This window comes from Choloepus didactylus, chromosome 13 (assembly GCF_015220235.1).
Source record: "Choloepus didactylus isolate mChoDid1 chromosome 13, mChoDid1.pri, whole genome shotgun sequence".
In the NCBI taxonomy this organism is placed as follows: domain Eukaryota; kingdom Metazoa; phylum Chordata; class Mammalia; order Pilosa; family Megalonychidae; genus Choloepus; species Choloepus didactylus.
This window is the reverse complement of record NC_051319.1, coordinates 12,910,637-13,054,815: the sequence shown is the minus strand read 5'-3', so window position 1 is coordinate 13,054,815 and position 144,179 is coordinate 12,910,637. Positions and strand designations below refer to the sequence as shown.

The following is a 144,179-nucleotide window of genomic DNA, read 5'->3' as shown; positions in this document are numbered from 1 at the left end:
GTACAATACAGACATTGACTATATATTCATGAAATGACTTTTTTCCCTAATGGCAGTAAAGTATTTGAAACTAGGATATAATTAAGTATAGCATAATTTAAAGATAATATAAATTACACATTGAATCATGAATATAAGGGTTCTTTTTTTTTTTTTTTTTAATAAGTTTAAGACCTGAGTATGAATTCTTCAAAGCAATCTGGACTTATACATGGTAGGTCAACACTGAGTCACTTCAGATGTAAAATCATTCCTTATATTTATCTTTATTTTAATCCTAAGTAGTCCAAATTCTACTTCAAATATTATTTAATTGTTGCTCAATGCCATTTCCCCCCACCTTGTATCCATAATTATTCTTTTAGCACATACACAGGATTCTACAAAATTTTGTTCTGCAATACCATCTCTAGCTCTTATAATTTAGTCATGCTAGGGAAAAAAATACATGAGATACACACACGTCTATATATACGTACTTACACATCAGATATTGAGCAGTTAGGCTGAACTAAGTATTTCAGTTTGCAAACACTGACTCCTTTTTAAAAAATCATTTTATTCTAGCAAAATTCTCCCCAGCTTCCTGTAATTATTTCATTTGCATGATATATTGCTTCTTAACTTTTTAATTGAGCACTGAATAGAAACTGGTGTTTCCTTAACTTGTTTCTTGCATGTTCCTTTTCAGTAAGTTTTTTCTTCCTTTTTAACATCGGGAGCTGTTGTTCATATTTCTTTTTTCTTTGTACTCTTGGAAATGAGGGCATCGTAAAAAACTTGGATGTGAGTTTAAAATGCCAGCAATTTTAATCTAGTAGTGTCAAAACCCAGTTATATTTTGGTTTGCTACACTTTGGTACCATGTAGCAATCCCATGGAGTTGGAATTCAGAAACGAGTGTAATCTGTGTGATTTTAAAATGACTGTTACAGGAAAGTTTGTTTTGTTTATTTGAATTTGGTGGGAAGGATTTGCTGAGGAGGTTTGCCCTGGTATTTAATGCTTATTGTGGGAAATGTAACCGTGAAAGCATGGAGCATGTGAAGTGCTGCATAAATAAAATATAAGCTTTAATTTAAAAAAAAAAAGAAAGAAAAAGAAAAAGAATGTCACCCACAAAACTTGAAGCCAAGCCTATGCCATGTATTGGTATGAGTTCTGAACTTTCACTGTGAGGTAGAAATACCAAGCTGAGAAGAAATCTAACAACAGGTTGAGAACTGGTGACATCCCCAGGACTCCAGCAGAAGCAAACTTGCAGGTACATTGAAGGGACAATCCCACAACCCAAGACTTACAGTTCTTCCCCAGACAAAAAAAAAAAAAAAATTCCCACTGAAAAAAACTCACAATAAAAAATTACAGACCATAGGAGGAAACCACCATGAGGATCAGATCATGAAAACAGCAGGAGAATTAACGTCCTGAGAAACAGAAGAAATAGAACCATCTGTAGATGGCTATAAAATAAGCAGTTTAAAATGATTTATAAGATAAAAGAAGGAATTGAAAACAATGAAAAACAGGAATGCATATAAAAGGAAAAGGCAGACTTGGATAAGGGTGAAATAGTGCTTTTATAAGTTTATAAAAGCATGAAACTTATAGCCATAGAAACTCAAAACTAAATAGATAGACTTAATAGCTGAATAGAAAATAAGTAAAACACAACTAAGGAAATGACTCAATGTAGCACAGAGATCTTTCAAAAAGGAAAAAAAAATGAAAGTGAGATTAAGAATCCACAGAGGATGAAAAGGACATCCAATAGGAGTCATGGAAAGGGTAAACAGAAAATGGGAAATAGGTAATATTTAAAGTGATAATGATTGATAATTTTTCAGAATTGACAAAACTCAAAAGTTCTTAGATTGACAAGTATACTGTATTGGTATCCACTGCTGTGTAACAAACCACCCCAAAACTTGCTTAAAATGGTCAAAACAGCAACCATTTATTTAATTTGTAGTTCTATGGGTGAGCAACTTGGGTGGGCTCAGCTGAGAGACTCTTCTGGTCTCAACGGCTTACCCACGCATCTGTGGTTGGCTGGCAGATGAAGTCAGCTGGCAATGGCCTCACTCACATTAGCAGACTGAGAAATGCAGAGGAAGGAAACAAGACTCACCCCACTGGGGCTCAGAGAGTGTTCTGTTTCACTTGGCAGCCAGCACGCCACAGACAAGTTAGCCTCACCAGTGACTGAAGGCTTCTGTGTTCTGATTTAATGTTTTGCAGCTGGTGTTTCAAAACATGTTCTGCCCTTTTTCACAGATTGTGTCAGATGTTGACTTACTGGGAAAAACTTGGTTTCAAGAGGGAAGTTGAAATCATTTTAATGACTTGACATTTCTTTACCTCTGTTGCAAGCTTAGATTACTAATTATTAGTTTTACCTATGACCACTTCAGCCTCTGACCTCAGCTCAAAGTGTCTAAATAAAAATGAAATCCCTTTGGTAGGTGTTTGTGCTGGTTTGGATATATTATGGCCCCCCAAATGCCATGTTCTTTAATGCAATCTTGTGGGGGCAGATGTATTAGTGTTGATTAGGTTGGAACCTATTGATTGAGTGTTTCCATGGCGATGTGATTCAATCAACTGTGGGCAAGACCTTTGATTGGATAATTTCCATGGAGGTGTTATCCCACCCATTCAGGGTGGGTCTTAATTAAATCACTGGAGCCATATAAAAGAGCTGACAAACAGAAGGAACTCAGAGCTGCAGCCAACAAACACACTTTGAAGAAGGTACAGGAGCTGAGAGTGAAGCTGGAACACAGCCTGGGATCAGCAGACGCCAGCCACATGCCTTCCCAACTAACAAAGGTTTTCCGGGCGCCATTGGCCTTCCTTCAGTGAAGGTATACTTGTGTTGATGCCTTCATTAGGACATTTTCATGGCCTTCAGATTGTAACTTTATAACCAAGTAACCCCTTTTATAAAAGCCAATCCGTTTCTGGTATTTCGCATAACAGCAGCATTAGCAAACCAGAACAGTGTTAAAATATTGTGCTGCTATGTCTAGAGTACTCAGAATTTTTGGATTGTGATTAATGTGAAGAATCAATAAGAATTCTCTTTGCACAGTTTTATAGCTTGATGTATGGGCAAAGTAGGGCAGATGGGTCTGGATAAGGGGAAATATAAGTAGGTAGAAAAATTGAAATATGGGGCAATTAAAAGGAGAAAACAACAAGTTTTTCCTATTTTGAGCTTCCTAAACCATGAATCTCTATGCCTCTCAGCCTATAAGTGGAAGCTAGAGAGTCACTTGTTTTTCCTAAAAAAGCCTCATCACTAGAGCCTTTGATTAACAAACTGATAGGTCTGCATTCAGTAATATTTTAAACAATGCATGTGTGAACACTTTTATTTCAAAATGTGGCCTGCTAGTTTATTTTAAATTGTTAAAAAAGGCCATGAGTCTAAACATACCACAGAAACCTGTAACCAATGTCTTAAGCTATAATTTACATGAAAAAGAAAAAGAGAGACCACTAAGGCATTTACAAAAACAAAAAATCAAATTGTCTTACCGCTATTGTAGATTTTTTTCTAAAGAATAAAATATATCATGAAAAAAACTGATAGGAAATAAGACAACCTTGTTAAGTACTTGTTTTATTTTCTGGACTACTAAAACAAATACAATACAGTGGGTTGGCTTAAACAATGGGAATTTATTGGCTTATGGTTTTGAGGCTAGAAGTCCAAAATCTAGGCATCAACAAGGTTATGCTTTTTCCTGAAGACTGTGGTGTTCTAGGATTGGCTGCCTGCAATCCTTGGGTGCCTGGCTTTTCCATGACATGGCAATGCACATGGTGACATCTTCTCCTTTCTCTTTTGGGTTCCACTGACTTCCAGTTTCTGGCTGTTCCCAGTGGCTTCTCCATGTCCAATTTCCTTTTAGTATGAGAACTTCCGCCGTATTGGATTATGTCCCACCCTCATTCAGTTTGGCCTCACCTTAACTAATAACATCTTCAAAGGTTCTATTTACAAATGGGTTCACACCCACAGGATCAGGAGTTGGGACCTGAACGTGCCTCTTGCAGGGCACATGATTCAATCCCCAACAGTGCTTAAGGTGGCTGCAGAAGTGAATATCCTTATTTTTAGGAAATGTACATGGAAATATTATGGGTTCAAGGAGCATGCTGAATACAACTTACTCTCAAATGTTTAGAAATAAACATTTAACAGATAAATAGATAGATGGATAAACGGATGGACTGATAGCAAATGTGGCACACTTAAAATTGGTGGATCTGGCGATCTGGGGGTAGGTGTATGGTAGAGTTTTCTGTATGGGTTTTGTGTTATTTTTGCAACTGTCCTGTAAGTCTGAAAATATTTCAAAATAAAAAAATCTGAGAAAAAAAGAAAATCCTTGTCATTATCACAATGGACTTTAAAGTGAGGAAACCTGTTTACCTCTGTTCTGGAAACACTTTGTTCTGGAAAGAGTTTTCAGGCAGATAATCCTCACACAATTGTTCTATTCAAAATATATGAACTATTGGGCAAAAAACTGAGGGACAGGAGAAAAGTGTCACCTGTTCTAAGAAACTCCTAACTTAATCTATTTAATTTAGAAGCTGAGAGTGAAGGTTTAAGGAGGGTTGGGGAAGAGAAACAGTTGAAGGTGGCTTCAGGGTGAGAAAGAACTGAGAACATGAAACCCCCACACCCCACATGTCCAAGGGTGTTAACTTCTTTCAAATATTCAGATTCCTTGTCCTCAAATCCTTGGGTTTGTCAGACCAGATATACAGTTTTAAAATTTTGGAAGCTAAAGGGGATAGGGAAGTGAAAGAGTCTTTCTGGCTACCTGGATGACCTATTTATTTATTTATTTATTTGAAGTTGTGTAATTACAGAAACATCATGCCAAAAATACAGGACATCATGCCGAAAATACAGGACCCTGCCCCCCACATACCCATACAGTTTTCACAGTTTTCCCTATTAATAATACTTGGCATTAGTGTGGTAACTTTATCACAATTGATGAACAATATTATAATTATACTATCAACTATTGTCTGTAGTTTATATTAGAGTTCACTATTTGTGTTGTACAGTCCTATGGATTTTTAAAAATTATTCTAGTAACATACGTACAACCTAAAATTTCCCTCTTTTAACCTCAAATACATAATTCAGTGCTGTTAATTGCATTCACAATGTTGTGCTACTATCACCACTATCCATTATCAAAACTTTTCCATTGTCCCAAACAGAAATCCTGTACATTTAGAATCTTAACTCCCTATTACCTACCTCCACCCTGTTCCCTGGTAATTTATATTCTAGATTATGATTCTATGAATTCACTTATTCTAATTATTTCATTTCAGTGATATCACACAATATTTGTTCTTTCTTGTCTGGCTTATTTCACTCAACATGTTGTCTTCAAGGTTCTTCCATCTTGTTGCATGTGTCAGGACTTCATTCCTTTTTATGGCTGAATAATATTCTACTGCATGCATAAACCACATTTTATTTATCCATTCATCAGTTGATGGACACTGGAGTTGTTTCCGTCTTTCGGCAATTGCAAGTAATACCACTATGAACATCAGTGTGCAAATATCTGGTTGAATCCCTGCTTTCAATTCTTTTGGGTATATACCTAGAAGTAGATTGCGGGGTCATATGGTAATTCTATACTTAACTTTCTGAGGGACTACCAAACTGTCTTCCACAGTAGCCGCACAATTTTACATGTCCACCGGCAATGAATGAATGTTCCTATTTCTCCACATCCTCTCCAATACTTATAATTTTCCTTTTTTTTTTTTTTTCAGAGTAACCAGTCTAGTGAATGTGAAATGGTATCTCATTGTGGTTTTTATTTGCATTTCCCTAATAGCTAGTGATATTGAGCATCTTTTCGTGTGCTTTTTGGCCAATTGTAGATCTTCTTTGGAGAAATGTCTACTTGGGTCTTTTGCCCATTTTTAAATTGGGTTGTTTGTCTTTTTGTTATGGAGTTGAAGGATTGCTTTATATATTCTGGATAGTAAAACTTTATTGAATATGTGATTTCCAAATATTTTCTCCCATTGTGTAGGTTGTTAATTTACTTTCATGATGATGTCTTTTGAGGCACAAAAGTGTTTAATTTTGAGGAGGTCCCATTTATCTATTTTTGCTTTTGTTGCTTGTACTTTGGGGATAAAGTCTGAAAACCATTGCCTAACACAAGGTACTGAAGATGCATCCCTACATTTTCTTTTATGAGTTTTATATGTCTGGCTCTTATATTTAGGTCTTTGATCCATTTTGAAACGAGTTTTGTATAAGGTGTGAGACAGGGTTCCTCCTCCCTTTTTTTTTGTAAATGGAGATCCAATTTTCCCAGCACCGTTTGTTGAAGAAATATTCTTTTGCAATTGAGTGGCCTTTGCCCATTGCCAAAAATCAGTTAGCCATAAGAGCGAAGAGTTTCGGGGACAAAAAGTACGAAGTTCCCTTGTGGGTCACTGGGGGTGATGGTAAGTGGGACCACTCCTGATTTAGGTTGAGCTCAGCTAGGACTGATTGGCTCTGTTCCATGTGTTACTCATCCTCCTCCCAGAGGTTTTGCTGTTGCTGATGGCATAAGCATAAGGCAGCAAGCCCAACACCACAAGTGCTTTTCAAGTCTCTGCTTACAACATATCTGCTAATATCCCGTTATCCAAAGTAAGTACGGTAGTTGGGCCTAGAATTAAGGGCAGGGAAGTATACTACCCCACATAAGTGGGAGGGAGAGGGGAAAGAATGAATATTTTTTAACAATCTAATCTACCATGTATGTTGTGAATTTTAGATCACCTCCAGAGATAAAAAGTCATCACATACAAAGGACTGGGAATTAGAATGGCAGAACTTCTCAAGAGCATTACCAGAAGCTACAAGACAACTCTGAATGAAATGATTATAAACCTAGAAATCTATGTTCATCATAACTATCAATCAATTATAAGGTTAGAATAAAGACATTTTGAAACATGCAGAGTCTCAGTTTACCTCCTATATACTTCTTACCTTCTTTCTTAGGAAGCTATTGGAGTAAATCATATTCAGCAAAAAAAAGGAACTAAGCAAAGAAAGAGGAGGAATTGGAATACAGGAAACAGAAAATCAAACAGAAGAGAGGGATGGACATTTCCAGCATGATAGTCCATGGAAGTCTCATGTTGTTTCAAGACAGCAAGAAGACCAGTCTGGAAGACAGTCAAGGAAGGTTCCAGGTCTCCAGGACTCTCCAGGGTGTGAAAAATAAATAAAATGCTGTTGTAAAGAATGGGAAAACTAAAGTATAGTTACAAGGAAAAACTAATTAAATGAAAAAATGATGCAGTTAAACTCCAGGGAAAACAAAACTTACATATGAAAAGAAATATAATCATAGTCCACTATTTGGTTCAGCCATAGACAATATTTCATATTATGATAGTCATAAAAACTGTGTTATAACTGTATTGTGAGGATAGGGAGAAGGAAGCAAAATCCTTATCTATGACAATAGAAAGTCATTAGATAATAACCAATATCGATAAATCTGAAGAAAGCAATATATTACATATTATTTAGCAGTATGGAGGAAGTTTATTGACTCTGCAAAGTGGAATTAGGAAATATGAGGGGTGGGACATGGAATTAATATTTTGTTGCAAGTCTTTTCTATCAATAGTTGACTCTTTTGTAAAAATATGTGCATATATTACTCTGATAAATTTTTTAAAAGGTCCAGGGAAGGGCAATACAATAAGCCTGTACAATACTTTGGTGGGAGCAAATTTTATTGACTAAACCTTTATGTTTAGTTCAAGGCATTAAAAAAACACATTGTTTTAGAGATTACAAAACACATTTGCATATATTTTGTCTTGTGATTTACTTCTCACAACAACTCTGTGAAGTGGATAGAGAAGCAAATTCACCATGACACTAACAAATTCTAAGCTTCAGAATCCCTGAATCCCCTGGTGAATGGAACTCTTCCTAGCTCCAGGGAGAGGCCCTAGCAATATGTTCACATGGTCATATGTTTTTGTAAATTATACAAAAAACTGCCTTTTGTTAAGATCACTGTTTCTTTCCATTCCAACTTCCAGCACATCATACTTCCCCTTAAGTGGCCATGAGCATTATTTCTAAAAGATAAACATTTTGCGCCCAATTTCTGTTCACAATTTTATATTCTTTTTGCCAAAATTATATAAGCTTCAAACTCCACAAAACCTGAATTCACTCTGAGATATGTATTTTCTGCCCCATTTTACAAACTGATGAATGAGGTTAAGTAGCTTTGCCCAGTTTTGCACACCTGGACTTAACCTCGGGTATTTGGCTGTCCAATCCCATTTTCTTTCCACTATCCCACAGTGCATCCCTATATGGTGGGAGAAAGACTAAGAGGCATTAACTCCTTTCCTGGGAAAATCAAGTTTGAGATAGGATGGAAAGGGGGTAAACCTGAACCACCAGGATTCAATATGGTGTCATTTGGGGGAACAGGTAGTGGTTACGGATACCTAAGGAAAGTGTGCTAAAGACAAATCATGACACCTAATTTTATTTTTAGCTGGTTCTGCCTAGCAGTTGGGAAGCAATTGCAACAAAATGCCTCCTAGAGACACAATCCACTTGAAGTGAAAATTAGTTGGAAGAGGAGGTCCCTTTTTCCCAGATGCCCCTCATTCCAACCTGCTCTCTAGAAACAGACCATTGTATTACCCAGCCGGAGGCTGGTTGAAGTGTCAGAGGCAGGAAATCAAAGACTCATGAAGTTAGAAGAGACACTTAAGGTTATTTAGCCCAACTCCTCACTGAGAGGAGGCTTGAACTCGGCTTCGATCTGTGTGGAAGCTGTATGACTTTGAGCAAGTTATTTTCTGTACCTCAGTTTCTTCACCTGTAAACTAGGGATAGTAATAGAAATCCAAATTACCTTATCTACAATTCAGAATCCAAAACCAAAAGTTATTTCAAAACTTCTATGACGGGAAGAGCCGATCTGAATTCATTTGGCAGCAAAACCTAACCCAACTCATGTAAAGCTATTTATTCCATTAAGTGTAAGAATTCAAATGCCTCACCACTGAAATATTAATGAGTTTGATTATGGGGTATAGCTACATGGGGTGTTTTCTAATATAAGGTATACACACCATATGCCTTTCTAAAGTCCAGAAAAAAAATTCAGAATTGTGAAACACATCTAGTCCTAAAGCTTTTGGATGAAAGATGTGCTTCTGAAGTGCCTATCTCATAAGGCTGCTATGAGGATTAAATTAGTACTATAGGAAAGGTGCTTAGAATATACTGGGAACTCATTCTAGAAGAATGTTCCTGAGAGATGTTATCTGATATTTATCTGACTCCTAATGAGAGTAATTCACATCTTTATGAGTCAACTTCATTTAAATGTTGGACATTTCTAATCTAATCTTAGGATAAGCTGAAATTTGCCTTCCTCTAACAGCCCCTACACTGGCCATAGTTAATATTTCAATATAGCTTTTGCTGATAGCTACTGTGTCTCCCCTGGGTCTTCCTTTCTACATGGTTAATTATCATGTTCTTGCTCCTAGACCACTCACCACCTCTTACCTCTCCCCCTGTGCACTCCAGTTTGGCAAGATATCCTTTCAAACGCATTGCCCAAAATAAAACACAGAGGTCCATATGGGTTCTGATCAGCACAGAGTACAGTCCATGCATTTTCTGTGCTCCAGACTGTGCAAAACAACAGTATCCCTGGGAGGAGATTTGAAAAAACACAATATAAAGGCAATCAACGGAGTTTCATTAGAAAAACATACTTTAAAAAAATTCAATTTCAAAGCAATTTTTTTTCTAGTTCCCCTGAACTAAGATGGAAAATAGTGACCAGCCTAGACCGACTGAAATGCAAGAGACAAACAGTATAGAGGTAAGGCTGGTGATGTTATGCCAATTCATTTACTGTGAAATACTGTGGACAGTAATGCCAGAGCCAGTGTGAAGTTCATGGACTGTATTCCACAGTCCAAGAAAAAAGAATGATGTTCCAATAGGAGAACAGAGCTCAATAAAACTCTGACAAGCATCAGCACCAATTTACAGCAAATTACTTAGAAACAGGAGCAACACTTCTTCCTCAGGTGGGCATGGATAGACCCTTCCTCAACTCTGGCCCTGACCCCCACTGGTTAAAGGGAAGAAATGCATTTCCAGGGGGAGTAGTGTGATCACTCACTCAAACTGTGATGGGAATCGTGAGGAAGCCATTCTTCTCTTATACTGAGCATCTTGACTACCTGCAGGTATGCCTAGAATTCTAGATTCCTTTGGAGTCTTGGTAAAAGATCCCCAAGAACTGGCAGATGAGTACATGGGGATTCTTTCTACTTTGTGTATGGTTAAAATTTTCCATAATAAAATGTCTTTTTAAAATTGGAAGCAATTATAACTTTTTAATACTATTGGATATCCATGATGACAGTCTAATAATACATTTGTCCTTTTCCCTACACTGAAGGTAATTTTTTAAACTGTTAGCAAAATGGTTGGAAAAATTGGGGTATTTTCTTAAATATGGACACCTCAGACCATATAATAGATTATAGATATAAAACTGAACAGGAAACTAAACTATTTGCACAGAGTTTTGACACTGAAAACTATTTTTAAAGTTATGCTGGTGAGTGAAATAGCCATCAAGTTACTATCTGGTTGAAGGCAAGGGTGTTAGAAAGTTTGGGAGTATTTGATCTGGTTTCTCCTTTAGTCCACTGAGAAATGGGTTTGTGATCATGGTCCTCAGACTCAGGCCAAACCCAATACCAGAACCACACAGATAAAAGGGTAGTTAGAAGATTGATTAGGCTAATAGACATTGACCTAGTACTGGTTAAGTACATCTAGGCATTGACCTCCAGTTTACTTGGTCTCAAATAAATGCTCAATAAAGTGCTGATGATGTTTGGTACACTAACATTTGGCTAGAGGCAAAGCCTCCAGTATAACAGCACTCTTGAGCACCATTTTGTGTCCTATTGGCCCTGCCACACACTTCAGCCACTGCTGGAGGCAACCAGTTTTGGGTAGGCTTTGACCACTTTCACACAAATGGAATCTGATTGCACCTCAGTCCACATCAAGTACCTCTCAATTTTTGCCCCAGGACTTCTCTGACACCAAGGTCTGCAATGCCTACGGAAGGCTGCTTGGCTGTCACACAGTACAGAATCCGGAAGTATTTGGCAATTACTGCTTTTTGAGACTCTCTTTGGTTGGGATTTTGTAGTTGGATCACTTACCAGTCAGACAGAAATAAGGACTCCATCGCTGGTAGTAAGCGAAGATACAAATTGAGGCTCTCACCTGGGGTGGATCTGAATGAGGTGCAGGTGTAAGGAGAAGCTTGGGGTTACATGGCAGCTGTGGCACTTGAACAATATGGATGCAATAATAATTAGAAGGACTCAGATTCTACAAACTACAAACTCAAGGTACGTTGTGAACTTCCAAAGGTCTCCATGGAAATTTTTAAAGAACTTTATCTCCTGCAGGTGCAGAGAATACAGTATTTAAAATCAAGCCTGAGATTTAATCATAAAAAGAAACAATGTACAACCTCAACGGGTCTCCTATAACAAAGTTAGGTGCTTCATAGCAAATGTTTAAGATCTTGAGACCTGGTATATGGCAGGCAAGTTTGAGAATATTAAATCACTAGATTTATTTGAATCCTCCAATAGAGCAGAACTAGCTTTCTTTCTCTTGCTAGAGGAGAGCTACCTCACCTTGCCAGGAGAACCTGAAAAGACCTCACCTGAATGTGTCTTGGAAGATGATGCTTTTCCTCCTCCAGACCCTCTCTCACTTTCCCTTATTGACTCCAGTATGATAACTAGAGTCAGGCTTTGGTTTAAGCAAGGGGGGAAATAAATTGCTGCTCGAAGAGGATAGTTCATTTATTGAAGGAACTGAAGGATCTGGCTCATGTGTTCAAGCAGCAACCTGGGTAGGCTTGTGGGAGCAGATCTTGAGGATGTTGGACTAGGGTGGGCAAATTGAACATAAAACTAAATATAAGAGACTTTATTGATATGGGAGCACTCTTTGATTTACAGTTCAATGCCCCAGTAAGGAGTCTGGAGCAATACACTGCTAGGATGGCTTCTTGAGGCTTGGACAAAATAATAGTCTACAATAAAGTTTAGATGCTGGAACTAACACAGCACAGTACAGCACAGGAGTCAAAAAGCTCAAGGAATTGGAAATATTAGAATAGATTTATTTTGTGGGTTTGGTGAACCCACCACCTGACTCTTGGAGAAAGAGGGAAGGACAGTGAACATGCCCTTTGCTTATACAGTAAGGGTTGAACTCGTGAGGGGAGCACTGGTGTCTTTGAGGAACTCAGTGGTGGCTGCCTTCTGTCATCTAGGATTGAGAGTAATAAATGCTACCATGGAACTGGGCTCCCTAGTATCAATAGAGATGATAGCGTTCTTAAATGGCAGAAGCCAGGTGCCATGATTTGATCATCAGAGGCAAAATGGTTATAATTACTGGATGTCAGTGAGTAGCTGTGACCCTCAGGAACCTGTGATCATAGCTAATAGTGCATGATTGTAGTGAATGAGACAGGCAGCCAACTGTTACTAATAAACTTTCAGAAGACAGACATCAGCTGCCTGTTTTAATTGCCTCCCATTCACCTGGTTGATGAGGGAGGGATTTCTGCCCTGAGTTATAAGGATGACCAAACACATGATTCACCCGATGCTGGAGAGATGAGCTCAACAGCAGTTTATTAGTCACACAAACTAACAGCCCAGGGGAGAAGGATACCACACACCATGCAGGGCCACCTGGGTTTGCACTCAGGAACAGATTGAACAAGGTGTTGTGGGAAGCAGGCTTTGTAGTATCAAGAAGGTGAGGTGCCCACTGGTTCCTATAGTAGGATATGATTGGCTTGTTTGAATAATTCTCTGGGCCGGCGAGGAACTGAAACCCACTACTCAGGGATAAACAGGAACTGTGCCTGGTCTCTTTGATAAGGTGGGGTATGTATCTGCAGGATCATAGAGGGGAAGGGGAATTAAAATCAGGCCAATTTCAGTGGCAGCATATAATATTAAACTTTAAGTTTAGGCCTTATACCACACTGCCATAATGGAAAATCATGGTCCCCCATCCAGTTTCAAGATCCAAGTCAGTTCACAGACTCAGAGTCAACTGATTGAAGGGGAGACTAAGTTGTGTTGAAGAAGGACCCCCTGCAATGCCAACACCATTACAATAAAATAAACATTTCCTTAATTCTTGCCCAAGGGGAACTTCAGTCATTTACTGGAGAAAAGGAAATACTTTTTGAAATTGTTATGAGATATGACAAGACATGGATATTAGAAGACTTGAAAAGCCATCACGATCTTCCCCTTAGAGAAGGAACTTCTGGAAGCCAGTTGGTAAATGGAGTTCTAGCACACGAATAACTCACAGTTGTCTAATGTGTCCACAAACCTATATTGCGGTTATTTCCCCAGATCCCCAATATGTAATTGGGACAGATATGATCATCAATTGTTGGCAGAACCCTACAACGGCTTCTTGATTTGTGGAGTAAGACCCATTACGGTAGGATGGGCCTAGTGGAAGCCACTGAAATGACCACCCATACAGTGACCAAGATTGGAAGTCTGAAGCAATTCCACTTCCCAGAAGGAAACACAGATTAGCACCACCAAACAGTTATAAGGGGTGGTAATCCCCAACACATCTCTGTATAATTAATTATCACAAGCCCTGCAAAAACCAGATGGATCATGGTGGTTGAGTGGGTTATCAAAAACTTAACTAAGTGGTAGCCTCAATTACAGCTGCTATGCTGTGATAGTGTTATCGATACAGGATAAAGACTCTGGCACTAGGTGAGCAGCTTTTGATCTGACAAATATTTTCTTCTCTATTCCCATCAGTGGGGAGGATCGAAAGCAGTTTGCATTTACATGAGAAAGATAGCAGTATGGATTCACTTACTTGCTCCAGGACTATGTTAACTTTCCTGCTGTCTGTCACATTATAACCCAAGGGAACAATGATTGCCTTGGCATGCTGTAGAACATCACTCTCATTCAATATGTTAATGGCACAAATCGAATTGGACCTAGTAAGCAGGAAGTGGGAAGCATGCTAGAAGCTCTAGTAAGAAACATGCATGCAAGACGATGGGAGATAAACCCCAGGGAAATTCAGGTGCTGTCACATCATTGAAGATTTAGGAGTCTAAAGGCAAGGGATATGTTAGGATAGACTTTCTAAGATAAAGGACAAGCAGTTGCATCTTGCATCCCTTAACCATTAAATAGGCACAGTGCTTGGTGAACCTTACAGTGTATGCTGTGGTGGAGCTAATCCAGCCCCTTTAGGATTAAAACACTCATGTCTCCAGCTTCTAGAAGTGTTGGTAACTGACTGTTCTCAGCTGAGTTCTTCACCAGATTGCCCACAACTAAATAGAACTGCTTTGCCCAAGTAGCAGTACTTCATTGTGGTTTTAATTTGAGAACTTAAGACCTTCTTGGGCCTTTCCTGAGCAGGCACACAGTCATACACATGCACATGGCCTTCAAGATCCCCAGGAATGTCAAAGCTTTTCAAAAACCCCATGAACATCTCATTCCCCAGTTCTTCCTTTTAAGCTTTTTTGCTTAACCTATTGTTTTTCCCAACTGTTATCCACTGCCTCAGGTAGCCTCTGTTTTCAACCAAGGCACCGGGAAAAAGCCTGTTCACAAGTAGGAAAGATCTGAGTCACGTCAAATAAAGATACTCTTCTTCTTGACCAAAAGGGGGATGCAAAATGAGACGAAATAGTTTCAGTGGCTGAGAGATTCCAAATGGAGTTGAAAGGTCACTCTGGTGGACGTTCTTATGCACTATATAGATAACACCTCTTAGGCTTTAAAGTATTGGAATAGCTAGAAGTAAATACTTGAAACTACCAAACTCCAACCCAGCAGTCTGGACTCCTGAAGACAATTATATAATAATGTAGATTACAAGGGGTGACAGTGTGATTGTGAAGACCTTGTGGATCATACCCCCTTTATCTAGTGTATGGATGAGTGGAGGAATGGGGATAAAAACTAAAGGACAAATGGGGTGGGATGGGGGGATGATTTGGGTGTTCTTTTTTCACTTTTATTTTTTATTCTTGTTCTGGTTCTTTCTGATGTAAGGAAAATGTTCAGAGATAGATTGTGGTGATGAACGCATAACTATGTTATCATACTGTGGACAGTGGATTGTATATCATGGATGATTGTATGGTGTGTGAATGTATTTCAATAAAACTGAATTTAATAAAAAAAAAATAAAAATAAAAATAAAGATACTCTTGTGAATGGGATCTTCCCTTTTTGGTCCTCTGGTTAGAAAGCCAGTATTTTAGTTATCCCACTATGTCGCACATTTGCTCACCCTCTCTGAGAGTTAGGAGTCCCCTTTCTGCTCCTGCAGCCAGAATTTGCAGACTTCTCCTGGAGTTCTCTCTGTCCACACGCCAGTGCCCACTTTCAGGTCTATCTTCACTCCACGCTGGGCAAAAACAAAGGAAAAATGGAAAACTCTCCAGCAGTTCAGTAGTATTTCAAATTCTGGACTTCTTCCCTAATCTGCCTGCTAATATTTACTTTTCAGAGTTCTCAAATTGCTGTTCCAGTTTTTATATCTATATTTAGTGTTAAAGACAGGGTGGATTGTGTTCATTTCATCTTACTCTGACCTAGAACCCAATTATCTTTTAAAGAGATTGAAAATGAGGAAGAAATGGTATTTTCTATTTACCCACATATTTACTATTCTTGGCACTCCACTCTTTTTTGGTAAGTTTAAAGTTCCATCTGGAATCATTTTCCTTCTGTTTAAAGAACTTACTTTAACATCTATTGTAGTTCAGGTCTGTTGCCAGTGATTTTGCTCAGATTTTGTTGGTCTGAAAAATTCTTTATTTCATGTTTATTTTTTAAAAATATTTTCTCAAATTCTAGGTTCACAGGTTTTCTTTCCTTACACTAAAGATGTCACTCCATAGTTTTCTGTCTTGCATAGTTTCTGACAAGAAGTTTGCTGTGTCATTTGTTCCATTATACATAATGGTTATTTTTCCTCTGGTTTCTTTTTATTATTTTCTCTTTATTATTAATTTTAACAGTCTCTGGAAAGGCCTTTTAATAATTCAGTTAAAATGTCACCTCAGGGATACTATCCTGTTAGTTAGGACACTATCCTCCTGAATATTGTATATATGTGCTAAAGCAACAGCTGATATTTGTGCTATGTGGTTTGTAATATGCTTGTTATGATTTCTGTTATGATTATTGTTCTTGGATCTTGTTAGGGTTCTTGGATCTGTAGGTTCATAGTTTTCATCAAATTTAGAAATTTTTTGGCTATTACTTCTTCAAATATTTTTTTCTCTCTCCCTTCTCTTTCCTTTCTGGCTGATGTTTCAATTGCACATATGGTAGGCTGATATTCTTCCATAGCTGATGTTGTTCGTTTATTTCAGTCTTTTCTCTTTCTGTGTCTTCATGCTTACTCCTTTTTTCTGCAGTATCTAACCTGCTAATAATTTCACCCAGTGTATTTTTCCATTTTGGATATTGTATTTTTTATCCCTAGAAGCTTGATTTGAGTCCTTTTTAAATCTTCCATTTCTCATTTCATCACTTTCATGGTTTTCTTTCATTCTGGGGTATATGAGCTTATTTTTAATAGCTATATTAACATTCTTACCTGCTAATCCCATAGTCTCTGTCAAATCTGAGTCTGTGTCTAGTGACTAATTTTTTTTATTGGTTATTGTTCACATTATCCTGCTTCTTCATATGTCTACTAATCTTAGAGTGGATTCTGAATATTATAAAATTTACACTGTTGGTTGCTGGACTTTGTTCTATTTCTTTAAAGTGTACTAGACTTTTTCTGTTGCACTTTTACTTGCAGGTTAGTTTGATCCTTTTGAGGTGTTTTTAGACTCTTTTAGTGTGGTTGAGAGTAGCATTTATTTGAGGGCTAACTCAGTTCTACTTTACATTTTTGCCCTTCTGAGATGTCTACTGAATGTTATATGTATACTACAAGGTCTCTTTACTCTGATGGGAACCCAAATGATTCCCAGCCCTGTGTGAACTTTGGTTACTATTTGTCTTACATCATCCTCATAATGGTTCTTTCCTTGGATGTTGTTTTTGCCCAGCCTCATAGGGTTTCATCCTTGTCATGAGTAGCTTGGTATTCAGTCAAAGATTCAAGGGGATTCCTATTGTGCTCTTCTTTGTGCAGCTCTCTCTTCTCAGGTGCTCAGCCCTGCAAATTATAGCTACCTTGAACTCCAATCTCTATTGTTTAACTCTGTGAGATTGTCAGACTGTGTTTCCCCTCCCTAAATCACAGTCTTGCAATAATAGGTCTTGCTCTATGTGATTTCCTTGTGTCGTCTGTGGCCCAATGCCTGAAAATAATTATTTCCAACATTAAATTTAGTTTTCTAATTGCCTATATTGAAAGGGTAATTCCAGATAGCTTATACTATCACAGCTGGAGGCATAAGTTCTTGGAAAGGTCTTTAGTCTTGGAAAGGCTAAAGTGTCAGCTCAGGGACAACATCCTCTGGGTGATGACCAAATATTGTTTATATGCTCTGAAACAATAACTGATATATGATGCCAATATCTAGCCACATAGGTTCAGGAAACATGAAGTAGAAGTAGGATTGGTCTCCCTTATAATCACTCCTAGTGATCCATTTACAGAACTTTTGCTTCCCATTCCCATAACTGTAGACTGCTGAATTAAAGGTTATACTTTCAAGTAGGAGAATTTTTCCATTAGGAGATACGGTAGGTCTTCCACTAAACTTGAAGTTATGACTACTACCTGCTAACTCTGGGACACTCGTGCCAATAGACCAGCAAGGTGTTATTATACTGGCAAGAGTAATTGACTCTGGTTACTATGAGGAGCTAGGGTTGCATTTACATGACATGAGCAGGGAGGAGTATATCTGGGGCACAGGAGATTCACTGGGACACCTACCGAAGCTCCCATGAGTGGTGATGGTGAGTGGGCAACTGCAGCAATCACGGCTTTATACAGGAAAGGAACGAAAAGTTCAGACCCCTCAGAGATGTAGCAACCTAGATCAGCTAAAGTATGAGCTGAGGGTGAGGGAAATCTGGAGTGGATAGTGGAAAAGGGAGATGATAAATACAAATTATGAACTTGGGAACTGTTGAAGCATCAGGGAATGTAACTTGTGCTACTAACCTTCCTGTATTAAGTCTTTGTAGGATTTGGAGCTGGCCACTACCTTGAAGAAGACTCTGGACAGATTGGACTTAATTCAGAACACCAAACTATGTAAGTAGGGCAAGGGTTTAACATTATTGGAAAAGTGGTTTTAAATATAATATCGTGGTTTTAAAACATATCCTCAAATCATCTGATGCTCCTGCCTTCAAAAGGAGAAGCCTAATATCCCACCCCTTGAGTGTGGGCTGTACTTAGTGACTCACCTCAAAAGAACAGAATATGGAGCAAGTGATAGTGTATGTACGGGAGACTATGTCATAAAAGCATTGTGGTTTTTATTTATTCTTTCTCTCTCCCTCTTGGATCATTCAGTCTGGGGGAAGCCAGTTGCCGTATCATGAGAACACTCAAGTAGCCCTATCGAGAGCCCCATGTGGTCAGGAATTGAGGCCTCCAGCCAACAGCCATGTGGTGAGCCACCTTGGCAGTGGATCTTTCAGCCCCAATCAAGCCTTCAGATGACTGCAGCCCTAGCTGAGATATTGACTATAATGTCATGGAGGATCCTGAGCCAGAACCACCTAGCTAAGGTGCTTTCAGATTCCTGACCCACACAAACTGTGGATAATAACTAGTTGTTGTTTTAAGCAACTAAGTTTTGGGGTAATTTGTTATAGAACAATAGGTAACTAATACAGCAATAGGTCCTGAACAAAAGACATGTTCAAACCCTAATCCCTGGTCCTGTTGGTATGAACACATTTGTAAGTAGGATCTTTGAAGAAGTTATTATTTAAAGCGTGGCCAAATTGAATGAGGGTGGGCCATAATTCAATATGGCTGAAGTCCTTAAATGCAAAGGAAATTGGACATGGAAGCAGGAACCAGAGGAGGAGACAGAAAGAGATTGCCATATGACAGAGGATTGCCAGAGAGCCATCACCAGAATGCTACAGACTTTGGAGAAATCATGGCTTTGCCAACACCTTGATTTTGGACTTCTAATCTCCAAAACTGCAAGAAAATAAATTTCTGTGTTTAAGCCAACCAGTGTGTGGTATTTGTCATAGCAGTCCTTGCAAACGAATATAGTAACTAACTGTACTTCATATCCTCTTGTTTGACTCTTATGCCAGTCATTGTTGCAGGCAAACTAGCTTTGCATCTAGGCTTTGACCATCTTTACACAGCTGTAATCTTAAGCACCTCACCTCAGCTAACGTTGTGTATCTGTAGTTTATCCTACCTCTAGCTTCTCTAAGGGGTGAAACACCTGTAAGAAGCCACTTAGCACTCACACAATGGAACAGAAGCCAATGGATAAATGTTTTCCCTTTCATCACCCAGGTGGCAGGTGCTGAGGTGGATTTCATAAGCCTCCTCAAGTCTTGGTAGGCTTGAGTACTAATTGCTCAGTTGTGTTTAACTTGATAATGTATTTTCCTTTTTACCCAACTTTTTATTATGAGAATTTTCAACAAAGAGAGAAGTTGAAAAGAATTGTACAGTCAACACCTATATCATATAATTAACATTTTACTTTTCTTGCTTTATCACATATCTATCCACTTATCTATCCTTCTATCATTCACTAATCCACCTTATTTTTAATGCAGTTGAAAGTTATTTTCAGACATCAGTACAATTTACCCCTAAACACTGCAGCATGCATATCATTAACTAGAGTTCAATGTTTGTTTGACTTTTTCCTTTGGACTCACAATTTATATTCAATGAAATACACAAATCTTAAATGTACCATTCAATACATTTTGACAAAATGTACTCCCCTTTCAAGATACAGAACATTAGTACCATCTCAGAAAGCTCCCTCATGCCCCTTTTCCGTCAATGCCTACTACCAAACATCCCCAGAGATAATTGTTTTGATTTTTCTTCACCATAGATTAGTTTCTAGCCTGTTCTAGAACTTCATACAAATGGAATCATACATTATTCTTTGGCTTCTTTCACTCAGCATATTTTAATACTTATCTATATAGTTGTGATTATCAATATAGTTAGTTCCTTGTTTTGTTTTTTTTAAATTACTTTATCAAATAAAAAACTTATTGCTAAGCAGCATTCCAATGCATAAACATACCACAGTTTGCTTATCCATTCTTTGGTTGGTGGACTGTTTCTAGTTTTTTACCATTATGAATAATGCTGCTACAGACATTGTTATACAAGTCTGTGTACAGATATTTTCATTTCTCTTTGGTAAATACCTAAGAGTGGTATGCTGGGTCACAGAGAAGGGATATATTTAGTTTTATGAGAAACTGCCTGATCTTTCCAAAATGTGTTGTACCATTTTACACTCCAACAATTTATAAGAGCCCCAGTTAATTGTTCCACATCCTCACCAACATTTGTTGCTGCCAGTCTTTATTTTTTTATTAATTTAAAAATTATCAAGTAAAAAAAAAAATTCCAAACAAAATAAAATAGGAAAAACAAATATCCTGAAATAACTTCATTCTTTTTAATTTAGCCAATCTAGTAAGCATCCAGTAGGTATTTCATTGCAGTTTTAATTCTCAAAAACTAGTGAAATTGAATACTTTTTCATGTGCTTATCTGTCATTCATGTGTAGACAGTGCATCCTTGTATTGGCTTTCCACCTTTGTTTCACTCTCTAATTCCTCACTCCTGGTACCTATGATCATTTATGTTTATGTTCTGTTTGTGATAGTCTATTTGACCCTACTTTAGGGATACCCAGACTAAGATATCCAGCAAATGTGGGAAGGTTAAGAAGGTATAACCCCATCCCTAACCAACTCCTGTGAAAATGGCAAAGGGGATGCTTCTCAATTCCGGTGAAACCTCACCCCTCACAGGTCAATAGTGGTGCTTCCATGTGATGTTTTGGGGGGTTCCAGAAAACTGCAACTCTGACTGGGAGTATTCCATATTGACCACATGCAGATAAATTTTTGTATATTTTGTGGTTAAATCTTATGTCATTTAACTCCCTACTGTTCTTGGAATATGAATCACTTAGATGGTTGTTCACACCAAGTTCAAACACGAAAGGCACTCGTCTAAGAAATAGGCAGAAAAATGGCTTAGAAAACAAATTACACCTCCATTTACCACTTGGCCCTGGTCTGCCTCAGGGTGGCAGACACTATCTTTGTGTCCTCATTCAAAGTACCCTGAAGCACCTCATGACTCTCCAAAAGAAAAAGTCTGAAAGAAAAGAGCAGTCCGACCACCCCCCGCCCCCCCCAACACTTTCTCCTTCAGCCTGTCCTAAGTTCATATTCTGCCCCAGGATCTCTGTTTTCTTGCACAGCAACAAATTAAAGTTTAACTGAGGTTTCTAGACTTAGATACAGAATTGCCACTTAGAACCGTGCCTCGTAAATATGCATTCAATAACCGTTGGTTGAAAAAATAATGAATGTGAAAATGAATGGATGCATGTTTAAACAACAATGCAAGAGAATATGTGGCTAAAAAAAACAATGATAACAAAAAGCAAATTCCATCAGGAGGACCAAGAATGAAAGAGAAAAACAGACGCTCTCCCACCGCTGGTCAGCTGCCAATGTGAGCAACCCAGATGGCGGTAAGGGGACCCCACTCCCTCAAACTCGCAGCCTCACTACTCCAGATGGTGCCCCGGGAGACCCCGCCACCCCCACCCCTAGTGTCAGATGCTCCAAGAGGAAACCGAGGTGACACAGGTGATGGTGGCACGGGGCCGGGGCAGCTCGGAGACTGTCGTGCTCCTGCCACCCCAGCCTCCAGAGAAGGGAGGCGCACACAGGAATCTGTGAACTGTAGCCAACACTGCCCAGGCCCCTATCGATGGAGGTCGGGGTCACTTAGCAACCAAATGGGGCCGGAAGTCGTTTCGCCTCTCGCGGAGAGCCTGGAAGTAGTCTCTGTCTCCTCGGCAACCGGCAGCAGCCTGAAAAACGGTTTTCAGGGTGGAGAGCTGAGGGGACTTGTCGGGGAGAAAGCCTTAAAAACCTGCTGTGCGGGGTGGCAGGAGGAGGTTGCGGTGTTGGGAGTGTCAGGTGACTGCTAGGGCAAAGGCCACGGAAGTGACGACTGGAAAGTGCGCCATCTTCTCCCTGGAGCGGATGAGAGAGCTGAGGTGGAAAGGGCTGAGGTGGTAGAGAAAAAGGGGGACGAGGAAGTAGATTGAAGGAGAAGGAAGTAGTGAAGGACGCGAGATGGAGGTAGAGGAGAAGCCAGTAGATGCAGAAAGGGAAGTGGCAGAGGAACAGAAGGTAGAGGAGGAGGCGGCGGCGGCGGAGCCGGGGCCTAGGCGCCTGAATGCGGACCCCGGCATGGACCCCCTGGAAGCCATCCAGCGGGAACGACGCAGTGAACGCTCAGGCCGACAGGGCCTTCCTCCAACTGGAGCGCAGATTTGGGCGAATGCGTCGACATTACCTGGAGTGGAGGAACTACCTCATTCAGAATATTCCCGGCTTCTGGTTCACCGCCTTGCAGAACCACCCTCAGCTGTCCGCCATGATTAGGGGCCAAGATGCAGAGATGTTAAGATACATAACCAATTTGGAGGTGAAGGAGCTCAGACACCCTAGGACGGGCTGCAAGTTCAAGTTCTTCTTTCAGAGAAACCCCTACTTCAGCAACAGGCTGATTATAAAGGAATACGAAGTCAGATCCTTGGGCCGAGTGGTATCGCTTTCCACTCCGATCATATGGCGCCGGGGTCAGGAACCCCCGTCCTTCCTTCACAGGAACCAAGAAGTCATCTGCAGCTTCTTCACCTGGCTTTCAGACCACAGCCTTCCAGAGATTGACAGGATTGCTGAGATTATCAAAGAGGAGCTGTGGCCGAATCCACTGCAATACTACTTGATGCAAGAAGGGGCCCAAAGAGCCAGGCGTGTCCCGGTAAGGGAGCCACTGGAGATCCCAAGACCCTTTGGGTTCCAGTCTGGTTAAACCCTGCTCTTGGGAATACTCCTGCACATGGCTGGTTCTCACTTCCTGCTGGTCCTGTGCTTAGGCAACAGCAGGTGTATGCCTTTTACTTTTTTTGTATGCTGACCTTTCTGCACCCTCCCTCCCTCCCTCTGGACATTCAGTTCTCTCAACCTCAAGTTCAAAACCTTCATGGCCATGTTCCTCCACTTCCACGTGGCCTCGGTGTTGTTCTGCATTAACATAACGTGTTGCACACCATGGTTCCCACCGCTTCTAAGCCGAGCAAAGATACTGTGGACTGCACTGCCTTTATGGACACTGCTTGGACTGTTTGTTTCCAGGGCCTCTGGCCTGGCTGTCACCACCTGGACTTCTAGCTCTGACAAGGAACCCATTCTGAGCACTCAGCTCTGCATCCAGCAGTCCAGGCACTGGCCTGTGGACAACTGGTGGGTATTACTGATGTCAAGGAAGAACAGCAGTGGGCCACTTGGTGTATGTGGTTATGTGATTTCACTGCTCTTCATGCTCCTCTGGTTGCCTTCTGCTGCCCATTTGACTTGTGCCAGCAACTGCCTATGCCTACCCATGACTGCCTATGCCTACCCCTCTTGGCTGCTGCCTTCTGAATGAACATCTTCCAGACCTTATCAGCCTCACTGTTTGGTTTTTGGTAAACAAGGGCCTCCAGAACTGGCAGGTGTGCACCCTGCCTCCATTCCACCATAAAAGACCTCTTCATTCTTTGCTGCCACCACCAAGTATCCCAGGAACCCTGCTGACTGTCAGGCAAATGGTTGAGATAACAAGTGAGACCCTGTCCTCGTGGCAAGGGTAAGGATGGTATTCTATCCAAGTACCAGGCTCTCTCAGCCTCAACTAGTGAATTCACACAAAATCTAAGTTTTGTTTGCCTCCCTTTCACATCCTTAAGATGATTAAGTGCCGGGATGGCAGAATACCTCTCCTTCTCTCCTCATCTCCCTCTCCTTTCTCTTTAAGAAAAAAACATGTGATAGCATAGAAACATCTGCAATAGCAGCCTTATTAGTTTAATCTGGCTCTCTTTATCATTTCCAGAGACAGGAAGTTTGTCCTGTAAAATAGACTGCCAGAGCTCTTTTTGCCCCTATACACTCATCCCAAGCCCCCTGAGCAAGGCCTGGAAGGTGGAAGAGTGACAGATATAGATGGAATGAAAGGTGATTTCTAGTTCAGGCTGGATGGAACAACTAAAGAGATTGTATTGGGTGCCTTGAGCAGGGAAAACTAAGCAAAAAAACTCAACTGAAAAAAACAAAAACAAAAAACTCACTTAAAAAAAAAAGACCAGAGGCAGAAATTAGTCAGGTGAAAACAGCCTAGAAGTACGACTGGACTGGCTGAGAGCCAGCGGTGGTGGGAGGAGAAATACTTTTCTCAGGTTTAGGATGGAAGAATTGAAGGGGTTTGGAGTGTTAAATATGTTGCCTAAAGAAACAGTTCTTTAAAGAAACCGAAACAGTGCAACTTTGGTTGTTTCCTCTCATGTTTTCTTTCTTGTTTTCATGTGCTCTTATGTGGGTGGAAGATTGATATTGTGCTCTTTATTTCATTAGTATTTAGTAAAATCCTATTTCTGTATTTCTGCTTACTGGAAGAATTGAACTGTACAGGATTGCTTTTGTTTTAAATTGGGAACATTTGGAAGAGTATCAATCTTATTTTCCTGTACAATATAGAGACTTATGTGAATATTCATGACTGTTTTCAGCTTGTTCTCATCTCTATTAAAACTGTATCCTTAGAAATGTAATTTAAATAAATTGCTCTTGTCAGACTCTGAAAATTTTGGAAATTGTTGTCTTCCTGGAAAAATAACCTACAAATATTTGTGGCTCTGATTGTTTTATTGGATAGTTTGCCCTAGTAATGACTTAGGGTATTTGATGTGGCACTTTTCCTAAATAGCATAAATACTTTTGAGATTGTTCTGTAAAGTTGGAATCGTATCATTGGCATATTTGTCTTTCCTTATGTGCAAGAGGGTAAAATAAAAGCATGTTATTCTGCTAGATTTCTTATTTTTCACCCTGCCCATAAACATGTTGAATGAAATTGTTTGCATTAATGAGAACTTATGAAATCATTCAAGTTCTCAAATGGACACATTAGTTATTATCCCAAAGGTAAGAAAATAGGGCACGATACTGTGTCTTCCCTGGTAGGGAGGCTTGTTGTTTTGCTTTCAAAGGTTAACAATTGCAGCTGTTTACTTAGTGGACAGAACTTCTCCCCATTCGACTTGTGCGGCGACATCACCCTTCCTTCACTTTCTCAACTCTTGCATTTCTATATTCACAAATGATGTCATTCTCGGGTCATTCCAGCTCTTTCTTTTATTCATTTGTGCACTTAAGAAACAGTGTTCAGAGTGTACCTACCATAAGTGATGTACCCTCCTATTCCCACACTTTATCATCTATAAAAACTTAAACCTCTTTCTACCACCCTCTTCTATCTGTGTCAAATCCTAGGCCTGGCCCAGATAACTCCTCGCCTTATAGTCTTTTCTGTTCCCCATCTTCCCCAGGGAAGATTAAATGTTTATGTTCCATGTACTTTGTAGGAACTTCTAGAAAATAGCACATACTTATTCATTACAGTGAATTCCAGAATATTTATTAAGGCATTCTTTTGGCCCTCGGAAGATAAAAGGATAAGAAAGTCCATTCTTTTCATTGTTAAAGAATTGGGGAGACTGATATGCAAACAAATAATTGACACAAAGTGAAAACAGTAAAATAAAATACAAAGATATTTTCACGTTTGCCATTCTTTTTCCCTTTCTCACTAGTTCGGAAGTTTTGTGAAAGCAGAAAGGGATGTCTTTTACATTCTTCACTCCATCTAGCATAATGATTTGGACATGATTGTCAACTAATAAGTATTTATTGAATGGCAGAAAGAACAATACGAAGAAAAAGAACAAAATAACAAAATGCTTAGAAAGACCTTAGGTGAGATAATGGAAAGAAGAAAACATCCTTCAAATTATTTGCAAAACATGATGTTAAAAAGATTTGCAAAGCCAATAACAGCAAAATTTCTCATTCAAGTAATTAGAAAAGTTCCAAACACTATAACATTTAATCTTTCACTTGCCATTTAAATAGAACATTGCTTAACTTTGGATCAACTTTTCTGTACTTTGTTTTTGTACCTTTTAAGGGGAATATTACACCAGAGATGAAAGTGGGTTATCCTCTAAACCTGTACTGTCCAATACAAGGGCAGTAGCTATTGAAATGTGGCTGGTCTAAATTGAGATGTGTTGTAAGTATAAAATACACACTGGATTTCAAAGACTTACTATGGGAAAAAGAAGGTAAAAGATCTTTATTTTTTATATTAATTATATGTTGAAATGATAATGTTTTTGAGATATTGGTTTAAGTAAAATATGTGTTTAAAGTTAAAAAAGAAGAAGAAGAAATCAGTAGGCAGAAATGGGCATGAAAGATCCATGGAAGATGAACCATCTGAAATGAACCATGAAGGATGGGTAGGATTCAATGGGTGAGAGAGGGAAATAACCCACTAGAGAAGACCCATCTTGCATAGACCTGAATTCTTTCTGATGACTCTTCATAGCTGTAATTAACTTTCATTGTAACACGGAAAAGATCAGGGACACTGGAATCAGAAGATTTAAGTTTGAAACCCTTTTATCATTGAATGGTCCTGGGAAAATCACTTAAATCTAGGACTCCAATTTCTCATCTGCAAATAGCTATTAGAAAAATTCTACCTCATATGGCAATGGCAACACCCAAATTAGTATGTTAAAGAGCTTTGTTATAAAGTACCTTGAAATATACCATCATCACCTCTTTAGTATTTCAGTTTTGGCACATCTTCCCAACAAATTTCATAAGGCCTGTTTTTCTCCTTTCACTGCCAGTCTGTGCTCAGAAAGGCCTGTGTACTGAAATATATTCACATATTCTTGAAAATGCCTCACCCACCCTCTGAATAATATTGCTTAAGCAGAAATCCAAGTACTGTAGTTCACCCTTTGGGACCATGGTTTAGAACTCCACCCTGTGTGTAGACAGTGGGGGTTTCTCCAGAAGAGAATGGAAATTTCCCATCATCCGGATTTTCTTGCCTAATGAGAGGCAGCACCAGGCATTCAGTTGAGTAAGCTAATACCTAGGAGTTAGTTATCCTTACAACATTCCCTCAACCTCCATATCCAATCTGTTAGTAAACCCTGTCTATTTTGGCTCCTAAACACCCCCATTTGCACTGCTGTCACCCAAGTCTAAGCTCTCATCTTTGCCTGAACTAGTGCAATAACTTCCTAGATGCCATTATATCCCATCCTTGACATATGCCCATTTCTCTACAATCTATTCTTCATACTGCAGCCAAACGGATTTTCTCAAAATTAGGGGAAAAGCATTCAGTGTTGTACCATTAGTATGGTTTTAGCTGTAGATTTGATTGCTAATATTTTGTTGGAGAATTTGCATAAATGTTTGTGAAGAATATTGGGCTGTAGTTTATTTTCTTGTAATGCCTTTTCTGGTTTTTGTAGCAGGGTAATGCTGACCTTATACAATGAGTTGGGAATTGTTCCATCCTCTTCTATTTTTCTGGATCTTTTCCCAAGCAGCACTCTATTCCCCTTTGGGAAATTATTTCCCCCCCTTTATGTGTAGACTTAATGGGAAGATAATCCCAAGTGGCTGTGTTCCCCTATGAGAAGACAGATCATTGGGATGAAGGGTGGTAGATGTTGAGAAGGGACAGGCAGTGTTAACATATGATCTAAATTTGTCCAATTAGGAATTCTCATTCTGGAATTTGTATCCTGAGCAAATGTTGAAGGATGAGAGGAAATGGCCATTGATTGCAGCAGTGTTGGTGGCAGTGGCAATGGTGTCCTGACCAGGCTGTTCTGGCTACGAGCAAGTTTCTGAGGTTCCTGCTTCTTGGTACCTACAGTTTCCTTGGTAACTGTCTATACCCAAGCCTGGAGTCCCAACTCCCCTGAGTCTTCTCCCCAGTATCCTTATAGGAAAGAAAAGATTAGCAGTTGATCCACAATTTGTCCTACTTATCCTAGTAACACTCAGGAAAAAAAGATAAAAGGGGAATAGAAGAATAAAGAAATTACTGGGTTAAATTTCCTTTTTAAAGTGCTAATCAAACCCCCTTGATGGTATTTACTAGTTGAAAGAAAATGGGGAGTCCTTACCTATGAAATGCTTTTAGCAAGACAGGTTTGGTTAAGTTGCTTCTAGTAAAAAAACTTGCAGTTTATGAAGTACCTCCCTTTGTGTAAATGACATTCCATGTGAATTATTTTGAGATCTCATGTACTGAATTTGGGCCAGAGTGTGTCCTGATATGGAAGGTCACGGAGAGCTGCACTGGTGGTTCCAGACTTCTCCATACTTCACCTGTGTCTCAGTCACCTGTATCATTTGAATTATTAGTAAAGTTCAATACTAGATACAACCTGTGATTCTTGTGAGAATGATTTGACAACCCAGCCCTTCATGATGTCTCACTTTCCAATCATCCCCCTTTTGCTGAAGTGAGGTAAGAGTTGGTTACCTTTCCTACAGCCAGGCATCTGCCTGATACCTAACTACTGAAAGGAATTGCCTGAATGGCAGATAGAGCTGGAAGGACAGGGGAATATGGTATTTTCTGAAATAATTGGATTATGGCCTGGTGTCAGATGATCCATGGTATTTCAATGGAAAAAGGAATTCCTTTTCAACAAATGGTACTGGGACAACTGGATATCTGTGTCAACAAATATGAGTATTGACCCTTGCCTCATAGCATACTCAGTAATTAACTCAAAATGTGTAACAGACAACATGTAAAAATGAAAACCATATTGGGCTTTTACAAAATTAATACACTTGCTCATTAAAAATGAAAAGGCGAGGAGGCGGGGCAAGATGGTGGAGTGGTGAGGAGCAGAATTTCGTCTCTCCCCTAGAGCAGCTGGCAATTACCCAAGAACTGTATGAAACAGTGTTTTCGGGGTCTCCAGTAACCAGTCACACATTGGACACAAGTTTAGAATTGGAGGAAAAGCTGAGATCGCAGCGAACATTGTAAGTTACCCGGAACAGGGGTCTGGCGCCCCTCCCCACCCAGACCTCACAGACTGTCTTGCTGCCGGCTCCCTGAAAGGGGGGGGAAAAAACAAAACCAAAAAACAGCAATCTGCTGAGGGCAAGAAGGGAGGCTCAACCCAGCCTCAACTGCAGAATTAATTAACAAATTAATTAACTAACTTTGGGAGCTGGGGTGCTAAAGAAGGGCTGGGCTCCGAGAAGTGGGGGCACGTAAAAGTGGGCACCCATTCCCAGACTCCAAAAAAGCCATTTTTTTTTTCCCCCTACATTTTGTCCCTTCTGGCTTCTCACTGATTCCTTATCTTTTTGCATTTCAATAGCCCCCAGCAGGGGTGGAACTGAAGCGGTTGGAGAGTAATTATCAGACAATAGCCCAAAGCATATCTTTAAATGCTCTATTCTGACACTGACAAAACTTCCAGGCTGGGGAAAGACTTTTAAGAGACTCTTTTTTTTTTTTTTTTTCCTTTTTTCTTTTTCTTGATTTCTTTTCTATTTTTTTTTTTTTTAATCTAAAAGTAATATATGTGGTTATTTTCTATCGGAAAGCCCAGGTTGAGGGACTAGGCTGCGCTTGGGGGAGACAGAGTACCCACAGCGTCTGAGTTCCGTATTCACTACTGAAGGCCTCCACCCCCGTCTTTAATTGGCAACTCAGGCTGACCAAGGAATCTACCTGGAGAGGCCCCAAAGAGGAGAGAGGAGAAGGGAATAGTGCCCCTGAGAGACAACTGGAGTTCTGAAGATTGGGAGAGTGAAGGGAGGTCCAGCTCAACTGGCAGTCCTCCTTCTGGGAATTCAGACCCCAGGGGCTGGAATTCAGATTCCGGCTTCAGTCAGCCACGCCCCTGACAGGATCAGAGTCACCAGGAGAACTAAAGTCTCCATACTTCCTTACACTGGTGGGGGAGCTGCGGGCTGGCAGGCGCCACCTGCTGGACAGGAGAGGAAAAGCACCAATTCTAAAGGCCTCATAGAAGGGTCTCATTCTCAGGAAAACTCCATACCCTCCCAATGAGACCTGGGCCTCACTAGACTGGGAAAATCTGACTAGGGTCGACCATATCTGAGGAGACCCACTCACAAAAAGGTTACATAGAGGCAGAGCAAGAAACAGAAAAAACAAGAGGGGAACAATTCTGATCAACTAAATAGAACCTAAGTTAGAGGTCTAGAATAAGTTGAACTGAATAACAGAGGCCAGAGAACAAAGCCAACCAACAAGAAAACCACTAGGTAAAAGACAGAAAACAAGCTCCAAAATAAACTGATCAAGAAAATCGGATGCCTAGACAACTTAAGATAACAAGCCATACCAGGAAACACGAAAACATGGACCAGCCAAAGGAACAAACTAAAAGCTCAGCTGAGACACAGGAGTGGAGGCAACTAATGCTAAATAAATTTGATGAAATGAAGGAAGATATAGCAAAAGAGCTGAAGGATATAAAGAAGACACTGGCTGATCATAAAGAAGAATTCATAAACTTAAAAAAACAAATGGCAGAACTCATGGGAATGAAGGCCACAATGGAGGAGATGAAAAATACAATGGAGGGACACAACAGTAGATTTGAACAGGCAGAAGAAAGGATCAGTGAACTGGAAGACAGGTCATTAGAATTCATATACACAAAAGAACAGATGGTGAAAAAAATGGAAAAATATGAGCAGGGTCTTAGGGAGCTCAGTGACAACATGAAACACACAAATATACGTGTTATGGGTATCCCAGAAGGAGAAGAGAGGGGAAAAGGGGCAGAAAGAATATTAGAAGACAAATTCACTGAAAATTTCCCAACTCTTATAAAAGACAGAAAATTAGAGATTCAAGAAGTACAACGTACCCCAAATAGAATAGATCCCAATAGACCTACTCCAAGACACTTACTGGTCAGATTGTCCAATGTCAAAGACAAAGAGAGGATTCTGAAAGCAGCAAGAGGAAAGCAATCCATCACATACAAGGGAAGGTCAATAAGACTATGTACAGATTTCTCTGCAGAAACCATGGAGGCAAGAAGACAGTGGCATGATATATTTAAGATAGTGAAAGAGAAAAACTGCCAACCAAGAATCCTATATCCAGCAAAACTTTCCTTCAAAAATGAGGGAGAGATTAAAACATTTTCAGACAAACAGACACTGAGAGAGTTTGTGAATAAGAGACCGGTGCTACAAGAAATACTAAAGGGAGTGCTACAGGGTGATAGGAAAAGACAGGAGAGAGAGAGTTGGAGAAGAGTGCAGAAATGAAGATTATCAGGAAAGGTAAAAGGAGAGGAAAAAATAAGATATGACATATAAATTCCAAAAAACAAAATGGTAGTAGAAAGTACTGCCCTTACAGTAATAACACTAAATGTAAATGGATTAAACTCCCCAATAAAAAGACACAGACTGGCAGAATGGATTAAAAATGAAAAGGCGAGCCACAGGATAGGAGAAAGTATTTGTAATATATACATCTGACCAAAGACTTGTATCCAGCATATATGAAGATATACAATTTAAACATGAAGACAGAAACCAAAATAAACATAGGCAAAAGATTTGAAAAGACATTTCACAAAAGAAGATATATAAATGACCAATAAATATATGGAAAAACTTCAACAGCATTAGCCATTAAGAAAATGCAAATTAAAACCAAAATGAGCAACTGTAACTCTTCTACACTGCTAAGCAGGAATATAAAATAGTACATCCATTTTGGAAAAGAGTTTGGCAGTTTCTCAAAAAGTTAAACATAAGGTTAAACAAAGGTACCATATGACCCAGCCATTCCACTCCTAGGTATTTAACCAAGAGAAATGACAGCATATATCCAAACAAAGACTTTTACATGAACGATTATAGCAGCTTTATCTGGAAATAACTCAAATGTCCACCATCAGGTAAATGGACTAACCAATTTGGTACATCCATAAAATGGAATGCTACTCAGCAATAAAAAGAATGAATTGTTGATACAGTGTCCAACATGGATGAATCTCAAGTTCATTAAATCACACAAAAAGATTATATACTATATTATTCTATTTATATAAAATTCTAGAAAATGCAAACTAATTTTTAGAAAGCAGACCAGTGATTGCCTGAGGATGGGAAGTGAGGGGCAGAGGGGTGAATTTCAAAGGAACATGAGTAAATTTTGGGGGATTACAGATATGTTCATTATCTTTACTGTACTGATGATTTCATGGGTATATACATGTCAAAACTCATAAAATTGTACACTATGGATGTGTAGTTTATTGTCTGTCAACTATACATCAATAAAAGTGTTACAAATAAAACCAAAATGAGATACCACTTGATACCTACTTGAATGGCTAAAATTAAAGAGACTGATCATAAAAAGTGTCCGTAAGGATGTGGAGCCACTGGAACTCTCATACATGGCTGGTAGAATGCAAAATGTTACTACCACTTTGGAAAATATTTTAGTGGTATCTTATAAAGCTTATAAAACACACACTTATCATATGATCCAGCAATCCCACACCTAGGTATTTATCCAAGAGAAATGAATACATACATCCACACAAAGACCTGTGTATAAATGTTCATAGCAGCTTTTAAAAAAAAAATAACCCAAACCAAAAATAACCCGAATAGCCATCATCAGGGGAATGCATAAGCAAATTAGGTATATCTATATAGCAGAATAAAACTCAGCAATAAAAAGAACAGCATACTGATACATGCAACAAAATGGATGAATCTCAAAAGCATTATGCTAAGTGAAAGAAGCCTAGCACAAAAGAGTATACACTGTATGATTCCATTTATATGAAATTCTAGAAAATTCAACTTTTCCGTAGTGTCAGAAAGAAGATCAGTGATTGCCTGGAGGTGGGGAGAATCTGAGATTAATTGGCCTTATGGAAATGTTATGTACTTACACGGCTATATACATTTTTCAAGACTCGTCAAAATGTACATTAAAAATGGAAGCATTTTCTTGTATATAAATTATACTGAGTATGGGCCATTTAAAGAAAAAAACAAACCAAGTCCCCAAATACTCAATGAGCTACCCATTATCACCTCGGGTGTAAAATTGTAAAAGGGTCATCTATTATACTGAGGACTCTCTCGGCAAATGTGTACTTTGGCCCCAAGTCTTCCTGTGTCCCCTTACGATGGTGAAGACCATTAGGTGCACATGAATTCTACCTAAAGCCGAGACCAAGGCAGGCTTAAGAGGCCTGCTCTGTGCTCCCCACCTTGGATCCCACTTAGCTTTCTGACGGGAATGAAAGACACCTCCTCCCAAGTTGAGAGCTAAGCAGTCCTCAGCAGAAGACCAACAGGGTCCCAAGGGACCAAAGGGGTAAACCAGAAGAAGAAGAAGGATACAAGGAACAGAAGATACATTTGTCCTGCTTTATAACTCTCTCAGGAACAGTAGAACCATTGTTTATAGAGTTCACTCTGTGTTCAACACTATGTTGAGTTTTTGCATACCTTACCTTATTTGATTATCATAATAACTTAAAGTGTAACTACTTCTATTATGCCCTAAAAGGCACTAAGAGGCTAAAAAACTGCCCCAATGTCTCAGAGCTAGTATATATGGCAGAGCTGGGAAAGATGAATAGATAGAACCCAAGAAGCCTTATGTAAAAGCCTGTGTTCATAACCACCACTGACTTTGCTCCTGAACTAGCTCTGCTCTCTCCTGCTCATCCTTCTCCTCATCACCCTCCCCTACACACGCAGTTGAGGGCAGGCTCAGGGGACGGTGTGCAGAGCAATCAGGACCTCAGCAACCAGAACGCAGAGTTCTGTTCTCCTCTGCTCCAGTTACATCAAGAGTGCCCCAAGTTCAGAATCCTATTAAGTCATTTTCTTTATATTTCACCTACAAAAGTGCTTTTAAGAGACTCACAGCAATCCTGCTATTCGCATGTGTTATAAATATGTTATTTATGGGGAAAATAGGGACTCTGTGTCACATTCAAATTGAGAACTATTGGAAGAAAGGGGGAAAATATCCCATCCTATTGAGTCATGGGGAAAAATAACCACAATATATCATAGTAGTAAATAGAAAGGTAAAAACAGCCTCTGTTTGGAAGTGAAAATTAAATGTTATGGACTCCTTGAGTGCTTTTCAAATATTTTTCATTAAGCATTTTCACTTTTCATGATCACAACCTGGTATAAATCTCCCCATATTAAACCCAGGTCAAATTATTTTTGATGCCAACACAAAAAACCTTATGATCATGTGTTCAACTCCCTTTGAAAAGAAGAAACATAAAGCATCTGTTTTTTGAAAATGGACAATTGTGGATATAGGTCAGTAGTAATTTCCTTTGGCTTGACCAGAGCATGCAGTTCAACGAGAGTTCAAGTTCCTACTGGGAGAGGGCACCACTTTTTTCTTTGCTCAACTCTCCCCTTTCCAGCAGGCAGCAATCCTCTTCACTTGGAAAATTGCTGTTCCCAGCTCCCAGCACCAGGTAGCAAGGCCAGCCAGGCATGGCAGCCTGACCACATAGGTGGGAAAGCTCCCCAAGCTGGATCTCTATGAGACTTTTCCCAAGATTTGTTGAATCTGAACTAAAGAATGAGAGCACGACTGTGGACATGTACACCCAGAAGCTGCTGGCAGCTGTTTTTAGCCAAGTGGAGAAAGTCAGTATGAGAGAAAGAGCCCTGAGGCCTTTGATTCCCTGCGTTGAGTAGTTCCTGGGCCAAAACCTGGTGCCTTCCAGGGAGCTGGTTACATGTGGGATCACACATCACTTGTGGGCTGCTTTTATTTCTCTCAAACCCAAGCTGAAATCATAAAGCAAAGAGTTCTCAGCTGTCACTTATAAACTATTAACCTGCTTTCCATCTCTTACTCTTTTTCAGTGATTTTAAATTTGGGTCCAGGTGGATGTCAGGGGTGACACAGTGGGAAACCAAGGCCATAATGCATGAGAAAAGATGGTTTGTTACTCACAGGTCCCAGAGAGAGAGGGGCGTCATGAGGGGGCGACCAGAAGTGCGTTTGGCTCAGATGGCTCAACCAGCAAGTGGGGAGCACACAAGCAGAGTGAGAGGGACCCGGGGGCTTGTGCCTTTATTGAGGTCTAGACCCGGGGGCTTGTGCCTTTATTGAGGTCTAGGGGTGAAGGTTGGTAGGTTTCCCATGGAAGTCAAAGACTCGTTAGTTTAAAGCAAATGTGCACAAAAAGGGAAAGGAACTAGGGTTCCAAGGGTGGTAAGGATGGCTAGCTTATCATTTGGGACCAGCTAGGATTTGGGTGAAGTGTGTGAGTGGTGTGGGTGAGGGCTGCAGATGTGGGTTTGGGTTCTGGGGGAGTTTGTGCCCCAGGGTTAGAAAGCTGCTTATTAACTAAGCCAAAGTTCAGCGTGGAGGCAATGGCTTAGCCAAAGTAAGTGGCCCACACAAAGAACTTGATAGTTAATGCCACTCAGATACTCTGCTAGGTATTTTATGTAATTTTATCTCATTGACTCCCCACAACAACCCCCTGATCATGTCCTGCATCAGCTTGCTGTGCTTTGGTGAGGCACCTGCAGTAGCGACTATACCTCGGCTTGCTCATGTTTTTGGTCACCAGGTAGCCCTTGTTGAGGCCCATAGCCTTCAATGGCTGCCATGGCATAGATGCTCCCATTTTTGAAAGACAGTATTGCTGGATATAGGAGTCTTAGGTGACCTTTTTTTTTTTTTTTTTTTTCTTTCAGCATTTTAAATATATCATCCCACTCCTTTCTTGCCTCCTTGGTTTCCAATGAGAAATCGGCACTTGGTCTATTGAGGCTTCCTTACACATGACATGTTGCTTCTTTCTTGCAGCTTTCAGAATTCTCTATCTTTGGCATTTGACAGTCTGGTTATAATATGCCACAGTGTGGGTCCAATTGGGTTTATTCTGTTTGGAGTTTGTTGAGCATCTTGGATGTGCATATTCATGTCTTTCATTAACTTTGGAAAGTTTTCAGTCATTATTTTTTGAATATTTTCTCTGCCCCTTTCTCTTTTTCTTTCCCTTCTGGGACCCCCACAAATATGCATTTGGTATTTGGTATGCTTGTGGTGTCCCACAGGTTCCTCAGGCTCTGTACACTTTTATTCATTCTCTCCTCTTTCTGTTCCTCAGACTGGGTGATTTCAATTGTCATAGCTTCAAGGTCACAGATTCTTTTTTCTGCCAGCTTCAATCTGCTGTGGAACCCCGCTGGGGGAATTTCTAGTTTCTATTATTGTTGTCTTCAGCTCTGTTTCCTTGTCATAATTTCCTTCTCTCTATTAATACTCTCTTTGTGTTCATCTATAATTTTCCTGATTTTCTTTACTTCTTTGTCCATGCTTTCCTTTAGCTCTTTGAGCATATTTAGGATTTTGTTTTTTTCTTTTTAAAGTCTTTATCTGGTTTGTCACTGGTCTGGTTCTCCTTGTTGATGGTTTCTGATCCTTTAATCTTTCTCTTTGCTTAGTACTTTGCTTCCTGTTTCTTTGAATGTTTCGTAACCTTTTGGTGAAATCTGGACATTTTTATATTTTAATGTGTTATCACTGAAATTTAGATTCTGTGGTGTATCAGCTAGTGTATGACAGAGCCTTCCTTCAATGCCAGGAGCCAGCAAAAAATAAAATAAAATAAAATAAGGGAAAAAAGAAAACACCTTTCTCAGTCTTTACTGATTGACCTGTCCTAGTGTTCTCCTTCAGTGCTTATTCATACAATGGGTTGTACAAGAATAGATCCAGGTTAAAGAATAGGAGCCTTCCTTGATCCTTTCTGTGCATGTGTCTTGTCTTGGGCGTGCACATGTGACCCTTAGATTTACCCCGCTTACCTGGAAATGAATGTCCCTTCTTCCCTAGGAAACAAGTTCCTCATGGTCCCAGGCACTGCACCGTATGTCCCACAGCCAGCAATCCCTTGTCCCGGGCAGCACGACTTGACTGCTTTGCCACAGCATTCTATAGAAGAGCTTGGTGAGCTGCTTTCTACACAGGATGAATCAGGGACAGTGAGTCCCTTAAGCACCGCCAGACAGATTGGACCAGACACGTGTGCTCCCAGCATGAGCACAAGGACCACTGCTTTCTCTGGAACCGGGACCAGGGATCCACACTGGGAGCTTCTGCCAGCTCCATGCCAAGCAGGTGAGGGGTAGAGGAGGAGCCAGCCAGGGCACCATGAGATCCTGCAACTTTTAAGAAGATTTTTCTTGATTTGGTGCTTGCTCTTTAATTGCAGTCCTTTAACTGTTTTCTGGAACTCTGAGTAAGATGTTTCTGCCAGTTCTTGCTGGTTGCTTAAAGCTTCTGTTGGTGGGATGAAGCCCTGAAGTGTCTCCACCATCTTGATGAGGGCAGACTAAAGTATATGCTTTTACTTTTAATTTTCAATCTCTCAGGTATTTTACTGAGATCTACTATTTTCCCAGAACTGTGCTGGGCTTTACAGGGGAGATAGATAAAATGTGAGATCTGATTCCTGCCACTGAGTTCATTAGAATTGAGCTGTGAAGACAAGGCTAGTTTCTAAGAAACAATGTGTTAAACACATGATACTAACTTGGAGGATGGTGAAATTTAGAGAAGGGAGAGATCCTCATAAGCTGGATCTAAAAAACAAAATACTAAGAAGTCTTCATTAGGAGGTGAGTTGAAGAATGAGCAGATAGGAAGATTTTGGATTAACTAAATCATTCACTAATTCATACAGGCTGGATCATCTCAAGTAGACCCAGCCAAAGCCAACTGCAAATAGCATTCTGATACTGGCTCTCTGAGGACAGGGTGATAAACCCTAGGTCTATAAGTTGGACTTCTGCCTGTCCCAGCAAGCCACACATCTAATGTCTCCTTTTCTCCTATTGCAAAATAGACATCAAAAGAAAATCAAAGACTTTTCATTGTTGTTGTTCTTTATAATTTTCTTACAAATATAGTTAGGCCAGCTCTTTCATGCAAGTTTGCCTGTTCCTTTGGCAAAGGGTGTTTGTAAGAACTTCTGAGACTTGTGTGGGCTGTCTGATCAGCAGGGTCAGGCCACACCCACCCTGACCACGGTTGGGGAGAAGGACCTCCCAGGGTTGCAGTAAGATTAGCCTCCAAAGGTCCACACTAACCAGTCATACCAGTCCTGTAGATAAGCAGTATGGGGCCCCTGCCAGCTCTGTGAGCTCTCGTGACAAGACTCCCTGTATTGTGTGGCCTCTTACGTCTCCTTTCCTCTGCGTACTCAAGGATGAGTGGGAGGGCCCCACACTGTCACTCATAATGCTTTGTCTTTTTGATCCCTGCCTCTCTTTCTTCCCTTTAAAATGTGGCAGTAAAAGGAGTAAAACTATTTTGGAATTTGCCATGATGCTAACCACTCTAGATATCATGTTTCCAACATTTCTAGCTTCTGTTTAGTTGTTATCTTTTCTGGGTCTTTTTTTTTTTCTAGGTTTAAACCTCATTGAGAGGTCTGTATTCATGACCTCCTTTTTCTCCCACCGTTATTACCGCCAGCAACCACCCCTCACCCCTTCCTATTCCCTGCTTTCAGTGACTGTGACCTCACTGAGGACCCAGAGGAACACGATAGGACAGGGACCTATCAGAGCCACAGAAACTCAGGGACTCTGATGTCATGAGGCCAGCCAGCACCTCGGGGAAAGGTTATGTGATGGCTCCAGCCTAACTCCCTTGATGCCAGAATGAAGTTATCGCAGTTTCCCTGGTTTCCAAGAGCCTGCCTGTCTTCTTTATATTACTATAGGAAGAAGAAGAGGGGAGGGAAAGAAAAAGAGTAGGATTCTCACCTGTAATGGTGTAAGATGAGGAACAGGTGGAAGGCAAAATGTTGGTTTACGCAGTAGCTCTAGTTGATCCAATAAAAAAAATATCCAGAATCAGTTAGCCAGAGAGATCATTGGAATAGCTTATTAAAGTTTCAGCCGAGATGCCATTTGGGGGGTGATACCTTGCAGGGATGGGGTGGTATCCTCCAGGGTCAATTGCATGCATTAAATCAGTGATTTACGTGTCTGTGTCCCTAATACCTAGAATGCGTGAGTCCTTGAAACTGGTAAGTTTTCAAGCACCACAAAACCTGGAATCACCCCGTCCGTGTCTATCACTGTTGGTATTAAAAGTTGCTGGACCGCACCTCTCCTGTCCTATTCCCCAGCTCCTCAAACTGCCTTCCAAGTTTTCTCTAGGTCAGCTGAGCTGCAGGCAGCTGTGAGCTCCTGTTCTCTTCCCCACAAATGAGAGTAATTCTGAGGCTCTGATGAAGTCCATACTACAAAAATACTTTTCCACCTGGTCCCACCCTCCCCCCATCCCCAAATCCTGTCACTTTGCTTCTCAAGTTCCATAGCAATTACTGTCTAGTTTCTCCGGCAATTTTTTTTTCTCCCTCCGTCTTTCCCTCCTTTCCCTTTTTCTCCCTCCCCTGCTTCCTTCTCTTCCTTTCTTCTTTCAGACTCTGCCAAAAATGCATATAATTAAGAAGGAAAAACTAAGTAATCAAGTGAATCAGGACAAAAGAAAAATAAAGGTAGGCGGTAAGAGGGATCTGATTAGCATGGAGAAAGTTGACCATGTGGAACTGGTAGGTAGGGATCCCATATTTAACTCTGCCTTCCTAGCAGCTAAAGCAAGGAAACAATCTGTTAAATGATCCACAAGATTAAACGGTCCCATTTGTTCAGTAGATACAGAGCTTTTCATGTCACTGATAGCTAAGAAAATGGTTTCCTCCGGATCCTACAAAGAAGACACTGTGGGACACAGTGGACAATATCATGACACTATATCTGATAATGAATTTTATGCAATTCTTTCCTACAAGATGCCTCACTGAAGACAGATGGTATAACTCCAAGGATAGTTCTGTAAAAGCATGAACTAGGAGGTACCAAAACCATGCAACCCAAGTACCCAGCTCTATAATGCCTTGTCTTTGAGACAACCTCCATTTCTCATTCTGGATTTTTGATAGGATTGGACAGCAGAATTCAAGGTTGTAATATCTGGAGGGTAAATATGCTGTTACCAATTAAATGCACATCCTTACTCTTTGTGAACTGCCAGGGCAGGGACTAGAAAAGAGGTCCTCTTATGAAAACTAAAAGTTTCTTTTTTATTTATTGTTAAATGCATGCTGAAAGTTAGGAGATTTGCCAGTACCAAAACATCAAGAACCGAAAAGTTGCTTTTCTTGTGGAAACTTGGACAGTTGAGGTTTTTTTGGATCAAAAAATGTGGGGAAAAGAAGGGTTATTAGATATTTGAGACATTTTAATAATTTGATTAAAAATTCAATCTAAAACTACAAGATATGGGTTTCTGATTATAAGAAAGTTTAAGCATTAAATCAAACACAGAAAAGACAGACTCCCTTTCTCTGGACTTTAGAAATAAATCCAAAACTAGCTAGGATAATAAACATTTAATGCCTAGGAGTCCAAATGCAACCCTTTTTCCAGATATCAGTTAAATGCTGCCATGTTTAAAAAAGATGTCACTGTTCTCAATTTAAGGTGGCACTTTAGTGTTTCCTCACATTATTTTTCACTTTCTTCCTGAAATTGTACTTGTCATACTGTTTTAATGGAGTATAATCTTGAGGCCAGGAATGTTCTCCTGAATCTCTACACTCCTTCTAGGGTTTAGGAGAGTGCTTTGCCCATAACCAGCACTTACTAAAAGCTGTTATATGAACTAAAGAAAGCATCATGTATCTCATTACACAGTTTAAAACAAACAGATTTTTAAAGCACTCAAATAAAACCTCTTGTTAAAAGGGTTGCCAAGTATATTAAACTTTTAAAACTTGTTCATAGTAAAAACAGGAATTAGACATGGCTTTAACTTGATTCATTTATACTAGTTACTTTTCTTTTAATCAGATATCCACAGTTGTAAGTGCCCTTTTGGGAAAGATGAGAAGTAGTAACTGAATAGCTAACTTTCACATTGCAAATCATCCCTTTGAAGACACCCAACCTGTTCCTTCTCAAACCAGTCTTGAGAATGGTATGGAAAAACTCCTTTAATTAAATGGACTTTGAAAGTCTAATTTATAGATAGAACGAGATTTAAAAAAAATTACTTGAACCAAAGCTTGTAGGGTGGATTGTATTATTGTACCCAATTATTCCTTGTTCTCCTTTTAAGAAAATTAGACCTCTCTGCCCATGTGACTTGCAAGGCATCCTTGTGAAAGCAGTATACTTTTCTGCCCCCACGCCCCCCAACTGCAGAAGGCTTGATCATGTGATTTGCTCTGGCCAATGGAATGTGAGAATTGAGTTATGCCACCTCCAAACAGAAGTTTTAAGAGCAGCATGTGTAAGGGAGCTGATCGTTAAATTTCCAGGAATTTGGCAAGGCACTTGTTAAAACTGTTTGTAGCTTGAAATAGGTCATGGTGGGAGTACTTACACCATGGAAATCAGCAAACACTACAAATCATGCCCTTTCCCCCACTCCAAAGCTATTTTAACAGCACACCAGTGAGCACGTCCCAAATAGAAGCTGATTTTTCCTCCAGAATCCTAAAATAAAGAAAACGGGTGGAGCCGAGTCAAAACTGCCTGCAGCCCATATGTAATTTGAGAAATTAACCTTTGTGGTTGTAAACCATGATTTTTTAGGGGTTGTTTGTTACCTTAGCATAATCCAGCAAAAACTGACTGATAACACCATGCTGGTGTTAAATTTTGGTGAACACCAATAAGCACTACCTTTATCCCCCTTTTGGTTCGAGAGTATTTCTTCTAAAAACTTTGACATCACACAACCTGAAACTGAAAGGCTGCAAACTGCACTTGGAGACTAGACTGGGAATCCAGGTCTTGGAAGGTTAATATGAAAGATAGAAAATATAATTGCATTGATTTTTAATCACCAAACTATTGCGTAACTTTCAAACTCCAACAAATACAAGTCTCGCACTCTTGAACCTGGATGGTTTAGGAGTGATTCCCCCACCCCTTTCACGTAGAGGTCACGTGTTAAGGGCTTTTCTTTCACCCCCATACGCACGAATTGCGCGCTGTGTCTTTAAGGGGAGAAAGCGCGGAGGTTTCCTTCCAGGACAAAATGTCTGCGGGAATCCGAGCGGGGATCCGCGATCCCAGCTTCCCAGCCAGCCGCGGGCTCCCCCCGCGCTTCGCGGGTGATGGGGTGAGTGAGCGCCGCCAGCCGGGCGCGCGCCGTGGCCTCCCGGAGGCCGGGCGGGGAGCGGCGGGCGGCGGAGAGCAGCGCGGGGGCGCGGCTGGGCCGGGGCGGGAGGCTTACAAGGGCGCGGAGGCCGAGCTCTCCCGGGAGCGTCCGCAGATGCCCGCGAAGTGAGCCCGGGGCCTGGGCCTCGGCGACCGTGTCCAGGGCTCTTGGGACTGCCCGGGACCCCATGGACCCCAGGGATCCGGCCATGGTCGGAACCGCACACGCTTACGAACAGCAGGTCTTATCGGCTTCCTTGTGCACCGGGTGCGGGACGTGCCCTTCGCTATTGTCAGCTGGTCGTTACCGTAAAAACTACATCTGGATTCGGGTTCCTGCGTAAAGGCCCGATTGACTTATTTCGTGTCTCAACTTTGCTCTCCCCACCTCCTCTCCCCTCAAAAAAGGTACTCGCGGGCATCGAAAACCATCGCCACTTCCCTTTAATTAAAGTTGCCTCCTTGCAGTTTGACTTAACAATGCAAGTATTTGGGTGCCCTGCGGTGAACACTTTATCCTGTTGGGACTTTCTTAAGGTTTCTTTCTCACTTTTGGGTGAGAGAAATCGGATGCAAGCCAGATTATCAAATAAGAATCCCCCCTCCCCCTACGGTGCTGAAACAAAAGTTTTCTGATCCGTTTGGCGTATAAAGGGGCAGTTAGCTATGATTATTTATATTAACCGAGTAGTTAAATAACTGAAGCTTACCAAGCAGTTATTTTTCCCTCCTTGAAAGAAAAAAGTATCTGCTACCATTCGAACTTCTAATTAGCCAACACCACAAAAATACGGTGTTTAAGAGAAACCGTTATCAAAATAGCTTAATAAATTGACATAATTAGGGTAATTATTAATGTATTATTTATACACCTTTGGCCAAAAGTCGGTTTCTTGAAGCAACTGACAGTAAAAATAAAAGGTATACAACTATGTGTAAAAGGCCAAGAGCCAAAACCAGGTAATTTTCTCTTAAAACACAATCTTTGAGTTACAAAGAGATTCAAAGTAGGGCAGTTTTAAATCCCTTTAATTCACATTAAATTATGCATTTTACAAGATCAAATGGATCACCACCCTTCTTTTTAGGAACATATGTATTAAACTAATGCAGACTTGAAATAAAGGTCCACTTTATGGCAGAAGGCTTTTCCATTTCCATTTTTTAAAATGCATTATTAGCAGTGCTTTTCAACCTTTTTGCTAATGATAGAAATATCTGAAAGCTTAGCTTATGACATAATAGGTAACTTCTCTGATTCACCAGATAATTAGCTGTGGGTCCAGTAAATTTTTTTGCAGTCCACATATAACCTTTTTCTAAAATTTTCACACTTAACCCTTTATTCCCTGAGAGTGGTGAGCACCTATAGCCTGAGGATGTGTACCCAGGTATGGGGACCCAGGTATTCACATTTTCCAGTTTGGAGGCATTTTAACTTGCCTTTCAACTAAGCCTTCAGCCTGATGATAACAGACTAATTTGTCTAATTGTCTGGATCTGTTCATAAATAGATTAGTACATAACAGTAAACTAGTATTTTAACAGAGATGAACAAATAGCAGAAGAATGTGTGGTGGTTTCTGTGACACTTCAGTTGTAAGACTATTTATTTGTTGTAATTAATATGTTCTTTTTTGATTAAAGTCACTAGTGGATGAAGTAAATGAAAATGTTTTTAGTGTCTCTGCACAAGTCAGTGTGAATTGCACATTTGTATGAAATTGTCACCTAATGTCCAGGTTCATCCAACACATTCATTCTTGTTTATAATTCTGCCAGGTTAATCCAACTAAAGAATTGGCCTTGCTGATGGAAGAATAAACAGAGCTGTAGTTCATTTATTATTTCCTTTTGAGAACATTACCTGGTTCTTTGGCTTTTATCCCTGCCTAATGTTTTTTTTTTTAAGTGTATAAGCATAAGATAATAAAATGAACTTTTGTGGGTGGTTATAGTCATACCTTGTGTGTATATATGTATTTACACAAATTACTCATTCATGTTTTGATCTCTTCCTTCAATACTGTCCATTCAGGGGAGGTTTTAACCCAATAGGTTATTAGAAGAATTACAGAGGTAATTAATGTGAATTTATTATTATCGTCCACAGTCTTCCACTTCTTGTCACCCCTTCCAGATAATGAATTCACAAATAAAACTCAGCCTTAGCAGAATTCAGAGGCAAGGCACCAATAATGCCACTCTCAACTTCTGTGAACTATCTAAACACATTTTTTTTTGTTTTTTTTTTGCCTGAAATTCAACTCAGAAATTTCCACTGTTAAATATTAATTTCATGCTTTTATTTAGCTTCAAGAAATTTTATTTTAAAATACGAGCATGGAAGCCTAGTTATCCAACTAAAGGATTGGAACCTTACTAGATATCCAACTAAAGGATTGGAACCTTACTAGAGTCGAGCACTAATGACAGTGTGTTTTGGTGATGGATGACAGTGAGTGTTGCATTGTGGCTGGTGGGAAGGGAAGAGATGTGGAGCGGGAGTGTCCCTGGGGCTGGATCAGTGTTAGGGCCGCCAAGGCCACAGCGCCAAGGAACTGAGCCTTGCTGACCCCTCCCCCAGCATGGACCCTGCATGATGGAATTCACCCCTACTAGGGAACACTAATCTGACCTTTACCATGGAGTACTGGAATTATTATGGAAGCATATTTCTCTCCCCACCAGACCGTGAGCTTCCTGAGGGCTGGGACTGTGTGCTATTCCTCTCCCTGTCTGAATTGTCAGCAGCACTTGCCTGACCCTGAGCAGATGCACAGTGAGCATTTGAATGAAAGAGTGGATGAAGTGAATGGATGTAAGCAAAATAATCACATTCATTGGCACCTTTTCGGTGGCTTAAAAAATGTTTAAGGCAAAATTAAGGGAGCTGTTAATGGATGTGCATTTTTATTCTGCACTTGGTAGGTAGAATTGTGTATCACAGGGCTCCAGCTAACCAGACCTGTCCATTATCTTCTCTTACCTATGATAAGCAAACTATTTGCATGAGACTCAATTTAGGAAGTGAAAACAAATTTGGGGGAAGGAGATGGACCTATGATTCTTTTTACTTTGTTTGTTTTTTACATTCATAAATCCCAATGGGATTTTTTTCCAGCTTAGATTACCTAGTGTACTGAATAATAGACTGTCAAGGAGAAAAATATTACTGTCTTTTAGCTACTAAAATCTTAATCCAGGCCTGTTTAAGTAGTAGATACTGGTAGCTTCTTATTTGTTCATGCCTTGAATTTATATAGCACAGCCCTGGAGAGTCAAATGGTGAGATGATTTGCATTATCTGTTTTCAACCACCTGTTTAGAGGAAGCTAATCTTATTATTTCCTTTTATAGATGGGGAGCTTGAGATTGAGCTGGGGCTAAGAAGTGTAGCATCAGATTCATTTCCTTTAAATGCAGCATTCCTTGATGGCATACACTGGGCCTAAGAAATGAACGACATGAGCTCCTCTCCTGTCACTTCACGTCCTCTGTCTCGTGTAGATATAGAGTCTCCTTTTGCTTGGGCAAAACAAGGCAAACCACTGGACACTGAGCAGCCCCACATGCTCAGTTTCCCTAAGGGCAGAGTAGCAGCACACCATGCATATAGATCTTCAGGTGGCCCAGCAATGGGCTTCCCCAGCCTCCACAGTTAGGGCTGGCCTGGCCCCGCCTGGGCTCACATTCCTGAGAACCCAGGGGTTGTTTTTTAAAATCATATTTATATATAGATCCTGACCTATACATACTCTACTTAAATGCATATACATGATCAATGTATGCTTTCTTAGTACCTTTTTCTTTTTCCTCTTCTCCTTCTCTCTCCTTTCGTATCAGCTGCCACCCCTTCAATCAACAGTGTCTTCTTCCTTATTTTTCTTGAGATATGTGTATATATATATTCTATATAGATCTGTGTATTACTTAATAATAATGAGATCATATTGTACACACTTTCTGCATCTTGCTTTTCACCTTCAACAGTTCCTCTAGAAATCCCTCTAGGTCAGTTGGCAGAGCTCCAGTGCATAATATTCCCTAATGTGAATGTACATTATTTATTCAGCTGTTTCCCTGCTGGTAGTCATTCCTTTGATTCCAGTTTTTGGCCATCCTAAATAACGCTATAATAAACATCCTAATATATGTATGACTTTATGTATTGGTGCTTCTGGGTCTGTGGAATAGATTCCCAGGAGTGGAATCTCTGATAATATGTATTCTTAATTAATAGAAATTACCAGATTGTTTTCCTAATAGGCTGTAACCCTTCACATCTTTACTAATAACACACGAGCATACCTTTTTTCTGCATCCCTTCTAGCACTGGCTGTTGGAACTCTTCAGTATTATTAGTGTGAATAGATATAAAGTGATTCCTTATTGTTACTTTAATAGCATTCCCTGAATATAAGTGATGTTGCACATCTTTTCATACATTTCCTAGCTATTTGGCTTTGCTCTTAGGTCATCTGCCTACTCATAATCTTTCCCATTTTTTCCACTGAGTTGTTTGTCTTTTTCTTGTTAATTTGTAAGAGCTCTTTGCATTTAACAGTTGTGGCTGAGGAATCTAAAGAGCCTTCTCTTCCAAGCCAAGGAGGTTGAATAGGAGCCTTCTTGCCCAGTCTTCTGCACTGTAGGGGTGGTTGGAAAGAGACCTGGGGTGGTTTAGCAGAGCTAGGCAGGCTATTTATGACCCAAAGCCACTGACTGCTGGTCCCTCTTTAGATATTAAGTCTTAAAGAAGATCGTATTGACCCAGAATGAGGCTGTGTGTGGAGGACTGAGAAGGTGAGGCAGATCTGTACCATGCTGCCTTCCACTGGTTAAGACCTCCCAGAGTGAAGGGTGCCAAGGCAGAGGATGTCCCTCTGCCACCCTCGGAGGGGCAGCGCTGTGCTGGCCGACATTTGCGGTGCTGCTTCTCCCTGACTCAGGTAAAGGCTTTCTGCCAAGTCTAAAGGATTAAGACATCAAAATCAATCTTCTCACCCCTGTTTCCACCTTAACTCCTATAACAGATGGCATTCTCATGTGTGATGCCTCTGGTGATACCCAGATTCTAAAGAAATCCAGAGACATCTTGCAGGGAGGTAAAGCATGACAGTAATTGGTCACCTCTGGCACTGTGGGGGGCACATCAGTAACGATTACTCTCAGACTGGGGCTCAGGTAAGAGTCTGCAGGTTACATGCAATTTACAACCCCAAGCTCAAGAAAAGTCATAGTCTTGGTATATAGGAAAACTCTAAATTTCCTTTAGTTTATAAAATAAATCATAGAGATTGGTTATACTATTCTCTCCACTTTTATTTATGTCCAGTAATAAAAAAAGGAACTCTGGAAATGTAAGATTCAGGTGTAGTGGGAGATAGAATTCTAAAATAATAATAATAATAAAGATGTATAATCCACAGAGGCAGAAGGCAAATTGGTGGTTTCAAGGGGCAGGGTGTAGGGCAATGGGGAGCAACTGCTTAACAGTTATGGTTATAGGGTTTCTTTTCGAAGTGATGAAAATGTTTTGGAACTAGATAAAGGTGATAGTTGCACAACATTGTGAATGTGCTAAATGCCACTATTAATTTTTAAATGGTTAATTTTATGTTAGGTGAATTTCACCTCAAAAAATGGGGACAGGTGGAGCTGAGCATTAGTTAAAAAAAAACAAAAACAAAGCAGGTGGTGGGCCAGATGTAGTTTGCCTGTCCGTGGTTTAGACTGAGAGACTTCTGAGACACTTCCAACAAAATGCAATGTATGGACTTTATTTGGATCCTGATTCAATCAAACGAAGTCTAAACAAAAACAACAACAAAGCACATTTTCATGACAGTGGAGACATTTTGGATGGATACAAGGGAATTTTAAGAAATTGTGGTTAATTCTGTTACCTGTGACAAAGATATAGTGGTTATATTTTTGTTGGTGGTGATGTTTGTTTTTGTTTTCTAAGAAGAAAGAGTCCTTATATATTAGCTATTAATACTGAATAGAAGATTTGTTTAAAAATAATCCAGGGCTGGGGGGGAGGTAAAGATGAAACAAAACTGGCCATGTGATGATCATTATTGAAGCTTAGTAATGAGTATGTGGGGGGGTCTTCTTTTGTATATGTTTGAAATTTTTCATAATAAAATCCTTAAAGGGGTGGGGTTGGGGTTGGTGAGAAAGAACCCCTCTTCCCAAAAAAAAGCATGTAAAATAAAGTTTAAGTAAGTTGGGTAATGAGAACATTTCTGAGACTAAAATCTTCTTCTGTATAGTAATAACTATCCATAAAAATTATCCTTGAAGATGGTCTATTACCCCTTCTGCCCCTTGCTTCTGGGACTTTAGTGACTTAATATCTCTTAGGAAATGTAAAAGTTCTTTAATTTCTAATGGTCTTTTATACTAATTGGTTATTATGAGTAACCATATTCAACTTAATGCCTGTAATATCAGAAGATATATAATTTGCCATTTCTTTTGTTAAAAGAGACCTAGTGATTTGGGTAGATTCATAATCTTTTTTAAAAATGTGAGAGAGATATTAAAAGTCATGTCTGATCCTGAGTGAACTTGCTTGGTTGGGAAAAAGAATAATTAGGTTTAGAAAATTGTAAAGCAATTGAATTAAAAACTTAGACTAAACACTACTGTTATTATAGCAAATTATTTTTCCTGTTCTCGACTTTGTCTTCAGTCATTGCCAGTAGTTTTTTTTTTTTTTTTTTAATGGCAGTAGTTTTTAACAAGAGAGATTCTGAAACTTTATCATTTCCACTGCTGCTGGTTCAAAAATTGATGAGAGGGCATTGATTATTTCACTGTGCATCATTCTCTGACCTTGACCTTGATTTTCCCTCTGAAATAAGTTCTCAGAAGTATATTTTTAAACTTTCAAAGCAAATTTGTTTAGAGTCGAGAGAGGCGGGGCAAGATGGCAGACTGGTGAGCTGTATGTTTTAGTTACTCCTCCAGGAAAGTAGGTAAAAAGCCAGGAACTGCGTGGACTGGACACCACAGAGCAATCTGTCTTTGGGCATACTTCATACAACACTCATGAAAACGTGGAACTGCTGAGATCAGCGAAATCTGTAAGTTTTTGCGGCCAGGGGACCCGCGCCCCTCCCTGCCAGGCTCAGTCCCGGGGGAGGAGGGGCTGTCAGCTCTGGGAAGAAGGGAGAACTGCAGTGGCTGCTCTTATCGAAAACTCATTCTACTGATTCAAACTCCAACCATAGATAGACTGAGACCAGACACCAGAGACTCTGAGAGCAGCCAGCCCAGCAGAGAGGAGACAGGCATAGAAAAAAAACAACACGAAAAACTCCAAAATAAAAGCAGAGGATTTTTGGAGTTCTGGTGAACACAGAAAGGGGAAGGGCGGAGCTCAGGCCTTGAGGCGTATATGCAAATCCCGAAGCAAAGCTGATCTCTCTGCCCTGTGCACCTTTCCTTAATGGCCCTGGTTGCTTTGTCTATTAGCATTTCAATAACCCATTAGATCTCTGAGGAGGGCCGTTTTTTTTTTTTTTTTTTTTTTTTTTAAATCCTTTTTGCTTTTTCTAAAACAATTACTCTAAGAAGCTCAATACAGAAAGCTTCAAAGAATTGCAATTTGGGCACGTCAAGTCAAGAGCAGAACTAAGAGAGCTCTGAGACAAAAGGCAATAATCCAGTGGCTGAGAAAATTCACTAAACAACACAACTTCCCAAGAAAAGGGGGGTGTCCGCTCACAGCCACCATCCTGGTGGACAGGAAACACTCCTGCCCATCGCCAGCCCCATAGCCCAGAGCTGCCCCAGACAACCCAGTGTGACGGAAGTGCTTCAGATAACAGGCACACACCACAAAACTGGGCGTGGACATTAGCCTTCCCTGCAACCTCAGCTGAATGTCCCAGAGCTGGGAAGGTAGAGCAGTGTGAATTAACAAAGCCCCATTCAGCCATCATTTGAGCAGACTGGGAGCCTCCCTACACAGCCCAGCAGCCCAGAACTGCCCTGGGGGGACGACACTCACCTGTGACATAGCACAGTCATCCCTCAACAGAGGACCCGGGGTGCACGGCCTGGAAGAGGGGCCCACTTGCAAGTCTCAGGAGCCATACGCCAATACCAAGGACTTGTGGGTCAGTGGCAGAGACAAACTGTGGCAGGACTGAACTGAAGGATTAGACTATTGCAGCAGCTTTAAAACTCTAGGATCATCAGGGAGATTTGATTGTTAGGGCCACCCCCCCTCCCCCGACTGCCCAGAAACACGCCCCACATACAGGGCAGGCAACACCAACTACACACGCAAGCTTGGTACACCAATTGGGCCCCACAAGACTCACTCCCCCACTCACCAAAAAGGCTAAGCAGGGGAGATCTGGCTTGTGGAGAACAGGTGGCTCGTGGACGCCACCTGCTGGTTAGTTAGAGAAAGTGTACTCCACGAAGCTGTAGATCTGATAAATTAGAGATAAGGACTTCAATAGGTCTACAAACCCTAAAAGAACCCTATCAAGTTCAGCAAATGCCACGAAGCCAAAAACAACAGAAAATTATAAACCATATGAAAAAACCAGACGATATGGATAACCCAAGCCCAAGCACCCAAATCAAAAGACCAGAAGACACACAGCACCTAGAGCAGCTACTCAAAGAACTAAAGATGAACAATGAGACCATAGTACGGGATATGAAGGAAATCAAGAAGACCCTAGAAGAGCATAAAGAAGACATTGCAAGACTAAATAAAAAAATGGATGATCTTATGGAAATTAAAGAAACTGTTGACCAAATTAAAAAGATTCTGGACACTCATAGTACAAGACTAGAGGAAGTTGAACAACGAATCAGTGACCTGGAAGATGACAGAATGGAAAATGAAAGCATAAAAGAAAGAATGGGGAAAAAAATTGAAAAACTCGAAATGGACCTCAGGGATATGATAGATAATATGAAACGTCCGAATATAAGACTCATTGGTGTCCCAGAAGGGGAAGAAAAGGGTAAAGGTCTAGGAAGAGTATTCAAAGAAATTGTTGGGGAAAACTTCCCAAATCTTCTAAACAACATAAATACACAAATCATAAATGCTCAGCGAACTCCAAATAGAATAAATCCAAAAAAACCCACTCCGAGACATATACTGATCACACTGTCAAACATAGAAGACAAGGAGCAAGTTCTGAAAGCAGCAAGAGAAAAGCAATTCACCACATACAAAGGAAACAGCATAAGACTAAGTAGTGACTACTCAGCAGCCACCATGGAGGCAAGAAGGCAGTGGCACGATATATTTAAAATTCTGAGAGAGAGGAATTTCCAGCCAAGAATACTTTATCCAGCAAAGCTCTCCTTCAAATTTGAGGGAGAGCTTAAATTTTTCACAGACAAAGAAATGCTGAGAGAATTTGCTAACAAGAGACCTGCCCTACTGGAGATACTCAAGGGAGCCCTACAGACAGAGAAACAAAGACAGGACAGAGAGACTTGGAGAAAGGTTCAGTACTAAAGAGATTCGGTATGGGTACAATACAGGATATTAATAGAGAGAGGGAAAAATATGGCAAACATAATCCAAAGGATAAGATGGCCGATTCAAGAAATGCCTTCACGGTTTTAACGTTGAATGTAAATGGATTAAACTCCCCAATTAAAAGATATAGATTCGCAGAATGGATCAAAAAAAATGAACCATCAATATGTTGCATACAAGAGACTCATCTTAGACACAGGGACACAAAGAAACTGAAAGTGAAAGGATGGAAGAAAATATTTCATGCAAGCTACAGCCAAAAGAAAGCAGGTGTAGCAATATTAATCTCAGATAAAATAGACTTCAAATGCAGGGATGTTTTGAGAGACAAAGAAGGCCACTACATACTAATAAAAGGGGCAATTCAGCAAGAAGAAATAACAATCGTAAATGTCTATGCACCCAATCAAGGTGCCACAAAATACATGAGAGAAACACTGGCAAAACTAAAGGAAGCAATTGATGCTTCCAGAATAATTGTGGGAGACTTCAACACATCACTCTCTCCTATAGATAGATCAACCAGACAGAAGACCAACAAGGAAACTGAAAACCTAAACAATCTGATAAATGAATTAGATTTAACAGACATATACAGGACATTACATCCCAAATCACCAGGACACACATACTTTTCTAGTGCTCATGGAACTTTCTCCAGAATAGATCATATGCTGGCACATAAAACAAGCCTCAATAAATTTAAAAAGATTGAAATTATTCAAAGCACATTCTCTGACCACAATGGAATACAATTAGAAGTCAATAACCATCAGAGACTTAGAAAATTCACAAATACCTGGAGGTTAAACAACACACTCCTAAACAATCAGTGGGTTAAAGAAGAAATAGCAAGAGAAATTGCTAAATATATAGAGACGAATGAAAATGAGAACACAACATACCAAAACCTATGGGATGCAGCAAAAGCAGTGCTAAGGGGGAAATTTATAGCACTAAACGCATATATTAAAAAGGAAGAAAGAGCCAAAATCAAAGAACTAATGGATCAACTGAAGAAGCTAGGAAATGAACAGCAAACCAATCCTAAACCAAGTACAAGAAAAGAAATCACAAGGATTAAAGCAGAAATAAATGACATAGAGAACAAAAAAACAATAGAGAGGATAAATATCACCAAAAGTTGGTTCTTTGAGAAGATCAACAAGATTGACAAGCCCCTAGCTAGACTGACAAAATCAAAACGAGAGAAGACCCATATAAACAAAATAATGAATGAAAAAGGTGACATAACTGCAGATCCTGAAGAAATTAAAAAAATTATAAAAGGATATTATGAACAACTGTATGGCAACAAACTGGATAATGTACAAGAAATGGACAATTTCCTGGAAACATATGAACAACCTAGACTGACCAGAGAAGAAACAGAAGACCTCAACCAACCCATCACAAGCAAAGAGATCCAATCAGTCATCAAAAATCTTCCCACAAATAAATGCCCAGGGCCAGATGGCTTCACAGGGGAATTCTACCAAACTTTCCAGAAAGAACTGACACCAATCTTACTCAAACTCTTTCAAAACATTGAAAAAAATGGAACACTACCTAACTCATTTTATGAAGCTAACATCAATCTAATACCAAAACCAGGCAAAGATGCTACAAAAAAGGAAAACTACCGGCCAATCTCCCTAATGAATATAGATGCAAAAATCCTCAACAAAATACTTGCAAATCGAATCCAAAGACACATTAAAAAAATCATACACCATGACCAAGTGGGGTTCATTCCAGGCATGCAAGGATGGTTCAACATAAGAAAAACAATCAATGTATTACAACACATTAAAAACTCGAAAGGGAAAAATCAATTGATCAGCTCAATAGATGCTGAAAAAGCATTTGACAAAATCCAACATCCCTTTTTGATAAAAACACTTCAAAAGGTAGGAATTGAAGGAAACTTCCTCAACATGATAAAGAGCATATATGAAAAACCCACAGCCAGCATAGTACTCAATGGTGAGAGACTGAAAGCCTTCCCTCTAAGATCAGGAACAAGACAAGGATGCCCGCTGTCACCACTGTTATTCAACATTGTGCTGGAAGTGCTAGCCAGGGCAATCCGGCAAGACAAAGAAATAAAAGGCATCCAAATTGGAAAAGAAGAAGTAAAACTGTCATTGTTTGCAGATGATATGATCTTATATCTAGAAAACCCTGAGAAATCAACGATACACCTACTAGAGCTAATAAACAAATTTAGCAAAGTAGCGGGATACAAGATTAATGCACATAAGTCAGTAATGTTTCTATATGCTAGAAATGAACAAACTGAAGAGACACTCAAGAAAAAGATACCATTTTCAATAGCAACTAAAAAATCAAGTACCTAGGAATCAACTTAACCAAAGATGTAAAAGACCTATACAAAGAAAACTACATAACTCTACTAAAAGAAATAGAAGGGGACCTTAAAAGATGGAAAAATATTCCATGTTCATGGATAGGAAGGCTAAATGTCATTAAGATGTCAATTCTACCCAAACTCATCTACAGATTCAATGCAATCCCAATCAAAATTCCAACAACCTACTTTGCAGACTTGGAAAAGCTAGTTATCAAATTTATTTGGAAAGGGAAGATGCCTCGAATTGCTAAAGACACTCTAAAAAAGAAAAACGAAGTGGGAGGACTTACACTCCCTGACTTTGAAGCTTATTATAAAGCCACAGTTGCCAAAACAGCATGGTACTGGCACAAAGATAGACATATAGATCAATGGAATCGAATTGAGAATTCAGAGATAGACCCTCAGATCTATGGCCGACTGATCTTTGATAAGGCCCCCAAAGTCACCGAACTGAGCCATAATGGTCTTTTCAACAAATGGGGCTGGGAGAGTTGGATATCCATATCCAAAAGAATGAAAGAGGACCCCTACCTCACCCCCTACACAAAAATTAACTCAAAATGGACCAAAGATCTCAATATAAAAGAAAGTACCATTAAACTCCTAGAAGATAATGTAGGAAAACATCTTCAAGACCTTGTATTAGGAGGCCACTTCCTAGACTTTACACCCAAAGCACAAGCAACAAAAGAGAAAATAGATAAATGGGAACTCCTCAAGCTTAGAAGTTTCTGCACCTCAAAGGAATTTCTCAAAAAGGTAAAGAGGCAGCCAACTCAATGGGAAAAAATTTTTGGAAACCATGTATCTGACAAAAGACTGATATCTTGCATATACAAAGAAATCCTACAACTCAATGACAATAGTACAGACAGCCCAATTATAAAATGGGCAAAAGATATGAAAAGACAGTTCTCTGAAGAGGAAATACAAATGGCCAAGAAACACATGAAAAAATGTTCAGCTTCACTAGCTATTAGAGAGATGCAAATTAAGACCACAATGAGATACCATCTAACACCGGTTAGAATGGCTGCCATTAAACAAACAGGAAACTACAAATGCTGGAGGGGATGTGGAGAAATTGGAACTCTTATTCATTGTTGGTGGGACTGTATAATGGTTCAGCCACTCTGGAAGTCAGTCTGGCAGTTCCTTAGAAAACTAGAGATAGAGCTACCATTCGTTCCAGCGATTGCACTTCTCGGTATATACCCGGAAGATCGGAAAGCAGTGACACGAACAGATATCTGCTCGCCAATGTTCATAGCAGCATTATTCACAATTGCCAAGAGATGGAAACAACCCAAATGTCCTTCAACAGATGAGTGGATAAATAAAATGTGGTATATACACACGATGGAATACTACGCGGCAGTAAGAAGGAACGATCTGGTGAAACATATGACAACATGGATGAACCTTGAAGACATAATGCTGAGCGAAATAAGCCAGGCACAAAAAGAGAAATATTATATGCTACCACTAATGTGAACTTTGAAAAATGTAAAACAAATGGTTTATAATGTAGAATGTAGGGGAACTAGCAGTAGAGAGCAATTAAGGAAGGGGGAACAATAATCCAAGAAGAACAGATAAGCTATTTAACGTTCTGGGGATGCCCAGAAATGACTATGGTCTGTTAATTTCTGATGGATGTAGTAGGAACAAGTTCACTGAAATGTTGCTATATTATGTAACTTTCTTGGGGTAAAGTAGGAACATGTTGGAAGTTAAGCAGTTATCTTAGGTTAGTTGTCTTTTTCTTACTCCCTTGTTATGGTCTCTTTGAAATGTTCTTTTATTGTATGTTTGTTTTCTTTTTAACTTTTTTTTTCATACAGTTGATTTAAAAAAGAAGGGAAAGTTAAAAAAAAAAAAAAGAAAAGAAAAAAGACAAACAAGGAAAAAAAAAAAAAAAGATGTAGTGCCCCCTTGAGGAGCCGGTGGAGAATGCAGGGGTATTCGCCTACCCCACCTCCATGGTTGCTAACATGACCACAGACATAGGGGACTGGTGGTTTGATGGGTTGAGCCCTCTACCATAAGTTTTACCCTTGGGAAGACGGTTGCTGCAAAGGAGAGGCTAGGCCTCCCTGTATTTGTGCCTAAGAGTCTCCTCCTGAATGCCTCTTTGTTGCTCAGATGTGGCCCTCTCTCTCTGGCTAAGCCAACTTGAAAGGTGAAATCACTGCCCTCCCCCCTACGTGGGATCAGACACCCAGGGAAGTGAATCTCCCTGGCAACGTGGAATATGACTCCCGGGGAGGAATGTAGACCCGGCATCGTGGGATGGAGAACATCTTCTTGACCAAAAGGGGGATGTGAAAGGAAATGAAATAAGCTTCAGTGGCAGAGAGATTCCAAAAGGAGCCGAGAGGTCACTCTGGTGGGCACTCTTACGCACACTTTAGACAACCTTTTTTATGTTCTAAAGAATTGGGGTAGCTGGTGGTGGATACCTGAAACTATTAAACTACAACCCAGAACCCATGAATCTCGAAGACAGTTGTATAAAAATGTAGCTTATGAGGGGTGACAGTGGGATTGGGAAAGCCATAAGGACCAAACTCCACTTTGTCTAGTTTATGGATGGATGTGTAGAAAAGTAGGGGAAGGAAACAAACAGACAAAGGTACCCAGTGTTCTTTTTTACTTCAATTGCTCTTTTTCACTCTAATTATTATTCTTGTTATTTTTGTGTGTGTGCTAATGAAGGTGTCAGGGATTGATTTAGGTGATGAATGTACAACTATGTAATGGTACTGTAAACAATCGAAAGTACAATTTGTTTTGTATGACTGCATGGTATGTGAATATATCTCAATAAAATGATGATTAAAAAAAAATTTGTTTAGAGTCACATATTTGGTCTTTTGTGGATTTATTTTCTAAAGAATAAACTTCACCTTTTCTTATCCCCTCTTTGATAGATTATTGCAGTGGTGAATTGTTTTCCTGATAGAAAAGACTTTAGAATGATAGTCAATGCATTGCATTTGGGTCCCTTTAACACGGATCTTTTGTTGGAGAAGGCGATAAGCTATTACTTTTCTTTATATTTCTTTCTTAATTAAAAGTATTGACCAAATTTTTTATCTTGCAGATATATAGAGGGAGCCATTTAGTTGGGATGAGCTGTAAAGGAAACTAATTTTATTTTATGACTCCGGCACCTGTAATAGGCTCAGAAAAAAAAGAACACAAGAGGATCATGGCGCTAGTCAGTATATCTAATATTTATCTTTAAGGCTGCTTAATTGAATTTCTTTTACTGGGCTGCTTCTCACTGCCTGTCCTCTCAATTTACTCCTAACCCTGCTGATGGTTTTTCAGAGCTCAGGAGAGATAATGCAGTGTCTCTACACAGTAAGCTTGGTTGGTTGGAAGCCCTGAGTCAGTGCAGCCCTTGGAATATGGCCTGCCATCTAATTTAAAGGTAAAAATTTAGAAAGCCGCTTGCATGTTATTTTCCAAATTTGCATAAATTTTGAACACTTTTAATACTTTTAGTACTGCCAGCTTTCTCATAGGCACATTGTTTTATAATCATAAACGAGATAGTTTCGTCTTGAAGGAAGCACTGTCATTGTACCTTCTTTAAAGCTGTTCACCATTGGCCCTTCAGCCCCTAAACTTTAAGAGACAAATTTTTCACTCCCAACATTGTTTCTTGCGCGTTTCCAAAGTTTTCACCAAAACACCCGGAGAAAAAATACGAAAAGGAATCTTGCTCTTATTATAAGGAGAAAAAAATAGACATTTTTTTCTTTAAGAGAGCCAAGGAGACCGGTTAAAACTACTATACAGATACAGTACTTATTTAGCTAGTCCTTTCCATTCTAGGAGCTTAGCTTCCCATTTTTAGTGTAAGTACATGTTAGGTGGGGACCCATTTGATGTAGAAGAGAATTCCTAGTATAAGGAAAGAAGAGTTAAACATTTTTAATTTTTTTTTCTAAGAAATCAATACGTAATAACACTGAATATTGGAAACCGGATGATCTACCCAAACCATAGGATTTTTACCTATAATAAAAGGGAGGCATGGTTTCTTCGTAGGCTAACTATAGTCATTGAATTTGACCGTGTATAAATACATTTTTCCCTTTTCCCCCTCCGTATGAAGACGCTGCAGAAAGAATGAGGTGTGAAGAGCCGGTGGTGAGCATGGAGGAGACTCACGGGCTGGAGAACGCTGCAGCGCAGGGCGGCCTGTATCCGGACCTCGTGCCGGCGGCTCCCGGCCGCCTGGGGGCACCATCCTCCGAGGCCTGGGGATACTTTCACCTGGCCCCAGCGCGTCCCGGGCACCCCACGGGCCACTGGGCCACCTGCCGGTTGTGCGGGGAGCAGGTGAGCCGCGGCCCTGGCTTCCATGCGGGGACCCTATCGCTGTGGAAGCACTTGAAGAGCGCGCACCGGCGGGAGCTGGAGAAGAGCAGCGCCCGCCGCGAGCCGCCCTCTGCCTCCTGCCTGCCGCCGCCGCCGCCCGCTGTCCCCACTGCCCCCGCCGCGGCCGCCGAGGGCGACTGGGCGCTCCTGCTGGAGCAGATGGGTGCGCTGGCCTTCCGCGCCAGCCGGCGGGAGCGGGAGCTGGAGCGGCGCGAAGCTGCGGTGGAGCAGGGCGAGCGCGCCCTGGAGCGGAGGCGGAGGGCCGTGCATGAGGAGGAGCGCGCTGTGGCCCAGGCGCGGCGGGAGCTGCAGGCCGAGAGGGACGGGCTGCAGGCACGGCTGCGGGAAGTGAGCCGCCGGGAAAGCGCTTTGGGCTTGTCCGCAGTCCCGCTGCAGATGCCACTGAAAGAGGAACAGGCTGGGGAGAGGGACGGCTACATAATAACGAAGGTCCTCCTGTAGAGTTCTGGTAACTTCCACCACTGGCAACAGCGCTACCCAAACCGTGGTTGCACACCGACATCTTTGAAGCAGCATTTCAGGCTCTGCCGCAGCCCTACTTAATCAGCATCTCCAGATGTGGGGCTCGCCAGGGGGTGTTGATGCTTGCTTAAGTTTGAGAAGCACTCCGGGAAAACATAAGACGCCAAAATCACTTCTTCTCTGTGGTCACCTGTGGTTATTGAGGAGCATAATCCCCAGTGGCCTCCTTGGGTGTTGGCATTTACATGTAAAGAGTAGAGCTGCATGCAGGGGAAGACTTTGGGAATAATAACTCCAGCAGCCCTGAAGAACCTGATTATCCCAGCCCATGGCCACTCAAGGCCCAGAACCTTGTACTGGGTGACTTAGAAGACAGAAACTTCTTTACATGTTACACTATTATCACACATGTGCCTACACACCAGCCAGGTCAACCCAGGATGGAAGGTGCTTAGAAATGAGGATAAAGCTTGGGTCTGGGACCTTACTCCAAAAAAAAAAGTTTTTCTCATTTCCTGTTGCATAATCTTTGCCCATCATCGAGTTCTGAAAAGGGGACTGTTGGTTTCCATGACTGCCCTTTATTTTTCATCATCTCCAGTCCCTTGTTCCCTTCTTGCTCTCCCAGAGCAGTCCTGGAGAACCCCTCTTTTTACTTGCCTCCACACCTCCCAACCCCCAAGTTGCCCAACCAGTAGTAGGTTCACCCTATCTCACCTCAGCCATCCTGTTTCCCCAATCAGACCTTATGGCAGCTGTTTTAAATTTCTGCCCATTTGCTGCTTCACATCTGTCCCCTTACTAGCAACGTAAGACTTCACCCCCTTGTTGCTAGGAGGAGCAGTTCCTTCCCCATGTGTCTTCACAATCCTCACCTGGGCAAAAGGAGAAGGCATCCCTCCCATCCAAGGCCATCTCTTCCTCTCATGTTTTCATTTCATTCTTCTTCCACCTTTATTGAGTTTTTACTCCATTAGTTTTTCCTCCTTTCCTCTGTATCATTCCCTTTCTCCAGACTCTTGTTCAGCAATGCTCAGCGTACTGAAAAGACTCTCCCTGCCTGGATGCTTCCAACTGAACATCATCTAAGGGTCGAGTAGTCCTCCCTGCCTCCCCATTCTACTTACTCCTTTACTTTGTGATCAGGTTTCCACACTATAGTGGACTCTAAAGAAGCCACTACACTCTCCCAGTCACTGAATATGATGCTTTATTTTCATCCTTCCTTCTGCTGAATCTCTCCCATCTTGAAATTCCTCCACTGGTAGGAGGAATTTCCTTTTCCTCCAAAGACTTCCTTTTCCTGGTAGAGACTCATTCTCAGTCTTTATCTCAGGCTCCATTTCTCCAGTTTTTTTTTTTTTTTTGTATTGAAAAATAACCAGAATCTAAGAAAAGCTGAAAGGCTAGTAAATGAATATCCATATATACTCTTCACCTAGACTAAACATTTTGCCATTATTTACTTTTCCTTCCACCCCATAGGTACATGCATATATTTTTTTCATATACCCCTAAGTATTATTTCAGCATGTATCTGCTAAGAATGAAGACATTATTCTATATAATTCTAGTACAATTACACCTAAAAATATAAACAATAATTCTCTAATAGCCTATAATATAGAGTATTGACAAAAATTCTCCAGTTGTCCCAAGACTGTCTTTTGGTTGTTTTTGGTTTTGTTTTTAGTTTCTTTAAAAGTGGTCTAACCAAGCTTCATACTCTTGGTTATGAATTGTCTCTCTAGCACAGACCCCTTACTATGTTTTTTTTCCATGACACTGTTTTAAAGAGCCCAGGCCAGCTGTCTCATAGAATGTCCTGTATTCTGGGTTTGTCTGATTGTTTCTTCAGGCTTCTTTCTACACTCTTGACTCACCTACTTACAGAACTGCAATAATCACTTCTATGTCAGTGACTCTTAGATCTCTAGCTTTGTATGTTCTCCTCAGGTCCAGTCCTTCATATCCAATTCTCTGCTGCTTCTACCTGCATATCCTGCCACTACAAATGGAAGGGGCAAGTTTATTCAACTTCCCATCTCCACCCCTCCCCTAATAACTAATATTTATTGGGCACTTAAAATGTACCAAGCATGTCCTATACACTTGACATGGATGATCTCACTTTATTCTCCCAGCAGCTTCATGGGAAGGTACTAATACACCCAACTCACATTTAAGGATAGAGAGGGGCTAAGTAGCTTATACAGACTCACAGCAAGTAAGTAGTAGAGTGGATCCAAATCTAATCATTCTGCCTCCAGAAGCCATGCTGACTACTGTAGTATACTGCCTCCTGAGAGCTCTGCTTCCCTGTGACGTAGTCACTAAAGCTGACAATGTTTCCTTCCTAACTCCAATGCCAGTTAGTACCATCAGGACATTATTTTCTGAGCGTTCTCCATGTGCCAGCACTGTGTTCAAATGCTGAAGGTCAGTATTGTATGCCATGCTGCAACCCCATGACATAGGTGCTACTCTACCCATTTTGTAGATGAAAAGCTTGAAGGAGTTAAGCAATGTTTCACAGTCACACAGCTGCTAAGTGGCAGAGTGAGATTGGAACCCCACCCTGAATCTGTGATCCCTGCTCTACTGAGTATATTTTGACAAAACACTGCTGTCTTCCTTCTGATACCCCCTGCCAAGTTCTGGCCCCAATTATCATTCATCTGGGGTTGATACTCCCATTCTTGTCTTCCCCCACTGGCCCACCCAACACACATCTTGGCCAAAGGAATCACCCTAAGCCAATGCTGATTATGTCACTTTCCTGCTCAAAAACTCTAGGATCACCCATCACCCACTTACGATAGGGTGCAGTCTTCGGCTTTGAACATTTCAGCAGTCTGATGTTCAAGCCCTCTCACCCTAACATCAGTTTTAACTGTCCTCTCCCCAACTTACACTGTATGGCTCAGCTGAATTGGACCCTGTGTTCTTCCTGGTGTGCCTTACTCTAGGCACCTTTATGCCTCTGTTTTTCTTCCCTCCACTCAGAGAGTCCCCTTCAGTGTCTGAGCACCAAAACTCCCACCCATGTTTTAAAACCAAGCTCCATTCATCTGGATAAATGAAGCATTCCTTGATTACTCCTCATTCAGAGGTAATTCCTTAATTCTCTGAACTCTCATGGCATTTTGTAATTCAGAACCTTTAGAACAGGCCATCTAGCGTATGGTTCTTGTCTTACCTCTGCTGCCAGACCATGCAACCTTTGGGTGTAAGGATGGAGCTACAATACCTCGCCTATAATAGATGCTCAGTGCATATTTCAGGTGTTAAAAAGACTCCATGTGTTTAAGATTTTTACAAGCTGATTTTTTCCATAATTATTAATGCTATTCTTCATTTTGCTTTCATTCTTGGAGTAATATTCTTAACACACACACAAAAATAGACTAAAAAGGAAATAGCAGTAATAATTTTTTAAAGCTGTTTAGTCAATAAAGATTTTAAAGTGTCAGTTATAGGCTGTCTTGTTTCCATTCAGCCAACTACCTTAGCATGTCATTATCAAAAGTGTTATTTCTCTTTTGTAAAACTTATTTTGTTCATTTTATAGGTGACCTAAATGTATTGCCTCAATTTGGAAAAACAGCAGGAAACACAATCCCCCAAAGTCCTGTCCTGTCACTTTGATAAAACTGCTATTAACATTTTAATGTTTTCTTCTTTTTTCTTTTGCAACCTTTACATTATTCTAATCATAGTATAAGTTATTTCTCTTAAATATTTGAAGTTAACTTTTGCATGAGGGTTTTTAAATTGGGCTATAAAATCTGGATATGGACTTTATATAGAGGGGAAAAAACCCTACAAATGATACTCTTCTATTTTAACAGTTGTTACAAGCATCAAAATAAAGCAAAGATTTACAATTTTAACTACTCCCTCAGGAAAGATGGCTGCTGGGATCATGAATAACCTTTTCAGGGAGCAGAGAGCAATTAGCCTGAGAGTGATGATTGTGGGGGCTATATTAGGATTTTCTAGGGAAATAAAACCGAGAGGAGTAAATATTATGTAAATATTATATTTTTACAAAAATTGTCTCGTGTGACTGTGGGGGTGCACAGGTCCAAATTCCATAGGGCAGGCTGCAAGCTGGGAACTCTAATGAAGGTTTTAAATGGATTCCCCAGGAGAAGTTGGTTGGCTAAAGTAGATATGGAAAGTCTCTCTTCTGACTGCTGATTGGATGAACTTCTCTCAGTGTTGAAGGCAATCTCCTCAGTTGACTGTAGATATAATCAGCCATACATGTAATCAACTTACTGATGATTTAAGTCCATGCAATATTCTCACAGTAACAAATCAGGCCAGTGCTTACTTAACCAAACAACTGGACACCATCACCTGGCCAAGTTGATACATGAACCCAACCATCACAGGGCCAAGGAAAGAGATTTTACTTTCTGCTTTACACACTTCTACATTGTAATTTTTTATACCAAGCATGAATTACTTTTATAATAAAAATTATTTACATTTTGCAAATAAAAAATCCTCACTATATGCATTCAGCTTACTTAGTTAAAATAAATAAAGCGTCCAACACAAGGACAAATGTAATTCCCACTTTCAGAAAGGCCCTTGTCTGGCTAATCCCATCATTTGAAAGATGAAACTTGAGTTCCAGAGAGTGATCTGTCCAAGATCTCAGAAACAGTGGCTACAGCAGGTCACCTGACTACAGCCTCTTTTTATTTGGCCTTGAGGGCTTCTGCTTCTACACCTGCCAAAGCACAAGGTCTTATCAGGACCAACCTGATAAGGTGGCACCCTGTCATTACCTAGGCATCCTGATGTTACATGAGAGTGCAGAGGTGGGTTCATGGGATTGAACTCGCCCCTCTGGCTATGGTATAGTCTGCTCACAGAGTGGTCACTGCCAATTGGTGATGGTGACATACTGTTACGGACTGAATTGTGTCCCCCACAAAGACATGTTCAAGTCCTAAATCCAATCCTATGGATGTGAACCTATTTGTAACCTTTCAAATAGGTGAACCTTTTTGATCCTATTTGTGAACCTTTGAAGATCCTATTAAGGTGAGGCCAAACTGAATAAAAGCAGATGTTAATCCTTATAAATGGACACAGTTGTAGGAATGAGGAGAAGACAGGAGACAGATGGCCATGTGACAAAGGCAGAGACTGAGTTATGGATTGTTGGCAAGGCACCACGAAGAGTGCTATAGACTGGAAAAAGCATGGCCTGCTGACACCTTGACTTTGGACTTTCAACCTTCAAAACTGCAAGACAAAATATTCCTATTGTTTAAGCCAACCAGTCTGTGGGATTTGTTACAGCAGCCCTGGCAAACTAAGACACACAGCCAGCCTACATCACAGGTATTCCCTTAGTTATTTGAGTGTCTTGCCGAAAGCACCACCTTGATGCTGCCTTTGAGAGTGACACGTGCAATGGTAAGGTAAAGGGCTAGAACTGAGATATACACTGCACCCTGGAACTTAACTCCTGCCAGGAAGTAAAGTAATTTTACTTTTTTAGGTTGAAACTTGGCATGGAGAAGGGGGTGTGGAAAAATCAGGCTAATGCCAACCAAACTCGAAATGGCCAGGGCTCTTTAAGCATCGAAGTTTTCATCTTGCAGGCTGGAGAAGGCAGGAGTTTGGTTTGGTTTGGCTGACTTTCCACTTCAAATAGCTGTTCATGTCTTTAGTGTCTCAGAAGGGATTCATAAATAGTGGTTGTTCTGGTTTGCTAATGCTGTCATTATGAAAATACCAGAAATGGATTGGTTTTTATAAAGGGGATTTATTAAGTTACAAATTTATAGTCCTAAGGCCATAAAAGTGTCCATACTAAGGTATCAACAATAGGATACCTTCACCGAAGAATGGCTGATGGTGTCCAGAACACCTGTCAGCTGGGAAGGCACATGGCTGGCATCTGCTTTCCCTTGCTCCTGGGTTCTGGTTCCAAAATAGCTTTCTCCAAAATGTCTCTGGGCTTGTCTCTCTCAGCTTCTCCAGAGCAAACTCTGGAGTAGCATCTTCAGGTGTCTCCGAGTATCTCTAAGCATCAGCTCCTAAGCATCTCTCTGAAAGTCTCTTTCAGCTGCAGAACGAAGCTCCTGTCTGTGAGCTCTTATAGGACTCCACTAATTTAATTAAGACCCACACTGAATGGGCAGGGAGCACCTCTGTGGAAATAATCTAATCAGTGGCATTACCCACAGTTAGGTGAGTCACATCTCCATGGAAACATTCAATCAAAAGCTTCCACCCAACAAGACTGGGTTAAAAGATCATGGCTCTTTCTGGGGGGCATAACATATCCAAACTGGCACACTGGTGTTTTTTGTTTTGTTTTGTTTTAGGTTGTGGCTGCTGTGGACTCTTCAGGGAATTGTATTTCTAAAGTTCTGAACTTCCTACCTTTCAACAATTTGAATCTGCTTCTTTGTAAAATGGATGACGTGATTGTTAATAAGGTCCTCTTTGGCTCTAAAATGCTATGATACACTAAATACAGTACAAACATTGCCATTTTATTTAATGAACTGCTCTGTTTAACTGCAGGTTTAGAAGAAAATGTTGAAAGTCATACATAGGCTTATTATTAAAAACAATAGTATGTCAAACCTCTCTTTAAACAGTATTCAAGGTAATAAATCTATCAGGTTCACTCCCTAAAACTGAAAATGTTGAGTGGCATCAGCATGGGCTCCTATACTACACTCCTTTCTGTCCTGACAACACCTTTGTTAGCAGGCAGGGTAGGTACAATTTTCCATGTTTTACAAAGAGGCTGAACTTCAAAAATTAAGTGACCTGCTGGAGACCACACAGCTAGTAAGTAGCACATTGGTGCCTGGAGCACAATCCATGGATCCCATACACATCTGTGGCCAAACAGTTGCACTTCCTTCAGGCCTGTTTTCTAGCCCACTTCTTCAGCAGTGCCAGGACCCCTGTATCTTGGTCTGAGTGCTTTCCTGACACTTGTGGGTTGATGTTGGTTACTCACTGCCCGCTATCTGTGGGATTGGGGTAGGCCAGTCAGCTTTCCCAGGAGAAGTGAGGTTGGCCTTTGTATTAGGTTCCTATTGCTGCCCCAACAAATACAAACTTAGTGGCCTAGAACAATTACACACTTATTTTCTTACAGTTCTGGAGGCTAGAAGTCCAAGATGGATCTCAAGGTATTGGTAGGGCTATGTTCTTTTCTGCAGGCTCTAGGGAAGAATCTGTTTTCCACCTTTTCCAACTGCTAGGGGCTGCCCACTTTCTTTGGTTTGTGACCCCCTTCTATCTTCAAAACCAGTGACGGCCCATCTAGTCTTTTTCCCAATGTATCACTCTGACACACTTTGCCTCTCTTTTTCACATTTAATGGACCTTCCCCTTAAGGTCAGCTGATCAGTAACCTTAATTCCCCACTGACATGTAACAGCATATTCCCAAATTCCAGGGATTGAGTAGACATCTTTGGTGTGTGTGTGCGTGTGTGTGTGTGTGTGTGTGCGCGCGCATTATTCTGCCTATCACAGCTTTGGTGTGTGTGTGTGTGTGTGTGTGTGTGTGCATTATTCTGCCTATCACAGCATTATACTGCCTGGCCCAGAGTTAGAGGAAAGGATGTGCTTTGCCTCAGAAATCAGCACTAATTTATCCCTTTTTGTATCTTAGTCTCTTTGCCAAGTGCAGGGAGCACTCATGGACTTTACTCAAAGATAGATCCCTAGGTGGGAGCTCAAATCTAATCCCAAGGACCTGGAAAGGTGGATTTGAAGGATGCCTTCGGCGGGGGATGTGTGTGTGTGTGTGTGTGTGTGTGTGTAAAATCAGAGGCCTCCACAGTTCTGAGAACATTTGAAAACTTGTATGCTGACTAGGATCTGGTTAACTAAAAAGGCAGGTGGTATGAGAGGAGTGATCAAACCTTTGGCGTCAGATGTGAATTAAAAATCTAAGTTTCCAACCACTTGGGCAACCACATTAACTGCTCTGAAACCTGATTTCCTCACCTGAAAAATGGGGATTATACATGCCTTAAGGATTAATGTAAGGATTATTATTTAGGCAAATTCTGACAGTGTAGTTCGAACTAAACAAATACTGCTTTGCGCTATTTTTCTTACCTGAGTGGGGGCTCAAAATCAGTCCCAAGTTCCTCAGAAAGAGCAGCTTTCCTGGGCAGATTCCTGAGAGCAGCTGCATGAAAGCCACAAAGGTTTGCCAAATCATTGTCCTTCACAGAACTATTTTTCTATCAAAACATAATTTCATACCTGATTTACTATCTGAGCTGCTCTAGTCAAAAAATGCAATCTGACTTGGGAAAACAAAGTAATCAGATTCATCTTATAAGCAAATATATCAGAACCTGTTCATCTGGGCACATTTTTCTTTAGTCACCTTGGAAGACTGTACAGTTTTTCCAAAAATGCTTACATATGTAAAACATCTCCGGCACTCCTCTTTTGGAGTGGTTCTCGGAGATTCTGAAACATTCTTAAAAACATCCTTTACCTGGAAAATATTCATCTTTCCAGCATAAATTAGATTTTTGAAAAGCACTGCCAATTATTCAAAGCCCAATCTGGTGAATATGGTAGATAATTAACCAGATTAACATTTCTGGCTAGTAAAGTGAGATTATAAAGAAGCAGTGATAATTATTTTTGTGTGGCTTATAAAGTGGTCTTGATAGTGTTGTTATGTTAAGTAAAAGCATTATGGTCACATTAGAGATTAAAGCCTATTTTAGTGGGTTTATGATGCAAATGAATTCAGGTAGCACTGAGAGTCATAAATACTATTAAATGTTTCGTTTTATGAAAACCTTAAGATATTCTCTGAAATCTGTTTCATAATACTAAAATGAAGGCTTTAAGGAAAAAACATTAAATGCTAATGAAATCTTTATTATTTTAGGATATATTCTCCTGGGCCTTTCTGGTCAAGAAAAGTAATGATCAAATGAATGAGCTGGCAACCTTCCTGCCCTGTGAAGTCTACTGGTAATTGGAAGTTAAGTAACACTTTGTCACATGTGTAATATATTTAATAATATTCCCACTTCTGTCTCCCAAACTGTTTCCTGCTTTCAGTGTAATGAAATACCACGGCATTTCAACGTAGATGAACAAAGCTAACTTTGTGCTGGAAGAATTGCTGAAAAGTCATTTTTAGTAGGCAGAAGACATTGCTTGCCTCCGTTCACACTAACCTTCCCAAGTGCATCTGCTTTGCATCTTCCAGTTTTTAATTTACATATTCCCCATCAACACCAATTTCCAGTTTGAACTGATTCATGTGGCTTTCTTTTTGTATTTTAATAATGTATTCTTGACTTCTGTGAAAATGGCAGAATAAGAAAGGCAGAGCAAACTTCCCCCTCCCAACCCCCATGGAATAACTAGAGAAAAGGCAGAAAACTACCAGGATAGAGGTTCTAGTGTACAAGCAGCCAGAGAAGGACCTGTACAATATATAGTGGAGACCTGTTGAATATGTGGAGAAATTACGTCTGAAAGGATGGGGTGAGTTCATTCAGCTGGCACTACCACCGCCACTGGTAGTGGCAAACTGGCCGAAGAACATGGAAGGGAAGAGCTTGCCACTCCCATGCACCATTCTCAGCAATTAGCTGGGGAGATAACCCTTCCCAGCCCCAAAGCCAGGAGTTCCAGTGAGGGAACTCGGGAACTAGTGGACCTGTGCTGACGACACACAAAAACTTGGTGCATTTATTCTTCCTCCATAGAGGCCTGCAGTGTACACAGGAGAGAGGGGATTAAAGAGGGTGCCACATGGAAACACAAGGAGCCTCTCCCCAACCTCAGAGGCTCACTGGTACACAGCAGGCAGCGAGCTTGGCGGTCGACTAGGAGGCAAGGCACTTTTGAGCTGGCTGAGGGCTGGGAGGGGTGAGATTCACAGGTCACAGCCTGAGGGTGGTCCACCTGAAGGCCTGGGAATCACCAGACCAACTGTGCCCTTAAGTGGACTCTCTGCCAAAATGCACAGGGCCCACCTGGCACCCCCAGGGCTGGCAGTCCCCAGTGCATATGGAGAACTTCTGTCCACTTGGTTTGGACACTGCCCAGCCACTGTCAGGGAAAAGCAGGCTTGAGAGCAAGAGGTGGCGCAGGAGTGCCATATGCTGGGAAGACATGGAAACTGCTCTCCAGCAAGCAATAGTTCTATATAAATGTCCAAATAATCCTGCATCTCCCAAAATAACCTTATCAAAATAAGCAAATGACCTGAAGTCAACAGAAAATCAAAAAGCATACGAAGGTCCAAGAAGATATGGAAAAGCCAAAAGGCCAAATTAAAAAGCCAGAAGAAACACAGAACTTGGAGCAATTAATCAAAGTAGTATATACAAATGTCCAAAACAATTTAAAGGGTTGGATAAAGACATAAAGGACAACAAAAAGGCTGCAGAGGGGTATTGGCCTACCCCACCTCGATGGTTGCTAACATGACCACAGACATAGGGGACTGGTGGTTTGATGGGTTGAGCCCTCTACCACAGGATTTACCCTTGGGAAGACTGTTGCTGCAAAGGAGAGGCTAGGCCTCCCTATAATTGTGCCTAAGAGCCGCCTCCCGAATGCCTCTTTGTTGCTCAGATGTGGCCCTCTCTCTCTACCTAAGCCAACTTGAAAGGTGAAATCACTGCCCTCCCCGCTACGTGGGATCAGACACCCAAGGGAGTGAATCTCCCTGGCAACGTGGAATATGACTCCCGGGGAGGAATACAGACCTGGCATCGTGGGATGGAGAACATCTTCTTGACCAAAAGGGGGATGTGAAAGGAAATGAAATAAGCTTCAGTGGCAGAGAGATTCCAAAAGGAGCCGAGAGGTCACTCCAGCAAAGATCTCCTACCAAAGTGAGAGAGAGTTTAAAATTTTCACAGACAAGCAAATGCTGAGAGAATTTGTTAACAAGAGACCTGCCCTGTAAGAAATACTACAAGGAGTCCTACAGGCTGAGAAAAAAAAAGGGTTCTGGGGAAGAGCAGTAAACTGAAGAGTATTAGTAAGGGTAACTTAGAGGGAAAAAAGAGAGAGGGGGAAAATAGATCTGACAACCAAAAACCAAAGGATAAGATGGCTGGTTCAAGAACTACCTACATCCTGAATGCTTCTTTGTTGCTCAGATGTGGCCCTCCCTCTCTAGCTAAGCCAACTTGGCAGGTGAAATCACTGCCCTCCCCCCTACATGGGATCTGGCACCCAGGGGAGTAAATCTCCCTGGCAACATGGAATATGACTCCCAGGGAGGAATCCAGACCCAGCATCATGGGATGGAGAACATCTTCTTGACCGAAAGGGGGATGTGAAAGGAAATGAAATAAACTTCAGTGGCAGAGAGATTCCAAAAGGAGCCAAGAGGTCACAATATAGACAACTCTTTTTAGGTTCTAATGAATTGGAATAGCTAGCAGTAAATACCTGAAACTATCAAACTACAACCCAGAACCCTTGAATCTTGAAGACAATTGTATAAAACTGTAGCTTATGAGGGGTGACAATGTGACTGGGAAAGCCATATGGACCACACTCCCCTTTGTCCAGTGTATGAATGGATGAGTAGAAAAATGGGAGGGGGGGAGGAGGAAAAAAAAAAAAAAAAAAAAAAGAACTACCTACACAGTAATAACTTTGAATGTGAATGGATTAAACTCTCCCATTAAAAGATACAGACTGGCAGAATGGATTAAAAAGTATAATCCATCAATATGCTGTTTATCAGAGACTCATCTTAGACCCAGAGAAACAAAGAGATTGAAAGGGAAAGGATGGAAAAACAATATTCCATGCAAGCTGCAACCAAAAGCAAGCATGGGTAGCTATACTAACACAAAATGGACTTTAAATGCAAAGATGTCATAAGAGGCAAAGAAGGACACTATATATTAATAAAAGGGACAATACACAAAGAAAAAAGAAAAATCATTAAGTATTTATGCACCCAATCAATACATGTGACAATAAATGCGACAAACACTGGCAAAACTGAAAGAAGCAATAGACATTTCTACAATAATAGTAAGAGACTACAATACACTACTCCCTTCTATAGATAGAAAAATTAGACAGAGGACCAATAAGAAAATTCAGAACCTAAACAATATGATAAATGAATGAAACTTAATAGATCTATATAGATCATTACATCCAAAAGTACCAGGATATACATTGTTTCCTAGTGCTCATAGAGCATTCTCAAGGATAGTTCATATGTTGGCGCACAAAACAAAGTCTCAACAAATTTAAAAAGATTAAAATTATCCAATGCACATTCTCTGACCACAACGGAATGCAGCTGGACATCAATAACTACCAGAGAATTAGAACTTTCACAAATAGACCAATCTCCCTAATGAATATACATGCAAAAATTCTCAAAAAAACAACAAAAAAAGTGCAAACCGAATGTAAAGGCACATTAAAAGAATTACAAACCATGACCAAGTGGGGTTCACTCCCGTCATGCAAGGGTGGTTCAACACAAGAAAATCAATGTAATAAAACACATTAACAAATCAAAATGGAAAAATCAAATGATCATCTCAATAGATGTTGAAAAAGCAATGAACAATATTCAGCATTTTTTTGTTGTTGTTGAAAACACTGAAAAGTTAGGAATTGAAGGAAACTTCCTCAATATGATAACGGACATATATGAAAAACCACAGCAAGCACAGTACTCAATGTTGAGAGACTAAAAACCTTCCCCCTAAGATCAGGAACAAGACAAGGATACCAACTGTCACCACTATTATTCAACATTGTGCTAGAAGTTCTAGCCAGAGCAATTAGGCAAGAAAAAGAAATAAAAGCCACCCAAATTGTAAAGGAAGAAGTAAAACTCATTATTTGATGATGATATGACCCTATATTTGGAAAATCCAGAGGAATCGACAACAAAGCTCCCTGAGCTAATAAACAAATTCAGCAAAGTGGCAGGATATAAGATTAATGTGAAAAAATCAGTAATGTTCCTGTACACTTGTAATGACCTAACAGAAGAGGCAAACAAGAAAAAAAATCCATTCACAATAGAAAATAAAAGAATCTAGTAACTAAGACTAAACTTCACCAAGGATGTAAATGACCTTTACCCAGAATAATACAAAACTTTACCAAAAGCAATCAAAGAGGACCTATTGGTGGAAAAGATACTCCATGTTCATGGATAGAAATGCTAAATGTCATTAAGATGTCAATTCTACTGAAAGTGATCTAAAGATTCAACACAATTCCAATGAAAATTCCCACACCTTACTTTGGAGACTTGGAAAAGCTAGTTATCAAATTTGTTTGGAAGGGAAAGGGCCTCTAATTGCCAAAAACATTCTAAGAAAGAAGAACAAAGTGGGAGGATTTACACTTCCTGACCAAAGAAGTCAAAATAGCATGGTACTTGCACAAAGACAGTCATATCAATGTCTTTGTCATATGAATGACCAGATCTACGGTCAACTGATTTCTGACAAGGTCCCCAAATCCAGTGAAATGGGACAGAATAGTCTCTTCAAGAAACAGGGCTGGGAGAACTGGATATCCATATTCAAAAGACTGAAAGAAGACACCCTACTTCATGCCCTATGAAAAATTAACTCAAAGTGGATCAAAGACCTAAATATATGAGCCAGTACCATAAAATTCCTAGAAGATAATACAGGGAAACCTCTTCAAGACCTAGTAATAAGAGGTAGCTTCTTAGACCTTACACCCAAAGCACAAGCAATGAAAGAAAAAGATAAATGGGAACTCCTCAAAATTAAAAGCTTCTGTGCCTCACAGGACTTTGTCAAAAAAGTGAAGAGGCAGCCAACTCAATGGGAGAAAATATTTGGAAACCACATATCTGATGAGAGACTGATGTCCAGCATATATAAAGAAATCCTACAACTGAAGGACAATAGCAAAAACAGCCCAATTATAAAATGGGTAAAAGATATGAAAAGACATTTTTCTGAAGAGGAAATACAAATGGCTACAAAACACATGAAAAAATGTTCATGTTCACTAGCTGTTAGGGAAATGCAAATCAAAACCACAATGATATATCTTCTCACACCAATAAGAAAGGATGCCATTAAAAAAGCAAGAAACTACAAATGCTGGAAAGGATGTGAAGAAACTGAAACTTATTCTCTGCTGTGTTTTGCAGTTCCTCAGAAAACTAAATATAGAGTTACCCTATGGTCCACGATTCCATGACTCAGCATATACCCAGAAAATCTGAAAGCAGTGACACAAAGAGACATTTACACACTGATGTTCATAGTGGCATTATTCACAATTGCCAAAAGATAGAAAGAGAATTCAATTGTGCTTCAAAAGATAAGTGGATAAGGACTTTTGGGAAGAAGGTGGAGTGGGAGAGACAGAGCAGTTTCTCCTCCATGAAGTCAACTAGAGAGGGGCTGGAGGGTGCCCGGAACCACGGTTTTGGGCTGTGAGTAGCCCTAGAGGCACTCCTATAGTACGTGGGGGGACATGGATGAAAAGGCAGAGACGTGCCTTGAGGGACAGGGTGAGTTTATTCAGCTGGGACTGCCTTCTAGGTCAGCAGCAGCAAGATGGCCGCCAGGCAAGGGAGTCAGCAGTGGCTTTCCACTCCCGTGCACCCACCTTAATGATTAACGGTGAGAATCCTCCACAGCCACATGGCCAGGAGTTCCTATGAGGGAACCCGGGGCGGGGCAGAGGACAAATATTGACCACATTTACTCTCTCCACGGAAGTCCGAGGGGTGCACGGGCAAAAAGCAGGGATAGGAGAGGGCACCACATGGAAGTACCAGGAGACCCTCCTATACCCCAGAAGCTTGCGGGCACATGGCAGGAAAGGCGTAGGGAATGTTTGAGCTGGTGGGTGCCCTTGGGCGGATTCCCTGCCGAACTGCATAGGGCCTGCCCTCCACCCACAGGGCTGGCAGTCCACAGTGAACATGGAGAACTGGTGTACTGACTGGATTCCCATGCGGTTTCGACCTTGCACAGTGCACAAGTGAAGTTGGGGGAAAGCTGGCTTGAGAGTAAGAGGTGGCTCAAGAGCGCCATCTGCTGGGAGGACAGGGAAAGTGCAATTCAGCAAGTCGTAGCTCTGCTAGATTACATAAAAATGCTCAAATAATCCTGCAGTTCCAAAAATAATCTTACCAAGATAAGCAAATGTCCTGAAGCCAACAGAAAATTATAAAGCACCCAAAGAAACAAGAGATATGGAAAGCCAAATGAACAAATTAGAAAACCAGAAGAGACAGAAAATTTGAGTATCCACAAATCTCTAAAACAACTTCAATGAAATGGCTGAAGACATAAAGGACATGAAGAAAACAAAAGAAGAGCATAAAGAAGAATTTGAAAGAGTAAACTAAAAATAGCAGATCTTAGGGAAATAAAACATACTGTAGATCAAATTTAAAATATACTAGAGACACACAACAGGAGATTCGAAGAGGCAGAAGAAAGGATAAGTGAACCAGAAGGAAAGCAATTGAATATGAACACAGCAAAGAACAAATGGTGAAAAAAAAATTGAAAAAGTTGAGATGGATCTTGGGGAAATGACGGACAACATGAAGCACACAAATATAAGAACTACCAGTGTCCCCAAAGGAGAAGAGTAGAAGGCTAGGAAGAGTGTTTCAAGACTTGGTTGGGGAAAACTTCCCAACCCTTCTAAATGACATAAATATACAAATCATACAAGCCCACTGAACTCCAAATTGAATAAATCCAAATAAACTCACTCCAAGACATACACTGATTAGACTGTCAAATGCTGTAGAGAAGGAGAAAGTTCTGAAAGCAGCAAAAGAGAAGTGATTAACCACATACAAGGGAAACAACATAAGACTAGGTACTCACTATTCAGAGGGCACCATGGAAGTGAGCAGGCAGTGGTATGACATATTAAGATTCTGAAAGAGAAAAATTGCCAGCCAAGAATTCTTTATCCAGCAAAGCTCTCCTTCAAAAGTGAGGGAGAATTTAAAATTTTCACAAACAAATGCTAAGAGAATTTGTTAACAAGAGACCTGCCCTGCAGGAATTACTAAAGGAGCCCTACCAGCTGAGAAAAAAAGAAAGAAGTCTGGAGAAGAGTATTAGTAAAGGTAACTTAAAGGAAATAGAGGGAAAAAACAGATCTGACAACTAAAAACCAAAGGATAAGATGGCTGGTTCAAGAACTCTCTTTACAGTAATAACTTTGAATGTGAATGGATTAAGCTCTCCAATTAAAAGATACAGGCTGGCAGAATGGATTAAAAAGTGTGACCCACTGATACGCTGTTTACAAGAGACTCATCTTAGACCTAGCGACACAGAGAGACTGAAAGTGAAAGGATGGGAAAAAGTATTCTATGCAAGCTGCAACCAAAAGAAAGCAGAGGTAGCTATATTAACATCAGATGAAATAGACTTTAAATGCAAAGATGTCATAAGAGGCAAAGAAGGACACTATATATTAACAAAAGGGACAATTCACCAAGAAGAAATAACAATCATAAATGTTTATGCACCCAATCAAGGAGCTCCAAAGTACGAGACAAACATTGGCTAAACTGAAGGGAGCAACAGACATTTCTACAACAATTGTGGAAGACTTCAATACATCACACTTTTCTATATATAGAACAACCAGAGAACCAATAAGGAAACCGAGAACCTAAACAATATTATAAATGAATTTGATTTAACAGACATATATAGATCGCTACATCCCAAAGTATAAGGATACATATTATTTTCTAGTGCTTATGGAGCATTCTCAAGGATAGTTCATATGCTGGGGCACAAAACAAGTCTTAATAAATTTTAAAAGATTGAAATTATTCTAAGCACATTCTCTGACCATAATGGAATGCAACCAGAAATCAACAACCGCCAAAGAACCAGATCTTTCACAAATATATGGAGGTTAAACAGCACACTCCTAAACACCCAGTGGGTCAAAGAAGAAACTGCAAGAGAAAGAGGTAAATATCTAGAGACAAATGAAAATGAGAACATAACACATGAAACCCTTTGGGATGCAGTGAAGTTGGCACTGAGAGGGAAATTTATAGCTCTAAATGCATACATCAAAAAGCAAGAAAGAGCTAAAGCCAAAGACCTAACTGATGAACTGAAGAGGCTAGAGAATGATAAGCAAATTAACCCTAAAGCAAGTAGAAGAAAAGAAATAACAAAGATTAAAGCAGAAATAAATGAGCTGGAGAACAGATGAGTGGATAAAGAAAATGTGTATTTATACATGATGGAATACTACGCAGCAGTAAGAAGGAATGAGGTCCTGAAACATGTGACCTGACACAATGCTGAGTGAAATAAGTTATATACAAAAGAAGAGATATTGTACATTATCACTAATATGAACTCCCTGAATAATGTAAAATCAGTATCTTAAAATGTAGAATGTAGGGGACCTAGAGATAGAAGCTAGAGAAGGAGGTAATGCTTAGCTAATATGTACAGACTTGTTAACAAGGTTGAACTTAAGGGTATGGGAATGGACAGGGGTGATAATAGTTCATTAAGAGGATTATAAATATCAGTGCTGTTTTGAAAGTAAACATGATTGAAAAGGGTTGTTTAAAGGCATGTATCCCACAGATTAGCACTACAAATATACATAAGTACTTGTAGGACCTACTTCTAAGATATGACACTGGTACAAAGAATTAACAACAGAGTGGTATATGGGAAAAACTATCTATTGCAGTCGATGGACTACATTTAACAGGAATACCTTAGTAGTACCACATCAATACTAGGGATGAATAACTAGGGGGTGATAAGAGCTTTGGGTTGTTTTGGGTCTTGATTTTTTAAAATTGAGAGTGATCATGATTGTACAAGTAAGTGAAGATGGTGTGAGACACTGTTTATCTTAGAATATATGCTATGTGAAATTAGGAACGCCCTATTTAATAAGTCAGGCCCTTGCTCTTGAGGCTTGCTCTTGTGAAACTTATGGCTGTAAAGGGGAGGCTAAGCCTACCTATAATTATGCCTAAGAATCACTTTCAGAGTCCCTCTTTTGTTGCTCAGATGTGGCCTTTCTCTAAGCCCAACTCTGCCAAACAAATTCATTACCCTCCCCCCATGTGGGACATGACTCCACGGGTAGTGAATCTCCCTGGTGACTTGTGACATGACTCCCAGGAATGAGCCTTGCCCAGGCATTGATAGATTGAGGGTGCCTTCTTGACAAAAAGAGGGAAAAGAAAGGTAACAAAATAAGGTTTCAGAGGCTAAGAGATTTCAAGTACAGTCAAGTAGCTACCCTGGAGGTTACTCTTATGCAAACTTCAGCTAAATATTCCAAAGGCCACAGTATGCCAAAGCCAAATCAACAGTAGTCCCGAAAATACTAAACAATACCCAAGTCCTGGTCAGAGACTCTATAAAAGTTTCACTAAGTATATTTCTCAGAAACTTAAATCCTCCAGAGTGTTCCTATGCCAGATAAGTCCCCAAACCCAGAGGCAACAGCCTCTTCTAGAACATCAATCAGATGCATCCTTCTTCACCATATTGTCAACACCCCTTTTCAGTATGAACTTAGGGTGGTTACTTCCCAGATATACCTGAAGTATACCTTAAGGGAGAAGTAGCAACAGACAAAACAGGATTTAACAAAGGATTACAAATACTGAATCTTCATACATATATATATATTTAGTCTCTAGGCTATTAGAACAGTTAGAAGGAAATAACTGAAATGGTGAAATTGTAACCCCTAAAATTCTTTGAAATTTGCTCTATAATTACTTCTTAAATTGTACTTTGAAAGTTATCACTTTTCTGTATTTATGTTTCACAATAAGGAAATAACTGAAATTGTGGACTTGTAACCCATAACATTCTTTGTAATTTGTTCTATAACTTTCAAAGTACGGTTGAACAAGTAGTTATCACTTTTCTGTATGTATGTTGTATTTCACACACACACACAAAGTTAAAAAAATTTATTGTTCATATTTAGAACCACAAAACATAAATGTATGAGTAGGGAGGGTCTCTTATTCTCAGGTAATCAGAGCAAGTGTGTAAATAAACAAGGGCCTGTAATTTCAATAAGGTTTTACCAGTGACTACATCCAAGACCCTCAAAAGCATGACTGACCGATTAATTCTTCAGGCAGAAATTTGTAAGATTCCCCTAGAAAAGTCTGTAAACATCTTAAGAAAAAAGTTGCTCTCCCCCCGACCCTGTACGCACACATGCATACACACCACCACCACCAATATCATCACCACCACCACCCAACCCCCCAGGGAATTTTGGATTTTGACAAACCATTGTAATGAAAAGAAATTATTTTGGACTAATACTCTTTGGAATTATCAACAATCAAGGCCTTCATGTGACAGCTTGGCCTTTACATTCCCCCAAATACTTTCTAAATTTAAATGTAAGCTCCATGAAGAAGTCTTTTCTGTTTTGTCCACTGCTGTAACCCTAGTGTCTAGAACAGTGCCTGCCCTATGTGAAGTGTTTCATGGCTGTTTGCTGATTTAATGCATGCTGTCAAAAGATCCTTTACATAGAACTACCTGAAATCTAGTACTCAAGTTCTCAGCTACCCGGCCTCTCATGGGGAATGAGAACCAGGGTTGGCCTACTAGATCTTCCTATCATTTCCAAAGTTAGAGAAAAGCCACCCTTCCTTTGAGGATGAGGTGGGTCAGCCTACAATATCTTCTATCCTTTCTCAAATGTCAATCATCTACCAATCTCCTGCTCCTCCAACATTCATTAACCAAAGTGACTCAGTCTTCTTGTCACCTATACCTCCTATCAACACCTTGAGGGCTAATGATGACCCATCCACATGCTAGCCTCACCCCTCACCCTCCTCGACTTCAAAACTGCCACCTCCACTCCAGGACTCTACTCCTAAAACTGCATCCTTGGTATTCATAGTACAGCATAATGATAAAATGAACTAATAATTGTTAATACTGAAGGACTTCCTATGTGGCAGAAACCGTGCTAAGAGACACACAGGCTTATCTCATTTAATCTTCCCAACAACCATATGAAGACACTGAGGTGCAGAGAGGTTTAAATGAAATTTTAAAGGTCACTCAACTGAGAAGTGGTGGAGCCTGTAATTTTAACCCAGACCAGTCACACACTCAGCCTGCGCTCTTAACCATCCCTCTGGGATGAACAGAATCAAAATTTAAACTCCAGCTCTGCCACATGTCACTTAGCAAAATAACAACCTCTCTGAGTCTCAGTTTTCTAATTCATAAAATACTGGCAGCATGTTGACTCCCTAGTATAGAGCTGACACACCACAAAAGTTAGCATGTTCCATCCGTCTCACCAACAAATACTGATCACCTCCCGTGTCCAACCCTCTGGTAGGTGCTGAAGATACAATAGTGAATAAAACAAACAAGGTCCTTGCTTTCACAGATCTGGCTCCACCTTTGCAGCTACTCTACTCTGACCCCAGGCATTTGAGTTTAACACATCTCAGCTTTCAGGGTTTGTAGCTTCCACTCTGTCAATTCTCCAAGTTTGGGAAGAGTGCTACTTCCTTCACTCTTTTTCTCCACTTGTGTCAGGCCTCTCCTAGTATCACCCCTTCCCTGCACGTGCCCTCACCCCCTTTATCTTTCTACCCCACCACTGAACAAATTCCCTATCTCTTGAAGAAAAAGACTCTTTCTTACATGAAGGCACTCTCTCATGGATCATTCATTTAACCACTGGATTTACTGCACATCTGCTGAGCCAGGTGCTGAGGCTACAAAGACAGGTAAGGTGCTATCCTACCTTCAAGGTCTCCCTGCCAGTCTTGTTGACTGTGGAAGTCCCAGTGTCCAGAATGTGCCAGGTAGTTGCGGGCTGCTCAATACATATTTGAAGAATGGAACAAACCCCCAAGGAAGTCAACCTATTCTGAAGGAGGTCTCCCAGCCTCCATTCTGCTTCTCTTCAACCAACCAGTTACTCTGCTATAAAGCAATCTAAAATCCTTCAATAATTCCTCATTGCCTCAGATAAATTCCAAATTTCTTAGCACAACATGCATGAATGGCTGTAGGTAAGTGGCTCATTTTTAGTTCTCCTACTTCTTTAAGCAGTGAGAACCTTTCTTCATATAAAACCTGCTTGGAAGCTTGAAGTGCAAACTTGATCAATATAGACATATTCTGGTTATGGGTCTGGGACCTGCTGTGACTAGTTTGGTCTAGCACATTTTACCCCTACTCCCCCTCCCACCCCTGACCCCTCTCCACAGCTCCAGCTACTGATGCAATGCCATGGGTTTTCCGAAACAGTTTGAAAACCAAGCTTTAGATCAGTGTTTTTCTAACTGTAGGAAAACAGCTTGAAAACCAAGCTTTAGGACATAACCAATTAGTAAGCTATGAAATCAATTTAGTGGACTGGAATCAGTGATTTAGAAAACAAAAAATAGGAATGCACTATATGAATTAATTAATGGTTAACAGTTGGTGTATAAAACTATGTTATATATGCATATACACATGATGTATACTGAGTTGTGACATAAATTGTATGTATTACTGTGGATCATACTCAAAATAGTTTGAAAGCCACTGCTTTAGATCCTTTATTTAGCCTCAAATCCTTCCTTGTTTCCTCAGTCAGTAAAACTCCATTCTTATCAAGCAACTTGCAGTTCCCCAAACCCATCTTGCTCTTTTCACCTCTATGCCTATAGGCATATAAACCAGGCACAGTGCTAGACGCCAGGGAGGCAGTAGTGAGCAAAACCAGACAAGGTTCCTACCCACACAGCACTTAGAATCTAGAGAGTCAATTATACAAATCACACTAATTAATGTACAATTCTGACTTGAGGTAAGCAGTCTAAATGAAAGAAATACAGCTTTTCAGAGGGAGAGACAAGGGAGGCATCCTGAAGAATCACTTACAGAGATCAAAAGAATGTCAGTCCCGGGGAAGACCTGGACCCGGCATCATGGGATTGAGAACAGCTTCTTGACCAAAAGGGGGAAGCAAAATGAAACAAAGTATCAGTGGCTGAGAGATTACAAATGGAATAGAGAGTGCACTCTGGTAGACATTTTTATGCACCATATAGATAACAAATATATAAAACCCTTTTTAGGTTTTAGTGTATTGGAATGGCTAGAAGCAAATACATGATACTATCAAACTGTAACCCAGTAGCATTGACTCTTGAAGATGATTGTATAGCTGTGGTAGCTTATAAGGGGTGACAGTGTGATTGTGAAAACCTTGTGGATCACACTTCCTTTATTATCCAGTGGATGGGTGGATGAGTAGAAAAATGGGGTCAAAACTAAATGAAAAATAGGGTGGGATGGGGGGGATGATTTGGTGTTCTTTTTTACTTTTATTTTAGTTTTTTTACTTTTATTTTTTATTCTTTTATTCTTTCTGGTGTAAGGAAAATGTTCAAAAATAGATTGGGGTGATAAATACACAACTGTATGATGGTACTGTGAACAGCTGATTGTACACCATGGATGACTATACGATAGACAAATATATCTCAATGGGATTAAAAAAAAAGAATGTCAGAATTAATTAAGTTAAAAGGTGGTAGAAGAGCATTCCAGACATAACAGAATGGAAGCACGGTATGCTTGGTGAACTGGAAAAAAAAAAGAAAAAAAAGCTAACGGAGTTCAGAGAACACAGAGGAAAAGTGATACAAGACAGAACTGGAAAGGGTAGAAGAGGTAAGCCATGCAGGGTCCTAAGGGCCAGGATGGTTCTAGCAGATGATGAGACAGTTTTGGAGACATTATAGCTGCAGTTTGGAGGATGGATTGGAGGGAGGAAGGAGTGACTACAGGGAGACCAGTTAGGAGGCTATGGAATAGTCCAGGTGAGTGTTGACAGTGAATACACTAAAACCTAAAAATGGTTTTATATATTTGTATCTATATAGTGCATAAAAATATACTGGATATTGGGGGAGTGGGGTAGGGAAAGGGTGGTGATGGTGAAGTAGCTGCTGGCTCCTAGATCTGTGACTTGCACAACAGGATAGATAACACTTACTGGTCAGAGAATAAACTGGCTGGAAGAGAGCAGGTTTGGAAAGGATTATGGGTTCAGTCTTGGATAAGCTGGGTTTAAGGTGTCTTTGCTTTGGACATGTAGGTCATAAGCCCAGTCAATATCCTGGCTGAGGCTACATGGAAGTCCCTGGAATATAGATGGCAAATGAAACTGGGCACATTTGAGAGAAGCAGTGTGCCTGCCGTTGAAACTTAAAGGCCTCTACATTTGCAGCTACTGAATTCCTACTTATTACTAACGTGTATACACACAGTTAACTACACAAGTTAAACCTGTTTTCTTTTTAGAAGTTCAAATATAGAAATAATAAAATATAAAGTGAAAGTCCCCTCACTCCTTGGGTAACACTGACAATTTGACATGTACACCTGTATTTTTAAAATAAAAATGGGTTTATGATATATGTACTTTTCTACAACGTGCTTTTTAAAATGAGCAAAGTACTGAGAATATTCTGTCAGGACACAGTTTTCTCTTATTCATTTTAACTGCTCAAAGTATTACATAGTATGAATGCATCATAATTTAACCACTACCATTATCATCCCTCACTGGCTTATGCTAATTGTGACCATCCTGTTGCCCACTTTTCCAGCTTCCCTTCCAGTGATGGGTAGCCATGTTATCCAGTTCTGGCTAATGACCCTACAAAGAAGTCTGTTGTGGGAGCTTCTGAGTAAACTTCTGCTTTTCTGATCAAAGAGAACTAACTGTGCTGCTCTCTTTCTCCTTTCTTCCTGTTTGGACATGAATGAGGGCTGGAGCCGCAAAAGTCATTTTGCAACCGAAGGCCATAAGCCAACACTAAGAAAAGTAAAGCAGACAGGCAGAAGAAAAAGTCTGGCCCTAACACACATCGACACACTGACTTATTTTAAAGAATTCAAATGTACTTCTACTCTAAAATCTGAAAGAGTAAAATAAAATGTTTTGGATCAAATGTTCAGGTCAGAGAGAGAAGTGATGCCCTACAAAAATAAGCACGCTTAGAACAAGATGTAGGGGACAGTATTTTCAACTGTTCCCAAGAACATCTTTAGGCGTTGGATCCAGAAATGCTTTCGACCCATTGCCAAGCAACAACTTGATAGGGCAGCCTTAGTACACAATATCTGACACCTCTTGTTTGGGATTTCTGTCTTCTTTGGCCTACTCTTTGAGAACATGCCAAATTAAGAAACAATCTTTTACATGAAACACTGTAAATTTTTTTTGTTCTTGCCAAGTTTTTTATTTGGGTGAGCCATTACTTTTCATAAGTTCATAACTCAAATAAAAATGAAACACCAGAAGTAAAAACTGTTTGAAAAGAGTTCAGGGGGTAAAAAAAAGACTAAGTTCCCCTCTCTGTTCCAGTTTGCTGAAACTGCTGTTATGCAAAATACCAGAAATGGATTGACTTTTATAAAGGGGATTCATTAGGTTATAAATAACCTAAGTTCCAAACTAAGGCATCAACAAGAAGATACCTTCACTGAAGGTTGGCTGATGGCATCTGGAACACCTCTGTCAGCTGGGAAGGCACGGGGCTGGTATCTGCTGGTCCTTTGCTCCCGGGTTGTGTTTCAAAATGGCTTTCTCCAAAATGTCTCTGGGCTTGTCTTCGCTCCTCTCTCTCAGTTCAGGTGTGTCCTTGCTTCTTTCTCCCAGTGTGTTTCTCTAAGCATCCAGGGGTCCTCTCTTAGCTTCTCTGGGGCAAACTCTGGGCTTCATCTCTTAGCATAGCATCTCTAAACATCCTTCTGTCTGCATCTCCAAGCACCTCCAAGCTCTCTTAAGTAGTACTCCAGTGAACCAGTCAAGACCCACCTTGAATGGGTGAGGTAACACCTCCATTGAAATAATCTAATCAAAAGGTCTTGCCCGCAGTTGGGTGAATCACATCTCTATGGAAACAACCTAAACAAATGTCCCACCCTAATCAAAAGACTAGTAAGTCTACCCCCACAAGACTGCATTAAAGAACATGGCTTTTGTGATTTTGAATAGATTCAAACCACACCCTCTTCTGAAGGTAAGTGCTTCCTCTGGCCATTTAATACGAGAAAACAATTTATTTTACTCTAATACTGATGTTTTCTTCTGTTCTCAATTTTGTTAGCTTCTCATATTCTGGCAAAAAATGTTAGATTTCTCAGAATTCAGCAAATTGTTATGCCACTTACAGCAAATATTTAAAAGCTATTAAAATAGTAAATTTATAACTGAAAATAACCTATAATTTAAAATATTAGGCAAAATTTTATGGTAATCCAAATTGCACATAATTTGTATATATCCTTCTAAACAAACAGAAGCAGCTCACATTTGTACTGTTTTTACAGTTTACAAAGTGCTTTTAGATACATTTTCTCATTTGTTATTCAAGACATGTGAGATAGATATTATTTTTACTTTACAGATGGAAATCAACTAAGACATTATTCAGGGCTTTATACACTACATAGTGGTAGCCTTGAGACTTGAGATCTGTAAAGGGTTTTAATAATAACTACCATATATATTTACAATTTTATCACTATTCTTAAGTTCCTACTTTCTTTACAAAAGAAAGCAATGTAAAAAGTTTTGCTCCATCTAATAATAAACATGGTAACTATTAAAGTCAGCCATAAACTTATCCAATGAGTGAGATCCACCAGAAGCAAAATCTATTTTGGGGGTCCTTTATTGTTACCTACATACAGCACCACATTTAAACCAGTGACAATGCAGTAATTTCTTCTGTTTTAGAAAAATTAATGCCTCCAAGCTCTGTGTATGTGTGCGTGTAGGTAGGTAGGTAACCAGGAAGACTTTAACTATTAACCAATCTGAAGTTACAGAGCCTGTGATTATCTCCACTTAGGCCTACAGAGATTTGGCAATTTGTTTGGTCATATCTCTAATTATTAATTAAGGATTTATTTCTCTTTCCCTATTCCCCTTTCTTGTAAGTACCCTAAGTACAATGTACCATTTTGACTGGAAACTCCAAAAGGCTGCCTTTTTTTTCTGAATTAGTTTCTTACTGTACAAGTTATTTTCAGGATTTTCCTTTCCTCATTTCTATATCTTGAAGACATTTCTTCATAGCAGTTGGGGGAGCTATAGTTTATATCCACTGCCAGAAAAGGGAGAGTTACAGAGTTAATTTCCCAGCAAAAATCTCAAAGAAAGGTGAACAGAAAAGAAGAGATAACTGGCAGAACAGAGTGCCACCCGTACTCAGAAGGCTGCACTGCAGTTCTCCAATATTTGAAGTTATCCTTTTGTTATTGCTCTGCCAATCTGAAGAGGAAATTTCTGGCATGGTCATGAATTAAAAAAGACCAATATATACTTAAATCATTGGTTCAATGAATCACTCTTTTTGACGTTATAATATTGTTTTTATTGCATTTGAGGACATTTGCAATAAATAGCATGAGTTCAAGGCCTTGGCTAGATAATCCTTTTGCACTGGAAAATCAGATTTCTCTGGCACAATTCCATCGCCAGCAATGGGATTTATCAAAACTACAAATGCCAGCACATTGAATATTTCAATATTGTTCTCAGTTGTTCATATCTAAGTATCTTATTAGCTACAAAACAAACCAAATGTAAATGTTTAATATATAGTACAAATCAACAGATTCTTCATAGAAGAAAACAATAAAAGACTAATTTCTAAATGTCACCTGTTCATTAGTTCTTCAATATTACTTAGATTATTTCAAAGATAAGATTTATGCACCACTATCCATGTTGAGAAATATTATTTATCTAGATTCTGAAGGGCATAAATTAAGGGTGCATATGATCAGAACTGTTTTTTAAATAAACTTTTGATGTTTCTTTCTTTTGCTCATGTTACAATAACAAATAAATGGAGACAAGGACAAAGGCACACAATTCTCATTAGTGGTTATGTGGATTTTGCTTATATGGATACTACAAATGACAAAAGAGCAAAGTCTGTATAAGCTCATCTGTGCTCTGTGAACTTTAGTCCACTCACAGCATAACTTGATTCAGTCACTATTTATTAGTTTAAAAAATGGTTTTTGGAAGCTGCAAAGTTTTACCAAAATAACTAAAACACACTTTATGACACATCTCTGAATCCTGAGGGAGTAAACTGTGACACAGTTTCCTTGTGCCACTGACTCTTCTGAAAAGAAAAGTTCTGCAATAAAACAAGAGTTTCCTAACTCTTTTTAAAAGTCTGAATTTTTGTTCTATTACTGATCTTCATTCTATAGTCCCTTTTACCCAAGGCATGGTCCCTGGTGCATCTTTTTGAGGTTTAGTTTCTGGGAAATTTTCAGCAAACCTCTCTCGTGCTTTGTCCCAGTTCTTTTTGCTCTTGTTTTGAAGAAAGTGAACATCTTCAATTGAGGATGGTTTTCCTGTCCCCAAGCCTGCATGTGTTCGTCGAAGATGAAGCTGGATCTGTTACCAAAAATTGAGCAGAGGGCTTATTTTAGAGTCTAAACACACTGAAATCTACTGTGTCCAACTTGGTTCTTTAACTATAATTCTTTATTAGAGATTCATGGGGGGGGGGAGCTTATCAAATGCATCAAAAACATACATAAGGGCACATAATTATACATGTAATTTAAACTTATTCTTCTACATTTTCCTGCCTGTCAGTTAAGTATAGCTGACTCTACAGAAAATCAAGTGCTCCTTAAACAGCAATCATCATATTTCATCAAGATCCTGCAGAATGTCAAACCACTATCCCAAAGTAAAGGCAATGGACATATTTAAACCTACTGTCCTACCCTCACCTAAGTTAAGAACAGGTAGGTTAGACATTAAGAGTCATAAAGAAAACTTGATTGCTTATTTTCATAACAGGAGGGGAGGACTTCTCATTATTTTAAGAGCATTAAGTTACCAATTATTGAGTTATTGTACTGTATGTTAGGTACCATGCTAAGGGTTTTATTTTCATGACACCCCTGAGAAACAGTTCTTATCCCCATTTTACATAAGAAAACTGAAGTCCAAACTTGCCCAGAGTCATTAAGCTAGTAAGTGATACAGCACAGAGTCTAACCTAGTTCTAATTACAAAATCCATGCCCTTCCTGTAGTATCTATGGTGAAAATGAGAAAACTGTTACTATGGCTATACAAGTCCATTTATTATTTCTTTAGGTACCAAGTAATTAGCAAGAAAGTTCTTTAGTAATACTATTTTTTAAGCCTTTTGTGTAAAATAAGCTGGACCTCCTATGAACCATGGACTGTAGATTTAACCACTACTGCTTCTAGGCATTATTCTCTATATTGCTTGCTATGTGCTCCGATTCTTGAAACTAATACAGATTCTCCAGCTAATACAGAATCTGCTTGTTTATAATAAACTAACGCTACAATTGTTCTGCAATGGTTAGTTACTATGCATAATAAAGAAGTCATTAAAAACAACTAAAAGACCCAGAACATCTGGCTCAGGAAACAGGACTTACTATCCTATATATTTGGTAAATACAAACGTCAAAAAGGCAGTATTCATAACTCTTTTCGCACACCACTATACTCCTAGCACCTAAGGCAGTGTCTGGCATATATTAGGTACATGGTAAATGTCTGCTGTAAGAATAAATAAATGAAAGAAAACACAAGTCTTACCGGAGTTTTCATTCCTCCACCATCTTTACCTAGGCCCTCTCCTTTTTTCCAACCCATCTTCTCCAACATCTTCCGGCCTTTGTTACTATCAGTGATTTCACTTTAAGGAAAATTAATATGATAGTTGATTTATAAAAGATCATTTAGGTGACATTTATAATAAATTCATGAATTATAAACAATTGGAACTGTTACTCTGGAAAATTATTTGGTGTTACCTAATAAAATTGAAGACACAACAGATGTTATAATCTAAAATTCCACTCTGATATATGTACCTAACAGAAAAACATGTACATGTGCACCAAAAGACATGTACAAGAATGTCCTTGCAACAATATTAGTAACAGTCACATATGTGACACAAACCAAATGTCCATCAATGGTAAAATGAATAAATAACAAAATAATGTTGAACAAAAACATACAGACAAAAATACTGAACTATCCCATTTATTTAAAATTTTAAAAATAAGTAAAATTAATCTGTTGCTGTTAGAAGTCAGGATATTACCTTTGGGGAAGAGAAGGGAATAGTGATTAGGAGGGGGCATAAGGAGACTAGGCTTCTGGGGAGCTCATACTTTTCTATTTCTTCACCAAGGTGGTCATTTTGCAATGTGTTAATTTTATGGTATATCACTGAGCTGGATACTTATGATTTGTGTACTTTTCTGTAAATATATTACACATCAAAAAAAGTTAAAATTAAAACTCTTATTCACTATTTGCATTTTGTCCTACCCTTTTACCGTTTTCGCTAATTTAAGGATATTTTAATTTTATGTCATATTATATTGTCTTTCCGGTTCTACAAAATGTATTAAATCTTCAGTAACAATAAATCAAGCATGGTCAGAACCAATGTGTTTCACTTTTTTATTTCTGCCTTCTAACTTAACTCTTAAGCCATCTGCATACACCCCAACAATTTCAAAAATATTAAACTTAAATTGCCATGTCGCTTAGTGTATCTAACTTATAATACTACATTTCATCAAAGTCGACCCCACTGCTTTTAAGATGCACCACTATTTCATACACCAGTAATAGAAAATTACTGCTGTTTATAATTATAAAACTCCATAAACTTCAGAGATGTTAAAATGTAAAAAAGAAAATGAAAGATAAAAAAAAACAGTAACCTTTAATCAATGAAATGACATTTAATCAAAATTTTGTTATTAGTTATCAATTCTGCATGACCTATTTAAATTTTAACTAAACCCAAAATTCATATTCTAAGAAAAAAAAAGAAGCTAATATATACTTAAATTCAAAGATAGGGTCACATGAAAGGCCTAAAAATCACAATTTTTATGTTTATCAATTCTACTTTACCAAGAAAAAAAACTAAATCAAAAAGTAGATACATAAGAAAAATAGTATTTCAGGGTCACCAAGAACAAAAGTATTTGGGTATAAAAATAATTATAAAAAGTACCAATCCACATCAATTTATTACTAGCCTAGGTTCTAGATAGCTAGAATATAAAAGTATCTTCACTCTGCTGGGTGCCTAGATTCTTAGCTATGCATATATGTGTATTTAAGTGTGTGTACAGATGTATATGCTAACCTATTTTCTAGGAGATAAAGGAATTCTGATATTAGAGGAAGGAGTGAAGAGACAGTGTTTCCATTTTGTTGTGAACCATCCCTTTAAAGGCTACCTATCAGAACATATAACCTTGTAAGTCAGACTACCCTATGAATGTGGTTATGGTATAAAGACTGATTCAAGCAATTATAGTTCAATACTTACGAATGCACAGATGCAGGAGCATCATCTCTTTGGAAAGTTCCTTCACTTCCCATCTGTTCCCTACGTTTTCCAGCTCTATCTTTATATTTTGGATTCTTCAATGCCTTTTCATCTTCATAGTCTGTATTCTTTATAAACACAAAGGAAAAGAAAGTTTATAAATAAAAATGTAATTTCTGTACATTTGCCTTGCTTAGTAAATATTATGGCTTCTATAAACAATGAAATAAAACAAGCCATGATATAAACCCAAGTTAATTTATATTGTTGGATGTGGTAGTTTTAGTCTATCCCTTTTAAAAATTTTGTATGATTTCAAGTTGTACCACAATGTAAATATAAATTCTAAGAACATAATATTGTGAAAATAAGATATTGTCATGTAAAGCTATATGTGCATTTTATCATATGAACTACTCTTATTTAAAGAAATATACAGAACCCCAGGGGCTGGGAAAAAAATCATTTCCCTTTTTCCCTAAGGAACTAAAAGTTCCAAAGGACCTAAAATAGTTTGGTACTGCTTTTTGGGAGGGAAAACTTACAGAAAGTCTTTTTAAAATGAGGAAAAAGCAAATACCTTTTACTATGGCAATAAAAGACTTTTTGCTTTGATATGGTTCCATTTATATGATTGGTCACTCACAAATGTTCACTGAGAAAAGTATGTGCTAAGCTCCATCCTAGGTGTTAGAATACAAAGAAACTTAGAGTCCAAAAGGGAAGTCACTCAGCATGATACAGCATGACTGTTTAATCAATAAAGGTATACACAAAGTGTAGCAGCGGCACAAAAGAAGAGGCTTCAGAGAAGACTTCCCTTCCCCTTTGCTATTACTTGCTGATCTTTATGTAAAAAGTATGACATTCATCCAGAGAGGAAGCCAAGGTATCACATAAGTTTTTACTTAATTTTGCTTTTCAACAGAGAAGAAAAATATAGGAAAACCTATCCTGATCAGTTTTCCCCCCAGAATGAATTTTTAAGAAAACATTTTATTCTCTCCTTATATAGCATCTATTTTCCTCCCAAAGTGGCCCACCTTGATATTTTTTTCTGATTTCTCTTCCTTATTATAGTAGTACCAAAAAAAATGTGATTTTGCAGAAAAATGACAGTTTAGCAGCACCTTTTTTTAATCAACATCTTCATGAAGCAGAAAAAGCACTGGACAAACACACTTTAGATCTAGATTCTACATCTAGCTCTGTTGTTCAGTAGCTGGATGGTCCTTGGATTTAGTGTTTCAAAAGTAAACTGGAAATACTAATTAGTTTCCCTCTCTACTCACAGAATTAAATGGTAACTTTTTTTTTAAGTTTTGAGATAATGAACATACAATAAAGAACACATATTTAAACTGTACAATTAAAAAGTTTTGAGATTTATACATACCTATGAAACCATTACCACAATTAAGATAATAAACATATCCAACTCCCTCAAAATCTTCATCTCTCTTTGTAATACATCCCTCTGAACCTTCCCTGTGCATTCCTCCTCCCTTGCGTCCAGGCAATCACAATATTTCAGTCAGTATACATTAGTTAGCTTTCCTAGAATTTTATATAAATGATAGCATATGGTATGTACTCCATCCACTTCTTTCACATAATTATTTTGAGAATCATCCAGATTGTAGCCTATATCAACAGTTCATGATTTTTTTTTTTTTTTTTTTTTTTTTAAATGAAGAATAGTATTCTACCGTTTGGAGATAATACAGTTTGTTCAGCCATTCATGGTGGACATTTTTGAATTTTTTCCGGTTTTGGGTTATTAACAAAACAGCCACTATGAATATTTGTTTATGAGTTTCTGTATGAAAATATACTTATCTTGGGTAAATCATTTCAGAGGAGAATAGCTGAATCATATGGTAGGTGTATGTTTAACTTTTAATTATTTTTTATATTTTTAAACTTATAACAGTTTTATTCACACATCATACAATCCATCCGAAGTGTAAAATCAATGGTTCTTGGTATAATCACATAGTTATGCATTCACCACCAGAGTCAATATGAGAATATTCTCATTTCTTCAAAAAAAAAAAAAAAAAATCCTATATCCCTTATATCCTTCATTATTGACATTTAGCTGTGGTATAGTGCCTTTGTTACAATTAATGAAAGAATAGTACATGTTTGCATTAATTGTATTTTTTTCCATACATCACCCTGTTATTAGCTCCTTGTAATAGCAATGTACAATTGTTTTAGTTAATTAATATAAGAACTTTCTCATAGTTGTACAATTAACCATTATCATTGTCCACTCTAGGTTTCACTAAGTTAATGTTTAACTTTTTAGAAGCTGCCAAACTATTTTCCAAACCAACTGCACACTCTACACTTTCACCAGCAGTATATGAGTGTTCCAGTTCCTCCACATCCCAGCCAACACCAGGTATGGTCAGTTTTCTTCATTTTAGCCATTCTAATATGATGTTTAGTGGTATCTTATGGTTTTAATTTGCATTTCCCTGAAGACTAACAGTACTGAACATCTTTTCTTCAGTTTATTTGCTTTCTGTGTATATTTGTTGAAGCATCTGTTCAGATCTCTTATACATTTTTTTAAACTGAGTTGTTTGCTTTCTTATTATTGAATTTTGCGAGTTCTTTATACATTCTAGATATAATCCTTTATCAGATATATAATTTGCAAATGTGTTTTCCAATTCTGTGACTTGTTTTTCATTCTCTTAACAGTGTCTTTGGAAGAGCAAAAGTTTTTAATTTTGATTAAGTCCAGTATACCAATTTGTTCTTTTATGGATTGGGCTTTGGGGTTAGATATCTAAGAAATCTTTGCCTAACCTACTTTCTAAAGTTTGCTTCTAGAAGTTTTATAGTTTTAGATATTACATTTATATCTATAATCCATTTTGAGCTCCTTTTTGTGATATGAGGTATGAATGAAAGTTTTTTTTAAAATATGGATATACAATTGTGCCAGCACCATATGTTGAAGACCATCTTTTCTCCCAAAGTGCCTCTACACCTTTGTCAAAAATCAGTTTTCCATTTTTATATGGGTCTATTTCTAAACTTATTGTTCTGTTTCATCAATCTATTTGTCTACCTTTATGCTAATACTACAGTCTTTCTGACTGTAGCTTTAGAATAAGTCTAGAAATCAGGTACTATTAGTCCTCCAACTATATTCTTCAATAGTATCATTTTAATGCAAGATTTTTTAAAACCAAAACTGGCTATTCATATGTAGGGTGTTATCATTCTTCTACTCAAACCTCAATAGTGGTTAGATTATAAATCCCAGAATAGAGAATACTAATAGATATTACATAAATCTCAAATCATACTAAGTAGTTAGCTGTCTTCTATTCATAAAAAGAAGGCATTTTTACTCAAATCCAGACCCATAGTTTAACACTAAAACTATGTTTAACATCCTTACCTGTAAACCATATTTGACTCGTATTTTCTTTAATTCTTTTCTTCTTTCCAATTCTTTTTCTTCCTTACTTAGTGCTGGACCAGCTGAAAGGAAAAAAATGAGTTTGATCAAAAAAATAAAACTAAATATGACAGATTTTGTAGAAAATTAATGCTAATGCTATTTAATGGAAAATTAACATTATGCTCATGTCCTTTCAGTATCTCTGGTTAACTAAATACTTGGAAAGTAAATCAAACCCACAATCTAATGGTACAGGATGGTTACAGTACACATATCAAATGAAATAGCTCAATTTTTCAATATTATCACTGTAATAGAACCCTGAGTACAGAAATAATTAATTATATTTTCCAAAGGAACACAGGCATGTGCCAAAAAAAAAAAAAAAAAAAAAAAATCACAGAACTCAAGATGTATGTTATTTTGTGCCATGCTCATTCTTATAATCTATCAGAAAGCAAACAACATATAATAAACATATACCATAGTAGGGAGAAAATTTAGAGCAATTTAGTTATTTAGGGAGAAAACTGTGAAAAAAATGTCACCCCTCACAGAGTATCAATTTAAAGTACTTTAAAGTTCCAAGTACCTATTTAAAATTTAGGAGCCGCAGATGGGAGGGTTAAAAGCAACACAGAAATATCCTACAGTACTATTTATTATAGAGAATAATAGTATATACAGACAATATATCTATAAATGATATATATACACACAAACTATAAATGGGACAGCAAACATATATACATAAATACACACACTTTATATGAACACATAAAACTCTTAATGCACATTATTTTCTATGTCAACATTATATTAAGAGTTTAATGGTGGATGACTTTTTCAGATCACTAAACAGATGTTAAAAGGAAACAATTCTCAAAGGCTATCTACTGTATGAATCCACTGACATGAAACTATGGAAAGGGCAAAACTATAGAGATATAGGCTGGGGAAAAGGGGGAAGTAGATGAGTGGAACACAGGGCATTTTTTTTTTAGGGCAGTGAAACTACTCTGTAAGATACTGTACTGGTGAATATATGACATTATATATTGGTCAAAACCCACAGAACTATATACATGAAGAGTGAACCCTAACATAAATTATGGGCTTTAGTTACTAATAATGTATTAATACTGGTTCATCAATTGTAGCAAATATTCCACACTAATGCAAAATGTTACTAATAGGGGAAACTGCATGGAGGGGGCAGGGCTCTCTGTACTTTCTACGCAATTTTTCTGTAAACCTAAAACTGCTATAAACAGAAAATTTATTTAAAAGAAAACAGAAACCAATCTTTATTTTAATTATATCACAATTACTCTTTTGAAGGACATTTAGACAACACTGTAATATTGCTTCAAAAGCCTACAAAACTGGATTGGCAAAAACAGAACTAATGAGTAACTTTCCTGGTCAGAAATGTTACACATAGCTAAACTATTATATAGAAAAATAAACTACAATCACAACCTATTAGCCTGGAACTCAAATTCCAAATACATGTCATTTGTTAGCCTCATTGATAATATTCACTGAAATATAAATGTATCTCAATATAGTATTACATCAATTAAATACAAGGCTGATACATACCTTGTATAAATATATTTCAATACAGTATTATATACATCAACTAGTTATGGAGCTGGTAGCTGACATACATTTTTAGAAACTCAGTGAATTAAAAAAAAAAGTTATCAATACCCCCAAGTCATAATATATTTGACATACCGAAAGATTCATCTTTCTTATCAAGGCGAAGGTGAGCTCTAACCTGACCCGGTTCACAACCATCACAGGTATCACTGCCAGGGTGAATGTGAAAGGATAACACAGTTTCTCCAATTTTCACTTCATCTCCATGCTCAAGTACATACGGGTCACATTTAGTTTTAGGCTAGAGGGGAAAAATTAAAAAACAGAAATCCAAGACAGTTACATGATGGTTACTTTACATCTACTGTAAGTAATGTCTGATTATAATTTTAAAAATTTGAAATGGTTCTCAGTGAGGCAGACACACATATGTACACACACACAAACTTGACAATATCCCATAAAAAACATTCTGTTAGTGTAGAAGAAAATCGCTGAATTTAGACTCTTCTAATTTTTATCTTATCAAAACCCACCAATCTCCCTATTTCCGGATCTCCATACTCAATCTATCAGAAATACCCAACCCTAGATTTTGAACAATCTATTACCAAGCAATCATCATAGTCAAGATGAAGTGTTATAAGGCAATAAGTACATATTTCCCTCTTCATCTCTTTTCTCTTGATAATTCTGTTTTGTTTGATTTTTGATTCCTAAAGACTAAAAATAATGAAGTCCTCACTCCTGTTTATTACGTGCTAAGCACTTTTTGCTATGTGTTTAGGATACAAGAGTTAACTGGATACACATATTCCCTGTTTTCAAGGAGTTTCTAGTTTAGCAACATTTCCATTAAAGGAACTTTTTCTTTTTCAAAAGAGGGCTGAAAGTTGCTGTAAGAATATTTACTCTCAATTGCTTTAAAAAGCTTTTATGTCTAAAAATAAGGCACAGATGCGTAATTAGACATCAAAACTGAACAACAAAGCATCCACTGACTATAGACTGTTTTCAGCCCTTTCTCGGAATTCCATTCCAAGGAACAAATTTGGGCTTGAATTTTAATCCAAACTCAATGATGTCTATAATAACTATGGACTTCAAGGAGTCCAAATTTTCAGTTGAGTTTTAAAATAATGTGTAGATAATTAATTAATATATATACACTTACCTGAAGAATCTGTTTTCCATTGACAATCGTGCCATTTTGACTGCCTTGATCCACGAGGACATAACTTTGTAAGTCATGGTCAAAATAAATTTCTGCATGAAACTTAGAAAAAAGAAATCAAGCAATTATAAAGTACTATACTTTTGTAAACAATGTATAATAATTTCTTTATGAGAAGATGCTATGGACTTTAGTCTCTTATAATTTAACTTTCATTATTTTAATACTTTTTTTCTAAATACGAGAGTATTAATGCTTCTGGTAGAAATATGGGGGCTACCTATAATTCTACCTATAACTATGATTAGTAATTTAGTAAATGTCCTACCTTTTCTACTATTTTAATACAGTTGAGATTATGCTGTATATACAATTTGAAATTCTTTTTCACCTAATATAAGCATTTGTCTATATCATTAAATATTTCTTAATACAAAAAGTGATTTGAAACTTTCAAAGTCAACTTCTCAGAAGTTTTTCCAGCTCTTCAATATTTAGGACTAAACACCCCCTCCATGTGTTCCACAACATTTTGTTTATATTATTGCAATACACATTATATGATGTACGCACATGTGAATATCAGTATACTAAAGTTTCCTGAAAGGGAGCTCATTTTTGCCTATCACTTAGTATGTAATCAGTGTTTCACATGTATCAGGTATGTACTCAATATACATCTATTTAATTGAATAAAGAACTACTCAAATATTTAACTTAAAATTTTATAAGCAATACACTGCTGGTGGAAACATAACATGATGCAATTGCTTTGGAAAACAATCTGGCAGTCCTCAAGAGGTTAAATAGTTACAATATGATCCAGCAATTGTACCCCTAGATATATACTCAAGAAAGATGAAAACATGTCCACAAAGAAACTTGAACACAAATGTTCACAACAGCAATATTCATAATAGCCGAAAGTAGAATAACCCAAATGTCCATCAACTGATGAATGGATAAAAACAACTGTGGTTCCCAACAGTGGAATGTTATTCAGATTAAAAAGAAATGAAGTCCTGACACACGTCGCAACATGGATGAACCTTGAAAACATTATGCTAAGTGAAAACCAGTTACAAAGAACCACATATTAAGAGATTTCATTTACATGAAATAGCAAGAATAGGCAAATCCATTGAGACCAAAAGTAGACCATGGTTGCCCAGCACCACCAGTGACTAAGAGGAAATGGAGAGTGTCTATGGCTTGAAGGTTTCTTTTTGGAGTATGAAAATGTTCTAAAATTGACTGTGGTGATGACTGCACAACTCTGCATCTCTGTGAATACCCTAAAAACTCTTCAAATGGGTAAAGTGTAGATGATATATAAATATCTCAAGAAAGCTGTTATAAACATTTTGTAAACATAAAATGTTTCAAACACACAAAATACAGTAAATATATCGAAACTCTCCATAACCATAATCAAACTTTCACAAATTTTGCCTTATCTGCCTCAGATATTTAAAAGAAAATAAATGATATTTAAAAGAAACTAAATGATTATCCATTGATATGTATCTCTCTGATCTATCCCCTCCCTTCCTTTTCAGGGGTAATCAAAAATTCCCTAAATTTGGTGATTATTTAACCATAATGCATCTCTTTACACTTTTACCACATATGTATATATCTAAATATATACAATATATGTAATTTTATGTAAACAATATGTAATTTTATTCTGTGTGGTTTTGAACTTGTTGCAAATGGGAATCATACTGTAAGAACTTTTTACTGAGATATAATTTATATACAGTGAAATTCAGAAATCTTAAGTATAGATGTTGATGAGTTCTGACGAATGTCTGCTTCTGTTTATTTTCTTTTGTTTCTTTGGCTTATTATTATGTTGTAAGGTTCATCCAGTTGTATACATTTGTACTTTGTTCATTTTTCTGTTCATGTCTTTGCCAATTTTTTTTTCCGTTGAATTGTTAGTATAATAACTATATCAAAGGGTTTAAACAATTTCAAGTCTTTCGATACTGTCAAATCCTATTCCAAAGAGGCTGTTCAAAATAATGCTCCCAACAGAGGTAATATTTTAACTAAATATGATGAATGGAAATTGACATCCTAGACTCATTTGTACTTCTTAGATTACTAGAGAAACTGAACGACCTTTCATGTATTACCCACGATACCTTCTCTATGGTGAATTTATGAACTTTGGTGTCGCAGTGGGGTTTGAAAAAATTAATTTGTAAGAGCTTTTCTAATATACAAGGATGTATTTCTGTCATTTTTTTTGAGTGCCCTCTCTATTTGGTCTTTTAAATTTGTTTTATGACACAGAAAGAGCTTCAAACTTAAATCAGTTAAAATTATCTTGTCCTTTGTGTTTTTAAATTTAGAAAGTCTTCTCCCATCCAGTGGTTAAATATTTTTATCTCCCCTAATATTAACTTAAGGTTTTGTGTTTTTTTACAGTTAATTTTATTTTTTTTTTACTCTACCTAGATATGTGCGATGTATGTTGACAAGCTGATTTAAAACAGCCAACAATTATCTATCTCACCAGTGGATATGCTAATTTAAAAGAAGGAAAGAAGAAACAGAAATGTCACTGAGGATCACCTATATTTTACATTGGAGGGAGAGGAGGACTTCTTTGCTATTTAAGTTACCATTTGGGTTTTTTTTTTTTTTGGGAGGCTGAAGAATCAAGGGTCATAAGGAAAGTAAAAAAGCAAGATAATTTGGTGAGAGTTAATGAGGATTTCCCCCTACTTTAAATGGAAAACAAACAAACAAAAAAAAAGTGAAAGTAACTGGACTGTCAGCTGACAATGGGAAACATTTAATTCCAAAAAGGAAAAAATTATGTAAAATATTCTTCAGGTCTATATTATAGCCCATTAAATGAGAACTTATTGGAGATGATGGAAGGAAAAAAGAAGGAAAACAAAACATAAAAAAAAACCAAAAAAAAAAAACCAAAAAAAAAAGGAAAAAAGATAACAGTAAGAAGGGAGAAAAGCACAGAAAATCTAGTATCGAAAAATACAAATATGAAATATAAAAAACTTTGTAGCTAAATCTTTTGTTTTCTTCTACTTATAACTTAAGTTGTAACTATATTCCTAATGTTTGTTTTGAAAATCCAACTATTTCTTTTTTCCCCTGAAACCATTAGAGGTTCAACTAGAGGCTCAACTAGGAAAAGCTACAGACAAGAAACAGGTGAATAGATTATTCTTGGGTTGAAACAATACCCTGGGTTCAAAGTAACAACCTACTAAAGTAGCCAACTGACAGCCTTAATCTAGGTCTGACTCATTTGTAAACTGCCATGTATCTAGCATATTTATTTCACTCAATAAACACATGTTAAGTAGGTATTACTTTGATATATAAGATTACATTCAGTTTTCTTAATTCTACTCCTGCTCCAGACTGTTAAAAAAAAAAACAACATAATTTAGCCCAAGTTGCTACAAAAAACTTTCATTTTCTCAAGCACTAGAATAAAAAAATCTTGATGGCTTTCATTACCATTATGTTACTGTATATTAACTTTTCTATTCAATAAGAAAAAAAACCCTAAGCTTTCTCCTATAATGATGATTTTAAAAATTGAGCCTTAAAAAACACATGAAAAAATGTTCATCTTCACTAGCTATTAGGGAGATGCAAATCGACACCACCATGAGATATCATCTCACACCAGTAAGAATGGCTGCCATTAAACAAACAGGAAACTAGAAATGCCGGAGAGAATGTGGAGAAATTGGAACTCTTATTCATTGTTGGTGGCACTGTATACAGCCACTGTGGAAGACAGTTTGGTGGTTCCTCAGAAAACTAGATATCGAGCTACCCTACGATCCAGCAATTTCACTTCTTGGTATATACCCAGAAGATCTGAAAGCAGTGACACAAACATATTTGCACACCAATGTTCACAGCAGCATTGTTCACAATTGCCAAGAGATGGAAACAATCCAAATGTCCTTCAACAGATGAGTGGATAAACAAAATGTGGTATATACCCACAATGGAATACTATGTGGCAGTAAGAAGGAATGAGGTCGTGAAAGATATGACAACATGCATGAACCTTAAAGACATAATGCTGAGTGAAATAAGCCAGACACAAAAGGAGAGAGATTATGTTACCACTAACGTGAACTCTGTGAAAAATGTAAAATAAATGCCTTACAGTGTAGGATATATGGAACCTAGAGACAGTCAGAAGTTAGTGAAGGGGGAACGATAATCTGGGAATGGTCAGGTGTGGCTATGGTTCGTTAATGGGATTATAAGTATCAGTGACAAACTGAAGGTGAACATGTTTGTAAATGGTTGTTTAAAGGCATGTAACCCACAGAGTAGCATCACAAACCTAAAAAAGTGTTAGTATGATATACTTGGAAGGTATGACACTGGTGCAGAGGGTTAACAACAGGAAAAGGAAAAAAAAAAAAAATTGAGCCTAGGGAGAATATGTTTGAAAAACCAAAGAGCTTACCTTACTGACACCAAATTCAGGAATTCGGAGAGTGTGTTCCATATCTTTTTCTCTGCAGAGTTAAATAAAGTGTCTTTAATAATTTTTGGACCATATAAAGATGCACCATTTACAAAGTAATATGGAAAGAATTTTTAAAAATAGATAATGCTAAAATATAAGTCTAAATTGTGGTAAATCTCCTACTTATAGTCTCTCAGTTTCCTTAATCTTACTCTAAATTTCTTATCTGAAAGGGTGTTCCAGAATTACTTTTATTCTTTGGTTTATCCATCTCAGGCTAATCAGCAACCACAGAGCATACAATGTCCTTTGCACCAATGTCAGTCAATTTTCCAGATCTGATGACAAAAAGTTCGTATTATTATATGTAAAAGCAGTATACTATTCTCCAATAATTTAAAATGAAGACATTGTATAGAATCTGTATTTAGGATAGGATACATTATCTTTCCCATTGGGAAGAAAAGAAATTATCCTATTCATGATTAAAACCTACCTCCCTTCAGAGGAGTTGCAAAGGAGGAGAAGAAAGCAGCAGACAGAAGGACAGGTTTCTATTTGGGGATTTTGAGAAAATACCCTAGATTGACTTCCAAAAGTAAGTGACAAAAGTTAAGTTGTCAACAATATTTCTGAGTGAAGGAGGGGTTAAGGATGCCATTTTTTGCCTATTTAACAACTATCATGCACATTTCACAGTAAGCGCTCAAGAAGCTTACAGTCCACTGGAAGGATAAGACAAAGAAAAATACAAATAACAAGTTAATATAATAAATCATGTACTGGAAGATCCAAGGGCAGTGTTTAAAGAATTCAGAGGAAGTAGGGGAAGGAGAATATATGCAAAAGAATTAAATTAGTGCCTACCAACTACTCAACAAAGCACTTTATTAGGTAACTTGGTCTGCTTCCATCTATCAACTTTATGAATTAGTTTACTATACCCATGTAACAAATGAGAAAATTGAGATTTGGTTTCTGACTTGGAGTCTGAAACATTACAAAAAGGTGGCTCTGGAGCCAGGACTGAAAGGATGTATGCAATGAGAAGCAGAATTTTGTACAACCAGTGCTGAGGAAAGGGATGCCAGACAGGAGAAATGCTATGAGAAAAGGTACAGGGACAGTAAAGTATGGGATTTGTTCAAGGAACAATAAGTAGTAGAATGTGGCTGGAGCCTGAGATTTATGTAGATCAGAGGCTGACAAACTCCTGTTTCTGTAAATAAAGTTTCATTAGCACACAGCCATACCACCCATTCATTACATATTGACTACCTGGTCCCTTAAGAAAAAGTTGGCCAATCCCAAATGTAAATGATAAAAGCCTAGAAAGGTTATGTTGAAACCAGAGTTTGGAAAGCCTTGAATGCAGAGCTCAGAAACCACACATTAGGCCACAGAAAACCACTGATTGACTTCAAATAGAAGACAAAGAGTAAGGGTTGTGCTTTTAACAAGAGGAATCTGGTAGCATTATAAGAGGTGATCAAATCAAAGGGAAATGAATACAGGAGACCAGTTAGAAGCTACTACAAGGGTCCATTCAAAAGACTAAGGAGGACCTAAACTAGGACGATGGCAACAGTCAGATGGAAGAGAGGTTTTAGCAGGAGAATCAACAGCCTCTTAATGAGTTATAGGAGATAACAAGAGGAAAGGAGTCAATGATGACTGACAGAAGATGGCAAATACATTTCACCTTAAATGCCAATTTTAATCAAAAATAACAACTGCTTGCAGTACAAACTGCTGACTACAGACTTATTTGCAAACCTTGTTACTAGACAGACCACATGGGTCTGAAATTCAGCAAAGAGACTGAAACTGAGATAAAATTAGGAGTCCCCTTCACAGAGACAGAGATACAGATACAGAAAATAGATGAGACACAACAGATAAAGAAGAGAAAGGAGGTTCATGTTGTCTCCCTGACCTAAAGAGGTCCTTCAAACTGATGCTAGAGAGCTTTCTAAAGTAAAAAAAGAAAAATAAATAGAAAAAAAATAAAAAAATGTAGGTGACATCCTTCAGCTTGAAGTACTCTTTAATGGTCCTATAATACCTAAGAGACAAAAGCCACATTCCTTCAGATGGCATAAGAAGCCCTTTATTATCTATGTCCAACTCACCTTTTCAACTTCAACTTCCAGTGTTATTTTACACACACCCTAGATTCCAGTCACATGAAATTATTCACAATTCCCTATGTTACACACATTCCTCCTGCCTGTAAAACTACAAGTTATCCTTCAGGATGCTGCTCCATTATCATCTCTTTAAGCTTCCCAGTTTCCTCTGCTCTCAACAACCAAACCATGAGATGCTTCTTCATATGTGAGCCCAGGAGCACTCTGTATATACCTCTATTACAGCACTTTCACACAATAATTCTCTTTTTCTCTTCAGACTGTGCTTTCTGTGGGCAGAGATCTTGCCTTAGTCCTCTCTGTACTCTTAGCACATAGAACAATGCTTAAAGCACAACAGATGTCCAAAAAAGCCTTTTTTGAATGATGTAATATTATTTAACATTTTTACCTTCCAATTGTAGCAGGGTTTACAGCTGTAATGATAAAAAGTGATCCTGTCTGCAGTACTGGTGATCTAATAACAATTACTCTAATACACGGTGGCCAAATTTTTTCTTCATCTGCCAAAGAAAGAAGGGGTTAAATATTAATTCAAATGCTATGAAAGAAAAACAAAAAAACGTTTAGGGATAATTAGGAGCATCCATAAATCAAAAATATATTAATCAAAAAATCTTTATTCTGACTAAAATAAACTTAAATTCTGCTATGATATACACAATGAGTAAAGCTTAACAATGTTATAAATTTAAAGTGATTAACCTAATGGTATTCAACATATTCAGCATCTATCACAGCTATAAAATAATCTTCTACTTTTTAAGGTCTTAGAATTTGAAAATGTCCCAAACAATTTTCTATTATTTCCTGTTAGAAAAATTGAGTCCATCCTTTTAAAAAAGTGAGAGAAATTCCATTAAGAACAAAATAAGTTCTTATACTATAATATGAAATCCTGTGTTTCAAAAGTATGCCTTTATATCTTCAAGTATAAAACATTAGATGTAACATAATACTTACGTGGCTGAATTCGTGAACGATACTTTTTAATGGCATTCTAACATTATGGAGGAGCCTGCTCTAATCATGATGGTGAAGTGAGACATTCCAGGGCTCTGTTTCTAGCCCACAGAAGCTTTGAACAACAACACAACTGGAAAAAAACATCTTCCTCTAAGCTCCATAAAACTTTAAAGGATTGCAGTATCAGGGTGAGTGCTAAATCAAGATAAAGGCAACTTAAAACTGGCAGGATCCTCCTGATGCCCTGGCTGGCCTGTTCCCCATCCCCTCCATGGCAAAGAGGCAGCTCGCTCTCCCAGTACAGGTCTCTTGGTCCCAGTTCCATAGGGAACAGAGTCATCTTTGTGTGTGAACTAAAGTACATGTGTATCTGTGCCAATCTGTCTGGGGGCAGTCTGAAGAACTGAAAAGTAAGAAAGAGTAGGACACATGTCACAGGCTTGCCATCCCAGAACATGCCCTACACCTAGATGCAGCTTACAAAACTCTCCTACAGAATGCTGTAGTTGAAGAGTCAAATCATAGCTGTCCGAGGCAAAGGACTACCATCTGTGGGACATACAGTATGGCACCTGGGACCATGAAGAAACGCTCTTTCCTAAGGAAAAGAGGACACTTGTATGTGCAAACGGAGGAATTCCTAGGACCATGCAATAAGGCCAGGACAAGGACGCATATGCAGGAAAGACCACGGATCCCTAACTTTTGCCTTGGGCTGTTCTCTAAATTCATTAAATGGCCAAGCTCTGAAGGAGAGCACTCACCCAGATCAATCTGCAAAGATTAGAAAAGGTGTTTTCTTTTTTACCCTTTATTTTTGGTTTTTAGCTCCAGGCATTCAAGGAAATCTCTATCATAGTGTTAGCTGGATACAAGCTTAAGGAACAAACACCTCAAATGTCTAAATTCTAGCAATAAACATTAAAATATCAAAATATACAAACTGCAACAAAAGATTACAAAGCATACAAAGAAACAGGAAACAAAGGCCCAGGAAAAGAAGAGGATTTTCATTAGAACCACCAACAAGGAGGACTAGACCTGTGATATACCAAATACTTCAAAAATGGTCCTTAATACGTTCAGTCAGACAAAAACACAGAGAAAGAACTAAAAGATATTAGGAAATGATAGATGAACACAGAGTATCGATAAAGAGAAAGAAATCATGAAAAGGAACCAAATAGAGCTGAAGACCACAGAAACAAATTAAAAATTCCCTAGAAGGGTTCAACAGCATATTGGAGATGGCAGAAGAAAAAATCAGTGAACGTGAAGCTAAGGCAACTGAAATCATCCAGTCTGAGGAGGAGAAAGAGGAAAGAATGAAGAAAAGTGAACAGAGCCCGAGGAACCTATGGGATACTATGAAGCATACAAATATGCACCTTATGGGGAATATCAGAAGGAGAAGAAAGGGAAAGATATTATTCAAAGAAATAATGGCCGAAAACTTTCCAAATTTAACAGAAGACATCTGAATATACATATCTAAGATGTTCAACAAACTCCAAATAGGATAAACCCAAATAGACAAGCACCAATACATATTATAATCAAACTGTTGAATGGCAAAGATAAGAGAATTCTGAATACCGCAAGAGAGAAGCAATGCGTCACATTCAAGGGAACCTCAGTAAGATTAAGTGCCAATCTATCATCGGAAACCATGTAGGCAAGAATGCACTGGGATGATATATCTAAAGTCTTAAAAGAAAAAAACTGCCAACCAGGACTTCTATCTATATTCAGTAAAAATGTCTTTCAAAAATGAGGGAAACAGGTTAGTGTAAAATCCCAGTACATCCCAAAGTAATTTGGGCAGAGAATAAAAATATATTTGCAGAGCCCCCCCGAGGAACTGAGGAAAAATGCAAAAATGTTAGATTTTCCCACCTGGGTTGTTACTGATATTCTCACTAATACTAAGGACTAACAATTTAATAAGCCAAGCCCTCAATCTTGGGGCTTGCCCTTATGCAGCTTGTTACTGCAAAGGAGAGGCTCAGCCTACTTATAATGGCACCTAAGAGTCTCCCCCAGAGAACCTTTTTGTTGCTCAGATGTGACCCCTCTCTCTCTCTCTAAGCCCACTTGGCAGGTGAACTCACTGCCCCCCACTCCCCTACGTGGGACATGACTCCCAGGGGTGTAAATCTCCCTGGCAACATGGGACATGACTCCTAGGGATGAGCCTGGAGCTGGCATCGTGGGATTGAGAAAATCTTCTTGACCAAAAGGGGGAAGAGAAATGAAACAAAATAGTTTCAGTGGCTGAGAGATTTCAAATGGAGTCGAGAGGTCACTCTGGAGGGCATTCTTATGTGTTATATAGACATCCCTTTTTAGTTTGCAGTGTTTTGGAACAGCTAGAAGGAAATACCTGAAACTGCAGAAATGCATAAATATGTACCTTACATGGTGTGACTGTGTGATTGTGAAAACCTTGTGGCTCACACTCCCTTTACCCAGTGTATGGACAGATGAGTAGAAAAATGCAGACAAAAAACTAAACGAAAAAAGATAGGGATGGGGGGATAGAATGCTTTGAGTGTTCTTTTTAACTTTTATTTTTATTCTTATTTTTATCCTTTTTGGAGTATGGAAAAATATTCAAAAATTGGGGGGATGAATGCACAACTATATGATGGTGCTGTTAACACCTGACTGTAAACTGTGGATGACTGTATGGTATGTGAACATATCTCAATAAAACTCAATTTAAAATAAAATTGAAAAAAAATGATGGAAAGATTAAGATATTCCCAGATAAACAAAACCTGAAGGAATTCATCACCACCAGACCAGACCTTCAAGAAATGCCTAAGGAATTTCTGCTGGCCGAAAGGAAAGGACATTAGACAATAAATGGAAGCTGCATAAACAAATAAAGATCTCCAGTAAAGGTTAACAACTTTTGCATTTTTGGTTTGTAACTCCATTTTTTACTTCCTCAAGGATCTAAAATGCAAATGCATAAAAAGTAATGAAAAGTGCATCTCCTTCTCCCCCTGTCCACCCATTACAAAAGTGGAGGATAAATATCTAACCCACTAAAAGAAGCTTAATATATACTTTAGGATTAGAACACAGGTAGCTTTGTCTTGTGTTTTACAGAGGAGGCAATTCAATACAATGGAACTTTCTTAAGATTAAGTATTGCTCATTTATTTACAGTCTATTATCTATAAAAGAATATTTTTAATGTCATTAAAATAATCCATTGTAAACTATTCTAATTGAAGTTATTTTTTTGCAGCTATATTTATTAGTCACTAACGTTTTTAACTGCTTTGCTCTTTAACAACTATCAGATTGGGTTATTTATTTAAAATTAAATCATAATTATTTACTCACCACCTTCATCCTCAGTATCTTCTGCTATTACATTGTCTCCACTGGTAATGTCTTCATCATAACTGTCCTCGGTCTGAGAGTCTGTAATTTCACCTTCCTCTGGCTCACTATCAGTGTCTGTGATTTTTTCAACTTTAAATGAAGTTGAATTATAGATATTTTCATTATGAGGAGATTCTATAGCATTTCCAGTGAACTTTGGGGGACTATTTCTATAATGAATGTCTATCTTGGCTTTCTTTTTCACATTTGCAAAATCGCCCACATTGCAGCTTAGATGCTCAACAATGGATGTTTTCTGATCTTCTGAATTCAAATCCTGGAAAGGGGAGGATGGGTATGTAGGAACAAAGGCAAACAATCTTAAACATCACCATTTTATAACGTTTAATCCTAAATGTTATAATGAATTAGCAAAAAGGTTTAGAAAATAGAATGACAAATCACACGTGTGGTTTTAGAAAATGTTCACAAAATTCTATGACACTTCCCTCATAGAAAGCTGGTGTCTGTCTCCCCTCTCCTTAAACTTGGGACAACCCTAATGACTCACTTGGAAACAAAGAAAGCAAGAGAAATAACTGCATAATTTCTGAGGCTAGGTCAAGGAAATTCTTTTGCCCAGTTTTCCTGGGATGCTTACACTGGTGGAAGTCAGCCACTGAGTAAGAAGCAAGAATATTGCTGAACCAAGAAGAAACAAGAGATCATTTTCTAATTAGTGTTTCATAGCTGTAATAAACATACTACCAACACAGGATCAATGCTTGGGATGAGGAATGAATAGACTGCATGGTGTTCTAAAAATATATTTAACATGTTTTGAAGGGATATTAACATTTATAATACTAGAGTATTATTATTATAGTGCAATGGTATTTTACTAAATGACACCTGATGGAATGAGTCAATACACCCTAATAAAGTGAGCAATTAAGTTACCTGAACACCAGTGAAACCTAGAAAACCATCTTTTAGAGGCTAAGTGCTAAAATAAAATACTATGTGTGTTTGACATAACCAGATTAAGGTTGGTATGTAAACCTTTGCTTTTATATTTCATGACGTGGCCTTGCAATATTTTGCAGTATTCATATATTTTTGCTTTCAATGTCCTCAATTTAAAACCATACACACAAAAACAGGAATTTGTGTTCAAAAGCAAAGTAAGAAAACTCATTTAAATGCACATAGCTATCTTATCTGTTACATCAAGACACCTGCACATTCTGACATTTTAGCTTTCTGAAAATCTAGACTGAAAAAAGGGTAAAAGAATAATTCCTTTTTTATTCAGTAACTTTATTCAGTTTCATAAAGCTCATGGCCTCCTTAATCTCACAATATTCTGGGAAGGAGGAAACAATCATTATCTGTGTTTTATAGTAGGATGAAACCAAACAGTAAAGTTGGAATAAGTTCTGTGACTGGATTAAGTGGTAGCTAAGGTCTGTTGGATCTGGTAAATGATTTAAATAATGTCTTAGTTTTGTGATGTGAACTATTCCCCCTACATTTTTAAATGTCCTATAGAATAAAAGCATTGTAAATTTTTTTCAAAAAAAATCAAAAGTTTATGACTTCCAACTCATTTGCACAAAACAAATAGCCTTCTACGCTTACCATGATTATGACAACGAAAGCCAATTTCCAAAATATTAAAAACAAAAACAGTTAAACTTTTTCAGCTATGGATGGTCAATGATATTCATTTTAATCTTCTCTCAATCTGTATTTTCAAGGAGTATGTTTTCTTGATACAATATTCTCTCCCCTCTCCACCCTGCACTAAAAAGATACGTATCAGTGTACCAATTCCCTGACCATCATAGTATGGAAATTCAGTCTAAGCCCACCTCCACACAACTCAAAGGACAAGTCTAGTCATGTTTCTTTCAAACATTAAGGAAAAGAAAATGTTCGAGACAGAAGGGCCCTTACTGATTATGTAGTTAACCTAGGTTCCTTAATGCCCCAGGATTCAGAGGCAAAGCCTCAGGCATTCTCAGTGGAGAAGCAGCATGAGTAGCATTCTTCACTGCATACTCCACTACAACCTGCGGAGTACTTCTTTACGGCTTTATATATTTATATACTAGGATTCCAAGTAAGATTTCATCATCTATTTCTTAAAAGTCTGAAGACTCCCAATCTAGTCCAAACAGCTCATTCTACAGATAAGAAAATTGAGGTACAGAGAGGTAAACTGAATTACCAAAGTTACACAACTAGCTAGTGGCAGAATTACAAATGTAACTCAGGTCTCCTGACTTCAAGCCCAGAGTTCTCTGTACTAAAACAGAAAGTCTTCTTCCTTGAGAGAGGCTAGAGAAACAAATAATGGATAGAGAACAAAATTGTATAAATATACATGCTTTTAGAATCCAGCATTTACAAAAACAGAAAATCTAGCTGACTTGATATCCTTACTAGTTTTAGTATTAGTAAAACATCCCAACATCCCAATTCTTCTTTAGAAATTATTTCCTAAATAACATTTGGAAGAATGATATAATCAATTTGCAGACCTTCTTCACTCTGGTTCCCTAAATGTAGATGTTCTCTAGATTCCACCCTCAGGCTTCTCTTCTTTTTGCATTCAATATTCTCCCAAACATTTCATGACTCCCACAGTTTCAACGGGCACCTCATTGTAGATAATGCCCAGTTCTATACAAATATAGTAACCTTCTACCAAGATGCAGTCCATGAATTTCCCATGTTTCCTACAGGCATCTCAAACTCAAAACTGAAGTTATTATCAGTGTGCCCTCTTCTTTTCATTTCCTTTTTTGGTTAATGATATTACCATCCACTTACCATCAAATTAAAAATCCTATAGTTATCTTTGACACCCCCTTACCAACCACTATCAACTCTATCTACAATTTATCCCAAAATGTCCCTTTATTTATTCCCAATGCACTATCAACTCTATCTACAATTTATCCCAAAATGTCCCTTTATTTATTCCCAATGTCCTAACAGTCCCAGTCCAGGCCCTCATCTCATACTGCCTGGATCATGCAACAGCCTAGACCAATGCGGTCCAATAATACAATGCAAGTCATATTTGTAATTTTAAATTTTCTGTTAGTCACACTCATATGAAATAATTAGAAAAAGCAAATTCATAGTCAGACATTAGAATACAGATTACCAAGGGCCAGAGTGGGGATATGGAATGGGAAGTTAATGCTTAAATTGTACAGAATTTCTACTAGGGGTAATGAAAAAGTATAATGGATGGTGGTGATGGTAGCACATTTTCAATGTAATAAGCAGCACTAAATTATATATTTGAATGCTGTTTAAAAGGAGAAATTTGGTATCTGAATATATCTCAATGAAATTGCATTAAAAAAAGAAATTTGTATATATGTCACTAGAATAAAATTTTTTAAAAAATCTTTAAAAAGCAAAAATCTATAGGATTGTAAAGCACAGTGAACCCTATTGTAAACCATGGACTATAGTTAAAAATACAATTATAATAATTCTTTTTCATCAATTGAAACAAATGTATCACACTAATACAAGGAGTTACTAATAGTGGGGGTATATAAGAACTCTATTTTCTGCATGATTTTTCTGTAAACCTATAAATTCTCTAATAAAAAAATACATATTAAAAAAAGTAAAAAGACACAGGAGAAATTAATTTTAACTAATCCAGTATATATATTGTCATTTTAATAAAATCATTTAATTACATTACAAAAGATCATTTTAATATTTCAATAAAATATCATTTTGATTCTATTATATAACTAGCATAAAACTGAGATATTTTACATTCTTTTTTTGAAAAGTCTTGAAAATCCAGTGTGTATTTTATATTACAGCACATCTCAACTTAGACTCACCGCTTTTCAAGGGCTCAGTAGCACACATTAGGGTAGTGGCTACCTTATTGGACAGTATAGGTCTAAGAATACATCTATCTTAAATTTACTTTTTGAATGTTTAACCATTTTCCAAGTCAACACGCACAAAACACTGAATTGACTTTATTACAACTTTACCTATTTGACTTACTTTAATGATCTAAATGTACCCACTGTAGCAGAATTGTATTTTGCAAAAATTTAGTACTTTAGAGTTGGCTTGATAATACACAACAGTTCAAACTACAGATGAATCAGTTACATCTTTTTATGCTAAAATTCCAACTTACCTGGCATAAGACTTTTATCATTAATTTATTATACATGTGTATTTGGCATGTCTTAAGATCAACGAACAAAGCTATTACTTTTACCTTAAAAGAAACAGGAGGTTATTTTCTTCTTTTCCCTTTGGTTTATAACATACCGTGAAATTTATTTCTCCCTTAGAGCAACATGATGAAGTAAACCAACATGACTTCTGTTATTTTATGAAATACGAAAGTATCTTAAACACATACTTTTAATAGTGGCATAAATTCAGACTGGAGACTGGCTAAACATTCACACTTTAACAAACCATATAAGCTTCCAGTAATACAAATGCACCAAGGACAAGAACAAGAGCAAGGAGCTGAAAATCTATAAGGCACTTTACAGGCCACAGCGAATAACAGCAAAATATTTCTGTATCTATACATTCCAATCTTGTATAATTTATTACTGCAATTCCTTACTGGACAACATATGCAGGGGGAAAAAATGGGTAAAATACCCAAAGGTGCTACTTTTTAAAACCTATTTGCTGGTCTAGAATGTTAAATAAGCTCTCATTAAAAGAGAAAAGACGATTGTGGGAAGATGGCAGAGTAGGAAGGTCCAGGAATCAGTCCCTCTACCAGAACAACTCTGAAACAGGCAGGAACTGTCTAAATTAACTATTTTAAAACTCCAGAATCTAGTAGAACACTGTATAGCATTCAAGGAATAACAGGAGGAAGAGGCTGGTAAATTACCAAAAATACCAGTAAAACGCTTTCCCCGCACAGTGGTTCTCAGTGCCAAACCTCCACACACAGCAGGCAGCAGATGCCAGAAAGGAAGATAAATCCAGTTCTCCAAGATCTGGGGAGGACATGGGCCTATTATGGCTTTTGATTAGCTACTTCAGACAGCTGGGGGCCTGGATCTGAGGGCAGCCACTGTTCCAACCTGCCCCTGACAAGGCGATGAAGGTGACTTAAAATGCTATCTTTCCTCATGGCCATGGAGGAAGCTGAAGGGCTGCATGTGCTGGGCATGTGGTGAGTCAAAACAACTTTGAGGAGCCATGGAATAAGCTCCTGGTGCCCTTCCTGACCCTTCCTCATCCTTTCCTCAGGGCAGTTTGGAGCCTGCCTGCACTCCCTTTATGGGTACCTGACTTGTTCCAGTAGGGAAAGAAAAACGTGGGAAACTCCTCTCTGGAAATGCTCCCCATTCCAGAATCTGTGCTCCAGGCAAAAGCAGCTTGAGACAAGGAAAGGAGTATGTGGCAGACAGCCATAGAAAAGAGCAGAACACCTGGGAGGAATATTCAAACTCCCCAAAACAGGGGAACTCCTAAAGTCAACAGCAAACACAAACCTAGGACAAGACACATGCCCAGAAAAGAAAGGGAGGGCCCAGCATATCACATTTGCCTTGGGATGACTTCCTAACAGGAGCACTGAACTGGGACTGACAGCATAAAGCCAACGCAAACCCAACTTGCAAAGATGGTGAAAGGTTTTTGTGCATAGGTTTGCTTGGTTTGGGTAGCTCTTGACAGTCAAGAAAATCTGTCATATCATCAGCTAGTTACAAACTAAAGAAACAGACATCTGAAGGAATAAATACCAGAGTTAACCTTTTAAAACATTGTAACGAACACTGTACAACAAAAGATTACAAGACAAACAACTGGGAAATGATGGCCCAGCCAAAGGAAGAGGATAAAAATCCAGAAAACATCAAGGCAGAAGACCAAACTGTGAACCTAATGGACAAAGACTTTCAAAAAAAAGATCCTCAATATGCTGAAATAAAGGAAAATAAAGAAAAAGGACTAAAATCTATCAGAAAATCAGTCAATATGCTCAAGGAGATGAAAGAAAATAGAGAAAGTACTAAAAGACAATAGGAAAACAATGAATAAACAATATTAGAATATCAATAAAGGAACAGAAATTTTAAGAAGGAACTAGAACTACTGGAGTTGAAGACCACAATAACTGAAATGAAAAATGCTCAGGAGAGTTTCAACAGCAGATTGGGACTGTCAGAAGAAAGAATCAGTGAATTTGAAGAAAAGACAATTCAAATGAGTCAGGCAGAGGAGCAGAAATAAAAATGAATTCTAAAAAGGGAAAACAGCCAGAGACCTCTGGGATATCATCAAGCATACCAATATACACATTAATGGAGTCGCAGAGAGAAAGAAAGAGAAAAAGGGACAGAAGGACTATTTAAAGAAATGACAGAACTTTCTTTTGCATGAACACTGAAGATGGAGTGTGCTCCCCTTCTTTCACAATTGGTGCCCCGTGTGAGGATCACCAATCCTGACCACAACGTTTGAAAGCTGCGCAAGTACCAGGACTGGGAAGTCCAGATGAAAGTGCCTGCCATATAGAAACACCAAACGCATCTGAGTTAAGCCCAGTGGAAACCTGGAGCCCACCGTCCTGCTTCCCAGAAGACCAATGATGCTGTAACAACTGTACAAAGAAGATACCTCCCAAAGCTGACTCTGGTGCGGATGGACCAGCCTAAGAAGATGTGGCACCCATTCCCGAATCCCCCATGATATCCCTATGTATAAGTTTTATGTCACTATACCAAATTGTAATCATAATAAAAAGGGGGGAGATGTGGAGACATGGAAGTTCCCCTGGCTCGATAGATTATACATAGGGTCCATTTCCCAAAATCTGGAAGCCTGAAGGTGGGCTCTAGAATGGGAAAAGGCCAAAACCTTGCATGTCGGAAAGCGGACTGCAATTTAGATAAGGGAATAGTCTCTGAGCTCTTGCTGGGCTCTTTCCTTGCTCCTGTCTCCTGCCTCCTGCCCCTGATGTTTCCTGTCTAGCCCCCAAAGAAATTGTCCCTTAAGACTAAAGATATGTAAATACACCTCATGGCTTTAGAAAAAATGTACCCTCCCTGAAATGCCTGAGAGCAGTCACGTAGAAGACTACCTTGTATGCTATAAAGACCTGTAGAAATGAGTAGAATAAAACTTTCTTTTGCATGGACACTGAAGAAAAAAAAAAAAATAAAATAAATAAAAAAAAAAAATAAAGAAATGACAGAAAACTTCCAAAACTTAGCAAAAGACATGAATATGCACATCTGAGAAGCCCAGGGAACACCAAATAGGATAAACATGAAAAAAATACACCCATCACATACTGATAAAACTGTTGAATGCAAAGGACAAGTAGAGATTTCTGAAAGTAAAAGAACAGCAACATTGTGTGTACAGGGTGTCCCAAATAGATTAAGTGCTGATTTCTCCTCAGAAACTATGGAGGCAAGAAGGCAGTGGATTGAAATACTTCAAGTGCTGAAAGAAAAAACTGCCAATCAAGAATTTTATATTCAGCAAGACTTTCTTTCAAAAAATGAGAGCAAGATAAAGTCATCCCCAGATAAACTAAAGAGCTGAGGGAGTTCACCACCACCACCAGACCAGCTCTATGAGAAATGCTAAAGGGAGTTCTTCAGACTGAAAGGAAAGGACACAAGACAATGGTTCAAAACAGCATAAAAAAATAAATGCCAGCAGTAAAGGTAACCATTTGGGTAATTATAAATGGCTGCATTATTGTGTGTATAATTCCACTGCTTACTTCCTAAAGGTGCTAAAATGCAGATACATAAAAAATAATGATGAATCCATGGTTTTAGACATACAATGTACAAAGATTTAATTTGTACCAGGTATAAAAAAAGGTGGGGGACAGAAAGATACAGTGTGTGTGGTATGCTACTTCAGTCAAGTTGGTATCAAATCAAATACGATTAAAATGTATTTAGGATGCTAAATTTTAACCCTATGGTAACCACAAGAATATATGAAAAATGTATCCAGGTAGAAATGAGAAGGGATTCAATATGGTACAATACAAAAATATCAAATAAATGTGAAAGCAGGCATTAAAGGAAGAATTGTGGGGGAAAAAATCAGTAAAATTTACAAAGACTAAATAACAAAATGGTAGAATAAAATCTTGCATTCTCAGTAAGTGACTTTAAATGTAAATGGATTAAATTCTCCAGTCAAAAGGCAGAGAATGGGAGCAATGGATTTTTTTTTTAATGTGTGCTAATATAACAGGCAAAAAGCAGCTTATTACAGCTAAGGAAGTTGAACCTTTAAATTTCTTTATAAACTGCAGATTGCTTATTGTGAATTATGCACTGACGTTGAATTATCAATTAAGGGTCTTAACGTTCTTCTTCCAAATTATTCAACACAATAATATCTTATCTGCCCTAAAACTAACTCCTTCAAATTTTAAGTAATGTCTTCTAGTTCCAATGACTGAGAATTTGTGAAATAGTCCATACTTGCCCAATGTGAATATTCCTTGATTGATATATTCTGAAATCTTAATATTTTAATGGATATGTTTGAAATACAAATTTACCAAATGATTTTCTGTTTCATCAAAAATTTTGGCTTAATTATCATGCTACTACCATGAATAAAGATATGAAAACATTACCTTTTCTTCATTTGTTGTAGAAGAATCTGGATCCTTTCTTTTCTTCTTCAATTTTTTATCTTTACTTTGTTTCGTGCTAGAAGTCTGATAAGATTGCAAATCTACTCGGGAATGAAACTGGTATCGACCACTTTCCACATCACAGTAGTAATAAATTCCAGTGGAAGGATCATAATATAGTTGATTTTCCTTTCAAAGTCAAGAAAACAATAAGTTCTATTCATGCAAAATTAAACAAAAAAAGCATAACAAAAATGCCAAATATATTCAGAGTAAATGTTTCTTGTAAGAACTATATTTTCTTGAAGATAATGAAGATAACAGAATAAAGAATGCTTGTAACCTTCCAAAATATTTTACTACTCTATATGTGCTTTAATTTTCCTAATGTGAAAAATGAATAAATCCAATATTAAACTGAGTCATATAAAATTCCCAATATTTGATCATTTTTTACTTACACAAAGAGCAATTTCAGATGTTCAAGTCAATATATTAACAAAAAATGATAAATAGAAACCTTTTTGAAGGCACAAAACCTAACATATGCATCAGTAAAAAGATAACCATTTAAAATTAATACCAGATTCATTATCCTTAATGATTACATGATAACTGTTTGGCAGTATAAACCTCAAAACCCTCCTCTCAATGTCATATAACAAACATAGGCCTTTTAACATATATTACTACAAGTCACTCAAGAAACATTTGAAAATAAAGTTAAGCTCATAAATATCACATAACATTCCATATAAAAAAATCAATAAACAACCCTCCACTAATTAATTCTACAGTAAAGTAACTAAACAAGATAAATTTTAAGTAAAACAACCATGCAAAAATGAATTTTGGTAATTATGGATTAAAAACTAGAAAGATAAAATTATGTAATCACCTACATGTATTAGATACTTGGCAGTACTCCATAACCAAGATTTAATTGAATATTCTATTTTTTATTTACATCATAAATCCATGCAGACCAGACCTGGAAACATCTTATGATGTACTGAGACTGAACAACTACAACTTCCTGAAAAAGAATAATTTAATTTTCTAACTGTTAATACTATTGTTGTCAATTACCTTTAACCATGCATTTGGCAGATTTCTTACAAAAATATTCAGAATTCTCACTAGTTTTATTTAATAAACTGAATGGAAGCTTTCTATCTTTAGAAACTTTTTTCTATCTTTCAAACTTTTAAAATTTGTTATATCTGTCAGTACAAAATAGAGACATTTTCACAAATACAGACATTTTTTATTTAATTAAAATAAAGCGAAATATAGCATAATAAAAATGGAAAAAAAAAAAACACACACACACACACACACACACACACACACACAAAACACCCTAGGTCACTGAGATATATAACCTGCAGAATGTAACCAACCATTTTCAGACTAGATGTCGGGGGAAAGATACAAAAAGAAGGTAGAAAGACAAAGATTAATTGTCATGTACTTGGAAATTCTGTATTTTTGTAGAAACCAAGTAAGTAATAGTTATCCCCTTTGATGATAAGAGTTTAAACATTTACTTTCTGAGTATAGTATTCTGAACTAGCAAACTTCTGAGAGAAAACCCTTCTTTCGCAAAGGATCTACCAAAGTCTATCAAGTGTAGACTGAGAAGCTAATGAAATTCCTTGCCTTGAATACGGTATTTAGTATCATCATCATATTCCCTAATTAGTTAACAAGAGCTCCAGTAACTAGGATGGTGAACATTCGCTGCATTTTTGTGCTATGTTCTGTAAATCCCTAGGACCAGCCTATAAGTATATAAGTTACATCATCACTGTCATCGAATCTTGAATGAAACCCAATTAAGTGTCACATTTCAGCTGCCATAACACTGTATTATAAATCAAGAACTTTATTTTCTGGTTCTGTCCTAATCAGTGAACCAATACATTTCTGATTCTACACTAATTCCCTAGTTCTCACTGCTGACAGATTGATTTAAAAAAAGAAAAAGAAAAAGATACGTTTAAAACTACAGACTATAAAACAGTAACATAATAACATTCTACTAAGAATTCAAGAAAAAGATTCCCTCTGTGGAATCAAACAGATGCACAGATAAATATTTTTTTTAAAATTTTAATCTCACACTAAGCCTATAGTTAACAATCTCACTTTCTTATAAATTCTATGAAAAAATATTAAAATACTAGTTTGCGTTTTTAAACTTTTATCTACTTTTACAACAATGTAGTTCATAATCTGCCTTTATTAATAAAAGCTCTAGCACTTTAATATGTTACTTTATATATAAAAGGTTATTAGACATCTTTAAAATATTAGCCTATAATAATCACAATTAATAACTTACCTTATTTAATTAAAAACCTAGAAGTGTAGCATCATAGGCTATTTTGTAATTATCACTCTTGACAAACAGCTTTGAATCAAAGTTTTTAGACACAGCTTCTTGCCCTTGTTATTTCAGCTTATGGCTTAGTATTTGGTATCAAGCTGTCAAGTTTACAATCACAAAGTATTAAAAAGTCTGAGGTACTTACAGAATCATAATAGAAACCAGTGCTCTGGTCAAAATATAATCCAGTATTTTCATCATAACTAAATCCAGTCTGTGATACAGCAGCTTCTGCTGCAGCTCTCAAACTTTCTGCTAATGATGAGCCTTCTAAGGACGTATCTTCAATTGCTACTGCAGATGCTGGCTCCTAAGTAAGAGATGGTCATGTGAAATGAAACAAAATCTTTTATCAGTTTGAACATTAGCAGAACTCAAAATAATGAACGGACTTAAAAGCTATGTTTAAATAATGACTTCAATTTCTCAATGGAAACAGATGGCTATTGATTAAAATTTGATTCAATTTTTAAAAAATTTACTAGTGTGTCAGTTAATTCAATTTTGACCCAGTTTTGAAGACACTAAAAGTTAGCGAGTGACAGTTATTTAAAAATAAATGTATGACACACAGGATAGCAATCCACAAAATACAGACCCTGAAAAATTAGACAAATGATATAGTCTTCAATAATTATATGTTCAAAAGGAAAAAAAGAAACTTAAAAAGAGATAGAAGGGAAAGCTATAAATTAAGGGAGAAAGTATCACATGTCAACCAGTTGCCATTGTGTGGATCCCAGGATCCTGATTCAAACAAACCGTAAAAAACAAATTTATAAAATAGTAAGGGAAATTTGAACACCAAAGAATATTTGACAAAAAGGAAACATTAAAAAAATAAGGTGCAAAAATGGTATTGTGGTTAAAAAAAAAAAGAGTCCTTGTATTTTAGCTATAGACAATGAAATCTTTAGAAATGATATGATACCTGCGATTTGCTTAAAATAACATAGGAATGGGGGAAATGGAAAGGGGTATAGATGAAATAAGATTGGCCATGAGCTGATGAATGATGCATACACAGGGGCTGAATACACAATTTACTGTCTTCTTTTGTATATGCTGAAATTTTCTACAAGTTTCTTTTTAATGTAAAACTGGCATAATAGATCTTTCTTATTCCTCACATCAATAATTCACAAAATGATTCTGAAGGGAAAAAATTTATGGCTACTGATACTGTCAATAATATATATTTATCTATTTTAAGGTTTCTATAACTAATTTTCAGATAAGAATACTCTGACTTTGGACAATTGTCCAAAGTTCTTTGGTTGATTTGAAGTCAAAATATCTAACATGGCATGACAAATTTTGATTTTGTTTATACACTGTGCCAGTTTGGATATATTATGTCTCCAAAAACACCATGTTCTTTAATGCAATCTTGTGGGGGTAGACGTATTGGTGTTGATTAGGTTGGAATCCTTTGTTTCCATGGAGATGTGACTCAATCAACTGTAAATGAAATGTTTGATTGGATTGTTTCCATGGAGATGTGGGCCCCACCCATTCAGGGAGGGTCCTGATTTAATCACTGGAGCCCTATAAAAGCTCACAAACAGAAGGACCTCAGTGCAGCCTGCAGCCCAGAGAGACATTTTGGAGATGGCCATTGAAAGTAGACTTTTGCTGGTCCGGAGTTTGCCTGGGAGAAATTAAGAGAACATCCCTAGATGTCTTAGACAGAAACGTCCTGAAAGAAAGCCATTTTGAAACCAGAACACCAGAGCAGATGCCAGCATTCCCAGCTAACAGGTTTTCCAGATGCCACAGGCCATCCTTCAGTGAAAGTACCCTATTGTTGATGCCTTAACCTTGGATTCTTTATCCCTTTAAGACTAACTTTGTAACCAAATAAACCCCCTTTATAAAAGCCAACCCATTTCTGGATTTTTGCATAATGGCAGCATTAGCGAACCAGAACATGCACATGACAAATTTTCGGAAAAGAATAGAGCAAGAAAACAATTACACATATGAACAAGTTCTAATTTTTATTTCTCCGAACCAGTAATATTCTTTGTATAATTATATATATGAAAGTTTATGACCCTTCTACATGTTGTGATGGACTAAAAAGTCTACTTTTCTACAAAATACAAACAACAAAGAAGGGCAAGTTCTTAGGCATCAACAGTTTCGTGTTTAGCATTTTAATACCTGCGAGTTTGAAGCAAAATGGTCCTCTTGTCCACATTTATCATCTTCTATTATACCAATGCCAGTGTAAGCATCGTTTTCTGTTTCTGACTGTTCTTTAGAATTAAAAGTAGAAGCTTCTATATCCTGACCTTGTTCAATTGAGAGTTCAGCTGCTTTATTTGGAAGACTAACATCCTTATAGTATGTCTGGTAATAATAATCTGTAGCAAAAATAAATTAATTTCATATTAGAATAAAGTATATAAAAAGGACTTAATTTCAAAACATTGACACTGAACACAAAACAGCACAAATTTCAAACCAACCACTGCTTTTAGAATTGTACACATTTTAAAAGATTAAAACCGACAGTGCACATAAACTGGCATGTATATCTTTGATTCTAATGTCACCTTCACTACCCCAGCTGTCAAGCTAAAACAAAAACAAAAACAAACAAACAAACAAAAAAGGCAAGCAGATTTGGATTTTCTATGGCAAGATTAAAAAAGGAAATAAGTGGCTATATTTTCTGTCAAAAAGACTTAGTAACTCTTAACTACTTCCAACAACAAACCTTAATATCACTGCTTATCAATTACAATAAAATAAAGACAAGGAATCAAAGGATAATTCTGTCAGATTTCTCTTGTGAGGCTGACTTTTTAAAAAATATGATATATAGATATCCAATATTAGTGCTATTAACTTTAGCAATTCAGCTAAGCAATGAATAAAACAAGGCAAAACTTAATGGAAAAAAGTCACTACTTCTTGTGATCTATGTTTATTAAAACTCAGTAGCGAGGCGGGGCAAATTAGTGACATAGGGAGGTGTAGAATTTAGTTAGTCCACTAGAGCAACTAGTAAATAGCCAGGTACAACTCGAAAATAGTCTGGAAAAACTGATGGGGGAACCATCATGACTGGACAACATCATACACCAGTCTGGAATGGGTAGAATGGCTGAGATCAAAGCATAGAACTATAAGTAAAGCTTCCCAAACTGGGAAACTACCCCTCTTGCCCCCCCCCCCCCCCCCCGGCATAGCAGGCTGAGTTGCAAACTTTTGCTGTTGGAAAAAGAAGCAATCCCTGCCAGGAACAAGGGACTACAGTGCAACCAAGCTTGAACTGCAGTTTTAATTAACAAATTTGGACTACTGAATACATGCTATGAGTACAGATAAATCCAGAGCAAGCAGGAACGGAACCTGGAGGTTTATCCTGGCAGAGAGGTGGTAGGGATGACAGAAAAAAAAAAAAACGTAAATAAATAAAAACAGAGGCTTCTGGAATCCACTGAGCTCAGAATACTGGAAAAGGGCTGTGTTCCAAGAAAAGGGGCACAGAGAACAGGGTACCAACTCCAGTTCTTGCCTGGCAATCTGAAGGGCTGGGGACTAGCTCTGAAAAGGGGACATCTTGCTTTTTTCCTTTTTTTCTCACATTCTAAGCAGCTCATTAGAGAATGCCTCAGGCAGTTTCAACTGTCAGCACTGCCCCAGGCAAGGGTGGAGTTAAGATAGTCAGAGTCAAAGGAAAAACTCAAGTGTAAGAGACAATTACCTAAGAAAATGGGAGGAGGGCCCAGGTTATCTTCCCTAAGAAAAGGGAGGGGAGGGGCCCGGCTCATGTGGCAGCCCTCCCTCAGAGAACTCAGACCTGGTGGGTGGGGGGAAAAGAAACAGCCCAAGCTTGGCTTTTGACACCCTCGGTCCCTGGGTGTCAGGATCCACTGAGAATTAAATTCACCGCACCTCTTTACACCAGTGGGGAACTGTGGGATGACAAGCGCCACCTGCTGGGCAGGAAAAAAAAAGCACAGAGTCTGGAGGCCTCACAGGAAAGTCTGACAATCTTCTGGGTCTCAGCCTCAGGGAAAACTGATACTGAATACATACTTCTCCTGAGACCTGGGCCCATCTGGTCTGGGAAAATATGACTGGGGTAATCAAAGAAACCAGATTTCTAGACAACAGAAAATTACAAATCACACTACGAAAAACAAAGATATGCTCAAAGGAACAAACTTACACTTCAACTGAGATACAAGAACTGAAATAACTAATTATTAATCAAACATCTCCAAAATCAATTTAAAAATCAAATCAACGAGTTAAGGGAAGATACGGTAAAAGAGATGAAGGATATAAAGACAACATTGGGCAAACGTAAGAACTCGAAAGTTTGAAAAAACAATTGGCAGAACGTATGGGGATAAAAGGCACAACAGAAGAGATGAAAAACACAATGGAGACATACAAAAGGAGATTTGAAGAGGAAGAAGAAAAGATTCATGAACTGAAGGACAGGACAGCTGAAATTCTACACATAAAAGAACAGATAGGGAAAAGAATGGAAAAATACGAGCAGAGTCTCAGGGAACTGAATGACAACATGAAGTGTCATGGATGTCCCAGAAGGAGAAGAACAATGGAGGAAAGAATCACTGAAAATTTCCCATCCGTTAGAAGGACATAAAATTACAGATCCGAGAAGCACAGCATACCCTAAACAGAACAGAAAGATCCAAGTAGACCGACTCCAGGACACTTAAATCAGATTATCAAATGTCAAAAACAAAGAGAGAATTCTAAGAGAGAATTCTGAAAGCAGCAAGAGAAAAGTGATCCATCACACACCAAGGAAGCTCAATAAGACTGTGCTGATTCAGTAGAAACTATGGAGGCGAGAAGGCAATGGTATAATATATTTAAAATACTGAAAGAGAAAAACTGCCAACCAAGAATTCTATACCCAGCAAAACTGTCCTTCAAAAATGAGGAAGAAGGGGTGCAAATCTCCCTGACAATGCAGGATATGACTCCCAGGGATGAGCCTGGACCCGGCATCATGGGATGAAAAAATCTTCTTGACCAAAAGGGGGAAACAAAATGAAACAGAATAAAGTTTCAGTGGCTGAGAGATTTCAAGAGGTCACTCTGGAGGTCATTCTTCTGCACTATATAGATATCCCTTCTTAGGTTTTAGTGTATTGGAACAGCCAGAAGGAGATACCTGAAACTGTCAAACTGCAACCCAATAACCTTCATTTTTGAATACGACTGTTTAATTATGTAGCTTACATGGGTTGACAGTGTGATTGTGAAAGCCTGTGGCTCACACTCCCTTTATCCAGTGTATGGATGGATGAGTAGAAAAATGGGGACAAAAACTAAATGAAAAATAGGGTGGGATGGGGGAGGAGAATTTGGGTGTTCTTTTTTACTTTTACTTTTTATTCTTATTTATATTCTTTCTGGTATAAGCAAAATGTTCAAAAGTTGATTGGGGTGATGAATGTACAACTATATGATGTTACTGTGAACAGCTGACTGTACACCATGGATGACTGTACGGTATGTGAAAATATCTCAATAAAATTGAATTTAAAAAAAACCAGGGAGAGTTTAAAATATTTTCAGACAAACAGAAACACTGAGAAAATTTGTGAACAAGATACCTGCTCTACAAGAAAAACTGAAGGGAGCACTACAGGCAGATAGGAAAAGACAGCAGAGAGAGGTGTGGAGAATAGTATAGAAATGAACACTATCAAAAAGGGTAAAAAAGAGAGAGAGAGGAAAAAATAAAAATAATATAAGATATGACTTTAAAAATCCAAAAGACAAAATGGTAGAAGTAGACATTACATTGAATGAAATTAGCCAGAAACAAAAGGACGGATACTGTATGGTCTCACTAACATGAACTAACATAGATGAGCGAAATTTGAGAGTTGAGAACTACAGGCTATCAGGAGATAGAAAGAGGTTAGGGATTGGTTATTTGATGCTGAAGGAGTACAGAAGGTTCAACAGTATTGATTGTACAGATCCAGAAATGGAATGGATAGCATAATAGTGTGGAAGAATAACACAATATTGTAAGAACTCTGAACAAAGATGAGTGTGAGCATGATTGAAAGAGGAAGGCTAAGTGCAGGTATGACACCAGAAGGAAAGATAAAAGATAAAGACTGGGACTGTATAACTTAGCGAAATCTAGAGTGGTCAATGATGGTGAATAAATGTGCAAACAGAAGAATGTTTTTAAATGAAGGGGAACAAATGAATGCCAACATTGCAAGGTGTTGAAAATTGGATGGTATAGGGGGAAAAATAAAATCAATGCAAACTAGAGTCTATACTTAACAGTAGCACTGTAAGTTGCTTCCATTAATTGTAACAAAGGCAATATACCAAAGCTAAAAGTCTTTAAGAGGGGGCTATAAGGGAGTGATATGGAATTCTTGGTGGTGGTGATGTCAGAACTTTTCATGGTATTTTATTTTTCTTCTATCTTTATTATTCTTCATTTTTTTCCCTCCTTTTCCTCTTTCTTTGGGGAAGAGATAGAAATGTCCTCATACAGACTGTAATAGTGAATGCATAATTATGTGATTATATTGGGAATCACTGATTGTTTACTTAGGGTGGACTGTATGGTATGTGAATAAAACTGTTAAAAAAATAAACAGAGGGATACACGTGCTGGAGAAAACGTGGAGAGAGGGATGTACCTATTCCCTGTTGGCAGGGAAGTAGAATGGCGCAGCCTAGCAGGAGGACAGTGCAGTAGTTCCACAGGAAGCTAACTATGGGATTGCCATATGGTCCTGCAGCCCCGCTACTGGGTACACATTTGGAAAAACTGAGAACAGGGACATGAGCAGACATTGCACACTGGTGTTTATGGCAGCCATATTCACGATTCACAATGAATTGAGGTGGCCTAAGTGTACATTGACTGATAAATGAAATGGTAAACTGGTGTATACGTACAACGGAATACTGAGCGGCGGCAAGAAGAAATGAAGTTGTGAGGCATGTACCTAGATGAATGAAGCTTGAGGATGGTATGCTGAGTGAAATAAGCCAGAACTGAAAAGACAAATACTATAATGCCTCACTGATATGGACTAACCATAATGTGCAAACTGAGAATAGAATCCGAGAGTACAAGTTTTCAGGGGAAGGCTTATGGTAAAGGTTTCTAGAATGTAAGCTCTTACAGCTGTCACATCTATTCATGAGGTGTAATGGTTATGTCTAAATTCTGAGATGCTGAGCTGGTCAGTCCCTGTAACTCTGGTATCTATGTCACACCTGAGACTCAAATGTCAGCATTACCCCATATAGCAAATGTTAAAAGCTGTAAAAGAGATCAGACCTCAATTAGAGGTATGAATGAAAGGGACTTGATTAGAACTAAGGTAAACCAGACTAAAGGGAAAAGGATGATACTGACTGTGTTTTAAAACCTCAACTTCTGTGTGAGACCAAAGGAAGAAATGTTTATTTGGTGCAAAATCTATACTTTCTGTAGCACGCTATATGAATTAACTTGTATGGTCAGTTTATTCAAACACCGTAATTACATGGAACCTTGAATAGTGAGTGAGATCTGCTTGGCTTGTATAGGTTAGTGTGAAACCCCGACACAGCCCAGAGTAATTTGGGCAGAGAAAAAAGTCTTTGCAAAGCCCCCTTGAGGGCCTAGGGGAAAATGTGGAAACATTCAACTTCCCCACCTGGGGAATTCCTGATTTTCTTGAAAGCACTGGGGACTGCCATTGTAATAGGCCAAGTTCTTGATCTTAGGGCTTGCCATTCTGAAGTTTGTTACTGCAAAGGAGAGGTTAAGCCTACTTATAATGGTGCCTAAGAATCACCCCCAGAGAAACTCTTTTGTTGCTCAGATATGGCCTGTTTCTCTCTAAGCCCACTCAGCTGGTAAACTCACTGCCCTCCCCCCTACAAGGGACATGACTCCTAGGGGTGTAAATCTCCCTGGCAAACCGGGACATGCCTCCCAGGGACGAGCCTTGACCTGGAACCATGGGATTAAGAAAGCCTTCCTGACCAAAAGAGGGAAGAGAAATTAAACAAACTAAAGTTTCAATGGCTGAGAGGTCTCTAACAGAGTCGAGAGGTCATTCTGGAGGTTATTCTTATGCATCCCTTTTTAGTTTTTAGTGTATTAGAATACCTAATATGAAATACATGAAACTATTGAACTGCAATCCAGTAGCCTTAATTCTTGAAGACGATCATATAACTATATAGTTTATACAGCATGACAGTGTGATTGTGAAAACCTTGTGGCTCATACTCCCTTTATCCAATGTATGGACAAATTAGTAGAAAAAAGGAGGTTGTGCTGGTTTAGATGTATTATGTCCCTCAAAATGCCATTAACTTTGATGCAGTCTTGTGTGGGCAGGAAATGTATTGATATTGATTGGGTCAGAGACATCTGATTGGATGTTTCTGTGGAGATGTGATCACTCAACACTGGGCGAGATCTTTCACTGGATAATTTCCATGGAGGTGTGGCCCCACCCATTCAGCATGGGCCCAGATTAGTTTGCTGGAACACTATATAAGCTCAGACAGAAGGAGCAAGCTTGCTACAGCCAAGAAGGACACTTTGAAGATGCACAGAAGCTGAGAGAGTAGCTGCAGATGACAGACAGTTTGAAGATAGCCACTGAAAGCAGACTCTTACTCCGGATAAGTTAAGAGAGGACAAACACCCCAAGAACAACTGAGGGACATTTCTGAGGAACTGAAGCCTAGAAAGGAACGTCTTGGGAGAAAGCCGCTTTGAAACCAGAACTTTGAAGCAGAAGCCAGCCACATGCCTTCCCAGCTAACAGAGGTTTTCTGGACACCACTGGCCATCCTCCAGTGAAGGTACCCGATTGCTGATATGTTACCTTGGACACTTTATGCCCTAAGACTATAACTGTGTAACCAAATAAACCCCCTTTTACAAAAGCCAATCCATCTCTGGTGTTTTGCATTCTGGCAGCATTAGCAAACTAGAACTGGGGACAAAAAGTAAATGAATAATAGAGGGAAAAGGAGTATGAGATGTTTTGTGTGTTCTTTTTTACTTTTAGTTTTATTCTTATTCTTTGGAGTAATTAAAATGTTCAAAAAATTGATTTTGGTGATGAATGCACAACTATATGATGAGACTATGAACAACTGATTGTACACTTTGGATGACTGTATGGTATGTGAATATATCTTAATAAAATTGCATTAAAAAAAAAAAAAAAACTTGGTAGCTCAGTTCTTTTGCCTCAAAACATAATGCCAATGATGAGGCCAAGGTTGTGTGCTCACCACTCTGACAAAGGCCTAAAAGACTAGCACTGTACACAATGTTAACTAGAACACATCAGTGAGAAAACATGTGCCCCTGGTCACAAGGAAAGCCCAATATGAGAGTAGATGGCTCACTATATGGCAAAAATTACTGAGTGAATGTGCCACTGGAAAAACATTATAAATATTATGTATTTATAGGAATGATAATACATTTCTACTTTTTCCACCAGGAGAGCAATACTAGGAGTATCTTAAAATACTGAATGAAATGGAGAGAAGTAAATATTATTGAAGTATTCATATTTGGCTAGATCTATTTAAATATATAGAAAACTCCACATTCGCATGAGTTAAGTTTATTAGTACTAGGATATGCTCACTATAAGCTGAATACCTGAGATTGACCAAGGAGTTTGGTTCTCTGTTTGTACTTCTACATCAGACTTATCTTCGTTTCTCCCACAATGGAGTATTTTACTGAGCTCTTCCACCTGAAAGAACATAAGGCTTTATGAAAAACAAATCATATACTAATCTCATAATGCACACTATCCTGAAATTAGAATAAGTAATTCTTTTCCTTGGTAAAAGTTTTAGAGGAAAAAAAGTACCAACAACAGCTAGTTTCCTTTTCAGAAAAACTAAAAACACTATAATTGACTTTCTTTCCCCTTTTACATTTTAATTTGCAGAGGCAGATGTTTCTGTTCTTAAACTCTCGTGTTAAACTTCAAAACAGGCCCCTTCCCTAACCTTTCCCCCTCCCCCACTGCCCCATCAATGCCTAAATTAAGCAACAGGTCAAATTTGTGAACAGGATCCTTTATTTCCAACAAATAAGGCTTTTAAACTAATATTTCAAAGGTCAGTAGTTCTTCCTAAAATACATAAATTTCCACCTGTATTAAATTATCTAATATCACTCAGTGTCCTCCACCTTGAATTAGCTATTCACTTAAATATATCAATGCCACCTAAACACTTTAATGCACATTTTTCTTTATTGGTCTTATGACTAAATAACTGGAACAGCAGAGAACACACAGATGGTGAAGTGCCTCAGAGGGCCATCTGTCTTCCATGTGTCTCATGCATTTAATGCCTTTGAAAGGCTGCTTCAAAGACCAAAGCAAGAGAAGAGATGCCCATAAGCAGATGAGGAACTGCCTCAGTTAATACATCTCAGACTGATAAGACCTCAATGTGAGGCAATGTCTATTATAAACATGAAACTAACCAAAAATCAAGCTTGCATTTCTTTAATACATAAAACATAAAGGGAGAAAAGTGACACAACTGATTCTATAGATTATTTAGGTATTTTTGAAGTTATTGGACCATTTTCTACTTACTACCAAGGCTGGGTTCACGGTGAGGCAAGAGAGGCAAGTAGGGCACAAAACTTGGGTTCATGCAAGTACAGGGTCCACAAGGGAGAGTGCCCCCTTAAGTTCTGCACCCTGGGTATCTCAACTGCCTTACCCTACTCCTGGCTCTGGCTATGACCACTACACGCTAAGCATTATACTTACTGCTTTAGGTAACATCTCATTAATCCTCACAACTTTACACATGGTTGTCCTGATCCCCATTTTACATAAGAAAATTCTGAAGACAAAGTAACCTATACAAGTTCTTTGCCTCCAAAGCCTGCATATATATTTTTCTACTAGTTCATCCTCAATTCTCAAGCCTCTCTTTTTCCTTCTGCTCCAGATGAAATGTAAGTCTGTAACTTGGGATGACAGTTAACAACAAATCTCCCCCACTCCCAACCACCAAACAGGGAGGATGACTAAGAGGAGAGTAGCAGGAGGAATTATTACTATAAGCAGGAAAGACTCTGCATTTCTATCTAAGTTATATCACTATCCATCAAAACACCAATAACAACCAAAATGCTGGCTCTTCACAGATTAGCAAAACGGTTTTGTTTTTGTTTTTTAGGAGCTCTATGGCAAGCAGTACTTCAACAATTTAAATTACAAAAGGTTTTTTTTAAAGGCTGTCATATTTTGTTCACCTCCTACAATATTTTTACCGTATTTGTATTCTTCTAACAGTCCTTACACATTTACAAAGAACTTGTTGAGTAACAAAATAAAAAGTGCTTCTATAATGTCTTGTTGACATGACACTCTATTAACATGCACAGCAAATCACGGCAACTCAGTGGTTATTTTCATAGCTCACTTGATAGAGCATAATAAAGTTTGATAGTTTTAATATTTAGCCTATATAAGTAGTTTTAGAAAATGCAATAATAAATTATAAAAGACTAGGCAACAGTTTAATGTGGAAATAACTTGAAGTTACATGTTGGGAGGGTGCACCTGCTCAACAAATCAAGTTGGAAAAAAAATTATGCCCATGTTTAAAAGTAAACAAATGTGTGTCACAGTTGAAATATTTGTCCTTATATATTTTGAAAATGAAATAAGCTAACAAAAAAAGTTAAAGCCTATAACAAAGACGAAAACCCAAGATGATAAATGCCCAACCTTAGAAACATGTGAAATGTTCAATACCTTGTACAAAGTTTTCGCGCTAATTTGATTTATCCTTCACAACTGTGTGGTACCATCATTTCCATTTTATGGGCAAGTGAGGCTCAGTACCAGTTCTCACATCTTGAGAGTGAAGAAGTGAGCGTTTGATTCAAGCACAGTGCTTTACATATATCTAGAATAATCCAAAATAGATCTAGAATAATCCAGAATATTACTAACGCGCCTACCGTCAATCGGACTTTGCAGGTGAGAATGAACACAATCTAACCAAAGTACTGAAGTTCAGTTTCTGCCAACCGTAACTGCTAACCACGCACTATTCTAAATTGAGTAACCCACTCTCAGAGTTGCTCCAAGTGTACTTCGAATTACAATTGCATTGAGTTTTTCGTTGTTACTCATTTCAAATACTTTATAAATATTTCTGTGCTCCTGCCTGGGAGCCCTTCCGAAGTTAGAGGTTTAGAAGGCCTCGCCTCGGGCCGGATAGGGCGCAGGGCCGAAGGCAAACCGCGCACCTGCGTGCGGAGCTCCTGGTTGTTGCTCTCGGCGCTTTGGTACAGCCGCTCTGTGTGATGCAGCAGCCTCTCGATCTCTCGTACTTGCCGCTTGCAGCTTCGCAGCTCGCGTTCCAATTTCTCCACCTTTCGCCTCAGCTGGGCCAGCTCAGGCTCGGGGGAGGTAGGCGGCGAGAGCGACGAGGAAGGCGACGGCGGGGGGGATGGCGCCTCCGAGGCCATGAGGTCCGGCACTAGGGGTCCGCGGCGTAGAGGGGCTGCGCTCAGGCCGAGGCGGGCACCAGCGGGCCCAGAGGCCACGAGAGCGCATAGGCAGCGAAAGGCCGCCTCACATCGGCCCAGCCGCAGCGGCCCCTGGCCATGACGTCCTGGAGCTCGTTGCCTGTAGCCAAGTGCGGCTGCGGGCAACGAGCAAAGGGACGGAGGCTGGGCTCGGCCCGATCTGCACAGCTTTAAAACCGAAAACTTTACTAGCAACAACGTTCCCAGCGACTGCAAGAACGGGAGGAGCGTTAGAGGAGTAGGCGAGCCAAGGATTCAGAGGAGAGGAGCTCGAGCCGTTCCTGGGCTGAACCGGAAACGATGGCGCCGGCAATGGGCGGGGCCGGAACCGAAAAGGAAGCGACGGAAAGCGGACAGGGCTTGTTAGCGCACTTGCTCACGTCACGTTGACTGGGGTAGGGGTGGTGCAGAGGCGCTGTGTGTAGTGTCGTAAAGAGCCGCTGTCGTTTTAAGTGGATGAAGCTCTAGAGCTATGAGATGGTTGAGGCCTCTGATCTCAGGCTTTTGTTCTTGCCTTCTTTGAAAACTATTTGCATAGAGTTCACTTCCTAGCTCCTCATTTTACGGATAAGAATGGCTGGCTCTCCGAGAAATAGTATGCCCGCGATTAGAGAGAGAAATGATGAAACCAGGACTAGAATATTTGAACCTAGCGTTCTGACGTCCAGTTTGCGTAATCATAATCTAGCTGGTTCCGTGAGTTTAGACTCCAGGGAAAAGAAAACAAGTTCATTAGATCTGACTTGCAGAGAGGAACATCTCTAATAGAACATCTCTCCTGTCCTACAGAGACAGCAGAGAGGAATACTCTAGTTCTGTGGATTTATTTGGTCTTTCATCCACATGGAAACTGGCATTGTTTGGTTCACTAGCCTTTAAACTGATAAAGGCTTCTTTGGAACACACTTACTTTCTTCACCAAGATCCATTATTATTAGATTCTGAGCTCGGAATGCTCAGTCTGAGACTTCGTGGAGGTCAGCAATCTTGTCTTGTCCATCCTCCTGGTCCACGACCCAGCCCAGCTCCTGTCACAGAGTGGGTGCCCATAAGTGTTTGCTGTGCACAACTAAATATAAAAATCCTGTTTTGTCTGTTTTGTTCTGTGCACTGCCCACTACGTCATGATTTGTGGCAGACGATGAGCTCTCCAGCAGGGAACTGCCCTCTCTAGGTCCACACACATTTTTCCTTAGGTGTTGAGTCCTGAAAAGCAGCCTATGTGAAAACATAAGGATCCTCTAGCTATTAAAGGAAATTTTGTGAAAAGGCACGGTATGTCCTTCTGAATTCAAAATGGAGATGTACTGCCAAAAATTTCTGTCTTCACTTAATGCATTTACAACTATATTTCTGAATTTATCCATAATTTTTAAAATAGAAGCTATTTTCCACTTTCTCCATCTTTAGGGGTAAGAAATCCATAAACATTACCTGCAAAAATCACCTTTAAGATACGATTTCAGGTTTAATCATTAATTAGAGAATGAAAAAATAAGTGTATTGGCCACTACTTGAATCAACGCTTCTTTTATTTATCTTAAAGGTAATCCATTCAAGCCTTAGTATATGCTTCCTAATTTTATTTCCTCAGAATCTTATGAATAACTTCTGCCTCCTTCATCCTACCAGTATTTCTTTGACCATTAGTCTGGAAAAAAAAACAGTCATTTTTTTTGAGGAAAAAGAGAAAGCTTTGTGTATCAGGAATTGCACTAAGACACTAGTGACAGAGATGGTTCTGTAGTAACTTATTAAACAAATTAGGGGTTTATCCTATTACATTAAAGAAGCCTGGAGATGGGCAGGCCAGGTTTTCAGAGACCCAGGCTCCTTCTATTCTCAGAGCATGGTTTCCAGCCTCCAGATTAAGATGGCAAGAGACAAAAAGACTTTCCCAAAGCCCCACTCAGAGACATCTGTTTATATCTCAATAGCTACCCCTTGCTGCAAGTGGGACTGAGAATTGTGTATGTGTGTGTGTGTGTGTGTGTGTGTGTGTATGTGTGTGTGTGTGTGTGTTTCTAAGCTGGGCACATTGTGCCTCCTAATAATATGGGAGCATTATGGATTGAATTGTGTCCCCCACCCTCCAAAGATATTCAAGTCCTAATCCCAGTGCCATGAATGTGACTCGATTTGGAAATAGGATTTTTGAAAATGTTATTAGTTAAAATGAGGCCAAACTGGATTAGGGAGGGCCCTAAGCCAATATAACTGGTGTCTTTAGAAGAGTAGGAAATTTGGAAACAGACACAGAAAGAAGATGGCCATGTGACAAAGGCAAAGATTGAGTTATGCCACAAGCCAAGGAACATCATAGATGGCCAGCCACCCCCAGAACCCTGCAGACTTCAGAGGAAGCATGGCCCTGCCAACGTCTTGATTTCAGACTTCTAGCCTCCAGAACTGTGACACAAAAAATTTCTTTTGTTTTCAAGCCACCCAGTTTGTGGTACCTTGTTACAACAGTCCTGGAAAACTAAAACAAGGGTTTTCTTTTTAAAGCAGAAAGGGAAGAGGCATATTGCCACACCTAGTTTTCAAGTCTAAGAGGTACTTAGTATAGTAGGCAGGGCTAGAGCCCTAAAGAAGCATACTATTTAACACTCTTTATGATTTGATTTTGTTTTATGTATTTCTCACTTACTACTGCTTATTTCGAATTGTAATCATACTCCTTAGTTCACAACACATTATCAACATTTGCCCATGCAAGGCTCTTCTCTCCTTTTTGTTTTACTGTCTCTCTGTATTTCTACTCCCCACTCTACTTATCTCCTCTCTGCCAACATGGACACCCCCGGTCTGATATATGTACATCCTTAAATCTGAGTCTACCCTTATAAAATATTTTGTTTTGTGTGTGTTTGTAGAATTTGTAGCATATTGTTTTAAATCTTGTACTCTTTCTTAGTTTTCCACACTAAAATATGTTTTAAAAATGCATGTATATTGCTGTAAATACGTTCAAGTGCTGCATAGTATCCAAGGTATAGTAGATGGAATTGTGTTCCCCCACCCCCAAGTTCTTATCTACCTGGAACCTCAGATATGACCCTCTTCGGAAATAGGGTCTTTGCAGATGTAATTAAGATGAAGTCATCCTGGATTAGGGTGGGATCTAAATCCAATAACTGGTGTCTTTATAAGGAGAGGAGAGGACACACAGAGAAGGTGGACACATGAAGATTGGTAGGCAGATTGGAGTTATGCTGCCACAAGTCAAAGAATGCCAAGGATTACCAGCAACCACTAGGAGATTAGAGAGAAGCATGGAACAGTTTCTCCCTCTAAACCTCCAAAAGGAACCTACTCTGCTGATACCTAATTCCAGAATTCTAGCCTTCAGAATGGTGAGAGAATAAATTTCTGTTGTTTTAAGTCACCAAGTTTGTGGTAATTTGTTATGGCAACCCTAGGAAACTGATACCCAATGTATACATATAACACGTTTCGTTTATCCTTTCCCTAGTTGTCAATGTGTGAGTTATCTCCAGCTCTCTGTTACCACAAATGTTACTTCAGTGAAAATCTTTGTTCATGCCACTTTATTAACCTGCACATTAATTTCTTTGTGAAATGTAGTGAGGCATATGATCTCTAGTACTTAGGGCTAACACATATTTAATTTTACTCTATTCTACTAGATTGCTTTCCAGAATAGAAGTACCACTTCACACTCTTACCAACAGCATACAAGCAATTCGTGTGTCCCCACATCCACTCCAATATTTGGTATTAGCCACTCTTATAATTTTTGCCATTCTTATGAATGTAATGAATTATCTCATTGTTCTTTTGGTTTGCACTTCTCTATTACTGGGGGACTTTGTGCATTTGTTAGACATTTTAGACTTTCCCTTCTGTGAATTGCCTATTCATATCTTTCTCCTGCTCTTTTCTTGTTGCTTTGCAGGAGTTCTTTGTATAATCTAGATATCTGTCCTTTACCAGTTTTAGAAATTGCAGTTATCTTCTTCTATTCTGTCATTTACTTGTTAATTTTGTCCATGGTGTTCTTTATTGAACTGAAATATTTAATTTTTATGTTGTCAAGTCAATCTTTATTTCATTTTACTTCATTTCATTTGCTTACGGTTTGGGCTTCTGAACCTTATTTATGAAGTCTTTTCCCTGAGTCATATTTTATTCAATTAGCCCTATAATTTTACCTTTCAGATTTAGGTTTTTACTCCAACTGGAAGGAGTCAGATTTATTTTTTCCACATAATAACCTAGTTTTCTTATGACCATCTCCTATACATTGCTTTGTTATTCTGCATTTATCATATATCAAGTTCCCATAAATATGTGGGTTTAGTTCTGTTTTGGTTTGCTAAAGCTGCAGGAATGCAATATACCAGAAATGAGTTGATTTTTACAAAGTGGGTTTATTAGCTTACAATTTTACAGTTCTAAGGCCATGAAAATGTCCCAATTAAGGCATCAAGAGGAAGGTATCTTCTCTGAGAAAAGGCTCCTGGCATCTGGGGTTCCTCTGTCAGATAGCAAGGCACATGGCCAGAGTCTGCTTATCCTCTGTTCCTGGGTTTCGTTGCTTTCAGCTTCTTATTCCAGTAGCTTTCTCTCTGAGCATCTGTGAGTCCTCTCTTCGCCTTTCCAGGGCTATTCTCCTTTAGCTCTCTTTGTGTGTTTCTCTCTCCGTGTGTTCTCTTTGGGTGCTTTTGCCTTTTATCCTCTCATAAAAGACTCCAGTAAAGGATTAAGACCCACCTTGAATTGGGTGGGTCACATCTCAGTTGAAAGAACCTAATAAAAATTTCCCACCCATAATAGTTCTGCCCCCACAGGAATGGATTAAAGAACATGACCTTTTCAAAGCATAAAGGACAATACTGACTGTGTTTTAAAACTTCAAATTCCATGTGAGACCAAAGGAAGAGATGTTTAGTTAGTGCAAGATCCATATTTCCTAAACAATTTAACTCATACAGTTTGTTCAAATGCCATAATTACATGGAACTTTTAATGGAAGTGAGACCTGGTAGGTTTGCATAGGTTAGCATGAAATAGAGACACATCCCAAAGTAATTTGGACAGAGAATAAAAATACACATGCAGGGCCCCTCTGAGGAGCTGGGGGAAAATGCGGAGGTGTTGGGCTTCCTCACCTGGATTGTTGCCGCTGTTCTCACAAACATTGAGTAATGGCAGTTTGATGTGCCGAGCCCTCTATCACAGGACTTGCCCTTATGAAGCTCCTTACTGCAAAGGAGAGGCTAAACCTGCTTATAATTGTGCCTAAGGGTCTCCCCTGAGTGCCTCTTTGTTGCTCAGATGTGGCCCTCTCTCTCTAGCTAAGCCAACTCGGCAGGTGAACTCACTGCCCTCCCCTCTATGTGGGATCTGACTCCCAGGGGTGTAAATCTCCCTGGTGATGTGGGATATGACTTCCAGGGATGAATCTGGACCCAACATCATGGAATTGAGAGCATCTTCTTAACCAAAAGGGGAATGCAAAATGAAACAAAATAAAGTTTCAGTAGCTGAGAGATTCCAAATGGAGTCGAGAGGTCACTCTGGTGGCCATTCTTATGCACTATATAGATAACCTTTTTTAGGTTTTAATGCATTGGAATAGCTAGAAGTAAATACCTGAAACTATCAAATTGCAACCCAGTAGCCTTAACTCTTGAAGACGATTGTATACAATGTAGCTTACAAGCGGTGACAGTGTGATTATGAAAGCCTTGTGAATCACACTCCCTTTATCCAGTGTATGGATGGATGAGTAGAAAAATGGGGACAAAAAAACAAATGAAAAATAGGGTGGGGGGTGATTTGGGTGTTCTTTTTTACTTTTTTTTTAATTCTTATTTTCACTTTTTCTGGTACAAGGAAGATGTTCAAAAAATAGATTGGGTGATGAATACTCAACTATATGATGGTACTATGAACAATTGATGGTACACTTTGGTTGACTGTATGGTATGTGAATATATCACAATAAAATTGAATTAAAACAAAAAAGAATATGGCTTTTTATGGGGTATGTAACAGCTTCAAACCAGCACAACTTCCAAGCTCTCTCTTCTGTTCCATTTTCTATTAGTCTGTTCCTATTCCAGAACTATTCTATTTCATTACTTTGGTATTGTAATATGTGTTCAAATCTGGTAGGGCAAGTCCCACTCTGCTTTCATTTTCAAAATTGACTTAATCACTCATTAATCTCTATTCTTTCATATAAATTTTAGAAGAGTTTGTCAAGTACTTCAAATAATGTAATGGAATTTTTAAAATATTGCATTGAATATGTGATTTAAAATTTTGGGAAGAATTAATGTAAAACTTTACTATATTGATATATCCTGTCCACATACATTCTCCTTTGCTCCATTTATTCACCTTATTTTATAATTTAATTGAGTTTTAACATTTTTTTCTGAAAAGGTCTTGGATATTCCTTTTTTATTTTATTTACTTTTATTGCTATTGTGAATGAAATCTTATTTTCTAGTATATTAGAAAGGGAAAGGAAACTCGAAGTGATGGAGAGATTTCTAGCTTGGACAAAGGAGGGAGGGATTATTAGAGAACACTATGTTGCATGGGAGAAGGAGACATGCTTTAGTTTTGATTGAGTTGATTATATTTAGTTTGAGATGCCTGCAGGATATCCAATGCAGATGGTCAGTAAGGGGAGCCTTCCAGAAGTCCACCCGAATCTTTGGAAGTAGAACTGTGTAAAGCAAACTCATATGACTTCAAGGGCTAAGGAGATAAAGTAAATTAGTAGACAGAGCAGTGAGCAGCTGCTCCTTGTTTTCTGAGAACTCTGGAACCATGTGTGGCTGATTTTTTCAGGAAAAGCCAGAAATCTGGGTATTTATGTGAAATCTCTCTGTTCAAATTAAAAAATAATTTCAGTGACTTTGTTATTAAGTACTTTTCACTGATCACATTTGCTTTGGATATATTCTGATTTTTACCGTCATCACCACTGCTTTCTTTCCCTATCTCCTTCCTATTCTTTACTTCTTTTTAAGTTGTCTCTTTCTTCTCCTCTTTCCCCTTGTTGTTTTGCTTTTGTTTGAAAAGTTTAAATATTTATATAACCAGACAATAATAGACCTCTTTTCTTCTGGGCAATGAATCAACTAACCCCCAAATCCAATTTAATCTTCAGATCTTTGATTTTTATTTGTAGTAGATGCTTTGGAATCACATTAATGACCTCAGCTCTTGGATTCTGTTCTGTATCTGCATCCTTTGCCATAAGACTTTGTGGTTCTCCTCACCAAAGAGGTGGAGTTTTCCATCCCCTTTTGAATCTGGGTTTGGCCCTGTGATTTTCTTTGGGTAATAGGATGAAGTGATGTGCCAGAATAGTAGATCAGTTCAGAGCCTAGGTCTCAAGAGGCCTTAGTGTTTTTACTTGCTCTCTTATATTCCTCCCATGCAATGAAGATATACCCAGGTATCTCTGCTGGTTTCAGGAGCAGAATGAGTGACACATAGAGCAGATCTGTTCCAACTAAGGTGCTCCCACCAAACCCAGCCTAGAGCAGAGACCCCAGGCAAACCTCAGACACATTAGCAATCCCAGTGGAGATCAGCCAGCCCCCAGCTGACCCCCAGATTTGTGATAAACAATAAATGACAGTGCTTTGAAGTCACTGAGTTTTGGGGTGGTTTGTATGCAGCAGTAGGTAACTGATACTCAACCTGATTGAGTGCCAGCCATTCCAGGAGACTGCAAATTTCAGCCGGATGGAGGCTAAGTACCTGGGATATCACTCTATTCCACAACTAAAGGATATTGTCAATTAAATGAAACTTGATTTATCATCAATTTCTTCAGAGTGTCATCAATTCTGTATTTAATGAACACTCACTTTTCATAATTTATGTTGGATCTGGTGGGTATCCAACTCTCCCTTTTTAACCCTATTGTTTGATGCCACCCAAGAATACCTGGGGAGCCATAGCATTTCAGTAGTCCTGATTTATTGCTCCATATAACTTTTGGTCAATTGACCATTACCTGTTTTTTCCCCTGGAGGCCAAAGGAAAGAATGAGTGGGTGTAAAACTAAATTACTGAAGTGATGGTAAAGAAATCTAGGCACGCCCCTCTTCTCCACCCCCAGCTGTAATACTTACATGTTCCACCTTCATTTTATGACTGTATAATGAGTAAAATAAATTACTATCTTATAGATCTTCCCATACTCTACCCCTCCCCCTAATGATGAGAATGCTGACCCTCTGAGGAGAGTCTGTCTCTACCAATTCTAGGTCTTCAAGATGCAAAATCAATGATTTAGACTACAGCAGTACTTTCTCAAGGTCTCTGTGGTGAAGGACTTTTTTTTTCTTAATCTAATCCACTGTGGATTAATACTCTAGTAAAATGCAAGAAAATGTATCAGTGAATGGGAGAGAAGAGATTCAGGGATGCAAGAAGGGTTGCTGGGCAGTATGAAATGGTTCCTGTTGAATAGTTTCCATGAGGTGCACATTAAAGTTTATGTATTTTTTAAGTTACTTGTCTCCTTGAACTGCACTTCTTTGAATGCAACTGGCCCATTTGGGTCAGAAATTCATTACAGTTAAAATTGGATACAAATGAAAAATCATGCAGTTTTGTGAATTCTTTTGATAGTCTTCACTGTTTGTTGGTACCTATCAGGTGCCGTACAGCATGAGTAAGAAGTTGTCTGTCTAGTTCTTTAAAAATCACTCAAGCTAGCCCATGCTGAGCTATGTAATTGCCCACTGATAGAAGCGTAGGTAATATCTTTCTCCTGAGCCTGTGCGTCTTTAAGAATCTTTTATTGAAAATGTTAAATAGATTCATTTTCCTACTGCCTCCAGAGTTTCTGGGAGGTAAACACTTTCTGGATTCAATTTTTGAAAGATGTTTTTGTGGTAGTCACTGCTAGTTGCCAGCCTAATGGCCATTCTCTCTTCTTTCTAACAAGAAAAACTGAATTTTATTGAGGGTAGTCATACACATAAAAAAAACTCTGTATTTCTCACCTTCCGTTGCAACTGGGGTGACCATGCACACAGTTATGGCTAATGAGGTGTAAGTAGAAATCTAGAGGCAGAACTTTGGGGAAAGCTATTGCTTTTCTGATAGAGACAGATTCAACCTTTAGCCTTTGGCCTTGTCTTTCTTACTCTTCTCTCTAGCTGGAAAGTGGATATTATGCTGGAGATAGAGTGGCCATGCTGTAATCATGAGGCAATCATGAAGATGAACAAAGGAAAGCAAAGCAGAAAGATGGAAGTATCTTGGGGTATTGATGATGCTGTGAAGTGCATGTCTCTGGACATCCTCTCACATGAGAATAAGAGAATAAACCCCTTTTGAACCAGTCACCATAGTTGGGTTTCTATTTCATTCAGTCAAATGTAATGCCTAAATGACATGGTCATTTTGTGTGTTGAGTAGTTTAGTTTATTAAATGTTTTAGTAATTTTCAATAACCTAACTTTTAGATAGTAAAGCATTTACTACATGAGTCTCTAAACACACTTTATTTATGAGTTTCAACTCAAGGAATGATTGCTGATAAAAATGACACTAAATTTCATAACCTCTGAACTTCTTGGTGCTGTTCCTCCTGATGAACGGCCTAGGAAACATTCCAGTCAAGAAACATTTCAGTTAGCTCAGAGATGAAAGTTTATATCCTTCAACTTTTTCCAGAGGTTAAGTATAAATTGATGAGTATCCAACAGTTAGTATCTTTGGCAAAGCAATTTCATGGATTTTTTCCAACCAGAGTGACATGAAAATGTTCGTGGTACATTTTGAAGTTTTTGGCTTTTCTCCTTCCCCTTTGAAAAACATTAGCCAAGAAGTGGTGTATAGAAGAAGTTATAACCATGGTGGAAAGAGGAGGCTTACTGGTTTTGCGTGTGTTTGTGTGTGTGTCTGCGCATGTATGTATGTGCAGACTACATGGGTTCACTTTCAAAGTGAACTTTGTTACATTTTCAGATAACTTTTTGATTCAGGGTTTTAAAATGAGTAATAAACAGCCTACATGTGTACTGAGCATTACCAGCACATTCCCAAGATAGTGTGTGTTCAATATATGCTTGCTGAATTGAATTAATAAACCATACAATGCACTAGAGGACCAGAGTGATTTATAGACAGATGGCTGGAATGGTATGGACTATGGAAATCACAGAGTTGATGATCTGAGAAAAGTTGTGTGAAACTTTGGAGCTGTGTGATTATTCCTTTTTCCCACTGCCTCTCAGTGTGAGGTGTGAGTGGCATATTCCCGATAAGAATGCAACCACTCTTCACTTGGCTCGTTCCCACTGAGCCCACACTCCATTTCATCATCCTTCTCAACACAATTGCTCCAGGTGGCCACAACCAATCGATGAAACTGTCATGTGTGAGAAAGGTTAAGTCATATGGATAAGAACCAGAGAGCTGGGGCCCAGGAGACCTACATTTTTAATATGGTTCTGCCAATGTTCTTGTTCAGGTGACTTAACCTCTTTATCTCTAATACATGGATAGAAAACCTCATAGATAGAAATGCCTTATAGGCAAAATAGGATAACATTTATTTCTTCAACAAATATTTATCTATGTGCCTGGCATGGTGCTGGGCTCTGGAGGTACAATGGTGTGTAAAATTTGATTCAGTTCTTTGTCATATACAACCTGTACAGCACACAGTCTAGTGGGGGAGACAGATATTAATCAAGTAATCACATATATAAAAGTATATGTATAAAATGAGATCAACAGCATTAGAACCACATCATCCATTGAATATAACTCATTCCATAGAACCACAATTCTAAATATATAATAGAAGTTATGTCTAAAGGACAGAAGTGCTACAAAAGTTGGAGAAAACAGAGTGAAAGGGAGTCTTGCAACATTTTCTTCTGTTCCTCTAACTAGACATAAAAAAAAAAAGGCAATGCAAATTCTCTTTTAGAGGATCAAAGCAGGTAACTGGGACAGAATAAACATTTTCTCCTTATTAGGAACATTGAACATGCTCAGAACCTTTCTGCATTTCTCCCATGCTCAGGCAGTCTCACCAGAGCAGTTATGCTCACACAAGCTGGTGTGGAAGGATATGAATGTTCATTTTAATGTAAAAACTCATCTGTTTTGGTTTTCTTCCCTTTCTTTGTTCCAGTAAAAAGATAGAATGCAATTTTCCCCTTATATTTTTTGCAAGATCTCAAGAAAATTTCTCACTGTGCTCAAAAATAAAGGAACAGAGGACATTACGTTGAATGAAATAAGCCAGAAATGAAAGGACACATATTGTAAGGCCTCACTAATATAAACTTACTCTAATGAGCAAATGCTGAGAAATGAACTCAAGAGCACAGGTACCAGGGGATAGAATGTGGACAGAGACTGGGCAATTGATGATGCAGGAGTGCGGAGTGTTCAACGAGTCTTGTTGTAAAGGTGCATAGATTGGGAGGCGGGGCAAGATGGCAGACTGGTGAGCTGTATGTTTTAGTTACTCCTCCAGGAAAGTAGGTAGAAAGCCAAGAACTGCGTGGACTGGACACCACAGAGCAATCTGACTTTGGGCATACTTCATACAACACTCATGAAAACGTGGAACTGCTGAGATCAGCGAAATCTGTAAGTTTTTGCGGCCAGGGGACCCGCGCCCCTTCCTGCCAGGCTCAGTCCCGGGGGAGGAGGGGCTGTCAGCTCCAGGAAGGAGAAGGGAAAACTGCAGTGGCAGCCCTTATCGGAAACTCATTCTACTGATTCAAACTCCAACCATAGATAGACTGAGACCAGACACCAGAGAATCTGAGAGCAGCCAGCCCAACAGAGAGGAGACAGGCATAGAAAAAAAACAACACGAAAAACTCCAAAATAAAAGCAGAGGATTTTTGGAGTTCTGGTGAACATAGAAAGGGGAAGGGCCCTGAGGCGCATATGCAAATCCTGAAGAAAAGCTGATCTCTCTGCCCTGTGGACCTTTCCTTAATGGCCCTGGTTGCTTTGTCTCTTAGCATTTCAATAACCCATTAGATCTCTGAGGAGGGCCCGTTTTTCTGTTTTTTTGTTTTTTTGTTTTTTTGTTTTTTTAATCCTTTTTTCTTTTTCTAAAACAATTACTCTAACAAGCCCAATACAGAAAGCTTCAAAGACTTGCTATTTGGGCAGGTCAAGTCAAGAGCAGAACTAGGAGAGCTCTGAGACAAAACGCAATAATCCAGTGGCTGAGAAAATTCACTAAATACCACAACTTCCCAAGAAAAGGGGGGTGTCCACTCACAGCCATCATCCTGGTGGACAGGAAACACTCCTGCCCATCGCCAGCCCCATAGCCCAGAACTGCCCCAGACAACCCAGTATGATGGAAGTGCTTCAAATAACAGGCACACACCACAAAACTGGGTGTGGACATTAGCCTTCCCTGCAACCTCAGCTGATTGTCCCAGAGTTGGGAAGGTAGAGCAGTGTGAATTAACAAAGCCCCATTCAGCCATCATTTCAGCAGACTGGGAGCCTCCCTACACAGCCCAGCAGCCCAGAACTGCCCTGGGGGGACGGCACTCACCTGTGACATAGCACAGTCATCCCTCAACAGAGGACCCAGGGTGCACGGCCTGGAAGAGGGGCCCACTTGCAAGTCTCAGGAGCCATACGCCAATACCAAGGACTTGTGGGTCAGTGGCAGAGACAAACTGTAGCAGGACTGAACTGAAGGATTAGACTATTGCAGCAGCTTTAAAACTCTAGGATCACCAGGGAGATTTGATTGTTAGGGCCACCCCCCCTCCCCGACTGCCCAGAAACACGCCCCATATACAGGGCAGGCAACACCAACTACACACGCAAGCTTGGTACACCAATTGGACCCCACAAGACTCACTCCCCCACTCACCAAAAAGGCTAAGCAGGGGAGAAGTGGCTTGTGGAGAACAGGTGGCTCGTGGACGCCACCTGCTGGTTAGTTAGAGAAAGTGTACTCCACGAAGCTGTAGATCTGATAAATTAGAGATAAGGACTTCAACTGGTCTACAAACCCTAAAAGAACCCTATCAAGTTCAGCAAATGCCACGAGGCCAAAAACAACAGAAAATTATAAAGCATATGAAAAAACCAGACGATATGGATAACCCAAGCCCAAGCACCCAAATCAAAAGACCAGAAGAGACAAAGCACCTAGAGCAGCTACTCAAAGAACTAAAGATGAACAATGAGACCATAGTACGGGAGATAAAGGAAATCAAGAAGACCCTAGAAGAGCATAAAGAAGACATTGCAAGACTAAATAAAAACATGGATGATCTTATGGAAATTAAAGAAACTGTTGACCAAATTAAAAAGATTCTGGACACTCATAGTACAAGACTAGAGGAAGTTGAACAACGAATCAGTGACCTCGAAGATGACAGAATGGAAAATGAAAGCATAAAAGAAAGAATGGGGAAAAAAATTGAAAAAATCGAAATGGACCTCAGGGATATGATAGATAACATGAAACGTCCAAACATAAGACTCATTGGTGTCCCAGAAGGGGAAGAAAAGGGTAAAGGTCTAGGAAGAGTATTCAAAGAAATTGTTG

General features: G+C 38.6%; 3 protein-coding genes, 1 long non-coding RNA gene and 1 other non-coding gene across 10 annotated transcripts; 3 read left to right on the top strand and 2 right to left on the bottom strand.

The window, feature by feature from the left end:
* Nucleotides 1–21,897: 21,897 nt before the first annotated feature.
* LOC119508434 (testis-specific Y-encoded-like protein 1) lies at nt 21,898–23,261 on the top strand. The gene is given in 5 exon segments (XM_037802037.1): nt 21,898–21,903; nt 21,986–22,110; nt 22,245–22,357; nt 22,497–22,662; nt 22,664–23,261. Coding segments are annotated over 5 exon segments (1,008 nt in total).
* A 19,185-nt stretch (nt 23,262–42,446) lies between these two features.
* Nucleotides 42,447–99,693, top strand: ZBED3 (zinc finger BED-type containing 3). Of its 6 annotated transcripts, none has more exons than XR_005211497.1 (4): nt 42,447–42,557; nt 68,296–68,381; nt 92,152–92,247; nt 98,516–99,693. XR_005211497.1 is itself a non-coding variant. In XM_037802287.1 (4 exons), exon 4 carries the CDS (start codon nt 58,645–58,647, stop codon nt 59,356–59,358), a length of 714 nt encoding a protein of 237 aa, XP_037658215.1. In that variant the 5' UTR covers nt 42,491–42,557; nt 57,608–57,724; nt 57,838–57,940; nt 58,631–58,644; the 3' UTR covers nt 59,359–63,998. The 6 variants fall into 6 exon arrangements, 4 of the variants coding, with proteins under 4 accessions (XP_037658218.1, XP_037658215.1, XP_037658217.1 ...); XM_037802287.1 differs by lacking the exons at nt 68,296–68,381; nt 92,152–92,247; nt 98,516–99,693 and adding exons at nt 57,608–57,724; nt 57,838–57,940; nt 58,631–63,998 and having other exon boundaries at nt 42,491–42,557; XM_037802289.1 differs by lacking the exons at nt 68,296–68,381; nt 92,152–92,247; nt 98,516–99,693 and adding exons at nt 57,608–57,724; nt 57,838–63,998 and having other exon boundaries at nt 42,491–42,557.
* LOC119508608 lies at nt 47,384–47,520 on the top strand. The gene has a single exon (XR_005211512.1). It is a non-coding gene; the product is annotated as a small nucleolar RNA SNORA47 (small nucleolar RNA).
* LOC119508583 lies at nt 63,406–68,875 on the bottom strand. The gene is made up of 2 exons (XR_005211498.1): nt 67,500–68,875; nt 63,406–63,626 (listed from the first exon to the last, which is right to left on the bottom strand). It is a non-coding gene; the product is annotated as an uncharacterized LOC119508583 (long non-coding RNA).
* On the bottom strand, nt 86,408–130,908 carry AGGF1 (angiogenic factor with G-patch and FHA domains 1). Its single transcript, XM_037802285.1, has 14 exons — nt 130,334–130,908; nt 127,700–127,796; nt 120,199–120,401; nt 118,178–118,342; nt 115,641–115,829; nt 107,003–107,321; nt 103,071–103,182; nt 100,527–100,578; nt 96,047–96,148; nt 95,008–95,173; nt 93,262–93,344; nt 89,838–89,965; nt 88,073–88,172; nt 86,408–86,879 (listed from the first exon to the last, which is right to left on the bottom strand). Exons 1-14 carry the CDS (start codon nt 130,553–130,555, stop codon nt 86,679–86,681), a joined length of 2,139 nt encoding a protein of 712 aa, XP_037658213.1. The 5' UTR covers nt 130,556–130,908; the 3' UTR covers nt 86,408–86,678.
* Between the last annotated feature and the right edge of the window lie 13,271 nt (nt 130,909–144,179).

Bases quoted from the DNA above. Each gene is read 5' to 3' on its own strand.
- ZBED3 (XM_037802290.1), top strand. From the start codon at position 58,645: ATGAGGTGTGAAGAGCCGGTGGTGAGCATGGAGGAGACTCACGGGCTG.
- AGGF1 (XM_037802285.1), bottom strand. From the start codon at position 130,555: ATGGCCTCGGAGGCGCCATCCCCCCCGCCGTCGCCTTCCTCGTCGCTC. The intron at 107,322-115,640 runs GTAATGTTTTCA...TCCCCTTTCCAG, and splicing joins CTACAACAAATGAAGAAAAG to GATTTGAATTCAGAAGATCA. The intron at 86,880-88,072 runs GTAAGACTTGTG...TTTTGGTAACAG, and splicing joins GTGGAGGAATGAAAACTCCG to ATCCAGCTTCATCTTCGACG.